The 144,179-nt window shown below is 46.9% G+C and overlaps 3 protein-coding genes across 4 annotated transcripts in view; 2 read left to right on the top strand and 1 right to left on the bottom strand.

Annotated features, from left to right (window-relative positions):
* PINX1 (PIN2 (TERF1) interacting telomerase inhibitor 1) overlaps positions 1–45,648 on the top strand; it is a 55,286-nt gene extending 9,638 nt beyond the window's left edge. For both annotated transcript variants that reach the window (XM_080925923.1, XM_080925924.1), the window contains exons 5-7: positions 106–198; positions 5,930–6,006; positions 44,923–45,648. In XM_080925923.1, the coding sequence (XP_080782049.1) occupies positions 106–198; positions 5,930–6,006; positions 44,923–45,438 (686 nt within the window). In that variant the 3' untranslated portion in view covers positions 45,439–45,648. The remainder of the gene's footprint in view (positions 1–105; positions 199–5,929; positions 6,007–44,922) is intronic.
* A 21,067-nt stretch (positions 45,649–66,715) lies between these two features.
* SOX7 (SRY-box transcription factor 7) lies at positions 66,716–73,395 on the top strand. The gene is made up of 2 exons (XM_080925859.1): positions 66,716–66,969; positions 70,563–73,395. The coding sequence occupies exons 1-2, from the start codon at positions 66,732–66,734 to the stop codon at positions 71,471–71,473; spliced, it is 1,149 nt and encodes a 382-aa protein (XP_080781985.1). The 5' UTR covers positions 66,716–66,731; the 3' UTR covers positions 71,474–73,395.
* Positions 73,396–93,739: 20,344 nt separating this feature from the next.
* Positions 93,740–109,555, bottom strand: LOC308427700 (uncharacterized protein C8orf74 homolog; the record flags this gene model as incomplete). The annotated part of the gene is made up of 4 exons (XM_080925880.1): positions 93,740–93,979; positions 95,455–95,870; positions 108,086–108,278; positions 109,508–109,555. The coding sequence occupies 4 exons, from the start codon at positions 109,553–109,555 to the stop codon at positions 93,740–93,742; spliced, it is 897 nt and encodes a 298-aa protein (XP_080782006.1).
* Positions 109,556–144,179: the final 34,624 nt, after the last annotated feature.

Here is a 144,179-nt window from a genome sequence, read left to right as displayed (position 1 = left end):
AATTCATTAATAAGTTTTTGACACTCCTACAAAAGCTTACATAAGTAACATCTTTTATGACGAGAATAAATTACACAATGTTTAATATTTTTCTCCTTTTTAAAGATTCCTCAGACAACAAGGAAAAGAAATCTTTTAGCCTTGAAGAAAAATCCAAAATCTCCAAAAATCGGGTTCATTATATGAAATTCACGAAAGGTGAGAGCTGGCATTCACTTGTTGAAGTATGCATTTTGGCACTGGGTTTCCTGAGGCACCGTGACTCTTGTCCAGCACTGAGCACTGGCTGCTTGTTTGAAGTTCTGAGTGGGAGGTCTGGGCAGCCTGTGGAGGTCTGGGCAGCCTGTGGAGGTCTGGGCAGCCTGTGGAGGTCTGGGCAGCCTGTGGAGGTCTGGGCATCCTGTGGAGGTCTGGGCAGCCTGTGGAGGTCTGTGCAGCCTGTGGAGGTCTGGGCAGCCTTGTGGGTTGATCTGCAGCAGTCCTGGGTGTCAAGGGCTCAGTACAATAGCAAGTTCCCCATGCTGACTTGCCAGGATCTTACTAAAGTGCAAATTGGGCTGCAGTGGTGCCAAAAAGAGTCCAGGGGAGGCTTTAGACTGGGTAAGTCCTGTGCAGGCTGAGCGTGGACATCAGTGTTCTGATGAGAGGAGATGGTGGTGCTGTGCAGCTAGACCAGAAAATGATTTGAATTTGCTGTTCACCATTTTTACAGCTTTTACCCTTTTTTCAGTTTTTGATGGCTGTGGAGGACCATTCCTGTTATTTAGCGGTTTGGATCATTAATTATACCAAAATCTATACATAGTCCCAAAGATGACGCTTAACAATAGTCTCCACAAGTTCTCCATCTCATGGAGTGTCACTATAGGCATCCCATGGGCATGGCCAGGGTGGAAATTGGGGAACAAGTCCTCCTTTGCTCATGACCACCTTCCCTTCTCATTGCTGGGTGCAGCTTTCTCTGCAGCCATTAGATGGCAGTCGTGTACAGATGAGAAGCCTCTACTTTGCTATGAACAGGTCTCAGATGTTTCTGTAGAATGGCCAAGAGCTGTTTCTTACATGTACATGTAATCATGTGTGCCAGGTGTGATGGTTACTGTTCTGTTTGGTGTCTGTTCACTGTTGCATTGTTCTTTGGAAACTGGAGCTGTCCCTTTCTCATGCTAGGAAAACTTCTCTTTACCTTGGTCTTGGCATTTTGGGGTTGTTTAATTCCCAGAATCTGCCTTAGTGTCTGTGGGAGACATTTCCGACTGGAAGCTGTTGCTAGTAGCTCTCCTCTAGGGTCGGGTTTCTAACAGGTAGAACTGGGCTTAGAAGAAATGAGAGGCATGGCCGAGCCTGGGGTTTGGGAACAGAATGAATGAAGGCTCTGTGGGAGGACAGCTGCAATCTTTGTTCCCAAGGGGCTTAAGGGGCTCCTTTGTGCTATCCCTTTCTTTTTCACAGGCAAACACTTTTTTTTTTTTTTTTTTTGGTTGGAGGCTAATGAGGCTTCTAACCAGGACTTATATCCACCACACCATAACCCAGTATAGACCACAAAACTACTTTGCTGCCTCTGTAGTCCTTGGGAGGTAAGGAATGGTAGCCCCTTAGTCCCTGGTCCTTTAAACAGCCATTCTTATTTTATTAGACACCCTAGGAAGAGCAGAGACACTGCAGAAGGGTATTGCAGAGCACACAAATGGAATTCACTTTTGGTTGGCATGCAGCCTCCTGCCACTCCTCCCTCTAAATGTATATAGTCTTCTGATTGTCCTTTAGAACCTGACTACATGCCTGACTTCATCTGAAGCATTTGCTGAAGTTAGGATCAACCTCCCTAAGTTGCTTTAATCTGCTGGATACTGGCTGTGTCTGCTTTCTATTTGTGGTTCAGCCACTCTCTTGCTGGTGACCCTGTCAAACTGCTTGGTGTGTTATGCCTTCATTTTTCTCTCACAGTGAGGTTTGCATATTTATGCTCATTAAGAAAGGAGGCCTCGGTGTGCAGAGAAGAGAGCTGAAGGTGTATTGTGCTAGAGGGAGAGGGAGTTTCAGGAAATAGAGGGCCCAAAGGCTGAGAATAAGAAAGGAAGAGGAAAAAGGAATGGAAATCCAGGTAGTATAGGAAACAGTTGATAACCACCGTCTGCATCATTCAGTGAAAGTTGGTGTGACAGTTCTTTTAATTTCCTAAAAGCTGTTTCTTTTCAGTTGGTCTTGTCTCTGGGTATGAATGACAGCCATGAACTGTTATCCTAAAGGAGCCTGTCTGGGTCTGCGGAAGCTAGCTTCTGGCTGGTGCTCTCCCAGACACATCCCGAACCATTTCCCTTCCTTCAAACTCTGTTTCCTCTTCTGTAACAGAGGAGATATTTGCAAGATGCCACGCAGCTTTGCTAGGCTTTGTTCTGTGGTTTGTGAAACATAACCTTTCTTATGGAACTCCTACTCCTCCAGCCTTGTGGAAATAGTGAATTCAGTGTTCATGATGAGCATTCCTAGTTCCCTTTCATAAACCCCTATGTAGTCCAGAAGACTAAAATGTAGGAAGGTGATACCTCTGTACAGCCTGCTGAAAACCTTCCCAGAGCAAGGGCCAGTCATTGTGGTAGTGCACACCTTTAGTCCCAGCAGTGGAAGGTAGAGGCGTGCAGATCTCCATCCAAAGCTAGTCTCATCTACACAGTAAGTTCCTGACCAGCCATAGTGAGATCCTATCTCAGAGAAAAACCACAAAATTCCTGGCTAGTGAAAATGGTACCATAATGCCTTCTATTGCCTAAATTCCAGCTACATCAGTCTTAAACCTGATGCATAATTACTTCGTTTTTTACCTTCTACTTGATTTGATTTGGAGTAATTAATTATGTAATTTTAAGTTACTATCATCTATATGTTTGAAATCTAGCTCTTCTCACTGTTGGTGTATTCTTTTAGCTATTTCACTGGGTTCTTACATCTACCATTCCTCCAACCCTTATTCCACCCTAATCCCTCTCAACCCCCAACACTAGGAAGGAGGGAAAGAAGGTTAGAGGCAAAGGGAGGCTTAGACCTCTTTAGACTACTTCCTGCTGATTGGGGGTGTCACGTTCCTTGAAGCAAGTCTAATATTCATCGTCAGAATATCCTGAAGTAACAAGCCAGCAAACACCATAGCAGGTGGAGCAGCCACCACCATGGGCTTCTCAGGGCTCATGTCCTCTCCAGCGTCCCCAGATTAAACCATCTGCAGCCCCTCCTAGAGCATGAGAGAACTATAGCTGATGGCTATGGACAAACTGAAGCGGCCCCATGTCCCATACTGGGAATTAAAACAAAACATATCCACAGAACATAATTGTGCTTTTAAAGCAACAAAAACTCACTACAGCCCACAGTAAGACCCTGGTTGTAAGGGGCATTGGTTTCATATTTAATGTATTCTTCTTGACTGAATCATGTAAATGAATTTTGAAGCAACCCAGATAAACCTATTTTTGTTTTTTTAATTTAACAAATGTATTTACTAAGGCAACATTTCTTTACTTTGTTGATCTTATACCTGTGTTATAGTTCATTTCCTTCCCAGGTGCCAGACTAGTGGGTGCAGTTGGCATTTGTCACTCTGGGAGTCCCAGTCCTCCTCTCAGTGACCACCAAGATGATGTTGAAAAGCTGATAACGGTGATTGATAGCCAAACAGTGGCAGATTGATTGCTGTCCTTGCTGCAGTGTTCCTCTGTGAAAACCTACACCCAGCCTTGAATGGACTTCCTTATGTCTGTGGCTCCTGGAAGCCTTTCTTCCTGGTTCTCTAGATGCAGTTGTGGCTGAGCTAGAATAACCACAGCTAAATAGATAATATCTGTTTTCTGCCCTGTTCAGTTTTTCTGTCTGTCATTTTGTCAGCGATCTAAGTTTATCAGCAATCTTTGTTGTGATTTTTACCATAGTTCAGAACTGAAGCTACCATCCATTCAAAGTTGAGTTTTCCTATGTGTATTTTATCCAAGAGTGGCTGTAATCATAACCTATATAAATGATTCAATCAGGACCATTAGCTGACTCCTAATTTCAGGATCACACCCATTTTTCACTTTACCCATTTACAGGTTTCTTCCTTATGGACTCTGACTCTCATTTCTTCTCTGAATTCTTGTTTTTCAAATAAAACCCAGAGCAGGTCCTGTACAGCCCTGGTTTCTATATTTAAGGGAACTTTGTTAGAGGATAAACATTTCTGACCCAAGACACCATCATTAGAAACCCTAGCATCTCCATTGAACATTACTGGCTACTGACTTAGCAGCTTCCCTTTGAATCTGAGATTTGTTCTGAATTTCAGTGTGTTTATTTCTTCACATACTAATTGTGAACTGTGGCCCCATGTTCTCTCTTTTCTTCGATCCTTTGCATTTAGTGAAATTGCTATAAAAAGAGGTGTAAATTTGTTTCTATTAAGATGATGGCTCTTCTTTTTAAGGGTCTGGGTTAAGGGGGACTGGTCAGTTGGAGTTTCTTTCCGTGTGTGGCACACACTGGCTTAGACTGCCCGATCCTCTTGCCTCTGCTTACCATGTGCTTAGATCACAGCATGCATGTCATGCTTGGTTTCTGATGCTCATTCTGAGATACAGCTTGTATAGTGAATGTGCTTTTCGTTAGGAAGTGGATTGCACTGACAGTGGAGATAGATCACTGCCTCCCAAGAAGCTGCACCACTCAGTGCTGCAACCACAAGCTGCCTCTGCCACCCCCGGTTCTATTTCCTATGCTGTTTGTGATAGGCATTGCTCTGCTCTTATGTAGGTTCTCCTTGTCTTGGTTTGTTTGGTTGTTTTTGGCTAGGGTTCTTTTGAATCTGGGGTGCTGGTGTTGGCCTTTGAAGAGAAGAGCAGCACTAGGAGCCTTCCCATCACTCAGGTTGTACCAAGTGTACCATCTCTTCCGGTACTACTGCCAATGAAACTGGTTCTGGCACCTGGTTTTGCATCAAATTGAAGGGTGTTTTGTTTTTTCAATTTTGTGGAGTCACTGAGCAGTGTTATATTTGAATGCCCCAGTGCTAATCAGTGAACCAGAACTTTCTGGGTCATGACATTACTTTGTCAAGTCAGTTTTCTGCAGAAAACCAAGTCCATTGAGCTGGTGACTGTGGAGTTTGGCTTCCAGCTAGAAACCCAGGTTCCTGTATTGACCTGACCTCCCTTCCCCAGTTTAGTAGGCTTCACACGGAGAGTTAAGCTTTCAGATGCACTTCCCTTGAAGCTGATGGATGGCAGAGGGTTTGGCTGACTGCTCACAGTGTAGAAGTGGAAATTCCAAAGTCAGTTTTGAATTAGTGGTTTGGGGTTTGGAGTTGAGTTGGTTTAGTTTTTAAACAGGAGCCATAGATTCTTTGGACACTGTTCTTACCAGAGCCATTTATTTCCCTCTGCTCACCATGTAACCTATTAACGGGTAGAGCTGTGATAAGTGAGAGCATTTTAGAAAGAATAATTGACCTTTGATTTGCTTTTGTTTTTTTAAATGTCCACTTAGTTATTATTGAGATTCTGTGTCAGACGTGGTGACTGTGTGAGTACTTAGAGGGTTTGAGGCTGTGTGCCCATCAGTAGTCTCAGGCCTGCGTGTTGTCTCTGAAGAAAATGGGATGGCTTTGCAGACAGTGAACCCAGAGATCTCAGCCCCGCCTTGAAGGTGCAGCAAGAAGCAGGGCCACTGCAGAATGGAGCTCTCTGTGCAGTCCATGTGCCAGGTTGTTTGCAGCTCAGCGGGGACTGGGGAGCTCTGGTCCGAAGACAGTCACTGAACCTTTAATGTAGTCGGTGTTGTGATCCTAACAGAGGCAGGGCTGACCCTCTGCTGTCACCTCCTTTCTTTTAGGAGTCACATCTTTATACTTGTGCTTCTTTCAAATGAATGGTCTTACTGAACAGATTTGTGTTGTTTCTAGGGAAGGATCTGTCCTCTCGGAGCGAAACCGATCTGGATTGTATTTTTGGAAAAAGGAGGAACAAGAAGCTTGCTCAGGTACCAGCTATGGTGTGCTGCTGTCTGTGTGGCCCCACTCTGTTTCTTCCCTGGGGATGAAAATGTCACATACAGCTCCTCACCCCACTCCTACCCTAAACCTCTAGATCCTGGGGATGAGATGGACAGTGAACACACCCTCCATTGTACATTATGGCTTCTTTCAATGCTGGAAGATACAAATGGTCCCGTAATTCATACTCTATTTGATTCCATTGAGCTTTTTATTGCACAGAACTTTTGCACTACTTCCAAATGTGAGAGACAGCCTATCATCCTGATGTGGAAACTAAAAAGACTTTAGCTGGATTTATGGAGAGAATGAAAATTCATTTCAGCTAACAAAATCTGGAGTATATAGTTACCACAGTTCTTCCATGAATCTGGTATACTGTGCCTGTGTTCTTTTGTTGGTTCTTGTGAAGTTCTGTGAAGAACAAAAAGATAACTCTAATTATCTCCAGCATTTTTCCAGACTGATGGATATCTATTTTTTACCAGGGTAGTGGATATTTGTTACTCAATGTTATGTTTAGAAACCTGAGAATTATTTGTGATGTGAGACTTTGTTGAACAATTTTCTTTGCAAATTAGGGCTGGATTCCTCTGTTGCCTAGCCTCTCTCTGCCCCACTCCTTTAGCAGGGTGAGCATGGAAGAAGCTGTTCCTAGGGCTCCCAGTGGCCTGCTGAGACTGGTGGCTGCTGAGTCACATGGAAGGTGCCCTGTCTGTGATGACATGTTCTGATAGTGGAAAAAAATAGTTAATTTTTGTTTGTTTGTTTTTAAATCAGAGAAGATGGCACAGTAGATAAAGTAGAGTTGGGATCTGCAGAGCCCATATAAAAACCAGGTGGATGTGATCGTGCATCTGTAATTACAACTTGGGGGTCATGGAGGTATGGGGGACACCACAGAGAATCTCTGGAGTGAGCTGGCTAGCCAGACTGGCAGAGATAGCAAACTGACTGAGAGACTGTCTCAGTATAGAAGGTGAAGAGCAATAGAGGAAGACACCCAAAGCCAACTTCAACTTCAGGCTTCCATTCGTCTGTCCCCTTGTGTGAACACACACACACACACACACACACACACACACACACACATCGTGTGAGAAAGAACAGTAGAAAGAAGACTTGGTAGCTGATCGTGGTGAGGACTGCAGTGATAAGGATCCTGGGTTGATCAGGGAAAGCCCTGAAGCACAGCTGTACCACGAGAGCTGCTCCATTCACTGTCACTGTGTGCCTGGGCTTCACAAGCTCCAGGTGCCACACAGTCACCTGTGGAGCCTCCTGGGCTGCAGAGCCTGAAGTCTGCCAAGTGCACAGTGAGGAGATGCATCCATATGTATCACCACATATGCATGCAGAAAACAACCTGTCTAACTGTGCTGAGAACAGTAAGCCAAGGTCTCCCTGTGCAGTCCTATCTTGGATATACATTGGGTTTGCTTTTGAGTTCTACGTACAGATCCATCTTCCTTAAATAGTGTTGCTAAGAAACCTTACCATGTTACAACAGTCTGCACAGCAAGGGCCAAAGGCCTTTGATCAGATTGGTTTGAAAATACATGTTTTGTTTGGCTTCTCTTCTCAGTTAGATTATTGTATTTCCTCCTTCGACCCCCATAGCAACATTGGCTTGGATTTATGTTTTGCATTGCCAAACATTGTACCTAATGATTTCATTGTATCTAATGAAGAAATCTATCTACTGTATTGTGCATGTGGACTTTTTCATCTGTCAAAAATGAAAAAGCTTGGCAGGACAGCGAACGTCTTAAAAGACAAAGGACTTGTTTTGTATCCTGTTCTGGGTTCCTAACATGCGCACCCTCCAGTATGGCTCATGGTAGGGGGTTCAGTAAGTAGAAATTTAATTGTACGTTCTCTTGTAAAAAATGGACTTTAGTTTTTAACTAGGTTTTAAATGATGCCTTGCATAACTTTGGGGCTGGTATTTAAATATCTTCTCCTTTAGGAAGTATTCATCAAACTGTCTTCAGTGCCAAGCACCATCTGCTGGTGTCCATAGTACATTTTTGAGGGGGCATTATTGGATGAATACTTGCTTGTACTACTGTATGTTTTTAAAGATGAGTACACTTGTCAGAAATTGGCTTTCAGAATTGTCTCAGGCTAGAGTAGTTTGCTAGCTGTTGCTGTTTCTCATTGCTGCAGAACATAAGGCATCTGTCACCACAGGCCTCTGCTCTGACTTCTCTGTTCACTTTATTGGTGCTCAGCATCTCTTCCAACTGTAGCGACTATTGGGAGGAACATAGCTTCTGCCTACATCTGGCTATTCAGGAGAGCGTGCTTAATGAGAGAAGGAACATCACAAACTGCCAATTACTCAGAACTGCTCTGAGCAGGGATGGATGGCTCTACCTGTCTAGTTTTTGAGTTCTTTCTTTCTCCAACTTGGTTCTACATTCGTTGGAAAAGAGTGAAGCAGATCCTAAATTGGATCTACCTGCATCCTCTATGGAGACAGAGACAGTATACTGAATTGAAATTACTTGTACCTTAGCTTCTTACTTCTAGAAATTATGTATATGTTCTCAGTGGGGGTGGACTGTGTTGGAGAGTGTCATTTCTCCCTCCTTCCCTTTCTCTCTCTCTCTCTCTCTCTCTCTCTCTCTCTGTGTGTGTGTGTGTGTGTGTGTGTGTGTCCCACAGTTTGCAGATTGAAGTTGGAAGACACTGAAAAACAAATTTCATTAGGTCCTATCTGGGTGAACTTCCTGATACTTTCTAGTGTGTTCCCCTCTCATTTTTCCCTCCCCCATCTTCCCAGCTTCCTTCCTCCGTCCAGCTTATTTCCTGAGTCAGCCTTATCACTAGAGAAAATACTCCTAAACCATATCAAGGTTTGGAAATGTGTTACTAACATTCTCGCTTTGTTTCTTTAACCAACAAGCCTCTGGCATAGGCTCCTGGCAAGTGAGTTGTCACTGAATGACCTGACTGAATTGGAACCCTGCATTGTGTTGTGTACACTTAAGCTACTAAATCAATGATGGCTTCTTTAAATCCGCGCACCTTCATCTCCTGTTATAGATCCACTTTGCATGCCTTGCTCATCATTCCATCTGAACCGCTTCCATGAAGACCCCTTTCTGTTTGGTAGATTCACTCATGGGGCACTTTAGACCATTGCTTTTTTCAATTTTTTTTCTTCAAAATGTTAAAATATTTACTTAAAATGTCTTTGAATTGGAGGCTTGTTTTTGTTCATTCATTCCAGATTTTCATGCTAATGCTCTATACTTGTGAGCTAGGTTGAATTGGTGAGTAATTTAGAGGTTGTGGCCCTCCATCTCTGTCCTCACTGCAGAGCGGGGCACCAGAGAGACAGGCATTTATGATCTGCTAAATACCTTTCAGTTAGAATAAATCTAGCCCATTTTCATAAACATGTGGTATGATACACTAGAATTCTACAGTTGATTCTTCTTCATCTGTAATGATTTTCATACTTGTCACCATCTGGCCATTGATAACAGAATCCAGAATCAAATAGTCTTAAGTTGTAACTTTTGGTCCAAACTTACCTCTTGAAGGTGAATTAATGAGATGTGTAGAGTCTCACTGAATCATTACGTTCGAGCGTAGGACATGTAACCTGACCCCAGATTAGCCAAGAGTAAGACTTGTAGCATGCCATTGGCCCGAACATGGGCAGGTGCTTCTGTAGCTTGTTTGCTGCCAGCAGACTGACTTGTTGCCTTCAGGTTAGGTGCCGTATTTTAAAGGAGTGTGTTCAGAGACATATTCTGAGATGTGTGTTGTGCACTGGAACAGGCAGCAGAGTTGGGTGTGGTTCACAGGTGAGCCGTGAAGGGAGGAAGCAGGATCTCAAAGCAGAGTCTGGGGACAGCTGCTCTGGGAGTAAACCAACTCAGACTGACCACTGGGTAGTAGCTAAAGATGCAACTGTGGTCCATCCATATCCAGCAGGAAACCTTGTGTGGGTAAGAGTGTCTGAAAGGCTTTGATTCTGGAGGATGAGCATGTGAAATCACCTGCATGACTTGCTGTGGGTATCCAAGGTACATCATGTTTTACTGAGCTACCAGCCATCATTCGTTACTTACTTTTTCTTGTTTCTCATAGTGGACAAATGGCTTCATCCACTTGCATTCTTTGTCCAAGAGGTGGGTGTGAAAGAACTTGAAATGGTTGTTCAAGATAGTGATGGCAAGGGTTAGGTAGTCTTTGATCTTCCTAGTTTGTCTGTAAACTCAGCTTCTTAACTATGAAATAAGAGTGCTGAATTATATGTCCTGGTAGCAGGTTCTGTTTCCCACCATGGGCCTAGGCAATGCATCCCTTTCACATGCTCTTAAAGGTTCCCTTATCACCTCTTCCCCTCCAGCTGCCCTTCCCCAACCTTGGGTGGCTTTGATTTGCTTGCAGCCAGTAGACTGGCTATGGGGATGCTGTGGAGCTTTGGAAACCGTATAAGCTAGAACATTTGCTTGGAGCCTTGAGGTGAGCAGTCATCTGCCTTAAACTGCTGTACTGAAAAACCCAACACCCACATGGAGCCCTTGACCTTGCTAATGGCAGGCAAGGCTGCATGGAACTAGGAATAGAGGCAAGCTTTGAAGGTATTTGTGCTTCTAGTAGTACACAAAAGAAGTCAAGCTCCTGTGCCGCTGGGATCCCTACTTCCCAGTGTTACTGAGTGAGTAGTCTTTGTGTCAGGGACTAAAGCAAACTGTGATGAAGATGCTAAGATACATGCTGAGGGAATGGCCGTAACTACTCTCTAGTCAGGCAGAGCATCTATGTGTTGCTCTAATAGACTGCTAGGTGTGTCTTTGGTTTTCCTTGGAAGCCAGAAAGGCTAGTAGTTTTCCATGCTTGTGTGTGGAATTGCATAGCCTACTGCCTCCTCTATTGGTGTACTAAGTATGCTGTCTCCTGGCTATGAGCAGCCATCTCTGTGCTCTTTTGAATTTGCACTTGCTTCCTTGTGCTTGAGTGCCTGCCAATGGCCTGAGGACGGAGGAGATACCTGGACCTTGTGGCTCGGGGGAGCTTGTATGGCAGGAGTAGAATGTGGGGTGGAATTGGCCATGGGAGTGCTTGCTTGCTCTGGGTCCAGAGCACAGGAGGAATGGTTGCACTGAGCAAGCATTGCAGAGCTGCTCTTCCTATCGAGCCCAGCCTTTGATAAAAGGACGAAGAGCAAGCTATTGACTTTTAGGTGTCCGTTCTATCAGTGGTCTGTTAATCACAGAGGATAAATTATTGTTCCTCAGAAACGGGAAGGACTACCTTGGCTTGAAGGCAGTTGTGCCTTTCTGTTATTTGTTTTTCCTTTATTGGTAGGGCTCACTTCTAGCCATTTGCTCCTTGGGGGTTTTGTTAAAGACTGAAGGGAAACTGAAGGGCACTCTTGATTTATCTCCTATCCTTTCCTTTTGGTCACTCCACAGGGCTAAAATAGCCGAGTTGGCTTTAATATGTCGCCATTAGAGACCAAACATTAGCTGCAATAAACCATCATGCCTCACAATGAAAAATGTCCCCTGATTGGCTAATTAATCAGTCAAAGGGGAATGACATGGCTCTTGGCTTGAGGGACTCTGCTAGAGAGAAACAGGCTGTTGATAAATGGTTTTCCAACAAATTCATATATCAAGGAAACTTAGTCATTTTTTAACTACAGTTTGTGTGACTGCAATTTTTTTCTCCAACTTTTTCTTTTCTGCTGCTCTTGCTGTTTAGGCAGCATTTTTGTGTTGTTGATAGAAAAGTATAGGGTTTTAGATATGAGGGAATAAGTGCTCTCTGTTTACTCACTTCCTGTCTGGGCTTATTCATAGGCGAAGTCCAACAGTTTTCTACGTAATAATTTGTGAGATTATCCTTGCCTGCCTTTCTTCAAAGTTAAAGTCTCCAGACTGTGGCTTACACTGCCTGAGGCTAAGTCCTGGCCCAGGGGTTGTTGGCAGTGCTTACCCTCTCCAAGTTCACAGTTTCTCTTCTGTAAATGGGGCCGTAAGCACTCCCTGCTTTGGCTGTGAGGGGGAGGGGGACCACCAGTGTGGCATTTACAGGAGGGGCCAGCACATAGACAGAATGGATTCTTTGAATGTCTACTACTATTTTTTATTATCAAATAAATAATACCCGTAGGTGCGAAAATGCTAAGCTGCATGGCGTAGCTCATAATGAAGAAGAGCTTTCCTCGCACACCCGTCCGCTCCAGCTCTCCTGCCTGCTCCCTACAGCGTCTTCAGTTCTTTTACCTTTGTATTTTATATTAAAAATTATATTGACATTTCTTCCTTTTTTTAAAAATTGCCTCATAAATTTTATTCACGATGCAGGTCATTTTTTTTCATTCCTAAAGCACATCTCTTAGTACCCTGGGAAGATACAGGAAATTCCCACAGTCTCCAGAGATGGAAGGTAAAAGGAGATGCTGGAGACTGGGGAGGCTGAGGTTAAAAGCATGTGTCACTATGCCTGACTAGTTTTTCTTTTCTTTTTACAGATTTTAATGATGTCTTCCTTACCATTTTTTTCCACTCTACCAAAGACAGCTTAATTATTTTGTGTGGTAAATTTAAAATGCCATCATTCCTAAGATACTCTTAGCCTTTCTGTTCAGTGTATTAATGATAATAACAGTTAGGCTATTGCAGAAAGTAAATGTTACAGATCTCTGGAATCCAGTGCCCATTCTGGTGAGCACCAAATCTCTAGAGATCTCAGACTCCTTCCTCTCAGTCATCATGTGAGCATACAGGAGAGAAGTGAGGTAGGAAGAGGGGTCCTGGTTTCTCCTGGACCTGCTGTCACCTCTTCTCATTGCTGGGCAGTCAAGGCTGGGGAGGAGCAGGCCGACTTAAGACTATACAGTAACTAAAGGGCTTTTGCTGTCGTTTGGGATCTGGCAGAAGTCCCCAAATAGGAGGCATTTTTAAAGGGGGTGCTTTTCTCATGTCACAAAGGATTAGAGTGTGCAAAACTTCTGTCTGCCTGGAATATTGGAGTTTGATTACTGTCCCCATACAAGTAAAATTCCTGTAGCCTAGGGTGGCATGCTGACTGTCTTTGGTGTCTGCATAGGGCAATATATATAATATATATGACAGATCGAGTGTCCTCTGTCAGGGAACCAGCTATGTGTAGCCTGAAAAGCCTCACCTTGAATCTCTGTGCCCCTAGAAGGTGTGGCTTATGACTTGACTCAGAGGCTTCTGGATTCAGTGCCATCTTGCCTTTTTTTTTTTTTTTTTTTTGAACTTACTCACTTTACATCTTGCTCCCCTCCCAGTAACCCCCTCCAACAATTCTTCTACCATCCCCCTCTCCTTCTCTGAGCAGGTAGGGTCCCCCAGAGTATCCCCCTACCCTGGCACTTCAAGTGTCTATGAGACTGGGCACATCCTCTCCCCCTGAGGCCAGTCCACCTAGAACAACATATACATGTACAGCCAACAACTTTTTTATTTGCTCCTTTATTTGGAGTTGTGGGTTCTCTCCCGTGAGCACTTTTTTATCAGCAGGGTGCAGTGTGGTACACTTCTCCTTCACTCTAGAGGAATGATGCTTGTGTGCTACACCTAGTTAGTTCTAGTGTGTGTAGATTTGTTGTTGCTGTTTCTCTTTGGCCAGCATAGCCATAGCCGGTGCTGAAGTACCTTGTCTTCTGGCAGATGTGTTTCTTTGGCAGGCAGGAATCTTGCTGCTCCTTGGAAATGCATTCCCTGGTAGAGTGCTACCAGGAGCTCTTTCTCACTACAGGGCTTCTCTGAGAGACAAACTGTCCAGCTGACCTTCGTCTACGAGCATCATTTGAGTGGGGATTGCTTAAGTCAGGGACTTAGGCTCAAGTCCCCATTATGTCACTTAGTCCTCAGAGTGATTGACAGTTATTTAACTGCACATCCTCTTCAACAAAAGTCAAGGTCCGGAGAGACAAAACTTATTTAGTCTGCCATAAAGCAGGACTGAGAGTTCTAGGCTGTGCTTGTATGTGAAGAATTTAAAAAAATTAAATAAACCCCAGCAACAGCGTAGTCCTCACCACCCACCACAGTGTTCTGGGTTCCTGAATGAAAGGCACATAAGCTCTCTCGTGATTGCGCGCACGCGTGCGCACACACACACACACACACACACACACACACACACACACAGAGCCTTTGTATTTTGATATGCCTTAATCAGCTCAATGGCTGGGCTACTTTCTAACCTCCATGTGGTTAATTCACCCCACTCCCGCCACTGCCATCAATAATTCTGAGTAACACTAAATCCTACATTCTGTCTTGGCTACTCTGGACCCAGAGTGATTCCCACCTGGTCCACACTCTCCTGGTTCCTTCCTGGGAGCTATATCTCCCAGTCCCTCACTCTCCTCCCTGTCCCCCACTCTCCTCCCAGTCCCCCACTCTCCTCCCTGTCCCCCACTCTCCTCCCAGTCCCCCACTCTCCTCCCTGTCCCCCACTCTGCTCAAGAGCTATACCTCCCTGTCTCTCACTCTCCTCAGGTATGACAGCTCTCCTCTCCTTTTCATTGCATGGAGATCTCTTTTCTCCCTGTCCCTAGCCCAGGAATCCTAAAAGTCCCGCCTCTCTCTGCACTGACCAGCCATTGGCTGTCAACGTCTGTATTTACCAGTCAGAACCAACTGAGGGCAGGGTTCCTTGGTGTCTTAAGTGCAGACACCTTGCAAACAGATTTGGGGGAACATAAGTAGCATAAGAATACAAGCAGCTACATTTCCCCCTTTTGCCGATTAAAAAGGTCTTTTCTCTCAGATATACATTGAACGTGATTATAACAATTAGGTAAACTATAAAGTATGATATATACTAATAATGTCCAGTCTATAATTCTGTCAACTTAGATACATTACTCTATCATCTATCCCAGCTTAAAGAGTTTTCAATTCTATACCCGAAATATGTTTTGATTTTAACTTGCATTACCATCTGAAAACCATCCTTTCAAATCTAGAACCTCTTCTTTAATGCTAAACAACTTAAGTTCAATTATGAGACTCTAACTAGTCTATGACACTCTAACTAGACTGTAACTGTCAGAAACCTGAGAAGAAATTAAACATCTGAATTTGTAGGAAGCACAAAAACACAGCTTCCAAACGTTATACAGACTGCTCTGGGCTCTGCCTCTTCACTTGGAGAACCTAAGGTCAAAGCAGAATGTGAAGATTCACCATAACCTTTAGCTAGTCAGTCGGTGCCTGGGTCTTGATCAATTGCTTCTGGTAGAGGCTAGGTGAGTTTTGGTTTGTGCTTAGCAAACCCTCAGTAAACCATTTTCTTGTTTCCTCTCTGCTCTATTTTCTTCTGCAGGGTGAGCCATGATTGCTTCAAGGTGCTAGGAAGAAGTCGCTGTTGTTGTTTTGGTGGGTTTTTTTCCCTTTAGTTATTTGGTTTTTAGTTTAGTATTGTTCTGGGTTTACTTTCTTTTCCCACCCATTGGAATTGTGTGTGTGTTAGGAAGAGGATCTGTCTGTGAGCTATATCCCAGCATAGTTTGGGCTTTTTTATTTGTCCATTTAGTTTGAGTCAGGGTCTCCCTGTGCAGCTCATGCCAGCTTTGAGCTCATAATGTAACTTAGACTGTCCTTGAAATCAAACTTGAAATCTCCCTTTTTCCCCTGCTAGATTTTAAGTGTACACCTCTGCCTGTTTTTGCTAAGGGTTTTTAATTCTAGGATTCTATTTTTCAGTAGTGTTTTCATAAATGTCTTATCTCAATCCTCCTAAGCAAAGACAATAAATCTAGAGCAGAAACCTTTCTTAGATCCTATAAGATGCAGTTGCCTTATTAAACTTAGCATTGGCCAGGTCCATGGTCCCTGCACCAGGGTCCATTGTCTTGGCTGTGGGAAGTGGGGGTGAGAGTGGTACCCTTTGCTTTGGAGGCTAGCATAGCACTAAACATTCCTGCTTGTTCTCAGCCAGATCACTCATGTACACTAACACTATTCTGTTTTGGTTAGCTGTGACCAAAAAAGCCCAATTTACTAATAAATGGTTCAGTAAAAGAGCCATGAACAGTGCTCCCTGGCATTGGGTGACACCCTGTGGTGGCTTTTGGTCACACTGGCATGCTTTAGCTGCACAGGTTTTTGTGTCACCAAGTCCTGTATTTCAGGCTTTTACTAGGTTACAGTCCTGTGTAAGATCCCACTCTGTGGATGTGAGAGCAGAGGTAGGAGAATGTAAAGCAAATGAAAGCTAGGTAAGTGAATCTTACAGACAGAAATAACAAACGGAAATGGGCAAGAGCAGGGCTGTTACCGTCTCACAGGCCTGCACTCAAGTCCTCTCATCTGAGCGTCGCTGGTCAGCCAGAAACACTATCTCCGCATTGGCTACTGAGGCCTTCATTCAAGCATCGGTAGAAAGTGACTTTAATCAGAAAACTTCTTTGGCCAATGATGTTCCTGTGTCTCATGTTCCCATCTGTCTTGGGAAATTGTGTCTTCCCTTGGCCTCCTGCTAAGACATTCCTCCTAAGAGGCTGTGTGTCATGACTTAGTAGACGTCAGGACTCTGTGTGCCTCGTCACATGCATGGGTCACGCTTGTCTGACAAGACAGTTGAGAGAGACAGGTAGGATGGCAGCTGCAAAGCTCTCTCCCTTAGACCTGGCTACCTGGTTCTGCCTTCTGGAGGCCTTTTCCAGACCCCCTTTCTGTGAGAGCCAAGTGGGTGTTGAGGGAACTGCATGGTAATCTGCTGTGTCAGAGTTGGCTGCAGTGTGGAGGGAGTGAGGCCATCACCTGCCTGACTGCTCTCAGGCCTCCGGGAACCCTGCCTGTACCTTAATGCCGCAGCTCTGGCGCACGCGTGCACACGGGTCCATTGCTCTTCTCAGCTTTACTAGTCATCAGTATGTGAATTTCAAACTACTAGCGTAAGACATATGCTTGTAGTAAAACATTAATTTAATGACTTTCCCTGCCTCTTTTTGTGACAATTTCTCCTGTCTAAATATAACAAAATAGATTTTTTTAAAAAAAAATGGCAACATTAAGAAACTTTTCTCCAACTTCCATGCTTACTGAAACAGTTTCAATAAGCTGTAACTTCTCCCTTTTCAAGAAATTAGAGAGATCATTTCTAATTCCTTTCTTAAAAGTAGACTTAGGTACGAACAAATAATTTTTTAAAATTCATGTGATGGAAGGTCTATTTCTTTTCTTTTTTTTTAATTTATTTATGTATATGAATACACTGTAGTTGTCTTCAGACACACCAGAAGTGGGCATCAGATCCCATTACAGATGGTTGTGAGCCACCATGTGGTTGCTGGGAATTGAACTCAGGACCTCTGGAAGAGCAGCCAGTGCTCTTAACCTGTGAGCCATCTCTTCAGGGGTCTATTTCTTACAAATAGCAGAAAATGATACGTAAACAGAATACATATTTGAGCATCACTGATCATAACCACTAAGTAAGAGGTAAAATGTTCTTCCCCTGGAGGGCCTGCTGGGAAGAGGATGGCTCTTTGACCTTGTGTTCCCTGTAGGCCATTCTTCCTTGTGCAGTTTAGGGTGCCTTTCTGAAAGCTGGCACCAGGTGGAACCACTGAGTAGTAACGTTCACTCCCTCCATCCAGTTCATGGCTAAAGACACTTAAATTACTCAGTCTCTGCCTTAATTGGACAGGTTGGCATTTTAACCAGTTTCTAGAAAACAGATGTATGACTGCAGAGGCACAAATTCAAAATAATTTCTTTTCCTTATTTAAAATGCAAGATAGTTTCCTCTTTTGAGAGTTGCAAAAGCAACAGGTGGTTAAAAGGCTGTCAGCTTTGTCCAGTGTGCTGTTCCACACAGCCATCCCTGATGCAGCTTCAGTTACCTGTTTGACTGTTTGCATTCAGGAGCCCTAGCTACTTGCTGGACTGGTTAAAAGAACTTAACTATTTTTTCTTCATTGATAATTTCCGTTGTAGAGCTGGAAACGTGGCTCAGCTGTTAGACTACTTGCCTAGCATGCATGAAACCCTTGGATGTAATCCCCACCACCCATGGGGGAGGGGCAGGACAAGAGGACCACGCTGTAGAACACGTATTTGGGACTAGATGAGCTTCAGTCGAAGCTGCGGCCAGTCCCTTGTGTTAGTTCTTCCTGTCAGCATTGCTATAAGGCAGGGTTTCTCCCTACCCAGCACTCAAGTGTCCTCTGGATGATAGATATTTGTAAGCATGCGGTTAGTTAAGAAAACTATGCCACAGCCTTCTTAGAGCTTTCTCTGTGTTAATGAACATGGCCCTTCTCCTAAACATTAGTTAGTTATCTGAGTGTGGAACCTATTATTTAGTTAGTTAGTTAGTTTCCTAGAATTAAATTGTGGAAAGATGTTCTGGATAACTAAGAGAGGAATCCACTAATCAAGAAAAAGAAATGAAGGCAGAGCAACTTTGCCAGACAAGGGCTGTCTGGAGTAAGCAGATGTGTTGCCTAGTACTTTCCAGTCATCCCCATAGCTGAGGAGACTATACTCCAAGACACCAGTGGATTTTAGAAACCGTGACTAGTACTGAGCCCTGTGAAATGTCTACTATGTCTTTCCTCTGTGAACTGTAGCATTGCCAAATAGTACTGGAGATAGTCTGCCCCTGGTTCCATGCCCTGAAGCAACCTGCAGCCCTCTGCCTATTCTTCGGAGTCATTATTAAGTACAGTAAGGGTTCTTTAAGCACAAGAGCTGTGATCCTGGGCAGTTGATCAGATAACAGAAATGATTACCAATGACTAACAGGTGAGCAGCATATATACCATGAACACACTGAACAAAAACACAGTTCATGTTCCAGTCAAAATTATGTCAGATGTTACCACACGTATTAGAACTGTGAAGTTTAAATTGTATTTTCCTGCAATTTTGCATTTAGCATTTTCAGACCATGGTTAAACTTGGAAACCTAGCAAACTGCAGCCATAAGAAAGAAGGTTATTGTAAATAGTTTGGGAAATGTTAGAACTAAACAAATAGGATAACAGTCTGGAAAGCATGCCTAGTGAGCTGGGTTATCCATATAATAGAGAACTATTGCCATGGTTTTTGTCAGTCTGTCCTCTAGAAGACAGACTGATGCCAAGTGGATAGGCGATAAAGGCGGAAAAAGCAGGGTAATCAGCACAGTGCCCATGTCAGAGTTTTGCATATTAATCTCTACCCGGGCTAAAATTTCTTTGTGCTCTACATGGCCTAGGGGGACCTGTGCCTTCAGTCCTTGGCTCTTTGACTTCATGGTGAAGCTCTTCTTCCTAGATTGCCCATTGTTCAAATTTTACCCAGAATGCACAGAAGCCTCTCATTCAAGCAAATGAGTCATTCCTGTGCATCACTGTGTGCTTCTGTAACCAGTTTCAGTCTCATCCATCTTGATCACAGTCCTGTGTGATCCTTCTAGTATGCTAACACTCCAGCTTTGCCACCACAAGGCTCCCAGCATCCCTGGCTACTTCCCTGTATAAAAGCACCCGAGACTCTTCTGTGTCTGAAAGTTAATTGTAAGCCTCCTTTAGGTACCAGTTGTTCTATTTTTGCTTTACTGTACAAATTCTCTGTTCAGATGAATGGGGGACATGTGATGTTCATGAGTGAGAGCCTTTTGTGGTTGTTGGTTCGTAGTGACTGTCATATTTGGCACTCTGTAGCATAGACCTTTATGTTAAAAGTGAGGTAACTCTGATTTTTAACGCTGACCAACTTCAGTGACACAGTGTGTTTTCTGCAAGTCTTGGAGATTCATCTTGTTTTCCTATAAGCAGTGAGTAAGTCATAAAGTTCTGAGGTAAATGCTTAGTTGCCCATAAAGTGGCATTAATTGCTGGAGATTTTGGTTGATAGCTTCCAAAGGGCACTTTTGCCTCTTTGATTATAGGAGTGTTGGGGTGGGACCTGAGCCAAGCCTTTGTAGCTAAGCTAGAGAAATGTCTATGCACTTACTTGTTTGAAATGTAGGCTCAGTACCCTTTAGCCCTGGAGATTTAAGAAACATCAACAACAACCAAGTTTCCTATGTATCCCTGGCTGATCTGGAACTCCCAGGTATCCTTTGCTTCCTGAATGCACCACCAGGCCTGACTTGAGGTCTGAGGTTTTATTTTTCGTTTTGTTTTTTTGTTGTTCTGTCTTTTGCTATTTCACTTATAGATCCAATAGACTATTTTTTTTTAACAGAATAGTTTATTCAGGTCATGGGGGAGTTAAGAGGGTAGTAGAGGCAGAGAGAGAGAGAGAGAAATAGAGTAGAGGCCAGCCATGAGCATGTGGGGGGGGGGATGGGGAGAGAAGGAGCAAGGGGGGAAGAACAAGAATGGGAGAGCAAAGAGCAGGAACACAAGTGAGCAAGAGCTTCAATAGACATTTTTATATTGAATTTTCACCTAGCCAAAATGACTTTTTGTAGCAAATTAATCTTGAGTTTTTAAAATCATTTTTTAAAATATTTATTTAATGTATGAGTGCTCTGCTGCATATACATCTGCAGGCCACAAGAGAGCATCAGATCTCCTTATAGGTGGTTGTGAGCCTGTGGTTGCTGGGAATTGAGCTCAGGGCCTCTGGAGGAGCAGCCAATGCTCTTACCCACTGAGCCATACCACTAGCCCATAATCTTAGAGTTTTGCATTTGGAGAGTCAATACATGAACCGGAGAGATGGCTCAGTGGTTAAGGGAACTGACTGCTCTTCCAAAGGTCCTGAGTTCAATTCTAAGCAAGTATGTGGTGGTTCACAGCCATTTGTAATGTGATAATGTCTTCCTCTGGCTTGCAGATGTACATGCAAACAGAACATTCATATGCCTAAAATAAACAGATAAATCTTAGAAAGTAAGAAGGAAAGAAAAAAGAAAAGGAAATCAATGTCCTCTTGAATTTCATTTTCCTGATTTAACGGGCATCAGTCTTCCCAGTGAGTTATCTGGAAACAGGTTCCATGTTTATTTCCCTTCTTTGTCACCATCCCTTCTCAGTGGTGTTGAAGTCCTGTGACTTAGACAGGAAGCTTCTCAGTAAATACAGTAGACAACAGTCTCTTGCTGGGAAGAATTCACACCTTTTATGTGCTGTCATTAAAAAGCACCATCTTTACCAAGTTTTTGCACTAAGATTGGAGCTTGTAATGCCAAGTCTAATTTGAAGGCACCATGAGAAGTCCACATAGAATAGTGCTAACTTTGTGAATAACAGAGCTCTTCTTTGTAGACTAAAGGAGCTATTTTGTGGATATTTATAGGCTCTTCATTTTAGTTTTTTCATTTTATTACACTTGTTTGTTTGTGGTGAGGGTACATGTACCATGGTATGACATAGAGCTCAGAAGACAACTGGGAGAAGTTGGTTTTCTCCTTCCATCATGTCCTGGGGTGATACTTAGGTCCTCAGGTTTAGCAGCAAGTTAGCCACAGAACATCTTGCCAACCCAGAAACTATGTTTTGTTGTATTTACAACTAAAATTTAGTATTAGAAAAAAGAAACAACAAGCAGTGAATTGTGATACATAACTAAGAGTTGAAAAGTCATAGTTGAGAGCCTACTTGAAAAACTATTTCTTCTTTTGCTACTCATCACTTTTCATTTTGTTTGTGTATGTAATTGATGTGTGAATTTTAGCTTGTGTGTGTGTTCCTGTGTGTGTGCGTGTACACGCATCTGTGTGCTTAGAGGCCAGAGTCTGACATTGTGTGTCTTCCTTGATGACTTTCAACCATCAGAGATTCAAACCCAGCTTCTTCTACTTATGTGTTAGGCATTTTACTGGGCCATCTACACAGCCCAGCTTTCCCATTCTCAAAAAGAAAATCAATAAAGAATTGCTTTGTTAATAAGAATAGTTGCTGAGCAACTATCCAGTCTCCATTTTTTACTTACACTTACTTGTCCAAATTTAAAGCCATTTCTATATCTTTGACTGTCATTATCATCTGTGTCACACCCCAGGAGAATGATTTGCCTCTTATTTTGAACCTGTTTTCATCTGACTCTGTTACAGGTACTTACTACAGTGCTTGTGTAAAGTTTATCTGAAGCTGAATCTGTACAAGTAATAAGGAATATAGGGAAAGTGTCCATATATGACTCATGTCACAGTGACCTGTGGCAGCATTAACTGTTCATGGCACTGCTTCGAGGGCGATGCCCAAGGTGAATAACATGCCCTATTCTTCCTTTCCCTTTTAAAAATTGGCTATTTTGGATATAGCTAACGTTAATGATTTTTCATAATTCAAATGAAAATATACGCTTTTCTCCAGAAATAGCTCACTGCTGGATCCTAACTGTAACTTGACTGACACCAGTCACCTGTATTCTTGGGGCTAGTTTGCCAGCTGGTACAGCAGGCATGAGTTGAATTGTAGGTGTGCTGAAATACTAATCTTGGCCCCAGAATGGCTGGCTAGAGCTCGGAGCACCTGGTATCCCTGCCTGGTCATCTGTACCCACCACCAAAACCTGATGTATACACTCTGCATACACTTTGACAAGGACTAGAACCCACTATAGGATGTGGGACCTGGAGAGAAAGGTTGTTACAGTTGTTACAATTGTTTTTATCTATAGGGTGGGTGTTGCAAGGTGAGTGTAGACTATAAGAGAAAGGTGGTGCTTTAGAGAAAAGTAAGACATGTAAGGAAGTTTGGACCACCTTTGCCTGCAGGTGAAAGAGCTATGGAGGGGTTCAAGCATCAGAATGACATGATTGTTTTGCATCTAAGGATTTTTTGTTTGCAGGAGTGGTAATTGGACATGCTAAAGGTAGTCCATCTGCTGTAGAAGAAAATTCCAGAGAGGTGTTAGGAGCTTGAGTCAGGGTTGTAGCACTGAGTTGGAAAGAACAGACTGGGAATCCTGGGGAGGTAGGAGTGCTAGCCGCTGGTGGCTCAGATGCACAACAGGTACGGTTTCTCTGGGGGGAACCTCAGCTGGCTGACATCCTGCCAGGCATTTGGGTTACTTTGGCTTGCCTGTCCTGTTACATTAGTTGACTGTTGACTTTGCTGTTGGTTTGAGTTTTTACGATTTTCTTGACTGAGGATGAGGTAGGGGAGGCTTTTCCTAATATTTTCCTGCACAAGGCCATGTCTTAGGGTGTTGTGTCTTCCAGGTGAGCCACCTCTGTCTTACTTGAGAACTTTGTTCTGTCCTGAGCCATGCTGAAAGACATCATGAAGACATGGGCTGGGTGGGGGGAAACCTTGAGAGAGACATTGGAACCTTCTGAAAGTGTAGTACCAGCCATATCTGTGTGAGGGGCAAAAGGAGTGGCTGTCTTTTACCAGCCTAGACTCAAGGGCTGGCATCTGCCACTGCCTGCACCTAAAAGCAGATGTCCACTGGAGAGAGGGCAGGCTCTTAGGCTTATAGGGATTTATGTTTTACTCTCTTTCTCTCTCTCTCTCTCTCTCTCTCTCTCTCTCTCTCTCTCTCTCTCTATCTATCTATCTTTCTATCTATATGTATATGTACATTCATGTGTTAATTATTTTTATTATTCTTAAATGCATGTGTGTTTGTGTATGAACATCACATGCATGCAGTTATTCATGGAGTCCAGAGAGGGTGTCAGACTAGAGTTACTGGCGGTTCTAAACCACCCAACCGGGTGCTGGGAAAGCACTTGTAACTGCTGGGCCAGTTCTCCAGCTCTACTTATAGTTTTTTATTGATTTTGTGTTGGGGAGTGTGTGCATATGTATGACAGTGCTCAAGCACCGTGCCACAAGCATGGAAGTCAGGTGACAACCTGCAGGAGTTAGTTCTTTCCTGCTAGAGTTGAGCTTAGGCTGTCAGGCTTGGTGTCAGGTTTCTAATTATTTGCTGGACCTTCTGCATGTGGTTTAATAGCAGGTCTGATAACATTAATATAGTAAATGTCCACTTAGAAAAGTCATGAGCTGTACCAGTTCATGAAAAAGAAGAAAAAAATCATAATGCACATAGGCAGAAACAATAGTAAGAAGGTTGGTGCATAACCAGGCATGTGTAGCAGTGGCGGTACTGTCTGTCCATAAGTAGAGTCAACATTGACAAGTTGTTGAAGTTTGGGCTCTGTCACTGAACTGAGATGTATTCTTTGTGGTCTCCATGCTCTTTTGACTTCACTCCTAGCATGTTCCTTGCTTGCCTACTGCAGCTTCGATAGCTTGGACAAAGTTATGAGATGAGTAGGTTCTAGAAGCCTCTGTTCATCTGGTGCCTGTTATCACTATAAGGTGTTGCAGTGAGAATTTGCCATGCCCTCACCACACACAAAACAACTGCTGTGTGAGGCTACTGCCTAGCTGGGTAGTACCATCGCTTCAGCATGTACATAGAGCAAAATGTCCTGTTTACCCTACCTATTTACAGTATTTACACCTTGGTGGATCTGGATGGAAAGGCTTACATGGTGTAGCAGGAGAGCATACCTACCCTAGCGCCAGCTCTGTCTTCTCTATCAGATCCTTGCAGTCCCTCTCTCAGATGGGGAGATGATGCACTTGCTCACTTCCCCCTCATGCTCTGACTGTCAGAAAGATACCTGGTTACACCTGGAAAGTATCTTCAGTAAGCTGGAAGGGACTAAATGGCTATTGGGCCTGTCCCCTATCCCAAAGGCTGCTCAGAGTGGCTCTGCTTTTCCACCCCATTGCTGCCTTTATCCTGTGGTGCTTCTCCCCCAACCCTGCTTTTCCCAATCTCCTGGTTCCCTGGCATTACATAATATTCCTGTTAGGATCAGTTCCTGTTTTGCTGGGGAGAGGAATTGTGACTCTTTCAGGGAAAACCCCTGGGCTGGCTTCAGTTGAAGCTACAGTGGCCAGGGCATGATCTCATAACGGAAATGTAGTCCTCCACCGGCCTTGCTGTTCCTGTCTGAGTCAGCGCACAGATGGGGCCACCTTTGTGCTGGTAGCTCTAGAGGCCTTTCTTCTGTGTATATACTAATCTGCATTCCTCAGAGGGTTGTGGCTCCACCACACTGTGACAGGTTCAACAGCCAGGGACAACGTTCATGTGGGCACCATGGTGCTGTCTTCCCCTGTACTGTCCTACCAGACTCTGGTCACTGCTACAGAGGGGAGAGTAATGTGTAAGTCTCAACATATACATTCCCCAGCTTAGCCAGTCTCCTTCCAGCTAGTCTCATACTCTTCCTCATCATTTGAAGCTATAGCCAAATGCCATAGTACCTTATTGATGTCTGTTAAGATACAGACGCTTGGGTGGGGAGACTGCTCAGTGGCCAAAGCCCTTGCACATGCAAGCATAAAGACTGGATTTTTAGTTCACAGAACTTAGGTAAAGACAGGGCACAGTTTGCCTATAGTTCAGCTGGAGTAAGCTGGTTAGTGAGGGTGACGGCATATTCTCTTTTATTTGGAACTGATTGTTAAAGGCTGTGAAGGTTCTCTGTCTTCAAGAATTCCCCACATTCTGGATTTTGTTGGGTTCATCTTCATGGTGTCCTTTAATACCATTACTTTTTGAAGAAGTCCTATGTTGAACCCAGTGACACAAGTTAACATCCTTACTATTTCTGCTTGTCGCTCATTTCCTTCATGTGGCTCTTTGCCTAATAACTGAAAAAGGAATCGGAGCTGGTGACAGCTAATAACTGGTAGGATTCCTTCTGAAGTAGTAGTGTCAGGTAATGTAGATAGAACCAGTGAGATGACGAAGTGGGGAAAGGCACTTGCTCCCTTATGACTTGAGTTTGGTTTGTAGGACCCTCTTGATGGAAGTTCCCTTTTTCTGACCTTCACATGTGCACCTATACACACACAAATAGTAATAAATATTTCATATTTTTTTTTAACTAACAGTATTTAGGTAATGATTTAGTGTTAAGAATCTGTATACTTTTGTCACCGATACACTTAACATTGCTTCTGTCACCACCACAAATTCTGTCACCGCCACAAACACTTGAAAAATAACTGTCGCCTTGAGAGATAATTCTCTCTACCATAGTCTATGATCAGGCAGTAGAAAGGACTTACTGGGTCCTAGTGCTGAGCTACTAGGGATAGAATTGGGACACTGAGCCAGTGAGGCTCATTAGTAAGGAACTGGGGTGACGGTTCATCATCTGGTGCGCCCCTGGTGGACAGTTGGTTGTCCCTGGCTCTTGGTTGACCTCAGAATGAGTACAAGTGGTACAGTCCAAAGCATTAGTGGGGATGGAGGGCAGAGGCAGAGAGGAGAGGTGGCTGCTTTGGAGACAAGTCATCACCAGTTCTACAGGAAGCTCTTCAGAAATGGCCAGATAGCTAAATGAGCCTGTCCCTTGTGTCCCTGCAGTGGTTATCCACTTCATTTGTCCCCAGGAATAGAAGCTGGCCTCTACCAGGGGTCTATTCCCAAACAGCTCTGCCAACTGAACAGTGTGAGCTCTGCTGAGTAACCTACCAGTGAGGCATGCTGGCGGCCCTCCCCTGCAGTGGGCAAGCCGGAAGACTTGGGTGGACTGCCCTGCTCACACTTCCCTGGCTGCTCTTGCCTGTTTCCCACCTTTACAACACAAAGCCTGTGTTACCAAGAAGGTAGAGCAGCTTGGTATGTGATAGAAACAGAAGTCAAAACCAACACGTGAGAGAAGTTAGGTCCCACGTTGCAGATGGGGTCTTGACACAGATGTCAGGTCTAATTGTCCCAAGAAGTCCATGTGAGCTGTAAAGTTCTCTTTCCCTAGCACACACTAAACTACTCACTCCATCTTAGCAAGTGATAGTCACTTCAGAAAGTTTATCAAGGTTACCTTTAATGATTAAAGAATCATTAATCATTACACATTAATATATGTTTATAGATAATTCTACAGGATTATAATGCTTTTTGGATCAACAAAAATGTAAAAAACAAAACAAACAAACAAACAAAAAGACCGTGAACTAGACCATGTATATATGACCTTTAGAAATAAAAGTTGCTGTTTCATCTTGCTAGTCACGGAGAACCCATTAATGTAATAATAACAGTACATACAGCCTTGAACTTCTGGTAGTCAATCCTGACATAATGAGTTTGGTTTGATTTTCATGACAACAAACCTAAATACTAACAGAGAGAAAACCATTCTCAGTTCATTGCTTCAGAAGCAGCTGGACACCTTCCTTCCAGGGAGAGTGCAAACTGTGCGTTGTACACCACAGACACACACACAGGCACATGCACACACACCCTGCCCACGAAGGACTGCACATACTCACAACAGCCACTCCAGATGGTCATTCAACATCGTTGTCACTGTCGTGGAAAGCCTTTGTATTCAAGCTTTTCTTTTAATCTGAGTTTGGGGTTTAAGAACCTTTGCTCTAGAGGAAAAAACAGCTTCACCCCCAGCTTATTGTTCAAACTGTCCCAGTGGGATTGCTATTGTAAGACCAGATTGTAAGTAGTGCAGCAAATGTTTGTACTTAACCAACCGTCACTGAGTTGCTCACACCTACCTGAAAAGCTTTTAAGTGATGTAAATAGACGTTTCCCTGCCTTGGGGGTAGTTCATGATTCAAGCTGTAATTAAGTCATTAGCTGATTTATCACTTGGACCCTGGTAGGTGGAGTCTAAGCATCTTCTATAGACTTGGATTCTAAAGTCAGGGGTCTCAGTGAGAGTCTTGCTTGATAATTTCCCTCCACAGAATAGTTCAGGAGCAGGTTAAATTTAGCTTAACCTCCTCGAGTGTATGTGGTTTTGTGCTTCTTGGTTTCTATCAGCCTTTAAGATGTAATCTTACACAGTCTCATTAGAACCAATTTATAACAATGAAAAAACTGAAACTTGGACTTTAACCTAACACCTCTTGTTCCAAACGTTAAGTTTTAGCTTGGAGAAAGCACATAACTTGCTTCCTCTGGAAGATTTCAGTCCCGTTTTATTAGGAGCCAAATGGCTGGCTGGTAGGTCTTCCGTTTGTGGCGCTTCTGCTCCTTCCTTTGTAGGCAGACTGGATGTCTGGGGAGCTCACCCTGAGTCCACCTCTGGGAGCAATAGCAGCAGGGCCGAGGAGGCTTGGACTGCTTTGAGCTGTCACTGTTTGACAGGTTTACCTTTGCCACAGCAGAACATTTTCCTGTGCAAAGTAGCAGCAGTACAGCCCAGCTGTGGGCACCTGTCCCGAGTTGTTCACACCTTCATTGTGCTTCTGATTCTGACAGCATCATGAGCTGAGCCTGGGTTTCACATGCCGGGCTGTGAAGCAATATGTGAACCTGAACTCCAAACAGGATCTTATTTTATGGCCTGGGATTTCTCCTGCCTCAGCCTTCCAAGTGCCAGCGCAAGGGTTGTGGACTTGAGCTCTGCTCCCTGCCTCCAGTAGCTTTTTAACAATACATGAGCTTAGATGGCATTAGTTCACACATTAGATGCCATGGGATTGCTGCCTTCTGCAGAAAAGCTGAACAGCCTCTTAGCATCCATCAGCCTAGGTACTAATGTCAGCAAGCTTTCCACAGGAAAGCTTGACAGGAAGTGGCTGAGTGACGCTGGGAAGCCGTAAGTTAGTTTTCTTTTATGTCCATGCATTGCTGAAACTTATAAATAGAATGTGTATTTTAGACTTGTGTACAAGTCTTATTCCTAAATTGTTAAAAAGTTTTAGCATAAAAACTCCTTGCCTGAATGCCTTAGGCTACTTCCTTGTGATCTTTTTTAAACAATGAATACTGTCTACAGTTGAAGAGATTTTATTCATTGAGTTACATCAGTGCTTTAAGCTTACATGAGCACTTTTCTCCCACTGTTAGGAGAAGCACAGCCTCCAACAGGTAGGTTCTCTGTGGACTTGAGTAGCTTGGGATAGAACTAATCATGGAGAGTGACACCGTATCACTACCGGTTCCAGTTATTCAGACTTTGCTTTAGCAGTGCTTATGTGGATTTGGAACTTCTAGGGTGATATTTGGAGCACTTTCTTTAAATTAATGAATAAAATAAGCTCTGTGTATTGATGTTACCAGAGGGCCAACACTAGACATACTACCTGCTCATTTGCACTTGAGACCACAGTGATTGGCCTTGGCCGTGAGCAGCTTTATTCTGTTTTTGTGGTCTTAGTATAATCTTTCTTTTTCTTCATTCTCCTACTATTGCTGTAATTATTTTCTTTCAAGCTAGTTTCTTCTGTCCATCCAGTTTTTTCTCTAACCTGACTCAAATGTTTTTCCTTGCCACACACTAACCCTGTTGATGACAGATTGTGAAATGAATGAGACATAGTCCCACTTACAATATGGGCAGGAAGTCCACTGTCCACACTCTCAGCTGGAACAACAGCCTGCAGTATGGTATTGAAGGGCTTTGGCAGGTATGTTGCTGATAGATTTGGCTCATAGAGGCCATGGATGGAGTCTTATCAGTAGCTGGCCAGCTGGAGAACTCTAAGAGAAAAAGAATATCATACCAGCAAAGATATAGACCCTGAGAAGCAGGGCCGTGGGGAAACATATTTAGATGTGTCTGGGTCATGGCCACTGATGGGCAAGTACTATGACACGTCTTCCATGTGATGCTTTGAAGCAGCCATCTGAAAAGCCAGAATTTTACCCATACATATTGTAGCACTAAGTAATTATCTTCAAAGATAATGACTCACTGGGATGATGTTTCAGTTGGTAAAGTACTTGTTTCCTAAGTATGAGGACCTGAAGCCATGTAAAAAAGCTGGGTGAATGTAGTATTACATTACTGTAATCTCAGTGCTGGCGCAGCAAGAAGAGGACCCTTGGGTGTGACTGGCCAACTAGCCTGGCTTTCTTGGCAAGTCCAATGCCAATGAGTGACCCTATCTCAACAAAAGGGAAGGTGGACAGTTTTCCTCTGGCCTATGTGGACACGGTCATGTACATACCTACCTACATACACACACAAACACATAAAAGTAAGGGACAGAAATCTGTAAATCTGTTAGCATTATTACACTCTACAGAAGTAGATAATAGTTGTATATGAACATTAATCTCCAATCTGATTCCATCTCTCTCTGTTCCTCTTTCATGCTTAGAATCAGTTATTTCTCATATGTCTACAGGAAAATAGGATGGATCTTTTGTTCGTCTCCTTGATCTAACAGCTTTCAGAATGATGATGAGGTTTTTCAGTATTCCTTGAAGGTAATTGGAAAAAATTCCATTTCTAGATCATTTGCACAGTGGAATCCATTTATTTGTACCAGCACATCTTAGCTGCCATCCTTTACGATGGTAAAGCAAATGAACATACATCAGTGCCCTCCTTAGGGCCACAGTTATGCACCTCCTTCATTGAAAAAGCAGCTATGAGTCAGTCATTTAGCAGGAGTCCTCACCATGTAATTCTTAACCTGGTCCTCACAACTATCTTTGACATCTCACAGCCTGCTACTCTGTGTTTTTGAGCCTTCATTTTCCTCATTACCTCCCAGATAACCCATACATTTTTTTCTGTTCCTGAATCTTAAGGTTTTTTTTGTTGTTGTTGTTTTGTTTTTGTTTTTTTTGGGGGGGGTAAAGATGTTTTTCCTTTTGTTTTTGTGTGTGAATGTTTGCTTGCATGTATGTGTGTGTACCACATGCCTGGTGCCTGTGGAAACCAGAAAATGGCAGCAGATCTCCTAAAACTGAAGTTAACAGACAGTGAGAGCTGCCATGTGGGTTCTGGGAGCTGCAAAAGCAGCTGGTATTCTTATCTCTTCAGCTCCATACTACCTTAAAAAAAAATCTACATGTAAGTGAGGGCATGCTGTGTTTCTGTTTTTGTGTCTTTCTTATAGTATGATGTATTTTGAGTTATGTTCAATGAAAGACTTAGTAATAATGTTGCAGTGAACACTGGAATGCAGGTCTTCTGAGATGAGGACTTTATTTTCTTCATGGAAAGATAGTTGGGTCATATGGTGTCCCGCGCAACCGTCTCGCCTGCAAGAACGACGCGGCACACAAAATAGAATCCTTCTGCGGTAAACTTTATTAATCTGGAAAAACCGGTACTTGCTTCACGTAACGAAAAGGACGGGGAAAACCAAGAGATCCAAGGAGACGAACAAGACGAACAAGCTCCACGAGACGGCCGAAAACCAACGAGGGGAAGAGAGGAAGAAGAGGGGAAGAGAGAGAGAGAGAGAGGCAGAAGAGAAAGAAGAGAGGAGCTATCCAGCCCATCCCCTATAAAAGGATCAGTCCTTGCCTTGGACGCGGAGCCCCCTGATTGGTTGAGACTCAGCAGGCCCTATGACGCCACGGGAAGAGGCGGAACTCATGAAGCGGAAGTTACCCAGCCTGTGCGCACATGGCTTGTTTACTGCTAACTCCAGCCAGATATCAGCGCCATCTTGTAATGGCGAATGCGTGGGAATGTGTGGGCGGCGCCCCACAGCCGGATATCAGCGCCACCTTGTAATGACGGAAGCGTGGGAATGTGTGGGCGGCGCCCCACAATATGGTAGTCATTTTTACTTCATATTGTCTTCCAAAATGGCCATGCTGTTTCTTTACTCCTCTCTGATGTTATCTCCTACCTTTTTAAGGTCTGTGGTTTTACAGCAGCCTTGGGTTTGAGTTTCCCTGATGTCTTAGTCTGGGTTTCTATTCCTGCACAAACATCATGACCAAGAAGCAAGTTGGGGAGGAAAGGGTTTATTCAGCTTATACTTCCATATCACTGTTTATCACCAAAGGAAGTGAGGACTGGAACTCAAGCAGGTCAGGAAGCAGGAGCTGATGCAGAGGCCATGGAGGGATGTCACTTACTGTCTTGTTTCTCCTGACTTGCTCAGCCTGCTTTCTTATAGAACCCAGGTCTACCAGCCCAGGGATGGCTCCACCCACAATGGGCTGGGCCAGGGATGGCTCCACCCACAATGGGCTGGGCCCTCCCCCCTTGATCACTAGTTGAGAAAACGCCTTACAGCTGGATCTCACAGAGCCATTTCCTCAGCTGAGGCTCCTTTCTCTGTGATAACTCCAGCTTGTGTCAAGGTGACACAAAACCAGCCAGTACATCTGATGATGAGCGATACCTTGGCCTTTCATAGAAGCATCTGTTTGCAGTTGCCTGTTAGAATGAAGTGGTGTTTTCTTTTCATCAAATGGTACAAACTACATTTCTGTTTAGCACTGTTTGCAGCGTTTTTCTCTCTTGGGGGTCTTCTTTCCAGTGCAAGGACCTCTTAGTTTGCTATAGTCCCATTTGTTTTTGCTTTGATAACTTGAGTTTGAATAACAACATCCAAGAAATCACTGTCAAACCCAAAGACAAGGCGCTCTTTGGTATATCTTCAACATTATATGATTTCTGGGTTTCCTATTTTGAGTTGATGCTTATGTGTTGTTGAAGATAGGAAGATTTGCATATGGAAACCTAGTTTCCTGGATCCATTTATTAAACATATACTACATCAGTGTAGTATAGTAACAGATGGGAAAGCAAACATTATATGATCGTCTTGGTTGATTTCAAAAAGGAAAAAAGGCATTTGAGAAAGTCTTACATCCTTCCTTGATGGAAAAGTTTCAGTAGTTTAGAAGTAGGAGAACAATTCCTCAACAATAAAAAATAAAGATCATTCATGAAAAATCTATGACTAATAAACCAGTCAACAGGAGGCACAGAAAGCCTTTCCTCCAAATAGTGGCTCTCTACCTTCCTAATTCAGTTTAATAACTCTACCACCCTTTACATCAGTTTCTCATGTTGTGCTGATCCCAAACCATAATCTTATTTTTGTTGCTACTTCATAACTAATTCTGTTTACTGTTATGAATCATAATGTAAATATTTGATATGCGACCCACTGTTCTGAGGTCTGGTGCAGGCACTTGTGCCCGCTCACCATAACCATACCTATTTAGCACAGTGCAGGAAATACTGTCAAGGGTATTCAGAGAGGAAAAAGAAATGAAATTGAAGTCTCAATAGAAATAAAAAGAAATTTCCAAACTGAAAGAGAAGTAAAATTATCTCTTAGAAGATAACATACTCCTATGTGTGTGTGTGTGTGTGTGTGTGTGTGTGTGTGTGTGTGTATGAAAATCAACAATATCACTAAAAAATTCCTGAGATGAAAGATTTGAGGGAAGTTGAAGACTCAGTGTGGAAGTCTGTGGTGTTTCTGTGTGAAAGTGGTGATCTGAGCACTTTTGACATGGCAGTAAGAGGTGCCCTTTCATTCTGACCTAGGGTTTTATACATGCGCTGTTCCATGCCCAGTTTCCCTAAGTGAAGTTTGGAGATCACAGTCCAGGGATTTGGGTAACCCATGTGTTCTAGATACTAGCCTCAACTTCTTGTCATATGACTAAAACTTTGTTTTTATGCTGAGGTAAGAGTTTGTCATCAGACTGCCTGTTCAGATTTTGGACTCGAGGACCTGTGCTTAGTCACCTCTTATCTTTACTCACACATCCCAGAGCTACAAAACTCGTCCCTCCCTTCTCCCCATCCATGCACAGTGTCACAGAGTACCAAAAGTGAAAGGCAAGTGGTGGGCTGCTAAGGTGGGTTGGGCACTTTCTGGTCTTAGAGTACCATGTGGGTATGTACAGATCACCATGGTTTAAAGTCATATGGAATCTTTATGTAGAGCACTCAACCTGCTAATCGTGGAATCAAGTTTCCTTCATTTTAGTTTTAAGAATTGTTTAAATCAAATCTGTAGTATCTGTTGACTCCCAGTTGTATTCTCTGTTTCCCCTGGTTTTTAAAGTCTCTTACTCACTGTTCCATAGTGTGGAGTTGTGGTAGGCTGTAAGGTAGAGCAACCCCTAGATCTCTTGTCTTTGCCAGTAGCTGTCTGCCTGGCTGCATGGACGGCGCCCACTTCTGCTCATGCTCCTCCAGGGCGGGTGGGCTCTAGGCAGTCTGCTTGGCACGCTGTCTCCTGCTGCACTCCGCTTCAGTGGGAGATTGGTTTTCCAGCTAATTTGGGGAATAGGTGTTCCCATTTTGTAATGCCAGGGTGACTGGGAATGTGTTCTTACCCCACAGCTTCCCAGCAGCCAGCTGTGTGCAACACCTGGTCCTCACTGCTGTTTTTCTACTGTTTTTATGTATGGTATATTATTCTTGGGTAAGAACCTGCCCCTGTGAACAGAATGGGAAAACTTAAGATTTAGCAACAGTACTCAATCAAGAGAACCATTCAGTTTATGTATACTTACTACTTAATCTAGATTTTTCTTCATCAGCTTTGATTGCCCCTCGGTCTTTTCTCAGAAGTGTACTTACTCCTCAGTGTCATAGGTGTGACATGGTACAGGTGAGCAGCAACAGTCTTCTGTGTTCAGTACCCCATGGCCTCATTTGATCTGTGTCAGCATGAGGCTGGAATTGTCAGCCCTCTGTAAGTGTGTGCTGGCCTGAGAAAACAAGGCTGGGGATTGGGAGGCTCACACGCATGTGGAAAACATTGGCTCCGCAGCCAGGACATCATAGGCACCAGCCTGAGGACCCCCACTGGACTGGCCCTGTGCTACGTGCCCAAGAGCTGGTAGCACACAACTGTGGGCAGGGATCTGCATGAGGAGAGCAATGCTTCATCCCACCAGGAAAGGAAGTTATGAAAACCCTATCTGTTGCTGCACTTTAACAAGCAGATGCAATGTCTGTGTGTCTAAACAGAGAAAAGGGCAATTTCATTTGAGCCAAACTATTTTAAGATAAAGGAAAAACTTTCTCTTAGCTCATTGCACCCCTCCCTACCTTGATCCTCATCAGAAACTGTGAGAGCCCAAGCCTCCCAAGCTAACTCAGCTCGGTGCCTGTCATGTTGCTGTCTGCTCTGGAAAGTTGCAGGAAGGGCTGATAAGGGGCTGAGGACAGAAATCTCAGCTCTTATCTCTCCCTCGCACACGGCTCAGTCCTTTTCCTGTCCTCAGACAGGGGACATAAACGGCCATCTCCTGGCAGCCAGAACTTCAAACAGGATTAGGCTGGCCTCACTCTGGAGGAGCCTAGGAGGAGAAAGTGGGTTGCAGCCGCCGTCTGAGGAGTGAGCTGCCTTCCTGGTGGGCACATGTAGTTTTTGCACAGCAAAGCTCTCTAGACAGGCGCACAGAAGCACCATGAGGAGGCCTGCCAGACGCCCGTGCTCTAGGTCAAGGACTGCTTTGTTTGCTTAGAGCCTTTCCAGGACACAGGTTGGGTCTGAAAGGATTAGATTTGAGTCTGGGTTTGTTGACAAGTCAAACTGCTGTTTTTCAGGGCCTTTGTGATAGTGAGAAAGTGCCACTCAGAAGGCCTGGTTGGTGGAGCAGAAGAGTGAAATACTAGCTCATGTCCTTCTGTCCTTACCTTCTGCTAGGAAGGTGGCTGTGACTTTCTCTTGTAGGTTTTCAGCCTAAGGCATTGTACAAATAGGGTGACAGGGAACCTTCCTTTGACTTAGAGCATGGGAAAGCCAGCAGAGAGGACGTGCTCCTTGCATGGCCATCTGATGGGAGTAGGGTAACTAGGCCATCACTGTCCTCTCTGCTCTCTCAAGTCTAGTCCTGAGTTCCTCCTCCCTTACCTGTCCCAGCGAGTGCCTCAGAAGATGGGCTTGCAACTTCAGACTTGAGTGTCGGAGAGCCAGGGGTTGTTGTGCATTACTGTCTTGGAAGAAGTGATTGTTTGAATAGATTTAATGAACAACTGCCTAAAGTTCAGATTGTGTAAGTTTCCAAGTTGCATCTACTGCCTGATAGTAAAGATCTGGTTTTATTCTTGAAAGCTTGTTAGATACTTGTTGCTGAAGGCTGTGAAGTAGTGTAGGCTGTCAAGCTTAGCTGTGTTTTCCAGTTGTGTTCTGTGGGGCCCTAGGAGCCCTGAGAGTCTACATAAAGGGAAGGGATCTATGGTCCACTTAGTCAGAGTCACTAGAGTAAGAATTTTAATTCATTTTTAGTAAATTTTAGTGATTTTTTTTCATGCCACACTTATTCCTAAGAATATATTATTAAATGATCTCCTAGACTGACTTCTACAAAGTTAAAGAGAGTCTGTGAAGGTAGTAGCCTTAAGTCATATACAGGAAGGGCTTGGGTCTTTTCAATTTTATTATTGTAAATGAGGTTACCTGAGTAGCACCCTGACCAATTGCGTTTTTGATGGTGTTGTACTCTACAAAAATCTTTGTTCCCAAGGTCCTGCCCTTTAAAGAGTCTCACACCTTAATGAGTCCTGATACCTTATAGGGTGTTTTAAAAATATTTACACCAGTCTAATATCTTTTAAAACTACTTTGCTTTCTTAGAAGAAAAGAGTATCCAAATATGAGTTGTCAAGATTCCTGCGTGACTTTTTCAGTCTTCTGGAGAGGAGAAATGGAGGAGCCAGGACGCCCTAGAAGCCTCTGCTTTAGGAGATGGGAGCCTTACACAGCTGTCAGTGGGAGCTGTGTGTCCTGCTTCTGGGGGAGAACCAGTGACCTAGAATTATAAACAACAGTCAGTTGGGATTATTTTTAGATTTCATTCAAAGAAGTTGATGCCTATGTCAAATTGATCACTTCTGCTCTGGAAGAGCCTCGTTTATCTTGTGGCCAGTATGCGATGAGATGCTGTCATGTGAGTTGCTGCAGCTTCTAAGCCCAAGGACCTTTCAGGGAGGCCAGAAGCTGCTCTATTCCTTCCTCTTTGCCCCAGAGGTGGCATGACTTGTCAGTGATTCTGATGTCATAGCTTGAAAAGTTGTTACCATGGAGAATGGTCCTTCTAAAACATGTTTATGTTGGCTTTTCCTAATGAGAGGTAGCTTAAGCAGCTGACAGGCAAGTGGAAAAGAAGTAAAGAAAGGAGTGCACAGCTTTGTTAACATTGGCATTCATGTGAGGAGCTTGGCCTGCAGAAAGTGAGTTGCTATTTCTTCCATTCCTACTACCTCACAGAGGGTCATTTGTCTTATGACTTCTAAGGAAAAACCCAGTGCCTAACTCAAAAGAAACCTCTGCATGCTCCCAGGGTAACCCAGAGTTCTCTTTCATGGCAGATCACTTCGTTTTCCAGGATTATTGTTCTCTGCTCTTCGAAAGACAACAGTGGCCCAGTCCTGCAAGGTTAGCCTTTGTCATTAGCTCAAGCCCTCCAGTTCCGAGCATCTGAGCATCTTCAGCTGTCTCCCATTGCTTAAGGTGGATGTGTTCCTTAGATCTTGGAAGTGCCTGGAGCTTTGGAGTCATTCCTACTGCCTGAAGTACAACAGAAAAGTACCGAGATTTTATTTTTTTCCGCCATAGTCACAATTTTGGTAGAAGATTCATTTTGACTATTGACCTTAGCAGCCCCAACATATGATTCATATTCTTCTCCTAAGAACTTCTGCCTTTTACCTGAAGGATATTCTTTGCAGTTTTGGCAAGTCTTAAGAGAAACAAGGGAGCTACAGAATGTAACTGCTGCTAGAGTGCTTGTTTAGAATGAGCAATGCCGGGATTCCATACCCTCCACTTGATAACCAGACATTGTAGTACACACCTGTAATTCCAGCACACAGAAGGTAGAAGCAGGAGGATCAGAATTTTCCACTTATTTTCTATTCTGCCATTTTAGCAGATTTATAAATTTATAGCAATTTACAAAGAACAAAGATTTATCTCCTAGAGCTCTAGAGGCTAGAAACTTCTGAAACTTCTGAAGGCACCAGTATCTGATGAGGGCCTTCCTCCATGTCTGGGAGGTACCACACAATAACACAGTAACACTCCTGTGAGCTCTTGTCTCCTTCTTCTTGGAAAGCCACACATCTGAGCCTGTGCCCCTTCACTACCTCCAAAGCTCTGCCTTCAAATATTCTTAACCTGTGAGTTTTAGGATTTAGTTTCTAACATGTGAACTTTCAGGGAGCACATTCAAACCTTAATACCAAAAAGAATAGAAGGGAGGGTGTGTGTGTGTGTGTGTGTGTGTGTGTGTGTGTGTGTGTGTGTGCGCGCGCGCGCGCGCGCGCACTTGAGTACGTGCATGTATTCATGTGTGACTGAAAAACATCTGGTATTCCCTGAAGCGGTTGGTACAGTGGTTATAAAAGCATATTGTATTTTAAAATGTATCAATTAGGCAGATGTTCACTCAGCACCTATAACAAGTACTTGTGTAACTAAAGAGAAAACATTTCCACAAATATTATAGTGATGAAATTCAGGCTTTATAGTAATTTGAAATTCATGTAGTTTCATGTGCTATGAAATAGTCTTCATTTGATTCTCTTACCCAACTTCTTAGAAATGTGAGAATAAATCTACTTAGGAGGTAAACATGTAGACTCACAGCAGTGATTTCTCAGTCCCTGTTTTAGGGAGCCCCTTTTGGGAATCTCTGCACAGTGGGCATCTTATGTGTGACTAGGCTCTGTACCTTTTTGCATACATGCACACACATCATGCCTGTTAGGTCATGGCACAGTTTCTATTCTATTAATGATAGCCCTGAGTTTTTATTGCTTGACATACAAGCTTATCTTCCATAAGAGGCTTTCTGATTGTTTTGATTCCCTTATGTTCTCCCTAATGTTGAAAGTGATTGAGTTTCTTAAGCAAATTCCTTAGGTTGGCTACTAGTGAGGCTTTTTATGTGTTTAGCCTAATTCTAAGTGTATGTGATGGGTATCATACAAGAAAAATACAGGATTTTATGCTTGAACAAGCTTTGTGAGTACAAAAGTAATTCTTTGTAAGTCATTGAGCTCTTTCAATTACATTGAAACCACAAAGGGGATGGATAAAACCACAGAGGTGCCCCAGCAGCTTGGTACCTACTTCTGGCTGAGGCTTCGGACTGCTCCCACTCTGACCCCAATGCTCAGGCCAGGGGCTGTGAGGGGACTTCATTTGCTGTCCAAAGAGCTGTGGCTTTCTTGGGTCTTAGGCTCTCCTGCTGTGCACTCCATCAAGAACTTTTAGTCCAGCTAGGCCATTGATGTGTCCAGCTAATCCCACAGGAGGTGTGACAGTCCCCATACCAATGGACATTTCCCCTGAAAAGTAGCAGTGGTGACATGAGATAGGGACCATTGGGAGTAAGACTCAGGTCATTTAACTGAGGTCAGTATATATATTGCTAAGGTCATCGTAATGGGTACGCTGCACCAGACAGAATTCTTGGTCCTTGCAAGCAGTGCTTACCATGGGCAGAGTTTTGACTGAAAGCAGGACTCTGCAAGTGCTGGCCCCTTTGGCTTCCTACCCTCTCACACCCCTTCACACAGCTAGCCTGCCCAACAAGCGGGTGGGTGGATGGTGACAGGAGCTCTTCCCCACCTCTCTGCAGTACATTTTTTATCTGAGGCTTTTGTTGAACACTATCCGTGCCTTTCTTAGAGAGTATGAAGAATATAATAAAATAAAAATGGTCCCTGCTTTCAAGAAACTTAGAATTTCCTTAAAAAGATATTTGCAAAGCAAGTAAGTAGTCAAAAAGGAAAAATAAATGCCTCTGGTGTGGGTGGTAACCAAGGGCTTAGTCCTGGAAGGTCAGCCTTGCCTGAGGTGAGCACAAGGTCTTCAGAGAAGCTGCTGATGCTATAGTTATTTTGTTTCATTGCTTGGATAATACCAGAAGAAAATGGTCTGCTTAAGGGAAGGTTTCTCTACCGGATACAGTCTATATAGCAGGGAAGATACATGGTAGAACAGGAAGTGACTGGTCACACTGCCCCCACATTCAGGAAGCAGAATGATGAATGTTTGCACTTGGTTCATTTGCTTCTCTTTATTAAGGAGACCCCAGTGCAGAGTGGTACTATTCACATTTACGGTGGCTCTTCCCACCTCAGTTAACCTAATCTAGATGATCCTTTAGACGTACTTATGGACATTTGTTTCTGTGCTGATTCTGTCCCATCACTGAGGTGATACATGTTATCCTGTGAGAGAACTAGAAGGAAGTTCTAAGTTCCGTGGGGCAGAGACCATGTCTAGGCTCTGGAGCAGTCCATTCTGCCCTTTGTTGGAAGGTGTGAAGCCTGTGTGACATGCAGTGGGTCTTGGCCTTGTCTTTATCCTGACCAGTCACACAGAGTCTTCAACCTGCTTTTCTCTGTCTGCAGTGAGTGAACAGATGTGGTTTCTGCCTTGCAGTGATCCACTACAACCTCATTTGGGTTTGTCAAAACTGTTGTGTTGAAGAGTCTGGAAAAGGTACAGAATGTTCTGATTTTATAGACTGCTCTCTTGCCAAAGTTCTTTAACTTTACACAGACTAATCCAGCACAAGTTGGTGACAGACAGGCTGTTGTGGAAACAAGAGCTGGTTCATCATGGGGAATAGCAATGAAGTAATAGTCTCTTACCCTTGAGCATCTCTTACCCTTGAGCTCTGGGAGTCTATGTCTTCTTCGGTGATAAAAGTTCACTGGAGATCACTGTGTCTTAACGTGCAAGTTCAAAGCTGCCAGCCTCCTGCCACTCAGGTGAACAGTGACTTGTGAAAAGGGTTGGTGAGCGGAAAGGTTTGCCTCTGGCACATGTTCTTGCACACTAGTGTCTGACATTTGTCCAAGGCATCACCTGCAAACACCTCCCTAAGTCCCCTCTCAACTGCTTGCTTTCACTGCCCCCTAACAAGCTGGCTATTTTGAGAATGCTAAGAAGAAAGCTCTATGGGGCATGTGTAAGTGGTGCGGAGTTCTCGATAGCCTAGTAGAGTTTCTGCAGAGCTCCTGAGCCACCGGGCTCCAGACAGGGTACCTGTTCTAGGAATGACAGAGCAAGTTGATGCACATACTTTCAGCTCCAGGCTGCAGACAGTGGCAACATGCAGCTCCCGCCGTAGATCCTGTTAGGGTTACCTCTTTCCTTTGCATTGCTGTCCTTTCTTTGATTGATGTCATTGAGGTCCTTGCACTGTTCATCTTGAATTTGCTCATTGCTGGTGAGGAAACCAAGTCAGAGAGAACATGCATGCTAACATGGAGTAGGCAGCCCTGTAGATGCCCAAGTGAGGATTGGACTTCTGAAAGGCAGGAAGATTGTGAGTGGAAGGCTAGCCAAGGCTATATAGCAAGTTCAAAGCCAGCCTGAGCAAGACCCAGTGTAAAGGGAAAAAAACATAAGGAGCTTCTTTCTATACACGAAACTTACATGTTAATTTGTCAAATAACAAACCTATTAGGCCTGGCTTTAGGGCATTTTTAAAAATTATTGTATTTGTGAACTGTATGCTTGACAATCAGGTCTTCCTGATCTTAAGAGTTTGTTTGTTTGATTGTTTTTCTACAGTAAGCTGCTGCCTCAGCTAATCTGTCCTCAGAACTGAGCTTGAAGCCTTGTCTGTAGGTTACACTGAAGTGTAGCTACTGAAGAGAAAAGCTAGCACAGCATGAGAGTCTTATGCAGGTCAGCAGTCAGAGCGCCACAGTGGGGAGCAAGAGCTCTGTACCCCATAGCATGGCATCAGATCCTCCTCCTTCTATACCTGTAGATGAGGTGCCTCTGCCTCACGTGTCTCTTGGGTCCCTGTGATGAACAGTTTGTTTGTGTCATGCCATGAGCCATTCATGGGGCCTTGCTAAGTGCCTGGCACACTGATGGTGGCTGCTCTTCAGTCCAGCTGGGTATGGGCACTTCAGCTACAGTTTCCTCAGTGTAACTGTCTCATAGAGTTCCTTTTCCTTACATTCTCAACTCAGTAACATAGGAGCAGACCCCCTGAGTGGTCTGCTCTGACCTATACAGTGCATTATTGATTGGGTAGTGGTGAAGCCCTAGGTATCCTTTGGGGAAACCTGCCATTCGGGTTTTTTAACACACACTATAATCAGCACCTCTAACCAAAGTAAGAAAATCAGAGGCTCTGTGAATATCCATGTTAACCAGGAACCTGCTTCATGTTTTATTTAAAATACAAGAGCCACTTCAGAAATACATAGAAAACATTGGGCTTCTGCACTGGCCTCGGTGCAAGCATTTCATTTACCTAATAGTAAATGAAACAGAAGATGGGACAGTGAAAAGACAGTGTTAGTTCATCCCCTCACTCCTGAGCCTTCTTTAGAAAATTGCCATAATAGTTACACATGACATGTGCACGTGCCAGGAGCTCAGCCACAGCCGCATGAGGGAGGCTTGTGGCCATGCAGAAAGCTGGGGATACCCACGCTCTCTCACCTTTCCCTCCCTGGACCCAGGAAAAAGCCTACATATCTCTCTGCATTTGTCTTTACTGCTGATAAACCTCAGGATGTTAGAGTGGAACCGTGGGGATCTTGCATGACAATTCAGTGCTGACTACACTTCCAGAAGCTACACTTTCCCACCACAATCTGCCCTTCCTGGATAAACCTTCAGGGATACAAAGGATTGGTACAGACTTCAAGCCCTTGTTCCTAAAAATGGAACCTCAGAAGTAACCATCAGAATCTAGGCTTCCACCTTCGTGCCTGTTCATAGAAGGCAAAGCCTTGAGATTATTTTCCCCCCGAGTTTAAAATAGATTTGTGAGTGTCTGCATAGTACCATTCCCTCCAGGGCCTGGTGTGTGGGTGGCTCTTGCAGCCCTCTGAAGAGAGTGTGTCATGAGGAGTGTATCTCTGAGGTGGTGTATCCATTTGTTTTGTTCTATGGATGCACTAAGCTGCCCTTCCTGTTGCCCTGGCTTGATCTGGTGGTCAGAGTAAGTTTGCTATGAACTTCCTGGTTCTGATCTGGCCCCCAGCACTGCACAGAGCAGCTGCCAGTGCACAAAGGGACTCGGGAACTCATCTTCACCTTCTTACTGGATTAGTAGCTGAGACCCCAGCAGGCCTTTTTAAGAGAGAGAGAGAGAGAGAGAGAGAGAGAGAGAGAGAGAGAGAGAGAGAGAGAGAGAGAGAGAGAGCTGTCCTGAACCCTTGAACTTAACTGAAACGCTTAGCAACATTATTAGTCATTTCTCCCACTGTGGTATTTTATAGAAGACTCGAAGGTGTTTCTAAAACGCCACAGTGAGCCTATGACAGTCTCAGCATGTGCAGAGTGAAGAGTCACATTTAAGTGTGATATTCTTTGAGGTTGTATCATGTACTTAATGAAAATGTTTCTAAATGCTTTTTTCAAAAGGTAACTGTTTGCTTTGAAATTAGACCAGATTTGAAAGTATTCATTTTCTTATAAAGATATATATGGTTTTATGTTTTACAGAGCCAGGGTTATACTCTATAGTGAAACTGGTTTCCAGTTGCCAGTGTGTAAAATGGTAGTCCTGAGCATTGCTCCCTCAGGAATCAGATTGCCAGCTATTAGAAATAAAAGCCTTACGGAAAGTTAGATTTCAGATGATGAAGGAAGGAGGGTGAGCGCGGATACTCAGCATTTCCCTCCTCTGCCGAGCTGAGTGCTGAGCCTGAGTCCTCAGCACTTCCCAGCATAAGGACTGCTCAGGCCCATGCCTCCTGGGGATTGAGTGAGTGACTCAGACATGGTCTGTTTCCTAATAACTAGGATGACTAATACCAGCAGCCAGTTCCTGCTATTAACCTGTTGGGAACAGGAATTCTGAAGGTAGTAATAAGCGAAAGAACGAGGAGCCAGGGTTATACGACCTCAAACGTGGCACACGGCCATCAATGAGCCCTCTGTTACAGCCGTGGGCCACCTTCCCAGTGCCCGTGTCTGTGCATGGCTATGGGTGTGCCCTTACATGGGAGGCAGGATCCCTCTGTTATGCAGAATTCCAGTCCTCGCTCAACATTTGAGGGACAGAAAGACTAGGTGGCCTGGTTTAGGAATCCTAAGGCTGCTAATTTCTATTTCTTTCAAAATAACCTGTTGAGATACCAGCAACATTTTCGGACTGACAGAGGTGTGTGTGCGTGCACATGCACCCTTCAGTATTAGTCTACTGTAGTAGTTCTCCTGTGGGTCACAATTTCTTTGGAGAATCTAATGATGTTTTCACAAGGGTTCCCCAAAGCCATCAGAAAACAGTTATTTATATTACAATTCACAACAGTGGAAAATTTGCAATTATGAAGTAGCAATGAAAATAATTTTATAGTTGGGGGTCAGCACAACAAGAGGAACTGTGTTAAAGGGTTGAAGCATTAGGAAGGGTGAGAAGCACTGGTCTCTAAGGAGACTAGATCAGTGTTATGTGCCTTCTTGAGTAGCTCTCCACAGTTGTTTTTTTGAATCAGGATCTCTCATTGAACTAAGAGCTCATTGATTGGGTGATTGGCCTGTTTTGACTCCCCATCTGGAACTACAGGTATACTCAATTAGATTGTGCCTGGCTCTTTAAATTGGTCCTAGGGATTGAAATAAATAGTCTTCATGCTTGTGCAGCAGCTGAGTTGATTTCCTAGCCACCCCCACTTATCTCATTAGTCTGAATTTTATTTTCTAAATCTCACAAATGACTGCATGGTTTTGTTTTTGAGCCATGGGCTGGTAAATGTAGAGCCAGTGTCAATTTGATCTGTACTAGAGTTGATGCCCTTTGATAGAACTCTGAGCTGCAGTGGCTACTCAAAGCCCAGTTGTCATTCAGTAGGATACTGATTCTGCTAGAATTTCAAACAGAAATATAATAGAAATATAATAGAAGTAATATTAGTTCCGCTGAAGTTTTTGAGGGCTACTGTGTCAAGAAAACGGAGAGCTGTGCTAACATGTGCTGCTTTGTCATTGAGAGCTGCAGGAGCAGAGCATGCCCACACACGGTGTCCGAGTTTCTAGATCAGCACAGAAGGACCTGCAGAATCACGGAGCTCTGGAACATGCATGTCCCTGGTGTCTGAAAAGACTCTGGGATTGATCCTCAATTACACTGTTGTTTCTAGGGGGATGTTTCTTCCAAAGTCTGTGAAGCCACTTGTCAGATGGGGTGTATCTGGCCTTGTCCCCACATGGTTCTCTGTGTCATTCCCTTGTTCTAGTTCCGCAGCTCAAGTCCATCATGAGTGGGTTCGGGGGCTCCTCCTGGCTGCTTCGTTGGATGAATGAAAGTGGCTAATCACCTTTCACTCTTGTCCCCTAGGATGGCTGCAGCAACTCCACTGCAGATGAGGTGGACACTTCCCTGACCACAACTAGTGCCTTCACCATTCAGGAATATTTTGCCCAGAGGATGGCGCAGTTAAAGAGCAAGCCACAGGCCTCCACTCCAGGGTCTGACCTTTCAGAGACTCCTGTTGAATGGAAAAAGGGAAAGAAAAAAAACAAAGAAGCAGCAGGCACAGATATAGAGAACTCTCCCCAACACAAGGCCAAGCGGCATAAAAAGAAAAAACATGTGGAAGCAGAGAGGGGGCCTGTGGCCAAGAAGAGAGACCAAGCCGAGCTGCATCCTGGAAGCCCCAGTGGGGATGAGTGTTCCGATGCCCCTGTTGAAGCTGCAGAAGATTGTGTACAAACATCAGACACCCAGGATGATGCCCCAAAGCCCAAGAAGAGGAAAGCAAAGAAAAAGCTACAAAGGCCCGGAGAAGTAGCAGTAGACACTACACTAGACAGAGCACCAGTGAAGACGAAGAATAAGAAAGTTCCCAGATAGCCAGGGCCTCCAACCACTCACCTGTCAGCACACTGAGGGGCAAAATGCTCTGGCCTGAAGTCAGAGCCCAGTGAGCCCAGGCAGCTCAGCACCTTTTAACATGCCCATGGGTTGCTGGCTCTTCTCGCCACATTTCCCCCAAGTCCCCTTCCTAGGAGAACTGATTTGAGTGTTCTAGATCATGGCTTCCAATAAGTAAAATAACTTTTAATAAACAAATAAGTTCTTATTTCAAGGCTGAGCCTTTCACATGAGTACTTATTCATATCTACACAAATACAGGTGTGTGTGTGTGTGTGTTTGCTCTGGTTTTCTTCAGTAACTGACTGCTGCTTCCTTCTGAAGGACTTAGTCTAATTAAGGGATTAAAAGCAGTGGCTTGGATGCAGATGGTTCCTTTTGTTCTGTAGCCAGCCATACATTTCTGCCAAGTGGGAATTACATGACTGCATTCCCCAGTGAGTGTTTTGCAGTGCTGTGCTTCAATGTTGGTGGGTGGCTGTTTCTTCTGCTGACTGCTGGCCACCAGGGATCCCAGGCCTCCCTTGATGACAGCATCAACTGGGGACAGGGAGTCCATAGCTCTCATAGGTCACCAGAGACTCCTGAGTGTAGAGTCGGACTTATTTCTGTCTCATATTTCTTGACCAACTCCCCTGGAGTGGGCTTGTTGGTATATAATGATCATGAAGTTCACAGAAAGTTGGATGGGTGGAGAAACTAAGGCATGAAACTGATGTCCTCTTAAAGCAGGCTCTGCATTAGGACTTCCATAAGGAAGCTCTTGCAAGTATAGATATTTATGGGTGTCCAAGACACCATCGAGCAATGCTCAGGACATATTGCCTTATGTCCACACTCCTTCCCTTTGACACACATCCACATGCCTTCTAAGTGCCTCTGAGAGCCAGCCAATCCTGCGGTGTGGAGGTATATCCTGATCCCTCAGCCTGTGTCCTCTCTGCCACATCCCTTTTTTCCCCTCTGCCTTCCTTCCATTTTTTCTTTCTAGCTCTCCTTGGCTTTCTAGTTCCTGGTTTTCCTGCTTGTTTCTCAGTCCCTGCCTCCCATCTTTCTGGGGCAGTCTTGTGCTAATGGTCATGGTCATATTATTTACAGAACTGTTTAGTAGTGAGTACCACCCAAATAGGACCACACCCACATTATGACATTTTGCCCTTGATTTTAATTCCTGGGGTCAAATGGTATGGGAAACTTGGTTCAGAAAGTATTGATCTTTAAAAAAAAAAAAGAATCCATGGAGTAGATCTAGCCTCTAAGAAAACTGAACAATGTCAATGACTTCAAAAGGCAGCCAGCCTACTAGGAGCTCAGTGGGGATCCTGGTAGACTCAGAGCCCTGAAATAATCTCTAGTTTCATCCAGTTCCCTGGATATTAGAATCCCAAGCCAATAAAGCCCCAACGATTGTTTGTCCCCATCTTGTTTGTGAAATTAGTGGTGCAGGCAGGAGAGAGGCTGTATAAAGGCTAAAAGGCACATACCTTACCAGTGCTTGTAGGCAACCTTTTACCTTTCGTTATATTGTTTAAAGACTTATTCACTGGTTTATGTTTATGCATATTGGTGTTTTTCCTGCATGTGTGTATGCAGTCTGTGTGTCTGATGCCCAAGGAAGTCAGAAGAGGGCATGACATCTCCTGGAACTAAAGTTGTGGATGATTGTTGGTGCCATGTAGATGCTGGGAACCCAAAAGGGGTTCTCACCAAGAGTAGTCAGTGTTCTTAACAGCCAAGCCGTCTCTCTAGCCCCCGCTATATTGGATTTAGCTGTCTAGATTAGTAAAGTGTGCGAGGCAAGGGCTGCAGCTCAGTGACTAGAGAGCTTGCCTGGCTCCATCCCTGGTGTGGGAAAGGGAAGTAGGGAGGGGAGAAGAGAATAGACTTGTTTGCATGATCAGGAGCGTGTGGGATCCATCCAGACAATCCGCAGCAGCCACATGCAAGTGGCTTCCCGTCATCCTCTATAGAGAGATGCAGAATATGAATGAGACCCTGGGTGACCTTTGTGTGCTGAGGATCAAGCAAGTTGCTATGCCCCTCAGTGGTCTTAAATAGGTAGCTGGGGAGAAAAGGCACTCTTAATTAACTAAGAGTGGTGTGCGACCACTGGCCTTGAATGAGATAGAACACTTTCTACGGAAGCCTCCGTTTTCATGTTTTTCCACTGGTGTCCCTCCGAGACCGTGGGTCAGAGGGGAAGTTGGAATAATAAGATAAGCACACAGGGATAAGCCTGTGATAGCCTGGATACTTATAAAATCATTACCCTGAGTTCCTACACTAGATAAAAATGCAGCAGTCCTGCACCCTTCAGTGCTTGCCTCAGCAGCCTCAGGAGCTCGAAGTTCCCAGAAGAAGAGCAGCCCTCTGACAAGCTTGTTGTCTCGCAGCAACCTTTCCTATGGATTTTAATAGACAGTTATCATTAAGCACAGTCTTATGTGCTGGGCCCTATTCCAAGCACTTTAAATAAATCAGTGTGTTGAATTGTCATACAGCCCTGTGAGGTAACCTCATTCCTCTCCTTTACAGAAGAGCCTTTGTGATGGCTGGAGATTTATGCTGCCCTAAAGCCCCGTGATGCCCCAGCGCCCTCTCCACACCAACCTGGGCCTCTTGACTCTCAATTCCAGCTTCACCTGCCTTGTAGGCCCTTGGGTTGCAAGCATAGTTTGGTTACTTACTTGCACAAGGAAAGCAGCTGGCAAACTCCACAGCTAACCCACACTGGGTTTACCTGTGCCTGAGAATGTGCCCTTGGGTGAATTGGAAATCCCAAAGGGGGCCTCCTTTCCATTTTGGCCCTTCAGCTGTTGGGAACTTGACTAAGTCAGCGTCTTACAACCTATGTTAAAGACGGGTTAAAGGAATCTACTTCGTAGTAAATATCGATACTTTTGGAAGATAAAACCCAAACTAGCATTTGTTTTCTTACGCAGGCCATGCCTCTGTTTCTCTCTTCACATGTCCCCTGAGTGGCAGCAGCAGGCCTAGACGTGTTTGCTCGGAAGAATCAGCACCAGAGAAGTTTCCTTGCAATCTCTCCCAGTGATCTCAGCTCTTGGATCAGCAAGCAGCGGCTGTATTTAGATTTGAGTAAGAACTTCCTCCCCGCCCGCCACCCTGTTTATCTCTCTCAGCTTCTGCAGCCGCTGCAGTTTAGAGCCTGTTGTGCTGGCACGGAGTGGAAGAGGTCAGATTGGGTGCCCGGTGTGTGCTTTTATGGTGTACCATTATTCATGAGCAAATTAGTACCATGTCCTAATAAAGGAGGTGACTAACCTTGTATACAAGCAGTCTATTTAGGAAATACTGAATATATTAAAATGACTCCCACAAACCCTTCTGGATCCAACAAAAGGAAAAAAAGGCAGACAGAGACACTGTGTAAAAAGGGAACAGAGACAGGGGGCCACTCCAGAGTTCACGTAAAGGTGACACTTGCAGTTAGGAACTGGCTAGTGAATGCTCTGAGCGCTGGAGTTGGATTTTCATGTAAAGTTAACAGTGCTGGTGTAAGGACGCCTGCAGTGAGTTCTTTAACTGAGGGAGGACTTTATAACTAATTACATCTGGAATTTTCTGCACTGGATTTCCTTGGGAAAGTAAACATAGATGCCAACAAGCAGTTATTGTAAAAACATGCCATAATCACCCAACTTTAGGCTTCAGGCTGTTCGCTGTGGAAGAGCTGACTGGTGAAAATCTACCCACATTCCCAGTTTGTCTTTTAGAGCAGACCAGTAAATGCTGAGATAATCCCATTGCAGGAGCCCAGGCTCTAGCCCCCTCCCCTCCATCCAAGCAGCATTTCATCTTGAGAACACCCTTGTCAATGCTCCAGTTGGGCCAGAAGCTTTCCGAAATTCTCTGCCAGCCATTATTAAATCTGATCCTGGAGTGGATTTGTACTAAAATCACCCCATCAACAGCATCTCTAGCTGATTAACTGTCCGATCGTTAGTTCTCGGTGTTCCTTCACACATTTTGCAACAGGCATGGCTTCTGCCCACCCTGGAGTCCATGTGAGTGCCAAAGCCCAGTTATCCTCCAGTGGCTATGCCATAGCAGGTCTGCTGAGGGGACAAGGATGGAAGGAACCAGGGAGACAGCCTACTCCACCTTGTGCCAGAGATAACCCGTTAGCCTGGAAAGGACCAAGTCAACCGTTGAACGGTCTGTTAAAATGTCCAACTCAGCTTTAAAATGTGATCCAGTTAGGTGGTGACTAGTCTGGGAGCCCATGGCCGAAGAGTGTGATAAATGTGTCTACTCCTTCACCTTCTCTCCTCCAGCCACCCTATAATGTCCTCCCCAGTCTCCTCTCCACTCCTTGACTCTTCCTCCCCGCCCCTCCCCCCACACGGGGGAGGGCTCCACACACCCTAAATGTCCTGTGCTGTTCTTCCTTCTCCCTCTGTAGAGATGCTCCTGACCTATGTTTCTGTTGCCTCCTGGATAGTTCCCAGGTCTGTTTGCACCTTCATGATAATAAATGTTTAAGTTACCTCTCCAGGAGTCTTTTTCCAGCACCCTCAAATCCTAGTATCATCAGGGAGCTCTAGCTATCTTCCCTGACAGCCCTCTGGACCTGTTGTTGTCATGGGAACCGCATGCAACCACAGACAGCAACTCTGGTGTAGTTTTCAGCTGCTCTCCCCTGTCCTCCACCAGTATGCACGAAGCAGGCCTGTCCTAAAGCTCACAGCTTAGCACTCCTACTGGACCCCTCTAACTATGGGCACTGCACATTCTTTCCTGTGCTGTGGGGCTCCTTCATCCTGGCTGCCTGCTACAGACTGTCCTTTTAGCCCAAAGAGCTTGACTTCTCTACCCACAAGCCTCCACAACTTCTGCAGCCCTTTCTGTTCCAGACTCCAAAGGCAGTCTCCTATCTAGTCTTCCACCCCCATCAAAATCCATTTGTGTTTAAGTTTATGTGTTGCTTTCACCATTCTACTCTGAAGGTGATCATGTGTCCTTGTAACACCTAGGATGATGCCTTAAACATCCTCAGTATGGGAGGGCTCATTTACACTTTTTAAAACATGTATCTTGCGTATGCATGAGTAAGATGCATTTTAGTGACTCATTTCTCTTCCTCCACCATGTAGATCCTGAAGATGAAATTCAGGACATCAAGCTTGGTGGCAAGCACCCTTACCTGCCAAGGTGTCCTGACAACCCAAATACTATACATTTTTGGCTTGTGTTTGCAATGTTCAGGGTTGAACCCAAGGCTTAGTGCATTGTAGGCAAGTTCTTCACCACTGAGATATATTCTCCAGTCCCAGATTGCTTATAAGTAGCAAACAGATGACAGCAAAATAATAACCTGTGTAGTGACCACAGGAATAAAGTGTCACCCCTAGCTACCCATTCCCGAAGGTTCCTTGAAATTCACAACATGACACATGTCCTTCATGGGCACATATATTTGAACACTGGCTGAGGTCAGACAATGTGTGTATGAAGTGGGCCTGTCCTCCTTGAGCTCAAAACTTAGCACTCCTACTGCCCTGCCCATATGCATCTGGCCTTCCTTTCCACTCTCAGATCTCTGGGTCATGTTCCCCTGTGCCGTGGCTTCTTAGTTCTGACTGGAGTCACTACATGGAGGCCCAGAGAGATCACTGTGGGAAGCTGTAAAAGTAAAGCCTGAGTTTTGATGTTGGAGATACCAGAGCTGTGAGACATCTACCAAAGAGAGACTATACAGGAAGTGGAACCAGACCAAAATAAATGGACTTTACATGCAGCAAAGCTGAGGGCGCAATGCCATTTAAACCCTTTGAAATGAAGGTCACAGAAAATGGGCAAGGGCCTGCAGGAATTTGTGTCTCCCCTGATGGACTCCTGTCTTGTTCTGGTCCACTGTTTCTTTACTATGCTATCCCTCTTCCCTTTTGGGTTGAGAAAGTGTGGTCTGTGCCATTGTAGGTTGGAAATATATAATTTTATGTTTTAACATGGGCTCACAGCTAAGAGATTGCCCTGAGTCTCAAAAGAGTCCCTGGGCTTTTACACAGTATTGAGACTGTGAAAGACTATGGGGACTTTGGAAGAAATGTCTTGCATTGATCTGGCCATGAGCCTATGGGGACCAGGGAATTGACTGGTGGTTTGAATGAGAAGTGCTCCCCATAGGCTCATGTGTTTGAGCACAGTTGGTAGCGCTCCTTGGGGAGATTATGAAACCTACAGGACGTGGAGCCTTGCTACAGGAGGCGTGTTACTGGGGGTGGATGTTGAGAGTTGATAGCCTCACTCCACCTCCAGTTTGTTCTCTCTGCTTCCTGTTTGCAGTTCAGATGTAACCTCTCAACATCCTATTCCTGGTGCCACCATAATGAACTTTTATTCTTCTACAATCATAAACCAAAACAAATGCCTTTGTATATAAGTTGCCTTTGGTCATGGCGTTTTATCACAGCACCAGACAGGTAGCTTACATACACTCAGTGTACATGAGACCCGCCTCTCCCAGAGGGCATTCCTTGTGACTCACCTGACCTCTAGACCCTCAACTCACTCTTCACAGGGCCTTTTCTTCCAAGTCTCCTTTCTTCATGGGGTGGCAGGGAGATTAGGGGTAAGAGGGACCTAGCAAAATACCCAGAAGTTGGTACTGGAAGCTGGTACTCTCTGCCTCCAACTGGCCAAAGGAGAAAATGCAAAGCCAGTGCTTAGTGTGACAAGGACAAAACACACACTGTCCAAAGTAAGACTGAGTAAGTTCCTGAGAGGCTCACACAGCCACTGTGGGCTCTGGGAGATGTCCACTTAGTGTAGCCACCACCTGGCCCTGGTATGGGAAGTGGACACATGGGAAATCCCTACCTTCTTAAACTTTCTGTGAACCTAGACACTCTAAGAAAACCGTCTTTAGAAGTAGAAGCTCCTCATGGGAGCCCAGTGACAGGCAAGGTGGCAGCCATCCTCTCGGAACACACAACCTGGAACGGGAGTTCTGGTGCTAGGTCACTATCAGGGCTCTCAAGCTCTGATGACAGTCGTTCAGGCCTGACAAGCTCAGGATGAGACAGGGAAAGGTGTGGTTAGGTCATCCTGAAGCCAGCTGAGTCCCAGGAAGGCTTAGGGCTGGCCACTGGAGGTGGTAACCTGTGAGCAGGCCCTGGGGCAGGGCTGGGAAGGGCTTACATTGACTCAGACTTCTCAGGTGACAGGCTCTGGGATCCTTACCTTGCCAGGGACTCCAAGGCAGCCCCAAGTCGAGCAAGTTGTTGCAATTTAGCTGGGAGGGATTGCAAAACTCTGCTGAGGCAAGGCACTGCCCATCGGAGGTGAACGAATGATGCTAAGTGAGCTGGGGATCTTCCAAATCAGGATCCGTCCACAGCTCAGCCCTGAGATGAGAACGGCTCACTCCACACCCAGCAGGTGAGTGCAGGGCCACCAGTACCTGAAGTGGCATCTGTCAGACGGCTGTATCCCCAGGTGCTCATCTATCTCTCTCAGAGCATGTGAAAGCTTAGGATACTATGCTTCATTTATTATTATTATATGTGTAGTTGTGTGGGTGTACATATGTTTGTGAGTGTATTCAATCACTCTCCAGCTTATTATTTTAAAGATTTATTTTTGTATGTGTGTACATGAATAAGCGTTCCTGCACGTACACGTGCGCATGCACTCGAGTGTGTGTGTGTGTGTGTGTGTGCACGCGCACACACACACACACACACACACACACACACGCCTTATGTTCAAAGGCAAAAATAGAGTATTAAATCTCCTTCTTCTACCTCTCTCTGCCCATTCCTTTGAGATAGTATCCTCTCTCTGAACCGGGGCTCCTACCTTCTCAGCAAGACTGACAGCCACAAGCTTCAGCAAGCCTCCTGCCTCCACTTTCCCTAGATGCCCAAGCTACCAGTGTTTTCAGAGCCCCAAACTCCAGTCTCCGCATTTGCAGGGTTAGCACTCTTAACCACTAGGTCACCTCTCCCCACCTGATATTTTGAGACAGGGTCTCTTACTAAACCTGGAACTAACCAGTTTGTCTGGACTGGCTGGCCTGTCTGTCTCCACCTCCCCAACAATGGATACAGATGTGCTGCCACTTGTTATATGAGTACTGGGGATCCAGACCCAGAGCCTCATGCTTGCTACAAAACCATCCTCCCCAGCCCCCGCCCCACTTCACCGCACCACCACCATCACTGAATTTAGTCCTGTGTTGGTCAGGTGCTTTCACACTGACACAGTTCCCTTCACAAGGAAGGGGAGAGGTGCGGAATACTGTGGGAAGATCCCAGCACGGTTCTCACTTAACCATTCCAATAGCCTGCAGGTTACAGCGTTTCCAGAGATAGCAAACATGCTGACAGAGACCTGGCCCCAGCCCTCAGATGCTCACAGTTCAGTTAGCTGGGCTGTGGAAGGTGAGCTTTCATGACTTCCTGTGTCCAGACTCAAGAGGAGGCTGTCAGCCTTTAAAGATTTTGCAAGCCAAGGAGTGTTCCTGTGCACCTTGGACAGTAAAGCCAGTGTGGGAGAATAGGTAGGAGTAGGCCATCTATGCCAGCATGATTTGTGCTCTTCTGATGGAAGGTCAGGAATGGAGACCTTCCCTGGAGCCAGACTTTGATGTGGACTTCCGCCATGGGTCCTGGATGTTAGAAATGGAAGTAACCTGTGAAAATTCACCAGAGAGGTGCAAGTCAGGGGCGCAAATTGTTAATTTGTTGCAATACCACTATAGGCTGGAGAGGGACCCCAGTGGCTTCCTATGACCTCTTCTACACTGGGACCTTTTGGCTTCTCTCTCTCTCCCCCCTCCTTCCATCTCCCTCTCATGCCATCCCTCTCTCTTCCTTACCTATACTCTCTCTCTCTCTCTCTCTCTCTCTCTCTCTCTCTCTCTCTCTGTGTGTGTGTGTGTGTGTGTGTGTGTGTGTGTGTTTGCACATACCCATCCATGCACATATTTGTAGGCCAGAGAAAGAAGTTGGGTGCCACTATCACACCCTGCCTTATTCCTTTGAGATGGGGGTCTCTCACTGAACAGAGCTTCCCATTTCTACTAGACTGACTTGCCAGAGAACTTCCCAGAATCTACCTGTCTTCACCCCATCCCCCCAGTACTGTGCTTACAAGCATGTGCCACCATGCCCAGATTTTTTTTTTGTAAGTGCCAGGGATTTGAACTCAGATTCTCACACTTGTATGATTAACACTCTAAGCCAGCTCTCTGCCCTCACACTATTCACAGTACTGGTACCTTGAGTTTCTCAAGGACTTCAATTCTGCCCTCTGTACCCAAGTTATGGCAGCCAGAAAGACAGTTTACCCATCTTTTCATCAGCCTTTTTAGACTTGATGCTTTGTAAGGGTGTTCTAACTTATTCTCATGGTTCCCACAGGAGGTTGTGACCACTCTGATTCTAGATGTGGAAAGCAGGACACTGCTTAATTGACAATTTCTTGAGATCATTCAACCAGCAAACATAAGCCAGGACAGGAGCCCATGTACATGGTTCTGTTACCATGCCTTCTAGTCTCCAGAGCCTCCCAGCTGTTGCCTAAGTCATGAAATGCAGGCAGAGGGGGCTGGAGAGAAAGTTCTGTGGTTAGGAGGACTTGCTCCTCTTGCAGAGGACCCAGGTTCTCTCAGCACCCCAGTGCCCCACACGACAGCTAACAAGCAGTTGTTACTTCAGTTCTTGGGAGGCCAACCCTCTCTCCTTCCCTACAAGGTACTGTACACCCATGGTTCACCTGCATACAAGCAAGCAAGCACACGTGCACGTTCTATAAGCCTTTAGAAACCATCTCTACAGCTTTCTTTGCAGCCCCGTTCTTAACTTTGCATGGAATTTGAAAGACAACTTTATTAAGAAAATACCTTCCTTAAAGATAAGAATATACGGAGATGTATGCCAATTCAAATAGATATATCTACTTTAATGAGTAGGCAGTCTGTGCAGACCTAATAAATACATTGATGAACGTACCATATGTGTGTGTGTTAATTAAAACAGCTATGTCTACATTGATGAATATAGAATATATAGACATGCGGGGTACACAGGGATGGAGGCTGTAAAGGCGCGGAGTTTTGTGTGTGCGGTTGATGTCAGAACAGTAGATTATCTTAACTTTTCAATGTTAGATTTAACCCCCACATAGGCATAAAGAAAACAGAATATCCATAGAAGGAAAAGAGAAAGTAAAGTAGCCAGCACAGGCCCCTGTCAAGTCAGCCGAGCGGGAAAGCAAGTGCTCTTTGCCTGAGCTGAGGCCCAGCCCGATTTTCACATTGTAATTTGAGTCAGGGCCTCACTACTGAGATTTTAGGTGTGCACCACCAGGTTTGGCTCAGATTTCTTTTGATTAATACCAGCATGGCAGGGGCTGGAGAGATGGCTCAGTGGTTAGGAGCACTGACTGCTCTTCCAGAGGTCCTGAGTTCAATTCCCAGCAACCACATGGTGGCTCACAACCATCTGTAGTGGGATCTGATGCCCTCTTCTGGTGTGTCTGAAGATGGCTACAGTAGACTCACATAAATTAAACAAATCTTAAAAAAAAAAAAAAAACCAACATGGCATACTTTTCTTTAACCATTTACTTTTTTAAATGAATGCTTGTGCCAGATTTTAATTGCTATAAAAGACAAACTGATTGGAGCAAAATACTGAAACTATGTGCTTCATGAAAAAGTAAAAACACAGGAATCGTGAAACCTACTCTTCCGTTGCATGATGTCCTCACCTTCAGTCAAGGCCTGGCTTTTGAAGTTTCTGTTGAAAAGTCAGCTTTGCTGGACCGAGGTACCTGCATGATTTAGCATCTCTCTCTTGGAGTTTCCATCTCTCAATATACTTTCTCTGTTCTGTTTGTTTAGTGTTTTCATGATGATATGATGTGGGAGTTTCTTTTCTTTTCCTAGACTCTACCTTTGGCCTAAGGAATATTCATCAGACTTTGGCTCTTTAGCCCATATGTTCAGTGTACTCTAGTCAGTAAAAACACTGACTTGGACACAGTCATCACAGAGCTGATTATGCACATCCCTCGTGTTTGCTGTCGTTTCTGTCTTCCTCTGTTCCCATTCTTTTTAACAATACAGCCTCATTGAACATTCTTTTTAAAATCCCATTTTCCTCCTTTCCTCACATATCATTAACATATCAGTTCTTTACCTTTTTAGTAGTCACCCTAGAGTTTACAATCTACATTTTACAACTAATTCAAGTCGGCTTCCAAAGAAGCAGTCGGACATCATAGGCAGAGCAAGTGCGTGGTAGCAGTGTACTCAGCTCCTCTCATTCATCTTACTATGGACAAGTTATGATGATGGAATGCATTGTTTGTATCAAAGGATAGTAAAAAAAAAAAACATTTAATCATTTTTGGCTAGAGCTGTAGCTCGGCAGCACCATACTTAGCACTTGCCTAATACACCCAAGTCCCTGAGTTCAGTCACTTCAGGTTATACACAAAAAAGTCTTTCTACCCCTTCTTTAAAGACCTTTCTTTATATAGATCCAAGTTGCTGACCTACGGAATTTTCTCCTCTCTGAAGAACAGTTTATAATGGAGATTTCTTGTGTGTGTGTGTGTGTGTGTGTGTGTGTGTGTGTGTGTGTGTGTTTGCTCATGCTCACATGCCTGCACATGTATGTGCTGGTGCTGGGAAGGTCTGAAGAGGGCATAGGATCTGGAGTTGGTGGTACAGTAGGTGTCTGTGAATTTCAGGGTGGGGTACTGGGAAATCTGCAAGAGCAACAGCAATCACTTTAACAGACGAGCCTGGGTCTCTCCACACCCCGAAGAACCCTTTTCAAATATTTCTTCCAGAGTAGGCCACAACCAAATTTAATTTAGTCAGAAAAGTTTCTCTCTGACTCTCTGTCTCTTTTTGTCTCTGTCTGTCTCTCTTCTCTGTGCTTGAAACAGAATTGTGGGCTTCGTTGTTGTGTGGTTATATTTTTTATTGAGGAGCATTGTTTCATTAGAGTTTTGTGTGTGAGTATACACACACACACACACACACACACACACACACTTTCAATATAAAAAATGTTTTCTCTTGCTTTCTTCTGGTTTACGTGGATTCTAGAGAGGCCCTTGGACCCGCCCCCCTCCTTCCATGGAGAGATGATTGTTCCTCAGCCTCTCTCATGATGTTTAACTTGGGTTTGGCTTTCTGCAGTTTGCTGGTTGCTGCTTTTCTCTGTTTAGTGGCTATATCCTGGGTTCCTGCCTGTTTGGCTCGGGAAGTTATCACCTTTCCCTCTGCTCTTCCCCCTGTGTGTGTGTCTCCTTTTGTGTCCCCACAATCCTGGGCATTCTGTCCACTTCCCCGTCTCCTGTAGTGTAGGAGACTGTCTGCCGTACTCCCCAGATCACAGGCACAGGCTTCACCATGTTCAGTCTGCCAGTGGCTGAGTATTCATGTTTGATTTTATTTCTAACCTTAGAAATGCCATTTTTCTGCTAACGCTGCTATCTGCTACTGGGCACCGTTTATGTTTTCATAGCATTAAAATGTTAGTTGTTTAATTCCCCCCTCTGTCATTCCAGAGCCTTCACCGTAACTGAGTGAGCTCGACTGTGCTGCTGTGGCTCTGTAAGTGTCTCCTTGCCCTCCTGCCAGTGTGAGCCAGGACTCCCTTTCTTTCCACTTAGCGCAGGGCAATTACAAACTAAGACAGTTTCTATGGGGGCAATTCTGACTCTTCTGGTTGGCTTTTTTTTTTTTTTTTTTTTTTTGCCCATAAATATTTCACTTAATTATGAGTGTGGCTGTATTTAATCTAACATCTTACTGGTTGATTTGATTGTTTGTTTAAATTAGTCGTGTGTGTGTGTGTGTGTGTGTGTGTGTGTGTGTGTGATATGTGGATGAAAGCATAGGCACACACATGCCACAGAGTCCACGTGGTGTTCAGAAGATAACTTTGAAGAGCTGGTGGTTCTCTCCTTCCACATGGGTTCTTGGGATTGAATTCAGGAGCCAGGCTTTCATGGCAAACACTTTGTGTCTGCCGACTCCCCTCGCCAGCCCTTTGGTTTTTGTTGTTCATTGGCTTGTTTCTCATTTCATTCTCCTATGTTGGGTGAGTTAAAAATCATTACTTTCTATTATCCAGTTTGGCATACATTAATGGCCTATTCTTCAACGTGGTTGCTATAGAGTTTCGGTCTACATCGCTGGTCAGCCAGTGTCCCCCAGAAAACAAAGTTGCACATTACCCACACAGGCCTTCAAACGCATTCTGGTGTACTTTCCTTTCCCTCTAGTTGGTCTTTGTGCTATTGTTACTTCACCATTTTACTTAAATGTTGTTTTAAATTCCATAGGAAGTTGGGTTTATTTTTAAACAATTATCTTTCAATGGCGTCTTATGCTTGCTCCTATATTATATTCTTTTGTGTTGACCCAGATGTCTGCACGGCACCACAATCCTTTGGCAGAAAGGCTAACTCCCTTCAATACCCAATGCAGTGCTTGCCTGCTGAGAGAAAGTCCCCTCTACTTTCCTATGTTGAAAAGTCTTTTGTTTCCCTACATTTTAAAAGACAGTTTTTCTGGGTGCTCTGGATGGGTACTGTTCCCCAAAGAGTCATGTGCTGTAAGCTTCACCGTAAGTAAAGGCATGGCGAGGTGTTCGGACACAATTAGAACAGTGCCCAGGATAAGTGATTGACACTTGTCTCGTGGGAGTGGGTTAGGTCTCAGGGGCCTGGCTTAGTTACCACAAGACGGAGCTAGTATGAGAAGAGGCCACCTCACATGTCTGGCCTCCTCTGAATCTTCGACTCACTATTGTATATGCACCTTTGCCATGGGACGTCATCTGCTATTGAATGTCCTCTGCCACAGGATAATGTCTGCCATGGGATGTCCTCTTCCATGGGGTATCCTCTGTCATCGGACTACTATGCCATGGAACTTCTAGGTGCTTTTTAATCTTTTCAAATGCTACCAGCCAAGGAGAAGGCTCGGCAGGTAAGAAAGAGTCTCTGCTTGGTGTACAGCCGAGAGGACCTGAGTTCAAATTCTCAACACCCACTTTAAAAAAAAAATCAAAAAATAACCACACACCTGAGCCTGTGTATCACTGAGGGGGTGGGGACAGGAGGACAGCTGTGGCTTAGTGGTCATCAGCCTCACTCCAGGTTCATTGAGAGACCCTGTCTCAAGGGAATAAGAGGGAGAGTCACAAAGCGGGACACCCAGTGCTCCTCTGAGGCCTCCACACAAGCACAGGCAATGAGCATCACATAAAACACAATTAGTTACTGTGTAAAACAACTATCAGAAGCCTGGCTAGGTGTGCCCAGTGTACTGTCTTTGTGTCACCCCTGCTTGGGGATCTTGGGCCCTTCGAAACTGTTATGGCGTCTGTGGAATCCTGAGAGTCTCCAGCCATTACCCCTCCAAACTCCTTTTCTAGCCCCTCTCTTCTGAGACCCTGGCTGCTTTTAAGTTCTGCTCTCGGCGTTGCCTCCGAGGTTGCTGCTCCTGTTCCCTTGTCGTTCTTTCCTCAGGAGAGTCCGTGTTGGCTCGCCCACCTTTGCTATAACCTCTTCCTGTGGTGCCCAGCTAACTGCTGCCCCTGTCTCCCTGCATCTGGTCCCTTTCGCAGCTCTCGGTCTTCACTCGGGGTCTTTTAAAGATTTCCTTTTCTCTCTTCACATTCTCACTTTCCTCCTGGAGTGAGGAGGGGGAGGAGGAGGAACAGAAGGACAAGGAGCTTTTTTTTTTTTTTTTTGTTCAAAGCTCTTTTCACGTTATCAGTCTCATCGGGCCTGTCATCTCTGGTTGTTTCTATTGATTGATGCTTTTTTTCTGACTATGTGTTGCATGTTCTTGTTTTTACACCTCAGGCTACTTGCATGTCTTAGGAGGCTTTCCTAGTCTGTCTGGTGAGAGCAGAGTCTCTCTGTCCCTGTGAGAGTGCATGAGGCCAACAACTGTCCTCCTGCCTGGCTTTGTCCTTCCGGAACTGGGAATCCTCCCAGTCCCCTAATCTCTGTGGGTTTTCAGCCCTCCCACCCCAGCCTGCAGTTAGCCGTCTCAGCAGCACACGAGGAGTATCCCTCTTAGCATCTTGTGCTCTGCTGCAGTGTCTGAACCCTTTTTGTTCCCTTACTTCTTCCCCAGCTTCGCAGGGTTATGAGGCAGGAGGGGAGCTCTGCTTCTCAAGTCTCCAAGCCTTCGTCGTGGGCGGAGGAGGATTCTGCTTTTAGGTAGGCTGTTGTTCAGTGGACCCAGCCTCACTGCGTTCAGCCACGTGTCCTGTGGAGAACTGGACAGTGACCAGACGCTGGGAAGACTGAGCCTCTTCCATTCAGGTATCATTTCTCTCCAGCAACCTCATCACTAACTACCAAAGCCAGGCAGTCACAGCAGACCTTCCCTGCTGACTGGAAGTGGGATGGGGAAGATGGCCTTAAAGGTGTATTCACATGCAGAAACAAGAGTGTTTCCTCCAAGGGAGACCCATCTGCCCCTTCTTTTATGGAAACTTGCAATTTTATGATGGGGGTGGGCAGGCAACTGAAAAACTGCAGGATTGGGAGCCTTACATTTCCTAATCTGAGGCTTGGTCAGCCTGTGAAACAGCCAGCAGGCACCCCTACTTTCCTGTAGATGTGAAACGCCTCAATTAAAAAAGAGAAAACAGGACACAAAATAATAGTAATTTTGAGTCCACCCACTAAGACAATCCCGTAAACTAAACAAACAAGAAGTGTCCTCAGCCGGCTCATGCTGGGATTGCTGGCTGGTGACAGCTCTGAGATCAGATCTCTATCAGGCTGAATGTCACCATTGTCATCATCAGCCTGACACTCCTCACTGGGGACTCAGGTGTCCTTACCTCAGCAAACACTTATTTTCCAGGCTGTGTTGTTACTTCATGGTTTCTACTCAACGTCCACTCTATCTAGGTAGGCATGTTGAGCAGGACGAAGAGAAAGAAATATATTTCCTAGACTTAGTCATTCTTACAGTGTATTGTAATCTCTCTCTCTCCCTCCCTTTCTCTCTCTCACTCTCTCTCTCTTCCCTCTGCCCCCTCCCGTTCTTGCTCTTTCTCTCTCCAGCTTTTCCTCTCTTCCTTCTGAGTTTCATGTAGTCTAGGCTAATCTTGAACTCACTACATAGCTGAGGTTGGCCTCAAAATTCTTGATCCTCTCACCTCTGCCTTTGGAATGCTAGAATTACTGGCATGAACCACGCCCGGCTGATTTGTTGATGCCTTTATCAGAATTCAAGAGTTTAGTAGTAACCAATTAAGTACAGCACTTCCAAGGAGCAGTGTGGCAGCCTGCATGCTTCTTTCAGGGAGAACTAACAAATGTCCTGAGAGAAAGGAAGCAAGTTAAGTTAGAAAATATACCCCTGTCTGGGCCTCTCCTGATCCTCTTACAGCCACCAGAAGAATCACAGAACAAGGTCCTTCATTTTAGGGGTCTTTGAGATTCTTTGTCTCACGGATGAGCCCTTGGACCTGACTGGAACCAACCAGGCTCCATGATTAAGATTTCTATAAGCAGCAGTTGTACTAGGCATCTAGAGCCCAGGTTCTCCTCCCCCTGGGTCATCTCTCAGAATCTTGGGAGGCAGGTTGAGTCAGGCAAGGGACCGCAGAGCTGATGCTTAGGGTCTGGGGGTTGCCGTAGGAACCAGGGGTGTCTGGAACTTTGAGAAGACATTGCTTTGCTGTTCTACTCTTACGTTACAGAAGAGGTATCAAAGGTCCACCTTATTCACACCCAGGGACAATTCCTTTCCCTAGAGAGGATCTTTGATCCCCTGACCTGTGAGATCTGTGAGGTGACCCTGTACTCTGCTTGCTCCAGAATGTTCCGTTACAGACACATTTCAGATCCTAGCTGTTAGTTGGCATCCCTCAAGTTATTCTAAGTTAGGAACCTCGATGGGTTTATTATCAACAGCTTTGAAAAGATTTCCTATGGGTTGAAAAGGAGGAAGTCTCTAGGGCAGTGAATTGTAGGAAAATGGGGGCTGCTAACTCTGGACCAGTTACGGGTGAGGAACCCATTAAGGAGAATGGGGGAAACGCATGGGGAAGGGAGGAAGGAGGTATGGGGGAAGAGGAAAGGAAGGGGGAAGACAGAAAGGCAAAGGGGAAAGAAAACATAGAAGTCCCCAGAGATGGGCGGTGAGCTCAGTAGCCGGTGGGGCTGGGCTGGCTCCAGCTGCTCTTGGCCCATTTGATTCCAGCATCCAGGACAAGTCTTGACCTTGGGATGTGATTGTGAAAAAAGTCCCGCTGAGACTTCCTGAAGTTAGAGAGCTAAGGGGAGGGGCAAGGAGAGTGAGTCTCAGATGCTGGTGAAAGGCCATCCCTGGGCAGAGGAGAACTAACAGGGAGCTAAGGTAGGACATCAAGGGAGGCCAGGTGGGTCTCAGCTTCATCATTTGTAGGCACAGCTTCCTCCCTCCTCTGGGACATGGCCCTGTACTAAGCTCATCTTGGAATCCCCAGAGGTGGTATGGAAGCAGAATGGAGTAAGCCAATAGCAACCAGCTTGTGAGCTGTCAATCAAACACAGACATGTCCATGTAAGCAAAGATGGTGAGGACCAAGGGACAAAGAGCAAGAGACATTTGCTCTCAGTGACTGCACCGCAGCTGTAGGCATCTAAAGGACTCTCATCTGCCCCTGCTAAGGGCTGAGAAGCTGCTATACCTGCTCAGTCTCTGTAGCAGGCTCAAAGCGGGTGCTGCTGCCTTGGTGAAGTGGGAACTTGCAAGCCAGCTTCCACCCTATCTCCCTCTCCCCGGCCCCCAAGAGCGATGGCAAAAGCCTCCTTGAGGGGAGCATTTTGAAGGCCCAGCCTTCTAAGCCTTTTAGACATTCACCGTGTGTCTGTTCTAGCTTCACAGTTCGTTGACATGCATGTGCAGCCCGGTCTAATCTTCAGTTCACATACGGAGACACGAAGGCTGGACTCCAGCATGTGACCGCAGCCCAGACACTGCAAGAAACTTGGATTTGGGGGTTTCTGTGTCAGGTTATGCCTTTCAGAAAAGCCGAGGCTAGAGAACTGCAGTGGTAAATCCTCCCTGATGGAGGGAGAGGCAAGAGGGGGAGGGGTGAAAGGGGCAGGGAAAGGAGAAGGGAGAGGGGGAAAGCTAGAGGTCATTTAAGAGATGAGCAGAGAGGAGGTATTACCATAGGTAGCCTGTGTGCATCAGTGAGATAAATTTGAAGGAGGGTCCACAGACAGGACCATGTGTCAGGTCACCCCTCAGGTACTGCATATTTGACTCTGATCCTGCATGGAGCCAGGGATCCCTTGCCACTTTGGGTTTATGCCCTAATATGACCAGCTGCAGCCCGTGCCTTGACTCTGACACATAGCCTGCAGAAGGTTAGTGCTTGCAGCTCTTGCGGGAGTCGGGAGTGATTAGTCCAATACACACAGTCCTGGGTCAGCACTGGCAAAGTCGGGCATCCCAATGCCTGGGGCAGGGTGGGGCACTGTAGCTGCAGTAATTCAGTGGTCTTTACACTCTCCAGGGCTGATCGGTACTCTTGCAAAGTCTGGCTTTTGCAGAGGCCAGAGAGGGACAGGGTCACTGCAACTCTGTGTCCTTCGGAGTCTCTTCCACCCTTTTCCGGTTTTCCCACTGGCCACAGAGCATGCTCCCAGGTCTCTTCCCCGCTACTTGGAGTGCCTACACGAGCTTCAGTGGGAGAGAATGTGTCTAGACCTGCTGGGACTAGATGCCCCAGGGTGGGGTGATACCCAAGGGGGGTTCCCCTTCTCTGGGGAGAAGGGGTAGGGAAAGTGGGGGAGGGATTTGTAAGGGTGGGACAGGGAAGAGAGGAGGGAAGGGGCTGTGATTGGGATGTAAGGTGAATTTAAAAGGAGGAGGGAGAGGAGGAGAAGGAGAAGGCAGAAGAGGAGGAGAAAGAAGGTAGAAGAGGAGGAGGAGGAGGAGAAGGAGAAGCCACACTAATACAAAGATGACATTGAAAGTGAGCGAACCAGCCTGGGTTCCAGCTTACAGATGGCTCCCAAGCTGTGGGGCCAGCAATGGAGCCTAGTCCCTTGACTCCAGACTCACAGCTATCACCAACCGCAATGTATGAACTAACCACTTGGAAGCAGCTTTCATAACCTGTCTTCTCTGAGCCAGATCCCTCTCTTTGCCCTGAGTTTGCCAAGGTGCCTTCCCTAAGGGCTCTGCACTGTGCGAGCCCAGCGTTTTCACACACTGGCACATCACTCGGCTCCTAGGTACCTTAGCACAGCTGCACAATTTCCACTCAGGGAGAGCGCAAGGACTGGGGCTTTCAAGTGAGGTTCCCAGCGCAGAGAAGAGTATACTGTGCCGGCCTCTCTGAAGCTGCTTTAAAAACAACCTGGCCCTAGAGCAGGGATAGGGTCAAAATAGAGGCCACCATTGATCCACTGTCATCCTGTCCTCTTTTCTTCTAAGGGAGAAGCACTTCTGAGAGCAATCCTGGCGGTGGCTTAGCACCCACCCCTCACAACCCCATGGGGACATCCACCTCCATGGTGGATACGCTGGGCAAGCCTTCCAGTCTAGTGCTGTCTGGTGGCTCTGCTGCCTGCACCTCAGGACACCTTCCAGGCCAGCTCCCTGCTGCACACCCTTGTCTGGTAGCTGTCCTGGCTTCGCACAGTAGCAGGGGAGGGGAGCGACCACCAGCTGTAAGGGACAGGGGTCTTAGAGCGCTGCTGCTGGACCCTGACCCGAGAGATGGGAAATGCCCGTCTATTTTACGCCGAAAGCACATGCCCTGATGAATTTTGTCTGGGATCCCGGAGGGTGACACTAGGTGTTAAACTCGGGGAAGTTGCAGTGTCTCCGGACATTTACAGCGTCACAGCCGGGCCGCCTCGCACCGCCTCGCACGTAAGCGAATTCAGTCACCCACTGGGACTCTGAGACTAGAGAGGCATCTCCATCAAAGATTACACAGGCAGATCTCACCGTGTTTACCTCATCACTGCCTGTGAGGTCAGCCTTATCGGCCGGGTTTTAGGATTAGGAGAGGTCTCGGAGATACGGACTTGCTGCCATGAATTCAGTAACTGAAGGCTAACACCCAACTCAGGTCTAACACCCAACACCACTGCCTTCCGCTCAGACTCGGCCTCCGTGGAGCCTCCACATGGGGTAGCGTGCCATAAATATTTGTGGGTCTAATTCCAGGAACTAGTCCCCCCCACCCACCCTGCGGTAGTTTCTACAGTGGGGTGTGTCTAAGCCATATCGGTTTGTTATTTCCTTCGTTCGTTCATTCGTTCATTCATTCATTCGACGGTTCTTGAACGCCTACTGTGTGTGGGCGCTGATGTTACAGCCAAAGCAGCCGCGGTACGCATTAGAGTCTCAAGTTCCCAATTCACTGCTCTTTCAGGATGCGGGAAACTGAGAAGGTTCCACTGCAGGGAAGGAGTTGGGGGACATAGAAGCGTAAAAAAAGCAGAGAAATGAATTCCGAGAAAGGGCTACCAGCAAAGGCGATGCAGACTCCGACTGCGGGGGAGGCAGCGGCAGACAGAGTGGGATGGGGCAAAGGCAAGAAAGGAAAATCGGAGAGCACAGAACCCGAAGATTGACACCTCTAGAGACCCAGAGTGCCAGTTAGGGAGAGCACTGGGCAGAGCCTGAAGTCCGGTGGACCCCACATCTACCTAAGACCCTTGGTGACCGCCCACGTTTATTGGGGCACGATGACCCAAGCCATAGGTGTGATCTGTCCACAACAAACAGCATTTTGGCCGATCTAAGGACATCGATAGTCAGTGTCTCTCCTCCAATATCCTCCGATAAGCTGTTCTGAGTTCAGTTTTCCCTTGCTGGAGTTTTGGTGGAGTGTGGTCCCAGCGTGGAGGGCTGCCCAACAGCGGAACGGGCTGGACCTGGCTCCTGCGCCAAGCAGTGGTGACTGCGGTCCGTGGGCGTGCTCCTCCTGGCCCTGCAGCACCTGCACCGGAGCACCGATCCGGGCAGGCTCCGGAGGCAGAGGGGCGGACGGGGGCGGGCACCGGGGCAGGCCCAGCCCCTCCCTCCCCCTGCCGGCAGGTCGCAGCGGGGACGCGGCGGCGGGGCAGCCGGGAGGGGCCGCGCCGCCCGGGAGAGTCATTGGCGGACCCGGTGGCCCGAAGCTGATAAATAAGGGCCCGGCCCGAGGCTGCTGCCAAGTTGGACGTCGCGACCCGAGTGAGGGCCAGGTCAGCGCCGGCCCCACGAGGTGAAGCCAAGTGACCCGCATTCGGCCATGGCCTCGCTGCTGGGCGCCTACCCGTGGACCGAAGGACTGGAGTGTCCCGCCCTGGAAGCCGAGCTGTCGGATGGGCTGTCGCCGCCCGCCGTCCCCCGACCTTCAGCGGACAAGGGTTCGGAGAGCCGGATTCGGCGGCCCATGAATGCCTTCATGGTGTGGGCCAAGGATGAGAGGAAACGTTTGGCAGTGCAGAACCCAGACCTGCACAACGCGGAGCTCAGCAAGATGCTGGGTGAGTGCAAGGGGCGAGAAGCTGGTGTGAGGATGGTGAGGATGGGGCGGGTGACAATGCCATTCCCGGGGTGGGGGGACTTGAGCACGGACACCACCAGTGCCTAAGCAGGCTACGGTGAAACCGCAGGACCAGCGCGGGGCTCGGACTGGTCTCGAGGTCGCGGAGCAGAGACCCCCGGGTCCCAGGTCTGGGGACTGAAACTCGAGCTCAAGGACTCAGATGGGCCGATAAGTTCAGCCTAGGTGGAACTAGTATTTGCTTGAAGACTGAGGAGACTTCACTCCCCACGTTGTATGACTAGGAAAATCAGAAAGATACTGTAAAGGTGAAAAAGATAACGAATGTACGTCAATTGAGGCCTCACTGAGAAACATTCCTATATTTAATTATTTAACAGAAGAAAAAGAAACGTCACCAACAAAAGACGTCCACTCGATTTGCTTATCTATTTATCGCAGAAGTGTAGATAACTTGAAAAGATACTTGGAGCAGCCAGGGAGGGTCTGTGAAGCCCTTCGCTTCTTGTTTGCATCCACGGTGCGGTCCTCAGATAATCCTGACTGGAACCAGACAGAGAATTGGCTATGAAAATGTTAAACCGGTTCCAAGGAACCAGAGTTTTTGTTGGATTTTCTATTCTCTCCAGGGCTCGGAGCAGGGGTGGATGGGTATGTGTATATTTATACACACATATATTAAACATGTTTGTGTTAGTATATGTATGTATATATGCATGCGCGTGCCACCCCGAGTGTGTGGGGGTCAGAGACATCTGGAAGGTGGCGAGTTCTTTCTTCCCACCATGTGAGTTCCAGGAATTAGACATTCACATCTTCAGGCTTGGTGGCAAATGCCTTTACCCACTGAACTGCTGTCTCACTAGTCTTGCAGCCAAACAACTTTTAACCTCACCTTACTTCAAATCTCTTTACCCTTCAACATGTTTCTTATTTATTTTAGCCAACAAAAATCCCTTCAAGATATTTTGTGTTTGCAGAGGGCACCAAGGCCTGTCAGGAGAGGCACACAGGCCCCTCGACCCCACCCCACTGGGATGGAAGCCCTTCCCTTTTCCGTAGGAGCCTGGGCTCTTTCCTCTTTCAGAATCACAGAGCAAGGGCTGGCTTTCTGTTTGTAATAGGCCTGGGCCTAGACAGATGCCCTGGCCCTCTGGCTGTCTAGAGGCCCCAAAAAGCAGTTGCTGAGAGTTGTGGGGTTCCAACCTTGAGGCCAGCTGTGCCCAGCATGTATTGGTGAGCACTGCCATTGGGGCTCCTTCCTCCAAACAAAATAATATGCCTGTATTATTACCCTATTAGCACAACAAAAAATAGAATAATATCTGTGACATCTTTTATCTGAAAGCTTACATTGTTTTCTTTTCTTATGAACTTTATGAATCTATCTGTGGTTCAGTCCCAGTTGGGGAGAGAATGTTTCTACTTTTGACCAAGTTTCTGATGCAGGCCCCGGTGGGAAGAGGAAGCAGGGTGGGGTGATTGCAGAAGAGTCCAGGCTACTCGTTTTGGGGGTGAGGACAGGGACAGAGATGGGGGAGACAAACCTTCCTGTGGACTAATTCTATCCAGAATACAACTCCAGACTTTACGAGAGTGCGCAGTTCACCACGCAGAAGACTGTCTTTCCTCCTACAGCAACACAGCTCTAAAGGCAAGGGGGAAACGGCGGATCTTCACTGCTTGTTAGAAACCCCAGGCCGGCGCCCGCTAACAGGCAGCTGCAGCCCTCTGTATACTTTCTTCCCGAGAACGGTCTTCCCTTTCTAACTTATGAAAAGGAAGGCACGGATGAGAGACTCCCAGCTTTTGCCACTATAGGCTTCCCCAACTTTAACCTTAACACCCAGGTAGAGGATTTTTAGCATAGGTGAAAGTCCTTTAGCATGCCATGAATATATTAAATGAGGCAAGCCTGGTCCATGGCAAATGAGAAAGTATATCACTAATTAGACATTTGTTAGGCTTTAAAGTGGAAATCATGTTTTATTAAGACAAGAGCATCTGGGTATGTTTGGAGATCAGAGCCACATTTTACAGTCAGGCCATGGATATAGCATGGGGTGTGTCTGGGTCCTGGACACCTTGTAAGTACCTCGTGGCCTTGGCCATAGGCCGGACCAGTGTCATCTCTACATCTGGTGCCATTTCTACTTCTTCAAGACGTACTGCTAAGTGACAGCTAATTGCAACACTTGCAGATAGTGATAGTTTCTGTCCTTGAGCCCTCAGTGTCCTATGGTATCCTGACCATGGAGCCAGTGTGGGCAAAGGCAGCGGGAATAAGGCCAGGGTATATATAACCCCATGGCCTCTTTCCTTACAGGGCTCACACAGATAGATGCCTTGTCCTCTTCACTAGAGGGTCTGAAACTTCAGGGTACATTAGAGTCATAGGAGAGCATGCTGCATTTGCAGACACCCACCTCCATTTTAGCCCGTAGCAGTTTAAATGGTCTACACGTGTTCCTTGGAACTCTCTGGGGCAGGACTGCCTGCCATTGAAAGGTAGAAGAGGGCTAGTGAGGTGACTTGCAATTGCAAAGGAACAGGCAGGTAGGAATGCTGACTAGAAAACCGAGCACAAACAGCATTTTAGCACCAGTGGGGATACAGAGAGGACACTCTTACAGGAGAGAAGCCGAGCCCTGAGCTGGAAGCGAACATGCTATAGTAGGAAAGATGGAGACCCAGAGCAGTTAAGGAGTTTGCCTCTGTGGAAAGTTACGGCTGAGCCGCTGTCCTGCTATGGTCGAAGGGTCTTAACTCCATGAGAGAAAGTGGTAGTGTGCACACATACTTGTATGCATCTCTGTGTGTCTCTCTGTCTGTCTGTCTATCTGTCTGTCTGTCTGTCTGTCTGTCTGTCTGTCTGTCTCTCTCTCTCTCTCTCTCTCTGTGTGTGTGTGTGTGTGTGTGTGTGTGTATGTATAAGTATTAGCTTTCAGTCCATTCCAATATCTTTACATAGCAGTGTCTATGTGACCCTCAGAGGTGAAGAATAGTTATTTATGAGACTAAATGAGATTCTTTAATCCACTTCCTTGATGACACAACTGGCTGGAGCTGGGTTACCTTCCATAAGAGCTGTGAGAGAGAGACATTACTAGACAGCGTGGCTTCCCTTCATAAGAGGCAGGGAGCTTTCATTAAAAGACACAAACAAACACAACTGACCCCTAAAGGATATAACAACCCAGTCAATACTATGGTCTTTAGATTTTTTTTCTGTTGCCGATGACCGGTTTGGGTGGAACTTCCCTGGGACTCCCTCCGGTTGGCCCGACTGGTGGTTTGGGGCAAGATGATTTTCTAAGCACTTTTCTCCGTGACGTTAACATTGTGCAGTACAAAACAGGAAGAGTTGGCTCAGCCCCTTAAGTGTGTGTGTGTGACCTGGGATGAAAAGAGACTAGAGGCAGGTGGTGTCCTTTGAGGCTAGAAGAGGGGTCCACTGAGCAGGGTAGGGGTCAGGGTGGGATGCTAAGAAGCATGAGGTTGAAGCAGGAGCTAAGGCTGAACCAGTAGTTTGGAATCTGAGCATGCCCCTTTTCTTCTGGTTTGTGCAATCAGGAAAGTCATGGAAGGCGCTGACGCTGTCACAGAAGAGGCCCTACGTGGACGAGGCAGAGCGGCTGCGCCTGCAGCACATGCAGGATTACCCCAACTACAAGTACCGGCCCCGCCGGAAGAAACAAGGCAAGCGCCTCTGCAAGCGCGTGGACCCTGGTTTCCTCCTGACCTCCCTCCGCGACCAGAACACGCTGCCTGAGAAAAATGGCGTTGGCAGGGGGACCCTGGGGGAGAAGAAGGACAGGGGTGAGTACGCCCCAGGCGCCGCCTTGTCTGGATTGCACAGCTGCTACCGCGAAGGTGCGGCTGCTGCCCCTGGCAGTGTGGACGCATACCCCTACGGGCTGCCCACGCCTCCAGAGATGTCGCCCCTGGATGCGCTGGAGCCAGAGCAGACCTTCTTCTCGTCCTCGTGTCAGGAGGAGCATGGCCACCCCCATCATCTTCCCCATCTACCAGGGCCCCCTTACTCACCGGAGTTCACACCCAGTCCCCTTCACTGCAGTCACCCTCTAGGTTCTTTGGCCCTTGGCCAATCTCCAGGGGTTTCTATGATGTCCTCCGTTCCTGGATGTACCCCATCTCCGGCCTACTACACCCACGCCACCTATCACCCTCTCCACCCCAACCTCCAGGCACACCTGGGCCAGCTGTCCCCACCTCCTGAGCACCCTGGCTTTGACACCTTGGATCAGCTAAGCCAGGTGGAACTTCTGGGGGACATGGATCGAAATGAGTTTGACCAGTATTTGAACACTCCTGGCCACCCCGACTCTGCTGCAGGGATTGGAACCCTTTCTGGGCATGCCCCGCTCTCCCAGGGGACTCCAACGGGCCCTACAGAGACCAGCCTCATCTCCGTCCTGGCTGATGCCACGGCCACTTATTACAACAGTTACAGTGTGTCATAGAGCTGGAGGAATGGAGGCCGGTGCAGCCCCTGCCATCCTCTTCTCCCTATAAAGCACTGAGCAGAGCAAAAACTGTAGCATTACCACTCTTTGGCGGCAGGAGGTCAGAACTGCTGTCCCAGAGCAAAGGCCACGATCCAGCGCTGCTTCTGTCCCTGCAAATGTGTTTTGTTGGCTTCACAGAAAGCACAGCTTTGGGGGCTGTATGCAGTGGGATTTCCTAGACACTTTATACCATCAGTGCGTCTGATGGGGAGAAGCCCAGTGCATTGGAGCTTCTGCTTTTGGTGAAGCTACTTCTGATCTGTGGTGCTCCCAGTGAGAAGGACCCTGGGCCTGGGGTCCATTTTAGTTCAGTCTCTAACTGGCAAAACCCCATTCTGGCTTGACTATCCCTGACTGTTCTTTCCTGTACAGTGAGGATTGGCTTCAGAGCCAAGCCCTTGCTCTATGGATCTCCAAGTTACAGCCCCCTCAAGGCCAAGGAAAGTGTGACCTCAGTAATGGGTGTCACAGGGACTTTGTGTGAACTGACTGTCCAAGGACCCAGGTTTTCTGATTTCCTATAACCCCTTCCACAGTCACCCTAGAATTCCAAAGGAACTCCCGCAGTTGAGAAAAGTATTCACCCTTGGGCTGGCAGGATGGTGTGGGATGGCTCAGTGGGAAAAGGGGCCTGCTGCCAAGCCTGATGACCTAAGTTCTATCCCTGGAACCTCCATGGTGGAGGAAAAGAACTGACTCCCACAAGTTGTATTCTGACCTCAAAATGCATGTGTGCCCCTACATTATATGTGTGCTTGAATGTGCTCACATGCACACACACACACACACACACACACACACACACACACACACTAAATGTAATCTTTTTAAAGGAAAACATGTACCCTGGTTCAGAAAATTAATTAGTATGTTCAACTGCATCACTGAAAGCAAAACCAGATTCAAACTTGTTCTGAGACAGGGTTTCTCCGTGTAGCCCTGGCTGACCTAGAACTCACCCTGTAGATCAGGCTGACTTCAAAGTCAAAGTTAAGCCTGCCTCTGCCTCTTGAGTGCTGGGATTAAAGGCAAGTGCCACCACTGCCAAGCATGGGAAGTTTTAAAAAGTATATACCTTAGATACATTATTTTTGTTACATACATCTCAGGAGACTACAAGTGTGAGAGAAATGCCCTTGTGCAGGCATGCCCCTCTCCTGCTCCCATGCCCCACGGTGAGTGTCCTGATCTAGATCCTTCTCAACTGTAACAATGTCTCACCTCCTTCCTGCAGAAGGAAGGGACGAGCTAGGAACCCGAAGTGTCTATTCACAGAGCAGCAGCTTTGAGCTGTGCTGATCTCTCCTCCAAAGCTGTAGCATGCCCTTATCTGCAGAAGCAAAGGATGACCCCTTCCTGCTGTCTGCTGCCCTTCCATTCTGGAAGGGGCTCTCTCTCCTTCTGCTACTCTCCCTTCAAATTGGCCCCTGACTCAAAGAGCCCATCCCTTGGATTCCCAGGCACGATTCCCCATCCCACTGTTCTTTGGCTGTTCCAAGCAAACACACTGTGACACCCAAAGATGTTTCTGAGCTTCGGTCCCATCTCAGACATTTCCATCCCCTAAAGGCTCCGTCGAAGGAACATACCTAACACTGAGCTAACAGACTGTTGTCTGCCCTTGGACACGTGTGTATTATTGCCTGTATGAAATGTGTTTTGTATTCTGCCATTATGCCCACCTTATATTTTGTATTGTTGACAGATTCCCCACCCAAGAAGTCTTATTATAAAATCACTTATAAGATATACTTAATCTTTATGCTATTACTGTATATATAATTGGTGATCGATAGAGAATTGTCAATGGTGTGATTGACTGGTGCCCAGTCCTGGATGTATATTAATAATCTCCCAAAAAAGTATCACAGACATTAAGCTACTCTGTTCCATTTTTTTTTTCAAGAAAACTGCATATGCATGGAACAGTTATGATATGACTTTGTCAAAAATGTTTAATTTAAATAAATTTTTTGTACCTTGACCATTCTATCCTTGGAAACAGTTTTGAAAAAACCAGGTTTCATACTAGGTTTCAGTCCTACATGCAATACTATTTGCATTATTTTCTGAGTCAACTTTTTTTTCATCGAGGGAGTTTTTGTTATATATAGGGTTTTAATTTTTTTTAAGTGTCATGCTGAAAAGACGAACTTCGATTCTACACATTAGCAAGAATGCTGTTTTTGTTGACAAGGAAAAGGAAAGGCCATGGTAACTCACATGAGCAGTTTTCCCACACCTGTTTGGTAACTGCATGCTTTCCAAGTCTAAGCAAACGACCGTGTTGTCCTCTCCCCTACTAGAGTGGTGTAGCAGTATGCAGTGGCCCTCTGGACTGGACAACACGCTTTTGGGGGGCAGGCACACAGTCTAGAATCAAGGGCTAAGACAGCTGGGTCATTCCAGGATGCACCCCTAGTCCAAAAGCTCCTGGAAAAACAGCATGGTGCAGTCCCACGCATGGTACCTCCTACTGGCCTCTCTTCCTGTAAAGAAGGAACTTGTTTGAGTCAAAGGTAGCCATGTTCCTTCCCATGCTCCTCTGGGCCAATGGGTGGGTCTTGTGAGGGTTCTCCTGGGCTTCTGCACATCCTTCTGTGTTGATTATAAGTGACAGTCATCATTGAGTAGAACTTCACAGTAGGAAGGAGTGTTACAGAGGGTTCTGAACTGTTTCTCACCACAGCCCAGGTGACGTTCATCATTCCCACCTCATGACACAATCAGGGACACTAAAGTCCCAAGTGGGAGGTGGCTTCAGCACCCATGAGGCACATTCGTCGGAAGCATTCATGACTGAGGGCTTAGTGCTGCTCTTTTTTGGTTTTGGTGTTTGAGATGCAGCCTCAATGTTGTGGCTCAGACCAACCTGTGACTCACTAGGTAGCCTAGAACCCACACTTGTCTTGAACTTGTGGAGACCCTTCTTCTTTAGCCTCCTTGGTTCTGTTTTCTGTGCTTCACTAGGGCATGGAATCAACTGCTCCTCAATCCATGATCATCTCAGGCCAGAGAAGAAGAAAAGAATTGTGGGTAACAATTGAGATGACACAGAGCTGCCTGTCATTGCACCTGGCCAGTGGTGGCGATATGCAGGGATATAATGAGGTAGTATCCTCGGCTCTAACGAGCCAGTATCTGGTCAAGATGCGCCCCTTGGCACTGCCAAGTGGGCATGCGTCATTGTAACACACAGTGTGGTTACACTGGCCATGCTCACGAGATGACATGAAGCAGGCAGGTAGGACAGTGTGGGAACCAAGGTGTCCTGGGTCCCGGCTGGCTAACTGTACACCTTGCCTGTGCTACTCAGGTTACTGTGTGACTGATGTCATCTCACAGGATGACAAGTTGCTTTTCTATGTTGATGTTCCCATGTCACTCTTTGCCTTATGGTCCCCGTTCCTGTTCCTTCAGCAGTAAACAGAGGCGACTCACCTTGTGGCCGAGGAGCCCTGCATTTCAACTCTCATTTGCTTATTTCCAGGGAAGTCTTTATTCTCACAAATGTTGTAGAAAGGGAAACTCTTGTATACTTTTCTCTAAGATGCCCCTCCTCCACACACGCACCATTACCTCTTCTGCCAACTATACAATCCTCAGACCTGTCATGTCTGTCCAGCCCCAATGTTAGTTCCACAGTGGCCAATGCTCTCCTTTCCAGAAGTTTCTCAGCTTTTTCTTCTGGTGGATCTTGCTGCAAGAATACCTGCTGGCCTCTGAAAACACCATCCTTTCCCACAAATCCATGTCTAACCACATCAGCACCTTCCCTGGATACCCTCAGACTGTCTTGTGATACCTCATACAATGTCCACGTGGTAGACCCTTATGTTCCATGGACTCTGGTAGGTACAGTGATTGGCCAGCAATGAATTTAACTGGATTGTGTGTTCCCCATTGCCAGACCCATAGTAGGTTTGAGAACCCTAGTTGTGTTGAGTGGTGGTGTAAGACCTCCGGGTGTGTGGCTCTCAGGTTCATGTGGCTCCTGCATCTGCTGCAGTCTAGAATGGAGAGATGGGTTGGAGATGGAACATGAGCCCTCCTTTTGAATGAATATCACTTCTGCTTTCTTCCCAGTGGAAAAGGAAGAAAAATGAAAAAGGACATGCCCATCCTGTCCCATTTTCTTCTGTGTTGCTACCATAAAAGACTGACCAAAAGTAACTTGGGGAAAAGAGGGTTTACTTGGCTTACACTTCCACATCATTGTCCATCACAGCAGGAACCTGAGGCAGGACCTGAAGCAGAAGACATGCTAGAGTGCTATTCACGACTGGCTTGCTTTGCACGACTTGCTTAGTTTGCTTTCTTACACACCTAGGACCACCTGCCGGGGTGGTACCACCCACAGCACACTGGGCCCTCCCATGTCAATCATTTTTCAAGGAAGCGCCCACAGGCCATTCCTCAATAGAAGTTTCCTCCTCCCTGGTGACTATAATCTGGGTCTAGTTGACCAAAAGTAACAACAACAACAACCAACCCCCCACAATACCTAACAAACATTTATCTATCTATACTTTATCATATCTATCTATCTGTTATCTTCTATAATCTACCATATATCTTTTATCTATCAATCATCTATCTATCTCTCTCTATATATATATATACATATATAAAATATTTTCCATTTCTCTCTCCCTTTATGTCTCCTCTATTTGTTCCATTCACTCATTTGTATGCACACACTCACACACACACTCACACTTTCACACACATACTCACACAATATACATACACACACACTCATACACATACTCACACACTTTCACACACATACACACACTCACACACACATAAACACACATACACACACTCACACACAGTCACACACTCTCACACACACACATACTCACACACACATATACAAACACACACACTCACATATTCTCACATACTCTCATACACTCACAAACACACACTCATACACACTCACATACATATACACACACACATACACACACTCACACTCACACACATGCACCTATTTATTCAAACTCCTGTCAGTCTGTTATCTATCTTTTAATTCTAGATATAGACTTAGTCTTTACAGAAAATTTAGGAAAAGAATATCATAAGGAAAAGAAAGAGTTATCTGTCATCCAAAACTTAGAGCCAAACATTTTCGGTCTAGACATGTATTTTCATATGTCTTTTATGACAATTATTTTACTCTTTAGTGTTAAACTTTCCCCACATCATTAGCTGTTGTCTTCTTGCTTATTAGGTAAAAACCTAATAAGAACACTGAGAGCCTCAGATGGGGCTCTTCGTCCACCCATCCCAGTAGGCAGTAATACTAAGACTGAGGCAGGAGGACAGAAGATTACAGTTTGACGCCATTCTAGACTACACAGTGAGCCTCTGGGTAAAAGAGGAGTGAAGGAAGGAGAGGGAAAGAAACAGTAGGAGAAGGAAAAGGCATAGAAAGATGGAGAAAGAGATCTATTTGCTGCTATCGACTTCCCTATGGTCGTTTTTATGTGTGGCATCTCCTGTCCCATCCCCAGCTTACACAGTTGTATGTGCTGTGATTATGGGGACACACAACCCATTGGTGATAGCTTGTTTCATTCAACACTCTAGGGTAGAAGTTGGTCAATGACATCTGTCTTCACATTGGCCTCCTCTGTGGCTACACAGAACTTTAGTGAACTGACACCACAGCTTACATACTTCACTTGGCCACCCTATCGTTTTCTCATAACAGGACTGTTTAACTTGTTGACCTCATAGCAAGATGCCATTTAAAAGGCCATACCTCAGAACCTTAAAAACTAGCAAAAATAATTTATAATATTTTATGTAGCCTTATGATTATCTGTTAGGTTGCATTTATAGCTCTACTTGGTAGCACATAGCTTAAGTTGAGCATCACCTTCAGTTCCTGGTACAAAGAAACTGGAATGCTGCTGTGGATCCCGCAAAGCAGAGCAGACCCTATGGGAACTCTTGGTGACCTTTTGTCATTGACTTGGTGTGACCAGTTTCTTGCTGGCTCTCTTTTCAGATGCCATGGGCATCCCAGAAGCCCAAAGAAGGGTAGTTATTGTGTTGTGGAGGTGATGAGACCTGCATGGTAAGGCTGTGACTTCAGGGTCACAAGGGTGAGGGACTAAAGAAATCTACTTGTCCATGTCTCTTTACCCCACTGGTTATCACAGAAACTGGGAAAAATCTTACAGCTCTCCAACAGATCTCAAGAAGCTATCTATCAATCAATCAATCAATCTATCTATCTATCTATCTATCTATCTATCTATCTATCTATCTATCTTCAATCAATCTATCATCTATCTATTGATCATTGGTCTATCTATCTCTATATATCTATATCTATATATCTATATCATCTACATCTATATCTATCTATATCTATCATCTATCTATCTATCCACCTTTTTATGCCTCTCCTCTTCCCCTCTCGAACCTGGCAGTCCCGCCTACTCCTCTACTAGTGATTGGTTCCTAGAAATCTTTATTTATTGGGAGAAGGTTCACAGGAAGCCACCTGAGTACTTGATTCACTTCTCTTTCCAGGCAGCACCTCTTGGGGAAGCAGAATTAATATCAAAATACAAACAGCACCAGGGCTATCCACAACATCTATCTATCCATCCATCCATCCATCCATCCATCCATCCATCTATCTATCCATCTATCTTTTTGGAAAGAGGAATACCAGCCCTGTCACTCAGGACGCTGGGTAGACCAGAGGAACAAATTGGTGGTGTGTCCCATCCCACTGTCACCTCCTCAGCCATTTTAACTTAGAGATCTTGGTATGCATGGTGGTTCCTGTGGATACTCACATGTTCTGTCATCAGGCCTCGTATATAAAAGGGTGCAGTCCACAGTTATCCTGAGTGCACCTTCAGAAATTTTAACATCAAATGACTTTTTGACACCTAGCAGAAAGCTCTACTATGCAGCCTCTCTTCCTGCCAGTCTTTGGGAAATGATGGATAATGACTGAGAGCAAAGCATTCACAGGCTCGGTGCTAACTGTCCTGCGTAGAGCTACGCTGTCCACACCAGCATTACTATGAGTCCTTTCGGTCTGAGTAACTGAGTCTGCAATACAGACCCCTTGATTGCCAGACCATCACTGCGATTGCATTTTTTTAATTTAAATATTTTTATCCAATTTACATCCAAATTGCAGCCCCATCCTCCTTCCATTCCTTCCCTCCTATGGCCCTAGCTCCCATTTCCCCCTTCCCTTTCATCTCTGAGAAGGGTGGGGTCCTCCTTGGGTATCAACCCACCCCGACACCTCAAGTAACTGCAGGCCTAGGTATATCCTCTCCTGCTAAGGCCAGTCAGGGGAATGTGAACCACAAGCAGGCAACAGAATCAGCATAAACCCCTGTTCCAGTTAGGGGACCCACATGTAGACCAAGGTGCATATCTGCTAGATATGTGCAGGGGGCCTAGGTCCAGCCTTTATATGTTCTTTGGTTGGTGGTTTAGTCTCTAGGAGTCCCCAAGGGTCCAGGTTAGTTGACTGTTGGTCTTTTTGTGGAGTCCCTATCCCCTCTGGGTCCCTTAATCTTTCCCCAAAATCTCCCACAATACTTCCCCAACTGAGCTCCAACTAATGTTGGACTGTGGGTCTCTATCTGTTTCAGTCAGCTGCTGGGTGGGGCACCTCAGAGGACAGTGATTGTAACAGACCATCAATAATATCTGGGCTTTGATCTTGCCCATTGGATGGACCTCAAGTTGAGCCAGTCACTGGTTGGCCATTTCCTCAATCTCTGTGACATTTTTGTTCCTGCACTTCTTGTAGGTAGGACAAATTTTGGGTGGAAAGTTTTGTGGGTAGGTTGGTGTCCTTATCCCTCTATTGGGACTCTTGTCTGTCTATACAGGGTGGCCACTCCAGGTTTCATATTACCCACTGCTAGAAGCCTCAGCTAGAGTCAACCTCATAGACTCCCTTATCCCAGGTCTTTGGCAAGCCCTAGAGATGCCTTCCCCCACCAACTTCCCTCTCAGCCCTCTCTCCCCAGCTTTCCCTACATCTGATCCCCTTTCTACTTCCCATCCCCTCTCCCACTTAGTTCCACACATCTTTCTAACTCCAATGGAAAGTGTATTTCCCCTTCTCAGTGAAATTCAAGCATTCACCCTTGGGTCCTCCTTGTTATGTAGCTTCTGTGGGTTGGTGTAGCATCAGAATCCTGTGCTTTATGGCTAAACATCCACTTCTAATTGAGTACATACCATGCATGGTTTTTTGGGTCTGGGTTACCTCACTCAGGATGATATTTTCTAGTTCCACCTATTTGCCTGCAAATTTCATGATGTCCTGTAGTTAATAGCTGAGTAGTGTTCCACTGTGTAAACGAACCACATTTTCTTATTCATCTTTCAGTTGAAGAGTGTTTGGGTTGTTTCCAGTTTCTGGCTATTATGCATAAAGCTACTATTGCATTTTAAGGGAAGGGGCTTGGAATTAGGAAACTCTCACCCCAGCTCTGAACCCTTCGGGGGAAACATCCCCTGGCTGAGCAGGAGGCACTGTTGTTATACCTCACGCTAGGTTTGATGCCAGGTTCAGTGAGATAAAGATTAACCTAAGGGCAAGCAGCTGAGGGGTAGAGGTGGAGAAGGGGGCAAGGGCTTAGGTGCTCCAGTATAGGTCTCCAAGACACCCTCTTTGCAAGAGCCCCTGCCTCAGGGGTGGCAGCAGGTAACAGTGTCTGTAGTTCAGACTCCTGAGAAAAGGGACCCATGAGGCCATAACTAACATGTATTCAGGGGGTCGCCTTAAGGTTTCATGCCACTAGATGCCAAACTCTAGGCTAAGATGAGGCTCAGAAAGCTAAACAGAACACACAGCACTCACAGCAATTAGAGTACATGCACAACAGACAGCACACAAAACACACTGAGCACAGGGTACACAGACTCACGGCACCACACTACAAGTGTACAGACCACAGTACACACTGCCTGCAGCACTGCACAGCAAACGTATGTGTGTTTACACACACAGCATGCAGCATACACATGCACAACATGTGCACACATATAGCACATAGGAGTACGTGCACATAGCATACATAAACAGTACACATACTGCACACACATAAAGCCTGTATGCATATAGCACATACATGTGCATAGTACATTCACATACCATACACAGTACACATATAGCAAGCAGAACACTTAGAGCCTATGCATATGCGACATACATGTGCATAGTATGCACACATAGCATACATACACAGTGCACATACATCATGCAGCAAACACACAGAGAGCCTGTGAATACAGCACATATGCATGTGCATAGTTGCATAGTACACACACACATACACACACACACACACACACACACACACAGTGTGCATGCATCAGGGGCTCACAGCACCTAAGTAAGCCTCTTTTATTTTTGGAGAACAGCTCAGAGGGTTGGGCAGGCAGGAGAACACAGTCAGTAGTAGCTGCTGAGCTTTTCCTGCCTTGTGAGCTGCTGTGACCAGGAGTGGGAGGAAGTGACCAGAGCCCAGTGTTTCCTGTCTGATAAGGCAGCCTCTCCCTACAGAGCCTGGCCACCACCTTCAGGCCAGCAGCCACGGCCCCCACGGCCGCCACCAAGAGAGCCCTGCCCAAGGAAGGGCCTCCTAGGAGGAAAATCTCTTCTCTAGATTAGCAGAGGTCTGTGCCTTCCTCTCTGTCCGCCTGAGTGTCCCCAGCAGCCGCAGGAAATGCAGGGATCTGCACACCCAGGGCTCCCACCTAGGGGCTCCGCCTGTCTCAGGGTCCCACCTTCTGCATCCCCAGGGAACAGAAAGCTTGCCCCCACCCTCACACCCACCCCGGAGTCAACTGTTTTCAGGATAACAGAGCTTCCACTAAGAAGACAACCAGTGCACACTTTCTGGAATTTGGGTTTCAGAAATCACTCAGATTCGCTATTCAGGAACCTGCCTCCTCCCAACTTCCCAGCTGGTCATCTCCAAGGGATATCCCAGGAGAGGCAGCTCTGGGTTCTGGGTACGAACTTGTACCCCCACTTGCTCTGACAGCTCTGTGGGTTAGCCTTGTCCTACGTGAGCTGCCTTTTACTCTTGGGAAGCAAACTACAAGATTGTAGGGGCTAAGCCCTCTTTAGATTTGGGAGCTAGGTACCTTCAGGAGCAGCAGAAATGCTTGCTCGGTGTCCCCTCCCCCATGCCCTGAGAAAGAGCAAGCAGGCGAGTGGCCAGAGGCTGGGTCTCTTGTTTCCAGTGTTCTCTCTGGCAGACCCCAGCTCTTCGCCCTACAGGGAAAACTCTGGATTCTTCTCCTGCCAATCTGCCATTGTGCCAAACCCAGACTCTGCTCTTTGGAGTGGGATATGAAAGGGGTACAATAAGTCTAGGCTGTAGAGAAGGGCTTGCAGCTCAGAGCTCAGCTGAGAGTGAATGAAGGGGGATCTGGTCCTGTGAGGGCTGTGCTCACAGTTTCCAGGTGATCTTCCTGTTGCATGCCCTCCTCCCCATTCCCCAGGCCCATCCCTGGTTAGAGCATCTCCCCAAAGTGGGTGGGTTCCTCACCCTTAGACTCTGGTCCATCCTCTCCTGGTCCAAAGCTAACTCCTTGGAAAAAAAGATGTGCAAAAGATCTTGGAAGATGGGTGAGTCGGTGAAACAGGAGGACCTGAGTTCGATTCCCCAGAACGCATGTGAAAAACCTGTATAGTAGTGGCACAGGCTTGTACTCTTAGTTCAGGAGAAACAGAGACAAGAGGATCCTTGGGGCTCACTAGCCAGCTAACATAGCCTACATGTGGAGGTCCAGGCTAATAAATAATCTGATCTAAAAACAAAAAGTGGCTGGGTATGGTGACACACACCTTCAATCCCAGAATTCTGGAAGCAGAGCAGGTAGTGCTCTGTGAGTTCCAGGCCAGCCTGGACTTCCCAGTGAATTCTGTTTTTAAACAAGGGGCTGGAGAGGTGGCTCAGTGGTTAAGAGCACTAAATGCCTTACCAGAGGTCCTGAGTTCAATTCTCAGCAACCACATGGTGGCTCACAACCATCTGTAATGGGATCCAATGCCCTCTTCTGGTGTGTCTGAAGACAGCTACAGTGTACTCATGTATATACACTAAACACGTCTTTTTAAAAATAAGTAAAAATAAAACAAAGTGGATGGCAAAATGACATCTGAGACTGTCCTTGTCCTTCTGCATTTGCTCCTCCTGTACAAGTATGTACACCTCCACATACAAACATACACACACGTGTGTGTGTGCCCCCACACACAATGCGTATGCACACGCGCATGTACACACACACACACACACACACACACACACACACACACACACACACACCATTCATAAGACTTGCTTACTGCCCTGAGCAGGCCTGAAGGGGACATATTTGCATCTATTGGGCAAATGGTCTTGTGCACACGTGAGGTGAGTGTGAGCTGTTGTAAGTGCTGGGCCTTGTCACACTTGCTGGTGTCTTTTCAACCCAGCCACCCTGGCCCAAGCACAAGTGTGACCTGCTCAGACGGTGCTCTACTTTGACCCTGGAGTGAGCCTCCTCCCAAGTGGGCAAAGCCTCGGGTTCTCAAGCAGCTGGTGGGCTACAAGAGGAAGGAGGGAAATTCCCTGGGAAACAGGCAGATGGCACAGGGCCAATGTACAGCTCAAGTTCTTCAGTGTGGGAGGCAGATCAGGGTCAAGGCCTTTTCCTCTAGTGCTCTGCCAGCCCAGCTCAGCCATCCAATTGCTGTGTAACTTTGGACCAGTTGCATACCCTTTCTGTGCCTCCCTAAATTAGGATGCAGAGCTCACAGTGTCCTGGTGTGACCTGTACTGTGGAAAGATCTTTTGAGTCCCTCCCTACTCTGCCCCTGCCCTCTGTGTTACAGTGATCTCTAGTGGGGGCGGGCTCTCTGGGCAAGAACTCAGCCAGGTGAGGCTTCGGAGCTACACATAGCTGGGCTGGAACCAGAGTTGTATCCTAGCCCTGAGAGCAGCTCAGTCAGCATCCTGGCTGCTTCTTTGGCCCTGTCTGCCACCCAGCCTTCTGTCACCAGGGCATGGCATGAGTCCCCCAGACACCTGGCCTGGCTCTATTCCCATGCATTACCACCCTGGCCCCTTTCTCCTGCAAACAGGGCCCTGTCTTGCCTACATCTGACTATCTTTCACCAGCCTGGGTCAGCTGAACAGGATGGGACAAGAGGCCTCAATGGTCTGAATGCTATCCACAGGTCCTCCCGATGGGTGGTGCCTAGGCACAGGGCCTCTGATCTCCTGTCCTTCTGGATTCTGTCTTGCCTATTCCTCTTGCCCTGGGCCTTTCCTTCTTCCAGGTCGCCACAAGGTTTTAGACAATCTAAGGAGGCAGTTGTCTATCTTTAAAACATCTGCTAGCTCAGTTCTGCTAACACAAAGGAGCTTGAGCCTCCCTGGGGGTCATTTCCATGAGGTCTCACCTATTTTCTTGCCCTGAGTTGGTGTCCACAGCAAATTTACAAATAGGACATTTGTTACCTCATACCCCAGGGCCTTTGCACATATGGATTCCACCTGATAAGTTACCCTCTTCCACATCTTCACATAGAAGATTCCCAGTATGTGTCAGAACACTGGTTCAAACATTTTCACCTTTGAAAGCACCATCACCATGACCTCCACTCTCCAGGACCAGTGCTCTCACAGTCCCCACTGGAACTGACTGGTCCCCTTTCCACAGTCTTTTGCACATGGTGGTGCACCATACTGACGCCTGTTCTGTAAGTGTTTCTTCCTACGAGCTTGGGAATGTGTTTATGGAAGGGGCATCACATTGATCTTTGTGGTACATACAGAGAAGGTGCCCTGTGATATAGAATGGATACACAGCTACTCAGGCCTGAGAGTTCCATTGCTCTGCCTTGGTCCTGAGTTCCACTCCAGCCCAGGGCTCCACCCCGTTCGGTGGCTTTGCTTCTTTGTATCAGAAGGTATTTCTGAACATCAGATATAGCACAGAATCAGCTGGAAGAGCTGGGGATGGTCCATGGTGAGAAATAGCTTCCCAGAAATGTCACCCTCTAATGATCCTGGAACAGTCTAATTCTCTTCTGAATTCTGCCACTTCCTAGGCTGAAGCCACATCCCACCCTGGCATTAGGCATGAGTAAAAGTGCTTTGGAATGCTGTTCTCACCAGGGTATGACCAGGCAGTAAATGTTACATGGGGATAGACACACACATGCATACACATGCATACACACATATAGAGACACACATGTATATATGTATCTACATAATACACATATATGCATTATACATATCCACACATGTATATGCACATAGACACACAGTTTACATAGATATAATACACATACACACATACATATATATACCTCTACATATAATTTACATACAGACATGTATGCATGCATTACACATATGTGTACATGAATACAAATACATATAAACACACATATACAGACACACATATATAGATATGTATGCATTATACATATATAAATGTATATTCACACACACATACACACACACATATACACATGGATACAGATGCACATATAAACACATGCATACACACATACACACATTATCAGGTCACTGAATCTTGTTCTCCCATTGATACCTTTGGGACAGTGACAATCCTTATAAGCTTCATTTGTAGTGATGCTGTTGAAATTTCACTATGTTCCTTCTAGATGTTTTTACAGTCAAAGGCTACACTCACCCAGAGTCTTTTTGGAATGCTGGGACTCCTGGATTGGAAACATGATGTTTTGTGTCTGAATGATTCTGGGGATTGAACTCAGAGCTTTGCACAGGTTGGGGAGGGCAGTTCTTTACCACTAAGCGACATCCCAGCTCTTGGGAACTGGTTTTTTGAGAGTGTGGCAGAGGCTGGCCTGGAATATGTGATCTGCCTGCCTTGTCTTCTTCAGCTTATTCCCAGTGTTCCCAGAGCAGGCTGGGAACTTACTTTTTAAGTGGATACATAGGAGCCCGAATGTCTTCCTCATCCCTGCCTATTCTTCTGTGGTGACAGAACACCCTGTGGTGAACCTTTCCCATGTTCTTTCCCTTGTCACTGAATCCCAGGATGCCCTGGGTTTGCTCAAGGAACTGGAACCAGGCCCTGCTTCCTCTGCTGCAGAGCCCTGGCAAGCTCGGGGTCTTAGCCACCATCCCGCCTCTAGCCGAGTGTTCTCACTGGCACAGGCTCCTCCAGGAGACTTCCTGAATGGTTCCCACCACCGAGATGTTCTGGAGTTTTCCTGCCAGGATACAACACAATTGCCAGCAGCAAGTCAGTCTTGCTCAGAAATGCTGGGAAGGCCCACCTGGGCTCCGGGCCTAGGCCCTAGTGGCCGGGGCTGCAGGGATGCCCACTTTCAAGCTTGGGCCACTGCCCCGAGGGAAGTGACTGTGTGGAGGGTTTCAGGGTGAGTCAGGAACTTGGCCCCGATGCCCCACAGTGCTGGGAATAAGCCTGGGCCAGGATGGCCAGGCTCAGCCTCTGACTTGTGCTATCTTGCTTAACATGGAAACCTCTCTTCCTGGGAGGAGGGACAAAGGCCCTGGGGTTTCTGAGCCTGGCAGTGTCTCTGCTTTCAGTAAACCACATAGGGAGCTTGTCCTTGTGTGTCTCCCGTCACTCTGCCAGCTGGACTGTGACTTGTAGGATGTGATTTTTTCCCCCTCCTAGGCACCTGCAAGGAGCCTTGGTGGGGGGCAGAGGGCACCTCAGGAAACGCGTGAGTTAGAAAACAGTAGGCCTTTGCGACAGGTCTCCTGGACCATGACCTTGGAAGACAGAATTCTCCAGTTACAAATCCTGCTCCCCCTAGATTCCATCATCCTGCTCCCACAGACCTCTCTACTCCATCCAACTGTGTGGAGGGTTTCAGGGTGAGTCAGGAACTGGCTCCTATGTGCCTATACATAACTCAAGGAAACGTGCAGTTCACCTAACTTGCATGGAATAATTTCTTGGGTTGATCAATGCTATTTCTATCTGGACTGATTAGAACCTCTCTCCGGAAGTTCATGCAACAGCATGTGGCTTGCTCAGCACGTGGTTGCATATACCTCAGTACTCCTAACCCTCTCTCAATCCTCTCAGCTCCCAGAAATTTCCACCCCTGCTCAGTTTGTCTCCCTTGTTCAGAGTCCTGCTTCTGTGACCAGCCTCCTCATGGATTGAGTGGAAGGCACTGCACTCTCTGAGATCTGCCAGTAGAGCGGGCTGGGACGTCCAGGTTGGCTGATTGAGGGAAAGGAGTAGGCGGTCTGGTTTGGTCCCAGTAGACAAAGTATTAACCAAGGAGAGAGAGCCAGGGTTACCCAACATCTCTGGATCTGGTTTTCTCATCCATAAATTAAGCACGAAATGTAAGCCAGAGCTTATTTTTAATGATATGATTTTCCTGTGATGCTCATGGGCCCAAACGTGCCCCACGACTGTGAAACATGGAACAACACAGTGCCAGGGTGGTCACCATAGGTTTGACTATTGAAGCCGTGTGGCTGCGTGATTGGTCGAGTGCACCACCGCTGGAACAAATGTGGAGCATTGCAAACAGGGGCTTTGTGAGTTCCTGGTCTGAGCTCCTTCCATGGTATCCTTAGCTTCTCCTGTGTCAGGGTTCTAAAGATGTTTCAATAACTGTTCCCAACAGGGTGCTGAGGGACATTTCTGTATCTTCACAAGGGACTGGTGGGGCAGAGTCCCATGCTCCTGTAAACAGCAGACTCCTGGTGAAAGCCTTTTTAGGATCCTAGACATGGGCCCACAGCCACAATGGGTACCTTAGGCAAATCCTTTCCCCTCCTTGATCTGCTCAACTAGGAGCTGGCCGAAGTAGATTTCTACACCCTGAGGATCCCTTGGCTTTGATATTTCATAATTCTGAGATTAAAAAAGGAAATCGCATAGTCTTAGACAAATTAGCGTTAATATCTTATCCCAAGGGTCTGAGCAGAGTTCTGGAGCTAAGCAAGGAGACCGTGTGGACTCCTCTGGCGGCTCCCGTCCACAGGTCTGCTTGCTCAATTGACTGCTAATTTGCTTCCTCGATTATCCAGTGTCTGTGCCAGCCAGGCAGAGGGCAGATGGCTCGCTGCGATCGCCACGCCCTGTACGCCTGCCCCCTTGAGTCTTGGCTGGCCTGAAACTACTTCAGGAATCGTGATGGTTAATCTGGACTGTCAGCTTAGTGGGATTTAGAAACGAACCTCTGGGCATGTCTGGAAAAGGAGTTTTAAGATCACATTGATTGAGGTGAGCAGACACACCCAAAATGTAGATGGTACCGTTTCACGGGCTGGGGGCTCCCAGAGTGAATAAAATCGAGGAAGCAAGCTGAGGACAGGCATACTCTGCTCTTCTGCTTCCTAAGTGTGGATCCAGTGTGAGCAGTGCCACACTTCCCCCTCAAACCATGTGCCAAAACAGACCCTTAGGTTGCTTTGGCACAGCAGTGGCAGAAGCAGCTAGCAGGAGTGAAGCCTGTAGAAGTGGGGGTTTGCCTCTAGTCCAGGGAAAAGTCTAACTTCTTCCTCCTACTGGAGCCCAGCTCCATGCTGTGAGGAAGTCCTAGGGATAAGAATACTAGCTGCAAGGCCTACCTCACCAGCAACTGAGACCCGCCATACACAAGTGCACGCAAGAGGCAAGCTGTGCACATTAACTCCTTCTATACCGTGGAACCACAATGCTTGTTGAAAACCATGGAGGTCTGGAATTGTTTGCCAGGCAGCACTGGTGAGAACACAGAGTACAGGACACAGCCAGTGCAGCCCCCCCCCCCCCCACAGACCCACAAATGCACTAGGCTCTGGGTCATCTCAGCTGTGCCACTTCCTGTACGGAGGGTCACCGGAAACAGTATTTCCAGGCTCTGGTTGAAATCTGAAACCCACAGGAAGGACAACCCAACAACCCACTCTGAAGTGGCGGGGCCTGGGTACCACAGTGTCATCAGATCCAAGGCTTGGGTGAGCTTTAGAAACCCTGTGTCCCAGTTCTCATGGAGCAATGGCTGGGAACCAGTTTCTTAAAAAGTCAGAGCAGAGTCTTGGGAGAGACATGGGTTCCTCAACTCTTTAGTTCAACACTGGGCACCGCCAATGGATGCAATGCGGTAGAAAAGAACCTTTCAGCCCGTGTCAGGAACTTCTTAGACATTGCTCAGGGACTCTGTGAGGAGCATCAGTAGTCCATGGAAGCCAGGACTTACGTGTTTGATAGTGAATGGACTCGGCTGTTGGGGTGTAGGCAATCCTTGTTCCATTTGCTCTGGCCTTTCTTTTGAGTTTGTGTGCGTATGTTCCAGAGGAGAGGAACTGCAGCCAAGCCTGGGTAGTTTTCTACTTCCGCAGAGACTGTCTACGGTCTCTGCCATAGGGCCTATAGCTCATGTTGGTGGGTGGTGGTCCCAGTTACAGGGCTCATCTGTGAGGCTAGCAGCCCAGGAGCTGTCATCCAGGCAAGTGGGAGGTTTGGCTGCTCCTTGCAGAGCTTCACCCTCTATTAGCCAAGTGACTTTGAGCAATCATCTCACCTGTGAGCCTCAGTTTCCTTATCTGTCCCAGTTGCATCCTTCCCGGCCCTTCCCATTGACCTCAGTCAGATAATGGGTGTGTGTGCCTTGGCTCCCACAGCCAAACCACTGAGCAACAGGGTGGAGCTTCCCCCAGCGTGGGGGATTAAAGATGTAATCTCTCAGCCAGAGCTCTCCCTTCGCTCTCTTGCTCATCTTGGGCTCTTCCCTCTCTCCAGCTAGAGTTTCAGTCACAAGCCTGTGATGGCCCTAAAATTCTCCCAGTCTCACAACCAAGAGGAAATGCATCCTGTCAGGTTTAAGGAGCAAAATCTCTAGGTCTATTACCATGTCAGGCATCTTGGTGGAGGGGTGAGGATGAGATATGTTAATTGGTCCAGTTTGGGTCCCATTCCCTTGTCTGGTCCAATCACTGTGGTTCACAATAGTGGACTATTTCGACTTGGGGAATTATTTTCACCCTGGGGGAGAGGGACCTTGATGAAGAGCTCCCTGAACGCTACAGTGACTGCCCCTGCCCCGGGCATGCATGACATTTTTCTGTTTATGTATAAGACACATCCCAGTGTCTGGCATACAGGAGGCACTGAGAAGCCTTGGCTGTGAACACACTGACACCCAAGATCACACTGACTAACGTGTATAGCTGCTTATGGCGATTGGGAGGCAGAGCCTGGCTCGTTGAAGTTGGCTGCGAGTAGCTGAACTTTGAAGATGACTCCTGGCTGCTGGGGCTAGCCCTGGTCATGCTGTCTTTTTTACCTGACCATCACAGTGTGAACAGCCTCAGGCAGCTTCAGGAATCTTATTTAATCATTGGCTAATTTCCTGCCTTAGCATTCGAGCCCCTCAAAAGTGAGAAAGCTGTCTGTTTACTGCTGACTCCCCAATCCATAAGTGTCTGGCAGTGATAAGTGGTCAGTTAATACCACGGAGTGCGAGGGACCGTTGACAGCCTCTGCCAATGTCACTGGTAGAGTTCTGTTCTTTTCCAGTTTCCTGTTTCCGGTTCCTCTTCTCTCTTAATTCTACTTCCTGTTCCTGTGGATATAGCTGATAAGCACACCCCCAAACAAGTACTTTTATCATCAGTAAATGCTGAAATTTTATATGTGGGGGTTCGTGTTTGTATATGTAGAGTAAGATGCATATGTTCGTGGAGATCAGAGATCAACTTCAGCCTCAGGTGTCCGGTTTTTTTTTTTTTTTTTTGTTTGTTTGTTTGTTTGGCTGGTTGGTTGGTTGGTTGGTTGGTTGGAGGCCGGATGTCTGCCCTGAAACTTGTTAAGTAGACTAGGCTGGCTGGCCAGGGACCGCCAGGGAGCCTCCTGTCTCTGCTTCTTGGTGTTGAGATCACAAGCCATACCCAGCTTCATACCATGCTTGTACGGAAAGCACTTTACTGAGCCTCCTACCCCAGCCCTGGATGTTGGACTTTGGCTGAGTTTCTGACACCATTCATAATATTGAAGACCTTCCACATATGGTGGAATGAATCTCCCTGAGGCTCTGTTCTGCCTCCATTGTGTGGAAGTACAAAACTGATCTTGGAGCTAAGATGTGCTTTCTGTTGACTCTACTATCGGCACAGAACACTGGCGTCCTTTTTTGAGAGGGAGGCTCTTCGGAATCAGTGCTGTCAACTGGGCAGCTTGCATAAGACACCTTAGGAATCCACAGAGAGCAAGTCACCCCAGAACTGTGTGTCAAATTCCAAGTTCCAGATGGCCTCAAAGTCCTGCTGACCTCCTGAGATGCCTGAGCTTTCATTAGCAGCTTGGCACTCTCCAAGTTCTGGTGTACCCGATACCCAGTTTGTTTGTTCGTATTTCGGTACTGCCGTTACCCTTCTAGAAAGAAGCCAAGCGAAGAGAGTCACATTTGGACTAGGTGTGGTGAAGACTGCCTCTAGTTACAGAATTCAAGGAACTGAAGAAAGAGGATCACCACAAGTTTGAGACCAGCCTAGTCTTCATTGGAAGTCCCGGGACAGCTAAGGCAACATAGAGTTTCAGACTCAAAACCAATCACATTTTACCAGGCAGGTTCTTCCATCAAATCTCTTGCTCCCAAAGGCTCTTCTGAAAAGTCAAGCAGTGAGGTAAGTGGATGGCTGTGGGTTTATCATGCCACCCTCACCCTGGTCCAGGGCCAAGCCCTTCTTTCCACGTCTGCACCTTCCACACAAGCACCTGGCTCATCTCTCCGCCCTTCCCACAGGCTCTGGAGACTGCTGGCTGGTGGCTTCCCACACCTACAGTGCTCAGTGGCTTGGGGACTAAACAGCTGGCAGGAGGAAGGCCCCTGAGCCTTCTCTAGGCTCCACCCCAAGGGGGAAGAGCTTGGTTATCTCTGGTTGCTTGTGTTGGCCTGCTCTTGATAGGACTTGGTGGGGGGGGGGGCTCCTGTTCTACTATCTGTGGGATGTTTCACTGAGTTACCGAAGGCTTGGAAGGAGAGGCCCGTCATTTCTGTGTCTTCTCGTGTAGACTGAGACCAGGTGAGAGTTCACACACTGCGCGCCATGAGTGCTCTCACATCTGCCTGTTTCTTCTGCACAGCAGTGACCAGATGTTCCTGCAAGACAACTTTAGGGTTGAAAGGGTTATTAAGTATGTGGGTTCCCTCACAGCAGGGAAAACATTGGCTGAGTAACATAGGTCATGGCAACAACAGCGTGCTGACAGACAGATCAGGAACAGGGACTAAATATCAGGTTTAAAAGCCTATCTCTAGGGACATATATAGTCTGTCACCTAGGCCCTGCTACCCAAAGGTTTCACAGTCCCTCCAAATAGTGCCACTTCCTGGGCATCAAGGGTTTATAACAGAAGCTGGGAAGGGGCATGTTAGATTCAGATCATAACAATGTCCTCACCAAGGATATGGTGGCTGAATCTGGGACAAGATTATTCCCAAGCTAGCCTGTCATCTTTTAAAGCAAATCTCCTGGCTTCCATTATACTGAGAACAGTAAAGAGGGCCCAGCAGGTGTCACTCAGGACTGTCCCCAACAAAGCAGAATCTTTAACCACTCCATCCTCAGACCCCAACAACAGGTTCATACTGGATCATATTGGTATGGGGCAGTTCTTTACTCGGGCTCTCACAGCTTGGCATGTGTGTGTGGCTCAGGGAAGAAGGCCTCAGTCGGCTAAGTGTCCATCCACCATGCTGGAAAATCCTACTTGGAAATGCTTCCCAGGAAGCTCAGGGTCCAGAGCTAGAATCTAACACCCAAGCCTTCTGTTTGCTCTGATCATAAGTCCAGAATGAACCTGAGAGGAGGTGGAGTCTCTCCTTCCCTAATACCTGCTTCACAGATGCCAACCCTGGTGCCTACTTCACCCGTGGAAGCCAGCCAGGGGTGGGCATGCCTGTTTGCCTTATATGAGACAAGCTTCGAGTGCAAAGCAATGCAGCTTTCTCTGATGTGATGAAGGTGTTGGCTGACCATAGGCCACAGTGAAGAGCACTTGCCCTCTAGATGGTTCATGTCCTTCTCAATCTCTAGGGACAGAGGAAGGAGTTATCTTATTCCTTCTTTCTTCCATTCATCCTTTTTTGGGGGAGGGGGGAACAGGATTTCATGTATCCAAGGCTGACCTCAAACTTTTTTTTTGTTTTAAAGATTTATTTACTTTATGTATATAAGTCTACTGTAGCTGTCTTCAGACACACCAGAAGAGGGCATCAGATCCCATTACAGATGGTTGTGAGCCACCATGTGGTTACTGGGGATTGAACTCAGGACCTCTGGAAGAGCAGCCAGTGCTCTGAACCGCTGAGCCACCTCTCCAGCCCGACCTCAAACTTTCTAGGTGGCTAAGGATGACCTTGATCTTCTGATCCTCCTGCCTGTACCTCTCAAATGCCAGGATTGCAGGTGTCAACTACCATACCCAGTTTACACAGTGCTGGGACTCAAACCCAGGGCCACGTGCATGCTAGGCAAGCATTCTACCAATGGGTAGATAGCCATATCGCTGCACACCATTCTTTAACATCCCACCTACTGTGGCTGAGACTCTAATGGAACTCCACTCTTTTTGGGTGAGGGAAGAGAGCCCTAGAGAGATAAAGAATTTTGTCACTGCTTTCTCAACTTGGGGCCACAAGAGCTACTTTCTCCTGCCCAGCTGTGCAGAATCGGCACCAGTTTGACTGGTGCTGAGTTGGATGAACCTGGCTGGGCTGGAGGTCTATTCAAGTAAGTCAGTAACTGAGCCATTGTCCCCTGTCACACCAATAGCTGCAAGCTTGTGTCTGTCTGCATTAAGGCACAGTGCTGCAGGGAAAGAGTCCAGACAGAGCCCTGAGCACCGGCTTCAGGCCCCCTCTTTAACTCTGTCTCTGGTTGGCTCTGAGGAGGTCCCTGACCTTCCCTACACCCTCTCCTAGCATCCTCTGTAAGACTTTCACCACATCCAGGGAAGGAGAACCTCAGAGTGTGTTTTGGTCAGGAGACCTCTTAGGTTCCACTGAAAGAAAGGTTGGGCCTAGCTAATCAGTACTCTCTTCAATCACACACTGGTTTCCAAGACAGAGACAGCAAGGGGATTGCTTTGTTTCTTTTAATCACTAGGAGCCTCTGGTCTATGTTGAGCATGCTCCATGTTGCTTTTCTCATATGTCCTTGAGTGGTAGTCACCAGCCTCCTACTTCTTAGCTTTGGCTTTCTTTCCTTTATTGGCTTTAATAGCCTTAGGAGAGTCTTCTAAGGCCACCGGGCCAGTGGTGATACAGGGAAGCGGGGGTGGAGGAGCGCTGAGACTGAGTGTTTTCTTCTGCAGCCTCAGGTCCAGGATGTCAAAGGCTGCCTGGATCTCGTACTGTAGAAGCTCCTGCAGGCATGCAATCTGGATGTGGATGGCCTCGCTCACCAGACGCTCCAAAGCCTGCAAGATATATACCAGTGAGCACGCTTGGAGGACAGTCAAGGCCCATCCTCCTCCCGTCAGCTGTGGCTCTTCATGGTGGTGGCCATCTTCTGAGGACACACCTCCTGTCCACCAGCTCTCCCTCACTACCGCTCATTGCTTCGTCCCTTCCCACTGTCAAGTTCAGGGTGACAATCTCCTCGTGTGTCACTCATTCCTCACATGCTTCTGGAACCACAAGACAGTGACAACTCATAATTCATGTGGCTGTAGTCAGCTCCTCCCATCTCCTGATTGTTCTCATATCTCATAGTCCTAAGTCACGTCATTGGAGGGGACAGACAGAGCTTCAGAGGGTGGACTTTCCTTCTGACCAGCTGGTTACAAGAATGTGAGCTCGGTCCCCATTTACCATCCTAACAGGACACGCTGTCAGGGATCCCAGGCTCTGCCAGAGAGCCCTAAGGATCAAAGGGATCTGAAAGGCATGGTGGAGCAGTGGAGGGCGTGTGGGGAGCAGGAGTTGTTGTCAGGCAGCCTTCCCCTGGCCTAGCCTACAGACTCTAAGGTATCATAGAGTAAGGTCCCATAAGGACCTGGAGACAGGTTGTCCTGAGCTTCCTGGACTCCCACTGGATTCTGTTGTTGTTTTGTGACTGAGTCAAGGTTGGCCTTGAACTCCTGATTCCTCAGTGCTAGGATCGGAGATGTGTGCCTCCATGCCAGTCTGCCTGCTTCACATGTCTTCATGAACTTAGATCACATGCTCTTGTCCTGTTACCATGTATCAGGAGCCTTGGCCCTGGATAAGTACCATCCAACCTGCTGAGTTATTATTATTTTAGCAATTTCCCATACATAGTTTTGAACTTTAAAGAAATACTAATTTCTTTCGCTGACAAATCAGAAGCCCAAACTAATCAAAAAACAAAACAAAAAAAAAATTAAACCCTTCAAAACAAACTTGCAATCACTTGTCCTGCTGTGCCTGTGTATACTCTATTTCTCTCTCTCTGCCTCTCTGTCTCTGCCTCACTCTGTCTCTCTCTGTCTCTCTGGGCCATCTGCTCACACATCTTTCCTGAGCTGTTTAAACCTGGGGTCTCCGTGATGATATTTCTGACTCCAGACAAAGGGCACTTAGCTATCCCTCATCAGCTCAGAGAGCCATGTTACTTTGATGACGCATTCAATGGTATCTATCGCCAGTCAACAACAAATGGGAAATACTCAAGACTTCAGGGTCCGCAGGCCTCAACCAACTGTGAACCCTACTCCCCAGAAGCTTGGTAGCATTGGGCAAACGATGTTCTCTAACCCTATTACGTCACCACAAAAATGGGAACAAGAGTTTCTACTCCACAACAATGATGTGGATGTAAAGTCTGTGGGAAATGCTAGATGCCTATGTGGTCCCTCTGTCTTCACTACCAATGCAGACTGTGAGTGGGTCCAGCCTGCTGTGTCTCAGAGATCCTGGGGCAGAGCCTCACCTCCCTCCTCAGGGTCGGACGGGGCTGCAGCTGCGTTGTATCTTCCTCAACCCCAAAGGCCTTCTGCAGCATCTGTGCCTGCCCCATGAGCAGCGTCTCCTTTAGCACCAGCATGTTCATGCGCTTCTCCACCTCAGCCATGCTCAGCTCAGCCATCTGTTGCTCATGCCTCCACACATCCCTGTCTGTGCCATCCGTCAGCGGAAGGGGCTGGGGTGGTGCGCACATTTGCACGTGAGCAACTGTCAGGTTGACCTCCTGATCCTGGCTCAGGACATACTGGTAGAGTCTGTAGTGTCGGATGAAAGTGTTGTGGAAATAGTCACAGAGGGCCAGCAGGTGGGTGACGTTAAACTGCTTCTGGTAATCTCGGAGCTTCTTCCCCAGTGTTGTCACAGCTTCTGTGATGGAGCAACCTGAGGAGACAGAGCAGTAGAGTGCAGGGTGTAAACTGGGCTGTGAACCCAGGCTCAGCCTCAAAGCCTGCATCCTGACTGATCCTCCAGCACTACTTACCAGCCCCCAAGAGCTCCGGAGTGAGCATCATTTCCCATTTATGTCTTCTGTGGTAACTTGTGTCTATTGCACTTTCTCTACAGAACTATTCTACCCTTTTGTCTTTAGGCCCCTGCTCTGATGCACTTCATCTGTGCCTTGCACTGTTTCAACGTCCAGTCCCTCAGAAAGGAAAAGGTGGAGTAACAGGGGGCTCTGCTGTTTGTGCAGAGAAGGTGCTGACTGGAGATGTGTTCAGGTAACCTGGATAGTGGGGACTTGGGGATATATCTGGACAAATAGGGTTCACTTCGCCCAGAATCAGCTCTGAGAACAGCACCAGTGGTGAACGGGGAACAGTGAAGTTCCTCAGGGAGGGAACGGTTCTCTCCCATCCCTCCCCATGCCCAAGCCCTCTAGATGCCTCAGTGCGATGCTTGGAGGCAGATATGCATCCGGGCTGCCAGGACCTGACACAGAAATTGGTTCCTGAAGGAGTACTGTGCATGTCTCGGGCCGAGCAAGCAAGAGACGGCTTAAGAACACGACCTTCATCCAACCAGGAGAGCCAAGTTTTCACAGACACCATGGCTAAACACGGTGAGCTTGCTCATGTGTCCCCTTGCCCTCCTCTGTATGAGGCCACTGCAGGACCACACATGCTTAGAACGAGGGTCCCCTTCATGGCTGTGGAAATCAAGGGCTGGATGCAGGATCCTGGCTTTTTCCTGAAGTTGGGGTGACTTAGCATATCTCTTCCTCATCTCTTTCCCTCACCGCTGATTCCCCTGGCTTTAGAGGAGTCTTCACTCTGCCTTTTCCCATCTCTTATAGAGGGGTGACTTGGCTCTGCCCATAAGGTGGTGCTGAAAGTTCGCCATCTTAAGTCTCCATCCACTCTGGGCTCTTTGAAAGGCTGTGTTGTTCTGTGTGGGAATAGAGACCATCACGCTGAGAACCTGGGGAGGAGGTGGCGTTACCTTAAAGGCATGAGGTAGGCAGGGACCTGTTTTACTGAGAGCTTGGTGTACTTTTACATCTATGTGGCTGTAACCAAACCTCACAGATTCAACTTAAGGGAAGGTCTTCGTATATTTTGACTCATTTCACTAATGCTCTATCTGTGACAGTGCTAAGTGAAGGCTAGTCATGTGAAAGTAGACCAGAAAGCAGACAGGACAGCTCTGGCACAGGCATTGGATGTCATCTTCAAAGGCCCATGTTCAGAACTGCAGCCAGTTAGACCTCGCTCCTAAAGGGTCCACTGGGAAATGGCCATTCCAAACATGACTCTTTAGGGGACATTTCAGATTTACACTGTTCACACCCGGTCTCCACAGGTGAGTGGGAAAGGGAGGTGGCTACAGTTTGGAATTTGGTATAGGCAAACCCCCTTCATTCAGAGCAGAGCAAGCTCATTGTCAAGAGCTGTGCTTCTGTCTCAGGGGAAGGTCCTGGCTTGGAGGCCTGACACTCACTCTGACCCTTCCTAGCTGGAGTACCAGCATCTTTCACTTGAATGTAAAGCTGTGGATTGTGTATATGTATGTATGTATGTATCTATATATATGTATATGTGTGTGTGTGTGTGTGTGTGTGTGTGTGTGTGTGTTTGTGTAGCTAGTCATTGAGAAAACTTTGCTTCCATCTTTGCTTCCCTCCATGGCTCCCTCCTCCCTCCTCCCTCTTCCTTCGTAGCTTCCAATATCCCTCCTTTCCCCCACCCCTAGCTCCTGCTCTCTCTCCTGTTTTCCTCCTTCCCTTGCTGTCTTCAGCTTCCTTCTGAGTTCCCCCTACCCTTATTCCAAGTCCAGTCTGCCAACTGTTGCCAAGTCTATGAACAGCCACTGCCCATCCCTTAAGGAGGTACGGTGTTGGGTGCTGGTAGTGCTGTGATAAAAAGTCACACCTCTACCCATGAAGAGTGGTGGTGGAGGCATAGCCACAGTGTCCCAGGAGGAAAGGATTGGGTTGGAGAGCACTCAGATGACTGTAATTTGAGAAGGGGCTGGTCAGTGGCTCTGCTCTGGCTAAAAGGGGCAGAGCTAGGAAGGGAGGTTAGTCTAGTGTGGAGAGAGCTGAGCAAACAACTGGCTCAGGCTGGGGGTAAGATGGGCCCAGAACAGTAGAGTCAGATAGATGACAGCAAGGGCTGATGGCAAAGTAGACAGAAAGCAAATGCGAGGGACCCGTGGGCCATGCTCAGTAGCCATGCTTAGATGTCAGGAGCAGACACTTGGGGACATCTGATCAGCAGGTTGGAGGTGAGCAGAAATGAGTTCTCAGAAGTGGGACATCTGTGCATCTGTGAGCAGGAGCAGCAGGCCATGACAGGGAGAGGGACGGAAGCATGTGCACTGAGTGACAGAGCAGGCACTGGTCTGGTTCACTAACCAGAGGCTCTTGGCAGTTGCCACCTGGTGAGCAGTGACTGTCCCAATGCTCAGTGTCCCTTGTTACTCTATTCTTGTCAGGGCTGGGGATCTGAATATGGAAGATTCCCTTACTGCAAAGACAGCCAGTGGACAACAAGTGCATCTCCTGGGGATACAGGGAGGAAAGTTCCCGTGATCCGAGGAGCAGCTGGCCCCTCACCTGGGTACCAGCCGGACTCCCTCTTTCCCTGCTTTCTTTTGCTGCTACTTGCCCGAGCAACTCTGATGTGTCACTCTGATGTATCCACTGCATTTCTTGCGGTTGTGACCTAATCCCAGACTGGGTCAACTGAAGGGTTTATTTGGGCTCACAGTTTTAGCTACTAACAGTAGGGAAAGCATGGTGAACCACGACAGTCCGTGATGTGGGAAAATATAGCAGAGGCTATCCCATTTGGTGGCACTCAGAAAGCAAGGTGAGGGTGGAGCCAGAGGCAGGCATCTTCTTCCGACAGCCCTCTTCCACACAATCTACTCCTCCCAAAGGCTCCACAGTCTACAAAATAGGGCCAGAGCTGGGGACTGAGTGCTCAAAACTTAAGCCTGTGCATATTCAAACCCAAACATCATCAAAGTTCCCTGTCCTCTTTCCATCTTGTTATTCTCTTGTTTCTCTCTCTCCCTCTCCCCACCTCTCTCTCTTTCTCTCATGTGCACGCATACACATACACTTTTCTCACCTCTTTATTTTTTAAAACTCTTATATACAGGGCTACATAAAGCTGTTTTCATGCAAGTGCGTTACCTTTCCCCCTCCTGCCCCTCCTCCTCCATCAGTCCCCGTCCCCGTACGTTAGTGCCACCCACGCATATATGATGGTGACCCCATAACAAATATGTGGCGCAGTGAGGCAGGAAAGACAAAGGACCCAGATAGAAACCCATGCAGCTACAACAAGAGAGTCTAAAAGAATACCCTGGCGAGCAAACTGCTCTTCAGCAAACGGTGCTAACAAAACTAGATCTCCTCCTGCAGAACAAAACTAGATTCCTGTCTCTTGCATATTCGTTTATTAAAAATCCAAAATGAGTCAAGGGGACACACCTTCAATGGGACAAAAAAAAAAATCTGAGTTGTATGTTCTGATGCTCAGTTCTGCCAACAACCCTGATCCTTAGCATTGATTTTTTTTTTTCTGGGTTTCTTGGGCATCACAGACATCCTAGCTAGTGGAAAGGAAGGGCAAGGCCCAGTGGGAGCCCCTGACTGTGCCTCTCAGCTCTGCACTTCAGAACCCCTGGGACCTGTAGAACGCAGATAGTTCCCTCCACACAGCCCTCCCTCATCCCTGTCAGAAAGTGAGGACTGGTTCCCAAGGCAGGGCTGCTTTTAGAATTTCTTTCTTGCATCTGGGATCAAAGTCAGGAGATCTCAGCCACTGGATAAAAGGTGTGACCAGCAGGAAAACAGAGCCTCTCCCCTCTGTGATCCCTTCCACCCTCCTGCTGCCTCCCCTTACATGGGCGTGAGTCTGGGGCTGCTCAGATTTGTAGACATATTGACAAATTCATCTCTTCTTTTGGAGGGGGTGGTCATGGTTGAAAAAAATGACAAAAAATAGGCATTCTTGGCTTTTTGGGGGGCACATGCACTGTTCCAAATTGCCAAGAACTGAGGATGCAAGTCTAAACACCTGCAAAGCACTTGAGGCCCAGGATGAGAAAGGCAAGGGATGGCCAGAGGATGTGTGGGTGTTGAACAGGAGGTGGGGGGGTGTTCTTCAAGCTAAAGAAACATATAGCATCCTTAAATTCTGGTCAGTAAGGCACTATAGTGCAGCCCCAGGGCCCTCGGGGTTGTGAAGCAAAAAGAGGCTGAATGGGCTTCAGACTGAAAATGACAGCCAAGTAGAGGGACCACCAGGCAAAAGATCCTCAGTGAGTGCCCGGAAGTCATTAGAACTGGTCTGCAGGCTTGGGTAAAGCACTGTACATGAACCTTCTTGCTGTGAGCCATCAGGATACTCACGATAAGCTTGCCAGAAGGTGCTCTGTTCTGCCTGCAGCCTGGCCTGGCCCAGACAGTGCATGGTATGAGGGCCCTGCCCCTCTATGTGGGTGGCCATGTCTATAACTTTCCCCAAGGCCATCCTGTCTTCTGCAGCCCCAGCAGCCACACACAGAATTCAGGGTTGCATCATGACAAGTTCGGCCCAGCCATGTCTGAATCTTCCCAAGATTGTCATACAGCTTTCTTGAAATGTAAGGAAACAGCAATGCAGCCTTTGCCTAGGTCAACTCTGGAGCTCAGAGTCACTGTCTGGGCTCAGTAGACCTTGTCCCTCGCTGATGTGAGGTTCACAGTCGGCTCCTTGTGTCCCAGTGACTCAGCGTGGAGGGATTAAGTCTCAGAAGTCTCTGGTAGAGGCAGGCAGAGCCGGGCCTGCACACTGCTCTTCAATAACAGGGAGTGGCCTTCATTTGCATTGGCCACTGGGAACTTCCTGAAGTCTGTCCCCAAACCCCTGGAGGCCCACACCTGTGAGGAGGAGCAGAGTGGAGGAGGAGAGGAATGACGGAAGAGGGGTGTGGGGGAGGATCTGCCGATGGCAACACAAGGCGCTTGCTCCAGCAGAAGGGGAGCACGGACGGTTTCCATAGCAGCACAGGAGAGGAGCCAGGCCTGAGGGTGGGGAGGACATAGGAATGGTGAAGGGGGGCTGATCCTCCTGGATGGATACTGGATGACTTGGGTGTCTCAGACAAGATAGTCTGGTTGCCTTGTTTTGGATGCAAGGCAGGAGAGTCAAGCCAGGACAGCCTGATAACTTGACTTTTCCTGTACCTGAGCAACAGAGGCTGGCCTACAAGAGGAAGGTAGAGGGAAGCTTCTATCCAGCTCCATACTGTGTTCTGCAGCATCCAGAAACCCATGCGGTGACTACCAAGGCAGCATTATCCTCAGGGTTGGAGAATACCACAGCATCATACCTCACATACCTGTGTCACTTGGGCTCCCAAGCCCCTTTCAGCTCGGGGAGGCTCATACTGACCCACAGGCCACATTTGAGGCTCAGAGAAGAACTGAGAGATTCACTCAAGGACACACAGTTGAGGGTTGGCAGAATCAGAATTCAACCCAAGCCACTTGTCTGTAAGTGGCTTCAAGTTCTCTTTGTAGACGTTTAGAGGTGGATGCAAGAAAGAAGGTTGTTCTGCAGTGAGTACTACCTCAGAGATGCATGGTCTGAGCCAAAGACCTCGAAAACAAAGTGACCTAAGGAAACTGAGCAGTTTCAATATTCAATGAGCGCAGTCTAGTCATCAACAAGGTGGAGTGAACGCAATGGTTTTCCAATCTCCTTGGGGTAGATTATCTCTCTGGACCAAAGGATCTTGTTCTATGGATGGATAAACTAAGGTCCAGAAAAAGGATGGGATACTTCCCAGCCAAGGGATCAGGGCCCAGCTACAAAGTCTGTTTTAACTCCTAATCTACGAAAGGGACAAGTTTTTTCTACTTCTTTCCCCTGAACCCTAGGACTTCTTGTGGTTAAAAGTGTCTTTGAATGTAGCTGGCAACAGTTCCCAAGGAAAGAAAGGAATAGTTCAGAACAGGAGACGACCTTCTGCTGTTGTCCTGGGATTGTGCTCTGTGCCTGCTTTCTGACACATGGCTGAGGACACATGGTAGTTTTAGATGACACTTGTGAGATTTCTTCATCTTTGTCTGGCCCTATTTCCATGTTGCTTGTCTATCCCTGGTTCTCTGAGATGCTGGCTTTCTTTCTCTTTGGGGTAAGTAGTCCCCAGAGGGGTGCCCCCTTTCTGTAGAGGCCAGTGGTACTACAGGGGCAGGAGACTAGGTGTCTGGTTCCATAACCCTGAGGAACATGGTCCCTCTCAGGCTGAACTTCTCTGCCCTGGCCTTCAGATTGAGGACCAAGAGCCTTTCCCTCATTTCCACCTCCCCCAACCTCATGGTTGACAGTCTTAATGACTCCCCTACACTGAGCTCAGGATGGCTTTGACACTGGGAGCTGAACTCAGAGTCTGGCTTCTCCACAGAGCAGCTTAGTGAAGCCATGAGAGCCCAGGTTGAAGACTCAGAAAGATGCAGCTCACACCTGGTCGCAGCATGTCCTCACCTGCACAGGTAATTTCTCTTTAGAAATCAGTGCTTTTATCTGGAAAATGGAGCCAATAAAAATCGTGCCTTGTCAGGTCCAAAGAGAGTGACTGTCTCGAGCTTCCCATAGTAATAAATAATGTGCTTGTGTGTGTTCTTCCTCTTCTCCCTCCTTAGGCCTCTACCAGTACCTCCCTGGGAATAATCTTGAATGAGTCTCTCTAGAGGTGCGGTGCCAAATTAGACCCTGAGTCCTGGATACAAAGTGACCTTCATCTGGTGCCTCAGTGGTCACCTAGTGGCAGGTGTGGGAGACGGGACATGGTATTCTAAAGTGTTCTGTTGAATGAGTTGAGAATAGATCAGGTGACCTCCTGGTTCCCTTTCCACTCTAAGATGTCATGGGGGTTTCCATGGAACTGACAGTCCTCTGAACCATAATGGGCTGTTGGTGGCTGCTGGAAGCCATGCTCCACAGTGTACCACAGCTTCAGAAGGGAGCCCCAGCTCTGCTGTCCACTCATCTTAACTGTCAACCCTGTCTGAGATGGAAACAACAAAATCATCCTCCTGTGTCAAGGACATGACTGTACCCAGCCTGCCAACCAGCTACTTTATATGCCCGCTCTCCCATGGATGCTGAGGGTTCAGCTGCCTGAGGAAGGACAGGAATAAATCAGAGAGTATCATAGTCAACAGCCAGAGGACCCACCTTCAGGAGACCTGCACACCGATCTGTAGGTGGCATGCATAGCTTGCAAGCACAGCTTACCCTTTCAGTGAGGCCCGAGACATGGACCCCACTGAACCCATCCTGCTGATGGCTGGTTATCAGCCCGAGGCTCACGCAGGTGACCCAGTTAGGAGTACACCCCCAGGCATCTCACCTGGCCCTCATGACAGCTTCCCATCCCACTTGAGGAAGGGGTCTTTCTTGGGCTACCTGTCTCTCAGGCCTGCAATCCAGCCCAAGTGCTCCAAGTCCTAGACCCAAATGCAAAGTCAACAGGTAGGGTGTGGATTGGCTCTGAGTCAGACACAGACCTAGATTCAAATCTTGAACCCATTTACCCCAGGTGCACTCTTAGGAAAGTTATTAATCTCCCTGGGCTTCAGCATTTCACCTCTAAAATACTGCTTCTCATACCAGACTGTAGGGAAGAGGGTTGTGACTTTTCCTAGCTGCCCTTGTCAGGACAGAGGGTCCGGCATGGAAGAAGAATGTTTGGGTGGAAATCCTGTTAACTTAGCAGTGACCACTTTGCATGATGGTTGAGTATCTCGCCCTCACCTACCCTAGACTGTTCCTTTTTTTTCTTTTAATATGAACTCTTGTGGTATAGTCAAGATGGCTTCCAACTCAAAACCTCCTGTCTCAACCTCCCAAATTCTAGGATTATAGACACATGTCACCTCACCTGGATTCCTTCTTTAAATTTGTACATTGGACACCTAACTTCCACCCCAAAGAGCTCATACTGTTTTATTTTATTTTATTTTATTTTATGGTACAAGGCTTTGAAGTAGTTGGTGTTAAATGATGCCATTGAGTCTGAAGGAGTAACATGTATGGAAGGGGATCATGGGAGGACATGGGAGGTGACAGAGCTAGAGGCCAACAAGAATAGTTTTAGGAACAGGAGGATTACCAGTACCTCCTCCCAGCCTTGAAGCCTCCAGAACAGTAAGGACACAAAAGATGTACGTTGCTGACTCTTATGGTCTATGACAATGACAATGGTGGCCTGAGCATCCCATTCACCCAGGGAAATGTCTGAAGTGAGGAGTTGCCAGTTTGTCCCAAGACATATTTTACACCTCCAACAAAGACCTCGGTGGAAACCTTGGCAAAGAAACTCTGTCTAATGTCTCTATCCTGGCCCGGTCTGTCCCAGGCAGCAGGAAATGACATGTTCTCTGCTTTGCTGGCCTTGGGCTGCTGCAGGCTGAGGGTACAGAACTTGTGTGTGGCCATCAGGGGTCTGGGTGGAAGAGCCATGCTGGGTAACCTGATGAGTCATTGCTTACTCCAGGTCTGCGTTGCTGGGGACAGGCAGGTGGCTACCTTCCCACCCTCTGGTGGCCTGGTGACATTTCCTGGAGAATCGGGAGTGGCGTGGGTGGAACTAAAGATGCCAGGACCATGACACACACCGCTCTGCCTCTATCAACTGGTTCTCCAGTCTGCCTTCCTCCTAGCCCCAGGATTCTGTGGCTGGGCAATAGGACAGAGGTGTCTTCCTACTTCGTGTGTCCACGTTGTCATGGTGACAAAATGTGGAAGCAGGCAGTTGTCTGGGGAGAGTCCTCCAGGCAAGCAGAGGGCAGGGGGCTTGCAGAGTGAAACTAGGTAGCCCAGGCTACCCCAGCCCCCTTCATCTCTCCTTCCTGCCCATGGCTTTCTGAGCAGCTTTATATCCATAGATCTCTCCTTTCTCCTGAGCCTCCTGCACCCTTTCCTGCCATTCTCCCTCCACCAGGATGTGCCCGACTGGAAGAACTCTGCCACTTGACCCTCATGGTTGATGATCTCACCCTAGGTCTAGGAGGCAGCTGGATGTGAGTTGTCCGGCCTTCCCGGAGGCTGGCCCAAGAAGGTGCCAAGTACCCTCTTTCTTCTGGCCTGGAATTGAGGCCAGAAGCTCCTGGGAGAACCTTTGCCAAGATGGAATCAGCTTATGCTTTTGAATAAAGGGCCGCCCTTTCCCTCCCAGTGCTGGGCTCGATTGGGCAAGGAGATAAGCTGAGTTGGCAGCCATCCTGGCAGGGCTCTGAATCACAGTTGTGCAAACACGGCCCCTCCTTACATGCTGCCTGCCAATGCCCTCATCTGCCGTGCAACCATCCTTAGCCTAGGCTACCCACAACAAAGCACCCCAGGGAAGCCACCTGCCAAGAAGAGAGGCAGCCAGCATAGATGTCAGCCGGAACAGAAACTCTGATGGTGCCGGCCTGTGGCCCCCACTGCCTGCACCCTATGCCAACACCTGTCAGAGATGTGATATACTCAGGAGGGGCTGGGGTGGGGTGCAGGGGAGAGACGCTGGTGCCCTCACTAGGACAGTTCACACTTTCCTCACTCATGCAGGTAGGAGGTGGCGCTTGTGTGCATGTTTGCCAAAGCAGGTCATGGCCCATGGCAGCTGGATTAGAAGGCACTTGGATTTCTTGGGCTTCCTTTGTGCTGACCCATAACCTGAACCCATCTGCGGATAAAGGAAAGATAAGCAACACCTTGTCTGGCTCCTTATCCTGAACCATTAGCTTCTCACTTAGTCCAGTGCATTTGACAGAGCATCCAGCGGAGTGACTGACCAGGGGTGTGCAGAGACAAAGCTGGGGTTTACAAACACACCCTCTATCTACACTGGTGTTTTCTCTGCTGTCGAGACTCCAGGTGCTCCTAGCAAACGAAGGCCAGGTTGGCTTGAAGAAACCAGTGTAATAATAACTGGCTGCTTCAAAAATAATTATGAGGGACAGGAAAAAAGAAGACATTGATGCAAGGGCACTGCTGATTACTGGTTCCATCTGACCCAAGCTTGGTGGCAGGGGGCTGGGAGGGTAGGAAAGATTTCTATGCCTAGGAAATAATACCAGGCCATGATACTGGAGGGAGATAATAGAACGGACCATGTTTGTCTGGTTTAACCTCAAAGCATAGAAAAAATGTAAAAGGTTAGCATCTGTAGATGTATATTTCAAAGTATGGTCAGTGACTGTCCAAGTCAGCAAGCTTCAAGACGTTTGGTATAGCAAATGCTGCTTCTGGATTGCATTTTTTTTCCTGTTCATTCTTTTAAACTTTCTCCCACTACTTTAAGTTGTTGACGTGGTTATTTTTCTGTTATTCATGCTATCTACCTCAGCCTTGCTTCATTTCCAATAAGGGGTGAGTGTCGTAGAGACTTCTGATCAGCAATCTGCATCTCATGGATGTGATCATCACAAGAGACACTGCACAGCACAGAAATGCAGTCACCTCCTTACTACAGAGAGAGATGTCTTTATTGCAATCTGCATTTGTGAAAAAGAAAGTGTCTCGGGGTTTAAGCTCTTTTAAAAGCCAAGTGGACAGTAGAGAGCTGATGTGTGTGTGTGTGTGTGTGTGTGTGTGTGTGTGTGTGTGTGTGTGTGTGTTAGTGTGCATGTACATGGGCATATATTCGTGGTGTGCATGTATGGAGGGCAGAGATTGATGCTGGATGTCTTTCTTAGTTGTTTATTTTTTGAGACAAGGTCTCTTATTGAACTGTATCTCCTTTTGCTAGCAACTCTCTGGGATCTATTTGACTGCAAACTTCTACTCCCTAACCCCCACTGTTGGAGTTGTAGACAGACACCACAATGCCCTGCCCTATGTCGTTGCTGAGGACCCCAGCTCAGCTCTTCACACTGGGGCAGCAAGCAATCTAGCAATTGAACCATTTCCCCAGCCCAACTTATAAGGATTTTTATATTTGGAGTTTCACCATTCGGGAGAAGGGCTCAACAGTGAACCTGGGTGTCTACCACCAAGCAGTGGGGGTGATGATGACACTCGGCTTTCATGCTTCTAAGAGTCTTCGGCTAACAGCCAAGCTGTAAGCACAGCTTCCAGAATTCTCTCCACTTGTGACCCTTCTGTCTCCTCACCAAACTTATTTTGAGACTGTCTCACCTCGTAGCCCTGGCTGGTCTGGGACTCACTATATACACTGTGTAGACCATGCTGGCCACATGCTCACGGAGACCACGCCCACCTCTGTCTCCCAAGTGCTGAGATTAAGGGGTTTGCCACCATCCCCAGCTTCATGCCCTCCAAACTTAACACAACTCCAGCTATCTAGCTGAAGAAAATACGTATGCAAATCAAACATTTATCCATTATTAGCATTATAATTTTAGACATTGTTCAGTAGATGTAATTTTACAATTGATTAAATATCACATTGAATGTTCACATTAATGAGATGATCTACTTGCTTATTTAAATATAAAGATGAAATTTTAGATGAATATTTGATACTGTGGAATATAGAAGATTTTCAACATTTTTCAAATTCAATCAATATTCTGATCTTACAGTGCTATGAATACTTGTTTCGAATAAACGCATAGTACAAAAAAATAGAAGTGTATCTAGGGACCTTTTAGAAATTGGTAAAAAAAATTGTCCTAGTCCTCAAGCCAAAATAACTGAATGATATTCCTTTGAAATTCAAGTCAGCAACTCAAATAGCGATCTTAAAAATCAAACCTCCTGATACAATAGACTCCAAAGATGCCTTGGTGTGACACACGCTGAGGAGTGTGGTGGGAAATATGCTCTTTGCTTCTAATAATTAAGACATTATATTTCCTTAATAGTCCTGCAGTGACCAGCTCACTAGAGGAACACCACTGTAGGGACAACCTGCTGTCCCAGGACACAAGGGAGAAGCCCATGAAAGGCTCCAGGGCTGATACACTCAGCAAAGAAAAGCTAGCATGCTCCGAGCATCGCGGGGCAGCAGGCAGTGCTACAGAACAAGTACAGCGTGGAGATCAGGGATGAGGAGCAGAGCCCAGGGCTGTGCTGTTTCTGAGCGCAGCGCCTCTGAAGGTCTCTGGCTCCCGAGAGCTCCCATGAGCCTTCAGTGCCACTCTGTACCTTTGGTTTCCCTGAGCAGCTCTTCTGTGAACTTGACCACCTGGACCACCTCGACCCACGGGAAGCCTTTGCCCACAGCAAAGATGACGCTGTCATAGAGGGTGTCCAGCAGTATGCTCCGGCGAGCATCCCTCAGCTCATCAAACTCCTCCCAGTTTAGGAGCCTCCTCAGGTGCTGTCGCCCCTGGGGTTTCTGTGGGGTAAAGGAGACAATGTCATCACTGGGCAGGACACAGACACAGGGTCATGCGTACATCCTGAGAATAGACAGGCGTGTGAGGAAAGAGTCAGGTTCTGGTTTCCAGATGGCTGTACCTCTCCTTTTCTGGGGGCTTGTTCTTTTGGGTGTGCTCCTGTGTGGGGTGGGGTCATCAATCATGATCCTCTTTGGGTTTGGGATGGGTCTCTCACTGGCATGGACCTTACCATGCTTGCTGCCTCTAACCTCCCTAGCTTTGGGATTAGAAAGCCCTGGCACCACCCATAGCTGCCCATGAGATATACTCTGGGGATCATACTCAGTCAGGTCCTTGTGCTTGTGTGGCAAGCACTTGGCCAATTCAGGTCTCTCCCCAACACCATTTATTCTTTTAAACTAGCATTCCTTTCTTTGAAAAATGAATGCTGTCCAGTGCAGCTTCAGGCTTGTATACCTCCAGTAAACCTCAGGTTTTCAGTCGTGATCCCTCCTTTTTTTCCTTAAAAGAAGTTAACTTCCCTTGGAGACCACTGTCAACTGGCTAACTTGGTGCATTCAGCCAGTGTAAGTGGCTGAAGAAGAAGGGGGTTAATAAGGTGATGCATAAGTCAATGGAAGCTCAAGCGCTTATGTGGGCTGAGGGACAACGTTCCCCTTAGTGTCCTGCAGCCTTTCCAGAAGGATGGAATAGAAGGAGAAGCAAGAGCCAAGTCAATGATAAGAAACGGGGAGCGGTAGAGACCTGCCATGCACAGGAGTCCCGCTCCCCAGGGTAGGAGGGCTCTAAGTGGAGGGACCAAGAAGAGCAATGGCAGACCCCATGACGGAACCTAGTGCCTGTTCTTGGCTCCCAGCAGTTTCTGTTTCCCACATCCCTCTGAACCATGCAGCCCCTCCCTGCAGCTCCCCTCAGCAAGAGTCCTTTTGCCCCTCCTCATGTGTGAAACACAGATCCAAAGGGCTGTTGAGGTCCAAGACAGCAGATGGCAGGCATTGTCTCCTCCTCCCTCTCCTATTCCAGGTGGGCTACTCCACAGCCTACATTTTTCCTGTGGTTCCCAAATAGCCTATGACTCTAGAATTCCAGCCTCAAGCATCCATTGTGCCCTCAGGGATGTGCAGAGATGTTAGAGGTGCCCCTCAAGGAGACAGCATCCACAAGCCTCACTGGTACACCTCCCCCTCCCCACCATATCCAGGTCTCTAAGAACCCAGATCTTCACCTGAAACTGGAAGACTTCCTTCACTCCCTGGGGTGTTAGGAGTGCCATGGCCCTGACTCCTCCCAGTTGCTAGGAGACCTCACTGGGACTTACTCAGTTCTCAGAACTCTGGCAAAGAAGGCTGGCTTTGTTATGTCATGGCGACCCTGGGCTCCTTCTAGTCTCTTTCATCCTGGTTCTTCAGAGGTACCTAGTTATAGGTTGTCCTTGTGCATCTGTTCAGGAATGCCCCCCTTTCCTCTTACTGTCAGCCTCAGCTGACAACCTACTATTCTCCATCATGTGCACGAACAAGCATGTGCACGTGCATGCATGCAAACACACACACAGAGACACACACACACATGCACTCAATCCTTCATTCTATACATCCTGTTGATTGCAGCTTAGGTCTTTCTGTCCTTGTCAAGGTCAGACTTGATCTTCATACCAACCTTCACATACTTACCTCATCCCTTCAGGATCTAACCCAATCTGCCCCCCACCCCCTCCCAGTGGCTTCTATAATTTTGTGCTTTCAATATCATGACTTTGCTTTGAGGGCCCAGAGAGCAGTTAGGTAGAGGTGCCCAACTGGCATGCCCAAGCACTAAAGGCTAGAAGTGAGGAGTCAGGCTTCCTCCTGGCCCCGCCCTGTCTTGGCAGCACCTGGGAACCTAAGGACCAACTATGGCTCTCCACTCTCTCAAGGACCAGGTCCAGAGCCCCAGTAGGAGGGCCTGAAAACAGTGCCTGGGATGATGTTATTTCATGTGCTGGTTGGTTCTCTGTCAACTTGACACAAGCTAAGTGTCACCTGGGACCCTTAATTGTGGGGAAAAAAAACTTCTTCTATCAGATTGGCCAATAGGCAATCTGTGGGGCATTTTCTTAATTAATGCTTGCTGCGGTCGGGCCCAGCTCACTATGGTGCTATCCCTGAGCAGATGGTTCTGAAATGTGTATATATATATATATATATATATATATAGATAGATAGATAGATAGATAGATAGATATAGATATAGATATAGATATAGATATAGATAGATAGATATAGATAGATAGATAGATAGATATATCTATATATAGATATATAGATATAGATATAGATGATATATAGATATATAGATGATATATAGATAGATAGATAGATGATATATAGATATATAGATAGATGATAGATATATAGATATATAGATTATATAGATAGATATATAGATATATAGATTATATAGATAGATATATAGATATATAGATAGATAGATAGATAGATTATATAGATAGATATATAGATAGATAGATAGATAGATAGATAGATATATAGATATATAGATATAAGGAAAGCTGAGAAAGCCATAAGAAGCAGGGCAGAGCATAGTTTCTCCATTGTCTCTGCTTTAGTTGCTGCCTCCAGGTTCCTGCTTTGGCTTCCTGCCTTGGCGTCTCTCAAGGGCGGACTGTGATCTATAATCAAATACACCCGTTCTTCAATAAGTTGGTTTGTCAGTGTTTTATCATAGCAGTAGAAGGCTACCTAAGATTCTTGGTGATGGAGGGTCGGGGAAGGGATCTTTATCTTTTCCCACTGCCTCTAAAATGCACCCTAACTCTTGTCCCTGCTGACTACTAGCCAGGGGAATTTAAAAATGGCCATGTTGTGCATCTTGCTGTGCTGGGGGCTGAGCTTCTCACTGGAGAGCTCTAAACATTCTTTCATGTTGACCATGCCCCCTGGGACCCTGCAAAAATGTATGCATGTTATGTAGGCATTTAATCAAACTCTAAGCAAGGTGCTGCTAAGTGGCACTTAGTAGGTCTTTGACATCTGCAGCCAGCTCACTGTGAACAGGGGAAGGTCGGGAAAGAGTTTTAGGAACAAGACATAAAGCAAGTGCATACTCTTGGCCTTTTCTTTCTCCTTCCTCCTAATCGGAACACAGATACACAGTGAGGCTTCAGCCAGGCTGTAGACGATCGGAACAGCAGTTGCTTAGAAAGAGAGGCTTGCTTGAGTTTGCCAAAACCATTTTGCTTCCTTCCTCTGCTCTCTTCCCATCAGGAGTGAAGAGATGACTATCTAGCACCAGGAATCATGCCGAAAGTACAAGATTGAGGATCCCACCCTGGGTTCCCTAAGGACATCAAGGCTTCTGCATCTCCATTGGCTGCCTGACAAGATTGTTGTAGATGACAGACGAGGAGGGAATACCCTGTATGTCTGGTTTCAGGTGTTGGTGTTTGGGTTTAGAGTTCCCAGCAGCTGCAGTCAACCCTCAGTGCTGCAGGCTTGCTTTTCTGAGGCTTCGGGTGGGTCAAAAGAAGTCATCTGGTGGTGGGCCAAACAAAGAGGAGGGGTTCTTGTTCACAGAAAGCAACGTGATTTGCCAGAACCAAGAAGTAGAGGCATGGAAACTTCCTGTCACCCATGTGAGCTGCATGGCCCACTTCCTGTAAGGACCCTAAGAAAGTGAAAGTCTGCCAGACATCTGGGGAGAACTTTTTAGGACTAGAGGAGGCTGAAAAATCTGCTTCTTGACACAAAAGAAGTGGCACCAAGGGCAGAAGGTGGTGTTGATGTGGGACTACCCCACCTGCACACATCTTCTCGACATCAACTCAACCTGCCAGAGCCTGAAGCTTATGGAGTTGGTGGGAGCCTAACCGGTTCCAGGGAAGGACAAGGAGCATTATCCAAGGTGACTGTGTCGATCTGGTCTTGCAGCTAGGAGGGGAGACAAGCAGCCCAGAGAGACATCTCTGGAATAGTCACCCTCGGTACTCCCTTTCTTCATCCACCTGCTCACTCAAAAATGGCCACTGAGCATGTAAGACATGTTTGGCCACATTAGAAATGAGTAGTGATTTCTGCAGTGTAGCCACATTCATTTGGGGAAGTAGAACTTCTGGCAAGTGCTGGGAGAGAAGATGCAGGCGCTGGACAGCATAGTCTGCATGCATCTACTCACGTATGCTGTGCCCTAAACTGTGTCCCTTGCCCCCTCCTTCCTGTGTTGAACTCCTTAGTACTTCAGAATGCAAGTATGCTTGCACACTGAGTCTTTAAAGATACAGTGAAGGTAAACGAGAGCTTTAGGACGGACCCTCATCCAATGTAGACACCTTGATCTTGAACTCCCAATCTCAGGAAATGGAAGTTTATGTCCCTATTGGAAGAGGGCAACAGGCATAGAAAGACCACGTGAGGCCATAGATATCTGAAAGCCAACAAACGATGCATGCCTTAGAAAGAACTAGCTGTGTGGACACTTGACTTTGGGCACACATCCTCCAGAATTGAGCACATGTCTGCTCTTTGGGTCCTTTGGCGTATAACGTGCGGTTATAGCAACCTGAACAGACATATGGTGTATGGTAGTAGGCTCTTTGTGGGATGATTGGGATGAGGTATGTGTGAATCAAGGGGTTGGAACCAGGGTTTGGAACCAAGCAGTTGCTGTGCCTCCTGTAGAGAAGACATCATTCACCCACATCTTGAAAAGAAGAGAGTGAAAAGGGAACTAGAAGGAAGATTCAAGAATGGGAGGGTCCACCATTGCAAAAACCAAGTATTATAAAGGTTTCTGCTGAGTCTTCATTGTTGAGTGCTCATTGAATCTTATGGAACTATCAGAGAAGACTGATTTAATTTAGGGTGAATTTGGATTTCCTGATTATGTGTCCTCTTCTTATCCCTCATGTCTGATTTTGTTAGGCTCATGGTTACACAGGTGTTAGCCAATGGCCACTCAGCTCTGTAGATTCTGGACCAGTACTGAAACAGGGCACCATGATGGTAAACACAGGGTTTAGCAACAATGCTCACCTTACAGGAGCCAGAGAAGGGCAGTGGGGCGAGGGGATGCTAGGACAGAATATTATGGGCATGCTCCCTGTTGCCCTACTTCCTCCTGTTGGCCCTACCTCCTAAGCTGTCAGTTCTCTATATTTGTATCCACTATGATTCACATGTTTCAGAGCCTCTGTTTGCAGGCTTACTTGGGTCTTAGTTTGGTTTTCATTTCTATGAAGAGACACCATGACCACAGCAACTCTTATAAAGGCAAACATTGACACTTGAAGCTGGCTTACAGTTCCAGTGACTCAGTTGATTCATTATCATGGTGGGAAGCGTGGCGGGGTGCACCCAGACTTGGTACTGGGGGAGCCAAGAGTCTACATCTTGATCTGAAGGCAGCCAGGAGAAGGGTCTCTTCCAAACTGGGCGGAGTTTAAGAAAAGGACCTCCAAACCCACACCCACAGTGACTCACTTTCTCCAAGATCACACCTATTCCAACAAGACTACACTTCCTAATGGTGTCACTTCCATATTCAAACAAACACACTTGGTTGGCTTCGGTGGCTTTGTTTTTCCTCTGTGTACAGTGGCTTTGTGACTGTCCCTGTGACTCTCTAGATTCTGGACAGAACCAAGTCTTACAACCAGGACTCATAATTGTGCTCTGCTCAGTGGAGATGTTGGGGTTATCTCTGGCTTTATCACCAACCATGCAACTGGTCCCTCCTGGCTCTACTTATGAGGCCAATATTGTCACATACACCAAATCCCCAGCTAGCACTCCTCTGTCTGCCCTTTGTGTGCTTATGAAGATCTATAGTGGAGTAGCATTTCTTAGATACCTGTGACCCTGAATACTTTGCAGAAGTTCAGTAGATAGACATGAAGCAAGCAGATGCAGACTGAGTGTCCTTCCTGTTGCCCATGTTCTGGAAGAGTCAGGGCTAAAGTCTATGAGATCTGACAGCTTTTGTTGTAACTTAGCAAAATGCCTCAGGTAACCCACCTGGCACATTATGAGTGATCCCCCCCACCATGGCCCACATCCATGTCCATTTGATCACAGAGATGACATGATATGCCTGTCACCCTGAAGGAAAGCCCTCCTTGATTTCATTGTCGAAATGGCCTGGCTGGAGTGAATGCAGTCTAGCTTCTGTCTCTTGAAGGCAACATCACCAGAAATTTCCACTGGTGGCTCTTTCTCTCCACTAAGCAGAGTGATGAGGTGTGCAGGTCATAGTTCACTCCCTTCCTCCTGGGAACCCAGCACCTAAACTGGGACATTTTTTTTTTTTCAAAACAGGGGTTGTTTAGTCTTCAGAGAGAGTGGATTTGATTATTCCAGGGCTCTATCATTCCCCATGGGTGTGGTCAATAGGCGACCAATATGGCTTACTCAGTCTGAAGTGAGTAATGGGAGCCCTGAGTGGAGAAGCCAGATGCCAGCTGGTGGAGGGAGGAGCAGGTTGAGAAATCCCCCAGTACCCGAGCAAAGCAATGGAGGAAGGAAGGGTTGATTTGGGCTCATAGTTTGAATATACTGTCTGCCATAGTAGGGAAGACTGAGGGAAGGAGCTTGAAGCAGCTCAGAGTCCCAACCGGTGGAATAGTACCACCCACATTTAGAGTGGGATTTCCCATCTTAATAAACTACCTAGAGACTCTCTCACGAACATGCCCAGAGGTTGTTTCCATGATGATGCTGCACTCCATTAAGTCAACAATCAAGATCTCCCATCACACCGTCCCATATCCTGCCTTCTGTATCTCTGCCAGCTCGCCTTGGGCCGATGGCCCACAACCTCCCTTTCTCTTTCCATGTAGTGCTCCAGTTTGTGCATCACCAGGGCTGTGGCCACTGCAAGGGCTGAAATCACATGGGGACCCCTGGGGCTTGAAGGCTCCCTGTGAACACACAGCAGTACTCTTCAGTCCTCACAAACATCCTCTCGGCTGAGGGCCAGAAGCCATTTGTGTAACTGCACAAAGCTAATTATTCTCTCTGCAGATGGTGATCCCCTCTAATCCTTTTGGGCTCCTCATAATCCAGCTCTCCTGGAAGCTGCTGAGTCTCCAAGTGAGAGGGCCAGTGGCTGGGCAAAGACTTCTGGAAGCCACAGGAGACCATCCAGAGACATGTCTAGAGGGTCCATCCAACGGCCAGTGGGAGAAGGTCAGATTCCTCCTCAGCCTGACCTTGATTAGCTGTTCCCTGGGCTCAGAGAGCTGAGCCATGCCCAAGTGCTCCCGGGAAGACGGTGAGTGGGTGGCTGCCAGTGAGGTGAGCCACGGAGGGCATGGTGGGTAGGAAGACTGACATCTGGGAAGTCCTAGGAAATGGGAAGGCTTTTCTGCTGCAGATGCTGATCGTGGTACAAGGCTCCACTGCCTCCTTGCTGCCTGCTGAGCTGGGAGCAGATCATGTTGAAACAAGGCCCTGTTGCAGCAGCTGAGTTTCAGGTTTCTGCCCATTGATTTATGGGTGTCAGCGCTGCAGCCTGTCCGGTCCTCCCACCTGGACCTGCAGGGGGAATGATGCAGTGGCTGGAACCAGCAAGAGGAAAATTCCTTCCCAGGACACTGGGGTCCCACAGTGGAAGAAGGAGGGGTGTCAGCGGTCCCTGCGGAAGTGAGGATGTCCAGGTGGGGCTGGTACCCAGAAATAGGTCCAGTTTGTTTCTCAGAAGATCTAGACCTCAAGCAGAACCTGGGTAAATAGAGAGTGTTGAAATAGGGCCTGGGGGAGCTGGAGCTGGGGCTCAGTAGTAGAGGGCTTGCCTAGCATACACAATGCCCTAGGCTGACAGAAAAAGAAAAAGGGAAAAAGAACTTAGAAGACTCTGGGTGTAACTTTATGGAATCTTTTATACTAGTCTCGGGGTTTGAGTCTTTTGTTCATTCGTACAAGAAGTAACTGAGACGCAGCGAGATCGGGCGCTTAGAAGGACCCCATAGTCCAACCGAGGATTCTTCACAACCAAGGACTTCTTGAGAGGCTGGGGATAGTGCCACTCTTCTGGGCTTGGGTCAATGATGGGGAAGCCAAGGGTGAGGTAACAGGCGCTGTAAAGGTCACAAGGCCAGCGAGTGAGGGTTCACGCTGAGTCTAGGTTCCTCAGACCGGCTCCAGCATGGTCATCACTGTTCCTGAACCTGAGCTTCGACTTTCTCACGGAGGGCCACACCCCGAATCCCTCTGGCTGAGCACTAAAAGCTCCCCAGGAGAAGGGGAAGTCCCCACCCTCCACAGCTGCTACCTAGTGATGAGGGAAAGGTGAGAGGCATAAGCCACTGCCTCGTCATGACAAAACTATGGCCGAACCCCTGAAGAGGACGACAGCTAACTCTCAGGAAGGTGTATGCTCAGAAATACAAGCAGACAGAAAGTGCGGGCTCCACCCCCCACACTCCCTGAAGAAGTGTGATTGGATCCTTATTTACCCTCTTAGTGATAGAGACTTGTAAAAATCCTCTTAGGAATCAGAATGACCTCAGACAGACCTGCTAGCTTTCTTAACCCAGGAGACAGAGCTATCTGTCATTCTCAGCACCTCGCCATTGTTCTCTCTCTCTGTGTGTGTGTGTGTGTTTGTGTGTGTGTGTGTGAGAGAGAGAGAGAGACAGAGAGACAGAGAGACAGGCAGAGACAGAAAGACTGAAGAAGGGAGGGAGGAAGGGAAGGAGGGAGAGAGAGAGTTATATGTGGGTATGTATCCAGACAATCATGTAGGCACAGGTATGACATGTTAATGCCTGTGTTGGTGTGCTCATGTGTGTATATGTTTAAGAGGAAAAGCTGATATGACAGGGAAACCTGTGACTTATCAGTCACACGTGGGGAGTGCTCTGTTCTCTGGGCTTTGTTCTACAAGGTAGCAAATGAGAGATGGAAGGAGGCTCCCATGGCTTCCATCCCCAGTGCCCAGTCCTTAGAACTTTTCCCTGAAAAACCCACTTTCCAATCCTTTAATCATCATGGCTGTTTTCCTCTGAACGCCTTCCAGGAGACCTGTGTCACTCCATAAGTATGTCACATAAATTAGTCAGTAAATCAGTCTGTCAGCGGGAGTTCTTGAGCAAGCACCCTGCGGCCTGCAGGAGATTCTGAGCTGATACAGCTCAACCAAAAGGGCTTTCACCTGCCTCAGTCCCGGGTTTACTTGGTCAGCCGTGGCCTGGGGCCTTGGAGATACATGGGAGGATCCTTTGTATGTCGCCATTCCCAAAAGATAAGAGCCTTCACCCAACGTCTCTGAAAACACCCCATGTAGACATTAGGTAGGCACCAGCTGCACTCAGAGCTTGGCTAGGCTGTGAGGCAGGGACAATGAGTGGGAAGTCCCTGGCCACCAAAGCAAGAGACAGGTGAGTCAAGAGGTAAGTAGAAGGCTCTAGAAGCAATAAGGGCAAAGAGCCCTGGTCAGGGGCCAGCCATGTCCGAGACTGCAGACCAGACATCGGTGTTGCTATGTGGGCTTTCCCTGCACAACCTGATTGCCTGACACAGTCTGATAAATACAAGACGAGGTTGTTCAAAGAACTCAGAACCCGGAGGAGAGCAAATTAGTGTTTTACTCAACATATGTAGGGACCTGGGGTGAGCCCTAGGGAATGAGGATTTCACTAGGAAGCTGAAATGAGGTCACTTACCTAGGTGTCTGGCACAGAGTAGGTGACGGTAGACCCCAACCCGTATCTTCCCATGCTGACCCTGTGACCCAGTTTCTGGGTGCTCTATGGCTCCTATGGGTGTGATTGACACTGACTACCTCTCTGTGAACCGGGGGTGCTATGTTCTGTGAGTGAGAGTCATGGTCAAAATTGGCAATGCCCCCTCAGGATCATGACTGGACTCTTGCTCTCCAGTGTGTGGGCATGATTTGAAGGTCATGACACCTTTAGGAGGAAGGATGTAGTTGATGGAAGTAGGTCACTGGGGATGAGCCTTTTTAAGGTTATCGTGTGGCCCTCTGGTGTCTTCTCGGCTTCCTAGGCAATTGCTGTGTGCACTGTCTTCCGACATACTCCACTACACCATGCACAGGCCTACCCCTAGGGCCAGGCCTTCTCCACCATGGCCATGATGAACAAAAGTCTCTCAGAAATACGAGACAAAGACATCTTTCCTCCTTCTGTCGATTCTGTCAGATGTTTGTGTTGCGATAATGCGTACGCACCGATGTGAGTCACCATGAGTCCTGCACAAGACTATCCTCACTACTAGATCAAAGACAATTCCTTTAGTCTTAGAAGAAGTCTCGTTTAACATGGTTTCCTGCTTCAGGACCAAATAGTCTAGGCTGGGCAGTGTGACTGGACCTTTTTTTCCTTTGTGGCTGGACACACTGTTTGCTCTTCCATGTTTGCAGTACTGAGACGTACTCAGTCTTGGCCTGCAGCTCACCTAGTGAGGGAATTTTAGTTAGGAGAAAAACAGTTGGGTGCAAAGCCATGCTTCTCAAATTCAAGTTTACATCGTTATCAAGTGGAGGTTGGAGTCTAAGGCACCTCACTGGGCTCTATGCACTGACCTCACCCTAAAGCAGGGGTTTCAATCTGAGAGTCACTACCAAGGAACTACATTGAAGGGTCAAAGCATTCAGAAGGTTGAGAACCACTGACCTAGAACTTCTGATCCAGGAAGTCTGGGTTATATGTTAATTTGTGCCTTTAAGAAGCGTGTCACCAAGGGGAGGTACTGAGGCTTGGAAGCCCAAGGACTGATCAGGGCACATGGATACTTAGCCAAGCGAGCTGAGCCTCCCTCCCTCCCTCCCTCCCTCCCTCCCTCTTCCTCCCTCCCTCCCTCTCTCTCTCTCTCTCTCTCTCTCTCTCTCTCTCTCTCACACACACACACACACACACACACACACACAGACAGACACACACACATCCTTTAGATGAGATGGTTCTCTCCAGGGAATAGCTACATACATTCTCAAAGAACTCTATGACCTATAAAATGTCAAGTAACCATCTTGACATGTCAAATTAAGCAGCCCCACACCTCCTTCAGCTTCACCTTACTTACCAACTGAGGACACTGGGTTATTTTTATAAAGATTAAGTCAAGTGTTCAACATAAAAGCCCATTGTGAAACACAAAGAGCTACCAAGTCCTTCTCCTTAGCTTCCCTAATCCTCCATTTCCTCCTCTGTATTGTGACAGGATGCCCGATGGGTCATCCCATTTGCCAGCCTCAGCCACAGCACAGACAGCCACTACAGATGTGGGAAATGCAAAACGATGCTGTATCTTCTGAGGATGCTCATGGTCACGTTGACCCTTTAGGTCAAAGCTGCATTTGGGGCCACAGTTACCAGTAAGGGTGCTCCTAGTTGCAAGATAAAGGGCTCAATGCTAAAAGTGGATTTAAGGAGACGAAACTTCTTAGCCCACTGAACAGAAATTCCAGAGGAATGGCTGATCAATTCACTTGACTTTCCCCGTGGTTACATTGTAGCTCCAGCTACACCAAGCATCATATGCACACAGGACAACATCCAAAAGCAAGATGAGACAAGTGTCCTATTAGCATCTCTTTAATGGATGGAAAAAAAACTTTTAGACTCTTCTCATTTAGATAGAGTTCTGTCACATGCCCCGAAATATGGGGAATGTGACAACAGGGTGGCTTAGGCTATTCTATAGTCAGTCCCTAGGTGGAAAGAGACCCATGAGCCACAGAACACCCTCCAAAAGACTTTTGTGGACACACAACGTGGCGCAGGAATGACTGAGGGGAGGTGGTCACCTGTCCACCTGCCCCGCAGTCCTCCTCAGCATTTGCATGAAGGTGGATCATTCCATATACATCTCAAGCTCTTCTTGGCTCAGGAGGCACAGCCAGAGAAGGACTTGGCAGAGTCTCTCAAGCTGCCTTTCATATTAGAATGCTGAGCTCCCTGGAAGCCAGGGCCAGCAACTCACAGTGAAGTAGTCTTGCTGGAGGGGCAGGCCAGATCCCTGTGGGTTGGGGTAAGACACACCCTAATAAACTCACTGGCTATGGTGTTTCTCTGGTGAAGTCCTGAAACTGAGAAAGCCCAGGAGTATTTCTGTGTCACTACAGGCATTCTATTTCCTCTGAGGCCCAGCACTTCCTGGGAGCTATAGTTGACTTCCCAAGTAGGCCAGGCTGGCTGCTCAGCCCCTGGGTCCTCCTGTCTCTACATCCCCAGGGCTGAGATTATAAGTACACGCTACAATAGTCAGCCTTTCACATCTTTATTTATTTTTATATTTTTAACTAAGGTTCCAGGAATGGAATTCACTTCATGCTTACAAAGCAAGGACTTTACCCACTGAGCCATTTTCCCAGCCCCAAATGGACTGTATATAGCTGGTAGTTGGAGAAGGCCAGGCTTCTCCAACTGATCTGATTTCATTTTTATTCCCTTGGATACTTGTGGCTCTACTGCGAGTGAATCAGAGGGTCCTAAGGAAGAGAATAAACCAAGCCTTTCATTCCTTTCTGGGCACAGACACGCTGTGAGGAGGCAAGGACAGGGACTAGAGATGGCACATTCGCAAACCACAGTCACACAGAGTACAGCAGAAGTGACTGCTCTCAGCTGTATATAGGCAGGTTCTGGGCAGCCAAGTGAGGAGGAGCTTAGAGGGCCACAGCTTCTTAGCTGACCTCATCACTAATCCCTGTAGAGGGAGGGCAAGGAGCAGGGAAGCAATGGGAGGAGCCAGCCAACGTGGCAAGTCCATGAAGAGTAAGGCAAAGTTTGCAGGGATTTCTGAAGGAAGAACCACTCCATTCTACTGGTCTTTCCAGCTCCTGGGGACTTCCTATGCAGGGAGACCATCCGTGGATGTTTACTTCCTTGCAAGGGGAGAACCAGGGTCAGGCTCCTCTGTTGGAGTAATCTCCCAGGCTAAGGCTTTCCTTGAAAAGATTGTGGAAGTTTGAATAAGAATGGCTCCCATGAACAGGAATGGGCTCACATATTTAAATGCTTAGTCTAATGGAGCGATACTGTTTGGGAAGGATTAAGAGGCGTGACCTTGCTGAAGGAAGTATGTCACTAGGAGTCAGCTTTAATATTTCAAAAGCCCATGGAGACCCACTCACTCTTCTTTCTCTGCTTGTGAATCAGGATGTAGAACCTTCGGCTACCTCTGCAGCATGCTTGCTACCATGCTCTCTGCCACCTTAGCAATGGATTAAGCCTCTAAAACTGTTATCAAATCCCCAATGAGATGTTTTATTTTGTGAAAGTTGCCTTGCTCATGGTATCTCTTCACAGCAAGTAGATCAAGACAAAGATGGAAGACCTTTACCCAACGGCTCCCAGTAGGTTTTTGTGCACCACTACCTTATCCTTTGATAAGTCCAGAGCAAGCAGGACTATTCCTGTACCATACAGAAGCCACTTATCCAAATACCTAGGGTCAGAAATGAACAAGCCAGCTTAGACAAACACTGTTTGACTGTGAGTCCAAGTGCCATCCTCATGGGCCACTTTAGATGTGGCAATAGAGACAGAGTGTGGAATCCAAAGGTCAGTGGGATATAAAAGTAAATAAAAATGTGAAAAACTGACTATTTTAGTGTATACTTATAATCTCAGCCTTGGGGATGTAGAGACAGGAGGACCCAGGGACTGAGCAGCCAGCCTGGCCTACTTGGAAAGTCAACTATAGCTACCCAGGAAGTGCTGGGCCTCAGAGGAAATAGGATGCCTGTAGTGGCACAGATTTATCTATGGGTGCCTTGATGTCCTGTGGACTGTCAATCTCAGCTGTCACAGTTTTCTGAATTATATGTCCCATGGCTAGGTCTGTGCCTTCAAATGGCATGGCTGTTTTAGTGTGGAGAACAGCTCAGGAAATGAGCAAGCAGCTATGTGCCCCAGAGACTGTAGTTGTAGGAAAGCAGTGTCCTCCAATGACATCACAGGTCCCTGCAATGGTTTCCTTAAGCCTGAATGATCCGGCTCCTCACTGGAGATTCTTTGGAGAAGAATCAAAAAACTAGACTGTGGACCAAGATTCCTGAGGCCTCACCATCCTAGGGAGATTAGGATGAAAGAATGTTGTCAATGGTCTCTGTCTGGACCTAGGGTCTCCAGGTTCTTAGCATCTTCTCTATGGAACTGAAGAAGCACACACACACACACACACACACACACACACACACACACACACACACACACAAAGTAGTAAGGAGTTTTATTCCAAGCCACAGTGGGAGTAAAGGTTAGACACACTGCAAGAAAGCAGAGGGCCCAGAGGCAGCATGCAGCTCAAGAGCCATGGTCATTGCCTAGGGCTTCCTTTCATGGGTCCAAGAAGAGGATTTAAGTTGCTTGGGCAGAGTGTGGTTGATTCTATGTTTTGATTGACAAGCTTGGGTTACATAAGCCTTCATTTACTGAGCATATCCTTTCTCATGATGGATCTGATTTTAATCATATGAACACCCAATCATGCATAGGCATAAGATGATAAATAGAGGAATCTTCCTAAAAGTTCACTTGGAGAACACAATTTGCCCTGCTGTATGTGCACCCAAAACCAGTGTAGGGGTGAGGGGGGGGGGTTGTCTCATAACCTCTACTTTCAGGATGCGTCACAAATGAGGAGTCACTAAAGTTTGGGGATGGGCTAGAAGCTGGAGTGTCCTTACTTCTGTATGGAGAGGAGTGTGTGTACAGTTTGATGGAGGTGAGGTTCTAAGCTGCTAGGTGTTATGTTAACAAAGGGACATGGATTACACGGCTCAAGCCAAGTGGGCTCTCCAGTTGCCGAGCTCTCTGTAGACTTGCCTGCCTCCGGACTCCCAAGTAAACTGTAGTGATGGTTGCATGCTCCTTGGATGGAACTTGGGCCCATCAAGATAAAAGGGACAGGAAGTAGAGCACACTTCCCCCAAAGCAGAATTGGGATGCATGCTCTGAGGTCCTAAAAAAGCTTTTTCACATCCTAAGCCACTCCCTGGCGACATGCCCCCCTGTTGACAGATGCTGGAAAGTTCTGTTCCCTTCTACCTCCCAACCTCGCTCCACCCACCCCCTGGCCACACTGCCAGCACAATGTAGGCTGCACCCAGTTTTATTGCTCTGGCCTTATGAATCAGTTTCTCGTACACTCTGGTTGTTTCCATCCTCTGAATTTCCATGGATCTATCAACGCTCAGTAGCTTAAATGACTTGCATGGCTGAGGCTTGGATAACTTACTACGTACCTGTCACCTGCCCAGGTTAGGTGAGCTGGTGAAGCCCCAGGCAAGGAAGGGACTTTTTTTAGCTCCCACATCAGGTTTTTGGCTGCACCAGGACCTTGTCTTGGAAGCTTCTTTTATCATGCAGGCAGGTATGGCCTCATTCCAATCTTCCAAGATCTCTGGTACCCGGTGAAAGAGGAGAGAAAGGCAGGACCATCTTCCTCCTCTCTTCCCGTCTCTTCTTTCTTTTTCGCCTTTCCCTCTCTCTTTCATCCTCCCCCTTTCCTCTTCTGTCTCCCTCTTCTCCATCCCCCTCCTCTTCCTCTCCCCCTTTCCCCCTCTCTTCTCCCTTTTCATCTTCCTCCTGACCAAGACTGTGAGTCTTCCTTCTGTGACTAGTCTTAAATCTTCAGGTAACTCATGAAAGCCTGGCCGTCCGGGGCAGCAGAAGGGAGGCCTATGCCCCAGCATGACTGTCCACCAGGCCTTTCAAAGAGGTGGACATCAAAATTTACCCTGGCTTGTGTGATCCAAAGCCTTCATGCATCTAGGAAGAGACAAAACCCTCTCCTGCCCTTCTGAGAGCTCTTTTTCACTTTGAAATTTGGTAGTTTTGCCACAGTCTGCTTCTCTTCCCGAAAATCCCTGTTTGTTTCTTTCCTTTTGCCGGAAGCAGATACTTCAGGGTTCCCAGACATACAGAGAATTCTGTGCAACCCAAAGAGAGTTGGGCAGCTCAATGGCACATCTCACTGTCAAAGAGCCACCATTTAATATTTTCAACTGAATCTTAAACTCAGTTATCTAAGCTGGGGAGATTATTTAGTACAGTGCTTGCCTTGCAAACAAGGACTTGAATTTGATCCCCATGGGTTTGTCATGGTTAAAAAACAACAACAACAACAACAAAAAGCTAGTGTGCTGGGATCTACTTGTAATCCCAGTGCCAGGAGCAGAGATGGAGATTCCTGAGCCTCCAGTAGACTAATCACAGTCTCAGGTGACAGCGTTCCTGAGGAACAACATGTGATTATTCTCTGGCCTTGGCCTGCACACATATCACAAGTGCACATGCACTCCTCTAATGTGTACCTGTTCCTGAATACACAAATAACAAACTATTATTTACCAAAACCCCACTAAAATGCTCCTGCAAGATAGTTTTGTAGAAAACAGTTAACATCTCCTTTGCTTATCTTTCCCTCCAAAAAGTTTTCTAAGAAGCTTCTAGAATCTTTTCTTCTCCTTATCTGGTGTGGATGCTATTCTGTCTTATCTTCCTCCACTTCCAGCTTCCCAGCCAGTTTTGATCTGCTTGAGCTGTGGGCATCTATCCTGAATAAACACAGGCTTTCTTTGCCTTTCAAAGCCACTGCATAACTTGAGTCACATCTAAAACTCAATCAACCAAATAGTAATCCCCCTGTGGGGCTGAAGATGCTTAGGACCTGGTAAGAGGACATGGGCAGAGAGAGATAATTACCAGCTAGGACTGGCTAATCCTAGGCATGTCATCATGTAAAATCAACTGTCCGTGGTCCAGGGGCAGTCTGAGATCTCTATGTTATCTCTACGGCCACTGACATTGGAATTCCCTGTGTCTTTCACCTTTACAACTGATTCCCTTGTGGTTACAAAATGATTGCTGGAGCTCCAGCTGTTGTGTGTTTCTCCCAGGCATTTGGAAGGAGCAAGGCACAAGGGGAGGAGGGGAAGCAATCTTTAAAGAGGGTTCCTAGAAACCTCTCCAAAAACTCCTTGGCCCACACCATCTGGAAAGAAATGATCAACTGTTTTATTAACTGAAAATACTTAATGGATTGTCATATATGGGATTTTGGTGAATTTGCAAACCAGAAGAGGATGGATAATTTTGATCTCTGTCATCTTTTGAGCTTTTGTTAAAACTCAGCTTTAAAGAGCTATGCCATTTTTTTTTTTTTTTTTTTTTTTTTTTTTTTTTTTTTTTTTTACTCAGATATAATACAAAACCGAGATGAGTTGCTCACGTTTTCACCCAGGTCTCTACCACAGACCCCTCAACACGCTGCTTACGGTGTCACAACCAGGACAGTACCCTGATCCAGTGAAGATAGGGACACTGATGTCACATTACCCCAGGAAGCCTCTAGGGGCCCTTCAGGGGCCACTCCAAACCCTCTCTTTCCCCTTGGGGGCTGCTTTAGTTCCTGGTTGTCATTTCCAGAATCTGTGTAAGGGACATGCTGTGTTCTTCCCTGCCGACTTGGATTCTGCTGCATGGACCTCCTGTCCTTGCTTTCAGAGTCTCCTCTGAAGGATACCTGGTTGTTTCCATGGTTACATGGTGGTACAAGCCTATGATCCTAACTGTCCAAAATATCACTGTGAGTCTGAGCTGCATGACAAATTCCAGGTGAACCTGGGCTACCGAATAGGATCTCATCTCAAAAATCAGACAAAAAATGTATTTATTTATTTGCATATATGTTTGTATGTACGGAGTGTGTTTGGGTGCACATCCCACGGTGCACACATGGAGGTCAGAGGACCGGTTTGTGGAGTTGGTTCTCTCTAGCCACCTTCACCTGTAGTCAGTAGCTCTAACTCTGGCTGCCAGATGTTCATGGTGAACACCTTTATCTGCTGAGCTGGCTCCTGGATCTCCTCCTGGTTTTTTTTTTTTTTTTTTTTTTTTTTTTTTTTTTTTTTTTTTTAACTGCTAAGAACATCTGTGCAGTGGCTGTGGAAGTTTTACTTCTCTAGAAAAAGCATTTGGGGAGCAGTTAGCCCAGGCATTAATCTGTGCTATTCCATGGAAAATTAAAATATATAAGACAATGAAATAATCTGTCCGACCTGTAAGGAATGATCATAGTCAAAGGCACAGTGAACATTTGCTGTCTCCCCTTACATCTTTCAGTGTGAATCTTCTCCCCTACCCCCACTTTATGTGTATGAGCACTTTGCCTGCATTTGTAAGTCCAGCACTGGGAAGGCAGAGACTGGTGCACCATTTATTTGCCTGGTACCCCAGAGGCAAAACCAGAGCATTAGGTCTCCTGGATCCATAGTTAAAAAATGTTAACGAATCGTCATTTGGATGCTGGGTATTAAATCTGGATCCCTTGGAGGAGCAGCCAATGCCCTTAATGCTGAGCCATCCCCCCGCCCCAGTCCTCAATGTGTGCATCTGTTTTACTGTCTCCTGCTTGAATGCTTATTCCTGTGGACAGCCTGCAACACTGAACACCCTTGACTCCTCAGTGGCTCACGCAGGTCAAAACCTCAATGATATAGACTTGCTACCCTTCTGGACAACCCTCAGGGGCAACTTTCCTGTGGAATGGCACTTGGCATTAGCACAGTGGCTCTGCTGTCTTAAGGAACAACACTTAAGGTTGTCCTCCGCCTCTACATGTACACACTAACACGCAATGGTGCATAATTCGCAGGCTCCCACCTCACCACACGGCTACATATTCCTCAACTCTCCCTTTCGAAAGAGCGTGAAAGGAAGAATGACTGTGGCCTGGAATTAAAAGATCCACATTAGTGCATCTGTTCCCACTTGTGTGGAAATGTGTATTAGTTTATAATTTAATATGGTAATGCTATAATACAGTCTCTCATTTCTCAGACTCCTCCCAAACAGAATCATAGGATAATTCCTAGTATGTGAGGAAGATTCTTAATTTTTTGGAAGCTTCTGAGACCTCACTGCCAGAACAGCACCATGGCTACACTGAGAGGGGACCAAGACCCTTCTGCATCCCATGTTTTGCTTCCTGGGCTAGCACACAGGTCTTCAAATCTTCTAGGCAACTTCCCAACCTTCTTCCTTGTTGTGGTGTCCCTGTGAAGTAGATTCATTTTTGTGTGTATGCATGCAACATCCATGCATGTGTCTGTGCACATGTGTGTATGAACACATTTGTGTGAAGACCAAAGGTCAACACGGACTGTCTTTTCTTGTATTTTGAGACAGAGTCTCTCAATTAACTCAGAGCTTGTCAGTTCAGCCAGTCTGTTTGGCCAGAGAACCCCAGGGAAGCACCAGTCTCTGCCTTCCCAGTGCTGGGCTTACAAGTGCTGACCACCACTCCGGGTGCTTTCACATGGGACCCAGTATTTAACTCAGCTTCACTGCTTCATACAGCCAGCACCTCACTGAAAGCATCTCCCCAGCTCCTTGTCTCTTGTCTTATTAAGTATAATATCATAGGAAATACGTAATAAGAATCCTAACCACAGGGAACACTGTGAAAAACACGTATCAGGAAGCATCTTCCAGTACCAGGCCCTAGAAAAAGAAGAGTTCCCTGTGTCCCTTGTACAAGAAACTTTCTATTCCATTTATCACATTCAACACATTCCTTTTTCATATTTGCAGTGTGGGGACCTTGAAGTCTAGGTAAAGTTTAGTCCAGATTTCCTTGAGGTCATGAAATAGGATTGTGGCCAGATGCTCCAATAACACCCATTATTAATAATAATAATAACAATAAACATTATTTTACAAGAGGAATAGAGAAAAGAGTTGAGGAATGTCAATGAGGTCAGGAGAGATGTGCATTTCCAAAATCCCTGCTCTACCCCTGAACAACGTCTCTCCTCCTAGCTCCCCCTCTCTCTAGGGACTTCTAATTCTCTTTCTTGGCTACAAAGACTTTCTCATGATGATAGTGCTATGGATATGGGGTCCAGGGTGTGTGGGAGCTCTAGCAGAAGCAACGCAGCCGCTTCCAGGAGGTGGGGTAGGATCTCCAGCAGCCTTAGAGCTAATGAATGGGTTTAAGAATATCCTTCTGTTGGGAAGCCCCTTGCTGGTACTGAGCGAAGGGTTCAATGACTCCACTATATATCTGTATCTGTATCTGTATCCCTATCTTTATCTAGATAGACAGACAGATGGATAGAGAGACATAGTGTATTCATGTTTTTTTCTGCGTGTATTTCTGTATACCACATACATGTAGGTGGTGTCTAAGGAAACCAAGAAAGGAAGTGAGGGTAGGGGGGAGAGTCAAGAGAGGCCAAAAGACTCCCTGGATCTAGCACTACAGGTGTTTGGGAGCCAACTTGTAGGTGGTAGGAACTGAACCCAGGTCCCCTGGAGAAAAAAGCCAATGCTCTTAATTTCTGAGCCATCTCTCCAACCCCCTGCTCCACACTTTAACTAGAAATTTTAACCTAATTTATGAGAAGGAAAACCAAGAAAATAGGGGGCTGGGAAGATGGCTCAGTCGTTCAAGTGTTTGCTATGTGAGCGCCCAGATTTGAGTTTAGATCCCTAGCAACCACAGAACAACAACAACAGCAACAACAATAATAAAAACAAAGGTGAGTGTAGTGAGGGTGCAATCGTGATCCCAGCTCTGGGCAGCTTAGGCTAAATCAGAGGGTCTACTTCAGTGAGAGACCCTCTCAGAGAATAAGATGGAGAGCAATCCAGGAATTCCAGGAAGATAACTTCTGGCTACCGCTCACACATAGACATTAGGATACACACACACACACACACACACACACACACACACACACACACACACACACACACACGAGGTAAAGTAGTGGATTTTTGAAAGTCTTTAACTTTTTTCTTGCATCAAAACTGAATCACTGAATCTTCTATTCCAGTCCCCAGCCGCCTAGGAAACTGTTTCCTAATGTTACATCAGCAAAGCTAACTCAACTGGCTCAGGGCCTGGATGGGACTCACAAGTGCCTGAGCACACATGGCAGGGAGTTAGTTGTGCCCTTGCTGGCATGGGTGGATGACCTCAGTTAATATCACATACCCATGCATGCCACTGACGTGAACTGGACCTGAAGCTAACAACACATCCAGCCTGGCAACGTGTAACCAACATGGGTGTTTCCTACTGCTCTTTCAGGCCCTGGCTCGAGACATGTTTCCTCCACCTGGGGCTGCCTCTGAGACCTCCTAGGTTCTGTGGCTGGTGCCATTGCATGTTCTGGTGGCAAAGGGGACCCAGCTGGGGTCTGTCTGTAGGAGGAAGAGGCCTTCTCAAGATCCAGCTCCTTATCAAGAGGATGCAGTCATGAAAACCCCCCACCCTCTGAGTCTCTGCTTCCTTTTGGATCTCAGAGCATCTTTGATCTGGAGCCTAAGGCGGTTTTCCTCCCTCTTTTCCTACTTCCTCCCTTCCTTTCCTCTCCTCCACCAATTTAGGGAAATCAACGCTTCTGTAGGAGAAAAGTTGCCACAAGTAAGAGCTACGTTAACTCTTTCTTGGCAATAAAATCAACTGAGCATGCAGAAAAGAATGCAGAGTCCAGTTCCAGCAGGTTATGTGACTGTAAATGGGGGCATCTTAAAAATATTATATATATGTGTGTGTGTGTGTGTGTGTGTGTGTGTGTGTGTGTGTATGTGTGTGTAATTTATATAATGCTATATACATGTATAAAGAGAAGGAAGAGAGGGAGAAGAAAGGGAGAGAGAGAGAGAGAGAGAAAGAGATCCATGAACCCAGGGTGTCCTTGAACTTGTGATCCCCCTGCCTCAGCCTTCCGAGTACTGGCATTATAGTCATTTGCCACCACATACCCAGTTTGTGTGCATGCTTGTGTGTGTGGATGGGTGTGCATGTCTGTATATGTGTGTTGATACCAAATGTTCTAATTGAAGCTGGAGCTCACTGATTCAGCAAGGACTAGGTAGCCATGGATGCCCAGGGATCTTGTCTCTGACTCCCCAGAACTTTCGACATCATGCTGTGGGTCTGAACTCAGGTCTTCATGCTTGTGTGGGAAGCACTTTACCAGCTAAGCCATTCTCTCATCCAAGCCCCATGCCCAGATTTTATTATGGTATCTAATCTCCCATCTGAAAAAAAAATAGCTCATCCAAAGGGCTAAAAGGAGCCAGTAGGGCTTATTACAACCACACAGTGGGCATTATGAAATCTATTGGTCTCTTGACTTGCTGTTTAGTCGATGGGAACATGCTGAATGCAATCTGACTACTTCCGACGAGAGTCTGGGGCAGGTGTACTCTGTCACTCTGAGGCTGTGAGGCTGAGCCTCGGGGACTGGTGGGTACAAGGTTCTGCTAGAAGAGGGGGGCCTTTACCAGCCGTTACCCTTCACCAGCCCAGGCCTGACCTCTCTGCTCTCTATCCTTCACATTATTTTCCTCCAAAGACCCCATTGAGACAAGTTGCTTTTGGGCCAGCTGGAAAATGGGTGATAACACTTTGCATCCTATAAGTAGCGCTCCTTGCAGAATACTCAGTGTCTCTGTCTCAGATTATCGAGGTGCAGGGCTGGTCTGGCTTTTCGTGCTATGTCAAAGGATTATGCGGATACCTTGATCCTTGTCCAGCCAGCATCAGACTGTCTCATGGCTAAACTCATCCTATCTAAGAGCCCTTTCTATTGCTCGATTGCCTAAGGACTGTTTGCAGCTGGATCATCAGCTGCAGCTTTGGGAATGGGCTTGTTTATAAGGCTGAGACAAAGGGAGGAAACCCAGGGCTGTGGAAACAACAGGCTTTCCTGTGGCCCGGGCCTTTCATCCAGGGGGCACTGTGAAGCAGGCTCCTTGAGCCACACACACCACCCCTGAGATAGAACTGAGGGGAGTAGGGAAGAAGGAGGTGTAACCACTATGATGGTGCAGGGAGTGTTCCACCATTCCCCCAGAGCCTGAAGGGCATGTGTCTGTGTCTGTCCATTTTATAGAGGACATGTTCATGCCCAAGGAAATGAATTCTTGCCCCTGCTGAAGGGCAATACTGAGATGTTAAAGGGCCAGGTTTAAATCTGTTTCTCCTGTTCTTCCTCAAGTAGACATCTTTACGATGGAAGAGATACAAGCTCCCTGATCCAGATTAAGACAGGTATCTTGGAGCCCCCAGCTCCTGTCTTAGAGTCATGGCATCTCTATGTTTCAATAACTCACTGTAAAGAAAAGAAAACACAGGCTCAAGGAGGCGAGGCAACTTACACACATTCAGCACTTTCTGGATCTTGCTCAGGGCAAGTGGTCAAGAGAGAGCTTGTAGGTAAATGGAGGAGGAAGACCGAACAGGTTTTCTGAGCCATTGCCCAGGGCTCCAGGTCTGTCTCTTAGCTGGGATTAGGTAGATTGGAGCAACATCAGTGCCCACAGCAGGTTAGAACTGACTCCAGCTGGTGCTACTTGGGATCCAGGCTGGCAGCCTCCTGCTTGGAGGTGAAGCAACCAGAACAAGGCTCATTTTTTTTCTCCATAGCTTTTATCCATCAAGGTTGTGACCTGACCAGGGATCTTCAGTATCTCCTGACTCCTGCTGAGGCTGCATCTCACTCCAAGTCTTTACTGCCCATGTTCTCAGGCTAACTGATGATTATTTCCCTTAAATTCCAGACCCACAGGAAAGTTGCCTGCCTACTGCAGACAGGCCTCACGTCCTTGCCCATCCCTATAGGCATCCATCATTTCTTTCTTTCTTTTTTTTAAAATTTATTTATTTATTTTTTATGTTATGGGTACACTGTAGCTGTATTCAGACACACCAGAAGAGGGCATCAGAACCCATTACAGATGGTTGTGAGACACCATGTGGTTGCTGGGATTTGAACTTAGGACCTCTGGAAGAGCAGTCAGTGTGTTGAACCACTGAGCCATTTCTCCAGTCCCCGTATCCATCATTTCTACCCTCTGCTTCCTTGACCTCAACAGCACTGAGCTCAAGGGAAGGAAAGCAAGGGCAGGGAGAACTAAGGGTCCCGGTGTTGCTAAGAACAAAGGTTTTTTATTTCTCAAATCATGGCACCTACAGCGCTGGGCGACAAGGAAACCCACTTCCCTTGAGAAGTTCCTTGACCTCTCTGATGATGTCCAGAATGAGGCAAGCATTCAAGATGGTATTTTGGCCAGGTATGGTGGCTCATGCCTGTACACCCAGCGCCGGAAAGGCAAGAAAGTTAAGAGTTTGAAGCCAACTGGGATTACGTAGTGAGATTGGATCTCAAAGCCAAAACAAACAAGCAAACAAACAAAAAAAAGGGTCAACAACAAGATACAAAATGCTTTAGGTGCTGGTCTACAACCATGGGATTGCAGCAGTGGGCTCTTCAGAGCATTTACAAAGAGTCTAGAAGCAGTAACTGGTAACTGGGTAGAAAGAAGATGACATAGTTGGGTGAAGAAGACCAGAGACCAGCCTGGCTGGAGTGCCATGGTTTGGTTTCAGGTGTCTGCTAAGGCTTCGTGTGCTAAAACACAATTTAAGAGGCTAAAACCGTGTTAGGCTGTGGTGTGTAAAGGGGGGACTTTGGGAGGTGTCTAGAAGATGATTACCAGATAGAATCTACATGAATGAATCCTGGTGGCTTCATACCAAGAGAGGAAGAGACCAGGGGAGACACACAGGCTTCCAGCTTCTTACTGTGTGTTGGAACTTTGGTGCCCAGGAGGATGTCATTAATAGATGGTAGAGCATTTAATAGGTGTGACTTTGTGTAATTAAATCACTGGAAGTATTGTCACTGGAAGGGGACCGTGTACTTCGTGTGGTATCTCTTGAGTCCCCTCAAGAGGTCACTGTTAGAGAAGGCCTAGTCCTCTGTGACTCCCTTTCTCGTGCGCTCCCACCATGATGCCAATCCACCTGCTAGGAAAGGATGCAGCCAAGCATCAAAAGGCTCTCTCCTGAGGCTGAACCAATGGGGACAATTGATCTTGGACTTCCAGGCTCCAAAACAGTTGAGGTAAATAGACTTTTTCCCCCTTTGTAAGTGCTCCACTTCAGATATTTTGTTACAGCACCAGAAAACAAACCACTGAGGATTATTGAATGTCTACTTACCTTATGTTCTTTGAGCTAGGCTCAGAGCTTTTGTTGACCATCTCCCTAGCTCTTTGTCCTCTTCTGATAGCAGTTAAGCAATAGGAAGGACCAGGAGGGGATCAGAAAAGGGAGCTAGTGTCTTCGCTGCACCACTTCGAGCCCAGCCACAGCCTTGACTTTCACTGCATTTGTTTGGTCAAGTTCCCTGGATTCCTTAGCTCTGGGTATCCTGACCCAGTGGTGCCATTTCCTCCCCCAGACGGACAGGTATATAGCCAGGCAGTGTCTCCTAGACACATCCCTGTGGGATACAGATTGGACTCAGAGCCTTCAGCTTTATGCTTGTGTCTTCTCCCTAAACAATCTTCAGATAGCTAACCTTTGATGCCGAATCTTGCTGTCAGAGTGACCCTGAAGCTTTGGGTCACTCAGCACTGGTCTACCTTACAGTAACCACCCAGTCCCAGCCCAAGAAGTGGCCAGTAGAAAGTGATCTGACTGCTGGGCCTATCAATCCCACAGGCCTCAAATACTGCCAGAGCCCTCAGGGCTTCTTACACTCACCCTAGGGATTGGCATCAGGTCAAGCACAGACTGAGAACCTCATGACCCTTGTACCCAGTGACTGTTTATCCTTTCACTCACACATTCACTCAACAAACACTTCCCAAGCACCAACAATGCTTTCCATTGCACTGTGTACTGGGGACTCTTGGATTCCCGCTGACCTGGTGGGGGAAATAAACCAGATGTGCCCACAGCTGTACAGGATAGACTGGCTTGGGGATGAAAGCGGTAGAAACAAGTTACTGTGCGAATTGGGAAGACGAGGATGTGGAGGTGGGACACATAGTCCTCGGCCTTGTATGCATGTAAGTATCTGTATAAATCCGTTAACTGGGCTGAGCAGCCACTGACTAGTGAGTCTAACTAGGGAAGAATTGGTAACTGTCAGTGCACTAATGTGGAAGAGGTGCCTCCTTTTGTACCTTATCCCCTGGAAACATGCTGCCCACCCTCATACTGCAATGGGGCTGAGCCCCAAAGGCTGGACAATTGCCCAGCAAATGTCAGGTACAGAGACTATTTCTCCAGCCTCTTGTGTATCCATATAGGATAGAAAACCGCTTTCCAGGTGAGAACAGACTGAAGTAGAATGTTCTAGATGAACTATCTCTACCCCAATAAAGTGCCGTAGAGTATCACCCACTTCAAGCTGACCCTAAGCAGGGACTGTGAACATTTCCCGGTGTCAGCTGCCCATGGAGGCTACAGGTTGCTTCAGGTCACTCAGAAAACGGACGATGGGACTCTGAAGACTGGACTCTCCCAGGCCTCACCCTGGTCTCCTCCTGGGCTCTGCCCCACCTCTGTCTCTTTCCTTCCTCACCGGGACTTGGCCTCTAGTGGCCTCAAGGGCGACCTCAACCACGGTGAGAAGCATGATGACAAAATGACAAAAACATTCTTGAGGAAATGAGGCTCTCTGCTCCGAGGCCACAGCGGTGTCAGAGTCTCTTGCTATGCTGCTATGGAACCGTTCCAAGCACTCCGGGCTGGTCCCCCTTCCTGTTTGGACTCTAAATCATTGTCCCCAGGGTGCAGAACCTTGTGGGGTCCGTGGTCCTTGGTTTTTACACACCAGGATGGCTGCCTACACTGTGCAAAAGCAGGCTAGGGAAGAAGTCATGTTACTATCTGAAAGATGGCTCTGGCTTAGCCTCTGCCACTTGAGACCTGGGCACAGGGGAAGACATGGCACTTTGCCAAGCCACTGGTCTCTTCGTTTGAGGGGTTTTCCCAGCCTCCTCACCTCATAGGAACAGTAGGACAGGCTGAAATAACATGCCTAAGTATGCGCAGACCCACACTTGGGTCTTGCTCCCAGCTCCATTTTGCAACACCACACTTTGCTCCAAAGTTTCCATGGTGCCTAGCTGTGGTTGGCTGCTCCTAGACAACCCGCCTCCCCCAGAATCTGCTGCCACCACCATCACATCAAACAAGTTCCTGTCAATGAGGTAACTGCAGGCTTCAACTTTACCCTGCTGCATAGACGAACACCCTCCTAAGCTCTGACAGAGGGCTGGCCCTTCTTTTAGAGCCTCAGATGCCCCTAGACCCAATGTCTTCATGGTGCAACATGTGATTGTCACCAAGCTCTGCCCGGTGGGTGGTCCCAGTAAGTTCTAGCTCTGTCTGGAAAGTGCAAAAAAACGAAAGCGTGTAGCATCCCAGTGCTTCTGTCTTACCCCCCACCCCAAATCCCAATGTTTGCAGATAGAGTCTAGCAGTCCTTCAGTTGGTCCTATGACACGGAGGTTGGCCTCCCTCACCAGCTGCATTGCCTCTCCCTCCAGAATCTACCTGAGCCTGGGGTTCTTGAGTTCCTCCTGCACAATAGTTGCAATAACCTCCTAGTTGGTAACTAACTAATGGCTTCTGCTGTAGGCCTAACAATCATGGTTCTTTTGCCCCGATTGTTTTGAGTTAATTTTTGTCTAGTGTATATGTGATTATTATATGTGTATGTGCATGTGTGTGTGTGAATATATGCTATGGCACGTGTGTAGAGGTCAGAGGACAACTTTAAAGAGTCAGCTTTCTGTATAAAGTAAGGTCCAGGGGTTAAGCTCAGGTTATCAGGGTTAGCTATAAGACCTGCTGAGCCATCTCACTGGCCCATCTTGAGTTTTGAGACAGGCTCTCTTATGGGTACCAAGGGACTTACCAAATTGGTAGCTTAGTTAGCCACCAAGCCTCAGGGATTCTACAATTTCTTTGAGAGAACAAGGCTGTGCCACCGTGCTTGGCTTAGTACAGGATCTAGAGATCAAACTCATGTTCCTGTGATTGTGTGGCAAACACCTTGGCTGAGCCATTTTGCCTAGCCTCGACTTACTACCTTTTGAAGACTGTGTTTTTACTTCCTGCATGCCAGATACGAATTTAACTCAGTGATTTGGGACACATCACCTCAGTCAAGAAAACAGACACATCAGTGCCTCTCAGAGTCTCCTGGGGTTCCTTCATATGCGATTGTTGGTGTTTTATGCCAGTACTAAGAGTGCTGAACAGGAGACTCAGCTCTACCAATAGGTACCTGCTGACCATAGTGTCTGAGACACGGCAGCCATGAGTCACCTTCTTTAAAAGGCCATTATTGGTCTAGAAGTGCTGACTTTTGCTGTCCTGTTCCATATTTTCTCTTGGTGGTGAGTGGCTGACTCCTCGAGCCTCCTTATGTGTTGTTTACTGGAGGTGTCTGTCTCCTCACTACTGGCTTCCCCTGCGCTGTGCTCTGAGAGTGACTGGGAGGTGCTACAGCCTGGAACATCTCCTAGAGCAGATTCTCTGGCCTGGCATTGTTCTCTAGCCACTTCTCCTTATCCTGCAGGCTGGAGAGGTTTCAACACCAGGTTTGTAGGCTGTTTCTAGACTTCTGCGTGTGCTAAGTCATAGGCAGGGTGGCGTCTCTGTTGTTGATTCCTGGCTGCCCATGCTCAAGAAAGCTTTGGTGTTCAGTGCAGTTTTCCTGAGCTTCGATGGCTGCTCTGATGGCTTTGAAAAAGCCCTGTCAAGTTTGTGTTCACATGCACACACACTTGCGAGTGGGTGTGTCTCTGTGTGTGTGTCCATTACATACTCCTGTGTGTAGGTACAGTATTTTTGTGAGCCCGTGTATATATGTGGAGACTAACAGACAATCTCAAAAGCCTTTCCTCAATCCTCTTTGGATTTTGAGACAGTATCTCTCACTTGCCTGGAACTCACCCAGTAGACTAGGCCAGCCAACGAGGCCCAATGATCTCCTTGTCTCTGCCTCTGCAGTGCTGGAATTTCAAGTGAACATGCATTTTTATACACTATGCCAGGCTGCCACCCCCACTCTCTCTTCCTTTGCATAGGTTCTGGGAATTGAACCTCATGCTTGCAAGGTGATCTAAGCCATCTCCCTACTGCCCTGGCTGTTATTAATGCTCAGCTCTGCCTCTTACCTCAGCGCTAACCCCCAAATCCACCCATTCTGTCCTCCCCAACTTCCCCCTTATTCCTTACTACTGATGTTTTCATCTTGATGCCCTTGGCTGCTCCATCTTGTAACGATTCATGTGTGTGTGTGTGTGTGTGTGTGTGTGTGTGTGTGTGTGTGTGTGTGTGTGTACATGCACATGCGTGCATATGTCCACTATGTTCATGGACATCCCAACCTTCCATGCCTCCCTCAACCCTGGCAGCTACAAGCCATCTTCTTTTGTTAGCTACTCACAAACACAGTGGGCCACAATCACATTCCATCTCTACTCCCCCTGCTTTCTCTGCTGGTTGCACCCCCTCTCTCATCCCTCCCCACTGATAGGGTTCACTCACATCTGTCTGACTTCGGTATACCAAGTCCAGGGCACAGACACACACAGTCTCACTTCCTGCCTTTGAAGAGCCCACCCCAGACTATGCTTCTCACTTGTCTTTTAAGTCCCTCCCCCTAAGTAGATGCCATGGCTGTGGCCAGCTTCCCCTACAGATAAGCTGTCTAGAGAATTTTGGCAAGTCTGGAGGGGTGGGGGCAGGAAGATGTTCCGACACTGGTCTTTGTTTTGCTTTTCGGCAGTTTCCAGGGATTCTCCTTCCTGTGCCAGTTTCAGGCTTTTTCCTGTCTGAGATGTCTTTCCTAAGTTTTCATAGATGTGATCTTCCTTTCTTAACAGTTGGGAGACTCTTCCTAGTATTTACGAATGAAAAAAGGAATCTACGCACGTTCCTGGCTAAATCATACTCCATTGGGTCCCCTGGCCAGCAGTGAGCTTTCTCTAGTGTCCCCTCTGCTCTCTGCTCCCTTCTTCCTAATTTGGGCTCTGGATCTTTGGAGGGATCTGCAGGTTAAAATCAGAGGTCCAGAATGCTGAACTTACCTGCAGTATATATGTTGGAAAGAAAGGGGGTTGTTGTGTTTTTACAGTTTTCCCCATCCTTTTGACAGAAGTTGAGAATATTTTCTAGGTCTCTTGTCTTTGGTATTTCTCAAGACTTGTTCAGGGGGACTGTGCAGGCCTTTCCCGGACAATTCCTGAAGAACTCCAGGGGTCTTTACATCAGTACCCATCTTATAGATGAGGTCATAGGAACACAGAGGAACCAGACAGCTGCTAGACAGCTCCTGGCAGAGCCAAGCTGAGTCGGGAAGCAGCAGGTCCCTCAAGCGTCAAAGGTGATGGCCAAGTACAGGAGTTTTCTCTTCCTTCCTGGGTGATAAAGCCCACGAGTGGGTGTCTGTCCCTCCACCCCATGTCTCATTTCTGTTTGACCACCATCAGTCGCTGTTTGCGGCAGGTTGCTACTGTTGGTCTGCATTGTCCAGTCACTTGGCCAGAAGCTACAAACTCAGAGTGTCAGGAAATACCTGTCCTGCCACACAGGCCTGATCTTCTTTCCCCAAATTCTCACTGGCTTGGCTTTGGGAAGATCTCCTGCACTGAGTGGCCTTTCTTAAAAGGCAGTTCACCCTAATCCAACTCCTTGGTTTTAAAGATTTATTTAATTGATGTGTCTGTGTTTGTGTCTGGGTGCCCTCAGAGGCCAGAGGGAAAACCCAAGAGTCACTAAAGCTAGAGTTACAAGAGTTGTAATGTGTCTGTTATGGGTGCTTTAATCTTCACTCTGGTCCTCTGAAAAAGTAGGAAGTGCTCTTAACCACTGAGCCATCCCTCCAGCCAAAAGCCCACTTAATTTTTTAAAGTTATATTTGCTATCAGTATGTAGAAGGAAGCATGTGCATGCCACAAAATGTGTGTGGAGGTCAGAGGACAACTTTTGAGAGTTGATTTTCTCCTACTGTGAGTTCCAGGGATTGAACTCACTTGTAGGGCAAGCACTGACATAGGCTACCCCCACAAGGCCCACTTATTTTTACCTATTTAACTTCAGGGACTTTCTTAGTGTCTCAAAATGGCCTTGAACTCATTGTCTATCAAGCTCTAAAATAAGAGCTGTGTGACATCACTGACTGCATGGCTTCTCCTTTTAAAATTCAATTAAAAAAAGCATTTTATAATGCTATTTATTTATTTATTCATTCATTTATTATAAGTATACTACCACTGTCTTTAGACACACCAGAAAAGGACATCAGATCTCATTACAGGTGGTTGCAAGCCACCATGTGGTTGCTGGGATTTGAACTTAGAACCTCTGAAAGAACAGTCAGTGCTCTTAACCGCTGGGCCATCTCTCCAGGCCTGCATTTTATAATTTTAATTGTTGCAAAGCATGCCAAGGTTAAAAGTTACCATTGAACCTTCTCAAGTGCTTAGTTCGGTGATTTACGCTCTTGTGCAAGCCGTTTCTACATCCTCAATGGAGGCCTTTCAGCTTTCCAGACTGACATCCATTCTTCATCTCCTCCACGGCTGTAGCCCTCATTCCACCCTCTGTCTCCAGACAACGGCCGTGATTGGCTTATTTCACTTAGCACAGTGTTCTTCAGGCTCACATAGGTCACAGAATGTGTCAGAATGAAGAGTTCAAAGCTCACTGATCATTCTGTTCTATGGACAGATAATGAGGTGCTTATCCGCCCATCTGTGAACGAGTACTTGGGTGGTTTCCAGTTTCTGTCTCCTGTGAGTAGACCTCCATGGACATTACTGTACACGTCTCTTTTAGATCCTGCACCCAGTTGCGATCCTCCGCCACACTGCTCTGTTAGGAGCTGCGCTGCTTTACCTTCGTAATGGATATGGGTTCACTGCACTTGGTCATTGTTCACCTTCAACACAAAGACATTCCACACACACATTTCAAAATCCCTGAAATTCAGATGAAGCTTGTAATTAATACAACATCCTAGCTCATCAGGAATTCTATCCCTTTCTTTCCTAGAGGATCATAACATTATATCAATCTCCCTGTAACTATAGTGGAGTTGAGACACTGGGAGACTGTGCTAAAATGATCAAATGGCCCCTTATGGCTTATTAAGACCCTTGAAGCAATGGGGACTCCAAGAAGGACTTAGTTCCCTGCTGAGTGACAGTATAAGGCTCTTGCTGCCTCTGGGAGCCAAATGCCCTGTTACCTACAGCTTCCAGCATCTGTGTGTAAACCCATCAGCTGTTCAAGGTCTCCAGAATGTCCCTCCCTCTTGCCTATCTCCTTTAGCTCTGGCAATGAGGTCACTGTCTCTGGTCCCTGCCTGATGAGTTCTCTCACCCTATTTACTCTGTTCCTGAATCCATCCATCTTGTTTGTTGTTTGCTGGCCTCCAGCCCCTCCCTGAGCTGAGCCCACGTCCAGGTCTCTAGCCAGCTAAACAGTTTCCTCCCCAGGCCCTCGGACCCACCCAGCCCAATTCCTTCATTGGCCTGTTACCTTTTTGAGTATTTCCTGTGGTTTCTATTTTTTCTCCCTTAATCTGTTTTTCTCCGATCCACCTCTCCACCCCCGCCCCCAAACTGGAAGCCTCTGCTTTCTGTCCACTTCCCCTGAAATCCCCACACCCTTCCGCCCTCTCCATCCTTCCTGACTCCACCCCTTCGGGCAGACTCAGTGTCCTCTGGCTCTGGGTTTCCCTGGAATACTTCATAACCAGTGGTGGGGCCACACAGACTCTGTGCTACGGAGATCATTTGCTATAGATTTCCAGCAAGACGCTGACTCTTGGGTGGCTCTCTCTCCACCCCCTTGGGCCTCCAGGAGCTTAGAAAACTGAGGAAGAGCCCCCTTTCCCCATGATGAATGGGACTCTGCATTGCCTATGGGACCCTGACATTTTCCTGGGGGGACTCCATATTAGTTCCACCTATGTGGCCACTAACTGGGAGAACAAGGGTGCTGAAAACCACAGTCTTATCGTCCATTACCGCTGGACCTTCATATGAATATAAATGTCGGGAAAGTGGTCTTCTCTGTGCTGTAGATTGTTCAGCCATTATGGGTTTCTTGTCCATGCTAGAAAAGGAACCTACAGGTATAGGGCATCCTGACCGGACGCGCCTTGGCTTGTCTAATGGAGAAGGGCAATACTTCCCAAGGCTCCTGCTAGAGGGAGGATAAAGACCAGGAAGGACGGGAAGTTAAGATCTGCCATACTGTGCTGGCCTGAGCCTTATCCTCTGCCTCACCTGTGAAGATCTGCCTGTAGAAGAGGGGACTTACACCTGCCGTACATGAGTTACCTAGGAGATCTAACCGGGGCTTTAACCCACCTTGCAGCCCAAGCTCTTTTCTAGCTAGCTCTAGCTTCTGTGTCCATTGAAATATGGGTGCTTCTTGCTGCTGCTGCTCCTCTTTGGTTGGCAAACACCCTATGTAAGCTTGAATCCCATGACATATAGCCCAACTCATACTCACCAAGTGAGAGCATCTGGCTCCTGTTACTACTAAACAGTCCACGTTCAAGGACCATTTGAGTCCTTCCCATTCAAAACTACTTGCTGTTTATTCTCAGTCACTCATTCATTCATTCTTCATTCATTCATTCTTGTATTCACCTGGGATATTACAACATCTGCTGTCTTGGGCTGTACACTGGGTTAGCGGAATGCAAAGACCGAACAGCTGTAGCCATTCATCATAGTGTGTCTACTGGACACACAAGAGTGTGCAAGCCTTGTAGGTGAGTGCCGCAGCATCCTAGTCTTCATGTTCCTGTAACTGAATATACAGGCTAGAACAGATGTTCAGTCACCTCTGATGAATATGACTGCTCAAATAGCCCAGTGACACCAGAGAGACTTGAAGGAGAAGGGCTCAAAAGATTTGTCACATTTCTTCAAAGAGACTCCTCCTTGTTTTGTTCGTGTGTCTCTAAGTTCCACTAGTTTACATCTCCTCTCACTGTGTTGAGAAGAACTGGCACAAGCTCTTCCAATGACACTTCCGCAGTGTCCCCTTCATAGACACCAGCTGGACACGTCTGCTCCTCCAGCTCCTTGTCTTGGAGCTGAGATTCCTCTAAAGTATGTGTATGGGCACATGTGTGTAATGCATATGCATGTCCATAAAAGTATGTCTGAGTGTGTCTGAGGGTGTTAACAGCATGCTGGGTCAGTGTATATGGATGCTGTGAGGCAACGTGCACTGCTAGGTGTGTCTGTGCAGTTCCCTGAACAACACTGTCACACACCAGTATGGGGCGCTTAGTAGGAGAGTTAGGGATTGTCAGCTCTGATTTGGGACTTAGGATCCTACAAGTCACGAAGCCTATTTAATGATCAGAAATTCTGGCTCAAAGAACAGTTATTTTCTAGAAGAATGTCAGAATCATGAGCTGTCGAGCCCTTGGGTCATGATGTTGTGCTTCTGCCTAGGGCCTGGAGGAGCCGAGGAGGCCTTTGTCTGAGACCTCTGCCTTTCCTTGAGTGTCCTGCTAAACTGTCATCTCCTCTGGCCTCCTGTGCACAAGCAGGGTGACAGGGACAGGAGTCCTAACTGCTGGGGATGCTGGAGAACATGGTGATAGTGGGCAACACAGACATGATGGTACTGGGGACACGGTGATACCAAGGGGCACAGTGGTGCTGGGTATATGATGGAATCAGGGACATGATTATGTTGGAAGAAACAGAAATGCTGTGGGATGCAGTGATGCCAGAGAACATGCCACCTGAAGGTATGCTCATATTTGGGGTAGTGTGAACCTCTGGGGCATAGCGACATTTTGGGACATGGTGAACATGATGATTGCAGTAGCCATAGTAATTCTAGGGACATACTAACATAGTAGACTTGCTAGTACTAGAGACATAATGCTTACAAACAGGTGGTCTTGGGGACACTATGGCACTTCCTTTCTCTCAAGTCAGCAAAGGCTGTAGTTGTGAGTTAAAATAAACATCAAGAGAGACAACAGCCCCCAGAGATAGGCACAGGGTTGGGAAGGTAACTGTGTCTGGAGCTGTAGTAATATTGGCTAAAGAGATAATGAGAGCAGCTTGTAAGGGATTAGAGGGAAGGAAGGAGGTTGCATGAGCTAATTATACATCTGTCCAGAGCTGAGACGATTACAGGGCTCTTTAGTACCCCCATGGTTTTAAAAAAGGGGAGACAAGTTTCTTTCTGTCCAACAAATGGTGCCAAGTAAGGAGCGGTGCCAATGAGGATGGAGGTGTGGGTGTGGCCTTGGGAGCCACCCATGATATCTGGAGTGTCCATCATGTCTCTGAGCACTCCTGAGGGACAAATCATCCTCTAACCCCATTGGCTCAGGTCCTAGACAACTGACAGGTTCAGCTTCCAGCAGGAAGCTCTCTGAGGATCAGGGTTTTTCAGTAGAAAGTTCTATGAGGGTCAGGGTTATTCATGCACCTTCGTTTTCTAGGTTCGAGTCTGGAGCCCAGGAGAGCACAAGTTCTGCTCCCCAGATGGCATAGGCTGAGAAAGGCACTGGCCAAAGGGAGCCCCTGAAGGAGATGCTATGCTAACAATGGTGGTTGCTCCCACAAGGCAGGATTGGAGAGGGCTCAGCAAAGAAGACATCCACAACGGGGCAGGGGTGGGGTAGGAGGTCAGGGCTAGAGTATTTCTGTGAAAAGAGGCAGAGACAGTAGACACATGGGATTTTTTTTTCCTGCAGATGCCAAGGAGCCCAGGAAGGCTTAGGAACATAAGAAAAAAAACAAGGTTTCAGAGCAACCTGGTTGCCACAGGCAGAGAGGACTACCTGGGACAGGAAAGGTACAGGGAAAGTTTTGCAAGAGCCCTACGGGAGGTAACAAGGCCGCACACCATGGGGTAGGTGGAGCAGAAATGGTCAGTGAAGACAGGTCTGTGCCTTGGTCTGTCCTGCTAGTGGCAGCAAAGCTGAGATACGGGCTCATGAGGCTTATCACCCCTCTTGAAAGACCTTGGAGGGGTGTTAGAGATAGCTTTTAAGAGTTGTGTGTTTTTTTTAAACATTTCAATGTGTGTGTGTGTGTGTGTGTATGTGTG

This window comes from Micromys minutus (genome assembly GCF_963924665.1).
Source record: "Micromys minutus genome assembly, chromosome: 12".
NCBI lineage: Eukaryota > Metazoa > Chordata > Mammalia > Rodentia > Muridae > Micromys > Micromys minutus.
The sequence above is the reverse complement of the archived record's forward strand: the minus strand, read 5'-3'. Positions and strand labels throughout refer to the sequence as shown.

Bases quoted from the DNA above. Each gene is read 5' to 3' on its own strand.
- SOX7 (XM_080925859.1), top strand. From the start codon at position 66,732: ATGGCCTCGCTGCTGGGCGCCTACCCGTGGACCGAAGGACTGGAGTGT. The intron at 66,970-70,562 runs GTGAGTGCAAGG...TTGTGCAATCAG, and splicing joins GGAGCTCAGCAAGATGCTGG to GAAAGTCATGGAAGGCGCTG.